Source organism: Antennarius striatus, chromosome 17 (genome assembly GCF_040054535.1).
Source record: "Antennarius striatus isolate MH-2024 chromosome 17, ASM4005453v1, whole genome shotgun sequence".
NCBI classification, from domain to species: domain Eukaryota; kingdom Metazoa; phylum Chordata; class Actinopteri; order Lophiiformes; family Antennariidae; genus Antennarius; species Antennarius striatus.
This window is the reverse complement of record NC_090792.1, coordinates 9,844,006-9,947,594: the sequence shown is the minus strand read 5'-3', so window position 1 is coordinate 9,947,594 and position 103,589 is coordinate 9,844,006. Positions and strand designations below refer to the sequence as shown.

General features: G+C 40.5%; 7 protein-coding genes across 10 annotated transcripts; 5 read left to right on the top strand and 2 right to left on the bottom strand.

The window, feature by feature from the left end:
• The first annotated feature begins 1,011 nt into the window (after positions 1-1,011).
• On the top strand, positions 1,012-6,171 carry vsx2 (visual system homeobox 2). 2 transcript variants are annotated; one of them, XM_068339246.1, is made up of 5 exons: positions 1,012-1,615; positions 1,964-2,048; positions 2,454-2,577; positions 4,695-4,875; positions 5,170-6,171. In XM_068339246.1, exons 1-5 carry the CDS (start codon positions 1,192-1,194, stop codon positions 5,547-5,549), a joined length of 1,194 nt encoding a protein of 397 aa, XP_068195347.1. In that variant the 5' UTR covers positions 1,012-1,191; the 3' UTR covers positions 5,550-6,171. The 2 variants fall into 2 exon arrangements, with proteins under 2 accessions (XP_068195347.1, XP_068195348.1); XM_068339247.1 differs by having other exon boundaries at positions 1,013-1,615; positions 5,233-6,171.
• Positions 6,172-14,989: 8,818 nt separating this feature from the next.
• On the bottom strand, positions 14,990-21,736 carry LOC137611273 (synapse differentiation-inducing gene protein 1-like). Of its 2 annotated transcripts, none has more exons than XM_068339377.1 (4): positions 21,495-21,736; positions 19,658-20,137; positions 16,248-16,385; positions 14,990-15,637 (listed from the first exon to the last, which is right to left on the bottom strand). In XM_068339377.1, exons 2-4 carry the CDS (start codon positions 20,081-20,083, stop codon positions 15,479-15,481), a joined length of 723 nt encoding a protein of 240 aa, XP_068195478.1. In that variant the 5' UTR covers positions 20,084-20,137; positions 21,495-21,736; the 3' UTR covers positions 14,990-15,478. The 2 variants fall into 2 exon arrangements, with proteins under 2 accessions (XP_068195478.1, XP_068195477.1); XM_068339376.1 differs by having other exon boundaries at positions 19,658-20,101.
• A 19,121-nt stretch (positions 21,737-40,857) lies between these two features.
• On the bottom strand, positions 40,858-56,574 carry LOC137610991 (RAS guanyl-releasing protein 1-like). 2 transcript variants are annotated; one of them, XM_068338926.1, is made up of 17 exons: positions 56,364-56,574; positions 55,634-55,809; positions 49,911-50,016; positions 48,222-48,284; positions 48,011-48,142; positions 47,229-47,382; positions 46,887-47,060; positions 45,886-46,002; positions 45,522-45,797; positions 45,157-45,237; positions 44,129-44,233; positions 43,862-43,971; positions 43,360-43,504; positions 43,202-43,238; positions 42,708-42,839; positions 41,835-42,154; positions 40,858-41,738 (listed from the first exon to the last, which is right to left on the bottom strand). In XM_068338926.1, exons 1-17 carry the CDS (start codon positions 56,495-56,497, stop codon positions 41,604-41,606), a joined length of 2,397 nt encoding a protein of 798 aa, XP_068195027.1. In that variant the 5' UTR covers positions 56,498-56,574; the 3' UTR covers positions 40,858-41,603. The 2 variants fall into 2 exon arrangements, with proteins under 2 accessions (XP_068195027.1, XP_068195028.1); XM_068338927.1 differs by lacking the exon at positions 55,634-55,809 and having other exon boundaries at positions 56,364-56,472.
• Positions 56,575-59,587: 3,013 nt separating this feature from the next.
• exd1 (exonuclease 3'-5' domain containing 1) lies at positions 59,588-63,013 on the top strand. Its single transcript, XM_068339335.1, has 11 exons — positions 59,588-59,711; positions 59,866-59,931; positions 60,037-60,070; positions 60,157-60,233; positions 60,372-60,433; positions 60,553-60,639; positions 60,753-60,857; positions 60,939-61,019; positions 61,115-61,258; positions 61,361-61,543; positions 62,331-63,013. Exons 1-11 carry the CDS (start codon positions 59,588-59,590, stop codon positions 62,895-62,897), a joined length of 1,530 nt encoding a protein of 509 aa, XP_068195436.1. The 3' UTR covers positions 62,898-63,013.
• A 17,392-nt stretch (positions 63,014-80,405) lies between these two features.
• Positions 80,406-88,471, top strand: LOC137611166 (delta-like protein 4). Its single transcript, XM_068339220.1, has 11 exons — positions 80,406-82,324; positions 82,422-82,673; positions 83,232-83,289; positions 83,781-84,044; positions 84,860-84,920; positions 85,139-85,269; positions 85,351-85,520; positions 85,782-86,001; positions 86,097-86,838; positions 86,978-87,086; positions 87,169-88,471. The coding sequence occupies exons 1-11, from the start codon at positions 82,268-82,270 to the stop codon at positions 87,172-87,174; spliced, it is 2,070 nt and encodes a 689-aa protein (XP_068195321.1). The 5' UTR covers positions 80,406-82,267; the 3' UTR covers positions 87,175-88,471.
• Positions 88,472-89,573: 1,102 nt separating this feature from the next.
• LOC137611041 (glutathione-specific gamma-glutamylcyclotransferase 1-like) lies at positions 89,574-91,564 on the top strand. Its single transcript, XM_068339013.1, has 3 exons — positions 89,574-89,909; positions 90,053-90,088; positions 90,700-91,564. Exons 1-3 carry the CDS (start codon positions 89,748-89,750, stop codon positions 91,141-91,143), a joined length of 642 nt encoding a protein of 213 aa, XP_068195114.1. The 5' UTR covers positions 89,574-89,747; the 3' UTR covers positions 91,144-91,564.
• Positions 91,565-102,287: 10,723 nt separating this feature from the next.
• LOC137611240 (rho-related GTP-binding protein RhoU-like) lies at positions 102,288-103,106 on the top strand. The gene is made up of 3 exons (XM_068339331.1): positions 102,288-102,438; positions 102,516-102,574; positions 102,657-103,106. Exons 1-3 carry the CDS (start codon positions 102,288-102,290, stop codon positions 103,104-103,106), a joined length of 660 nt encoding a protein of 219 aa, XP_068195432.1.
• The last annotated feature ends 483 nt before the right edge of the window (positions 103,107-103,589 follow it).

Sequence of the window (103,589 nt, the reverse complement as noted above, 5' to 3'; positions counted from 1 at the left end):
TTTTACGTTTCTCCTTTTTCATGTAGTTACATAAATTCAAATTATTATTTTTTAAATAGAGCGTGCAGGTAAAGACAGAAACAAGAGATGCAAAATAAAATAAACATGTTTTCTGATTTACCCAAATTATGAATTATAAATGTTCTGCAATTCTGACGTAATGACACAAAGTCAGTCTTTTAGGTTTAAAAGTTTCCATATTTTATCATTATTATAATTATCATTATCATGATAATCATAAGTATTATTACAGATTGTGAGCACTGAAAGGATTTTAATTGTGTATCCTCTGCCTACACCTATGTGTCTCCTCTCTTACGTCTCTTTTCCTCAGAGGAGATGCTGCTGAGCTTTAATCTCTATATGTGCGGTGCTGCTGCCGCTGCTGCTGCGGGATTAGCGCTGCAGGACGGTGCGGGGCGCACAGCGGCTCCGTGTCGTCCAGCTGTCGGGTGTGTGAGGCCCTTTGATTCGCGTGTGATGAGTTTCCCACAGCATCTGAAACAATTATCCATCCGTGGGAGCCATGACTTGAGGGAGACATCATAGCTTGCTTTGTGTGTTCGTTCGTTTGTTTGTTTGTTTACGTGTGTGTGTGTGTGTGTGTGTGTGTGTGTGTGTGTGTGTGTGTGTGTGTGTGTAACTCATTCACTGATTTACTCTCGAAAATCCAGGCCAAATCCATTTCAAACTACAGCATTTCAAAGAAAAGCAAAAGAGTATATTTAGTCAGGTTTGGCTTCTAAAAAATAGATATATCTATTCTCTGATGCCTTTGCCCTGGTTGTTGATTTATAATAATCTATAATGGAATATTGTAGTTATATTCAATGGTTCCATGTTATTTTCTGCAGAGTGTTTAATCTCTGTTCTCAGCCTCTCTCCCTGCAGGCTATAGGAAGTCATTTCTTTCCTCCATTTCTTTCTGTAGCCTAAATCCTCTCTGCGTTCACTCATATAGTCCTGAGGCAAATGCAGATATGTATCCGAGAGGGCGTTTAATGCAACCATGATCCACTGGAATCCCGAATCCTTGCAGCTGATTGGCTGCTGGCTCCTGCCTCTTGTTGGGATGGACCTGTTGGATAAAAGGACCATTTTCTAAAGGACTGGTGTGCCATGCAGAGGATCATGCACTGGGGACCATTCTTGTGAGATTGTTTTAAGAAAAAGGGCCTCATCAAACATATCATGACGGGGAAACAGGGCGCCGTGTTGTCAGAATGTTTAAATCTGTCGGAGAAATCCTCTCTGGGCACAAATGGAGGGAGTAACAGCCACCAGCAAAAAAGCATCGCGACCAATCCTCCGCCGAGGTGCACCGGCTTTGGAATCCAGGAGATACTGGGACTGAACAAGGAGCCATCCGCGGCTCCCAGGACGCCGCTGAACTCGCTGCCGCCAGGAGCACACCTGATCGCGGCCAGATCCTTGCTGGGCCCCGCTGGTGTGAGCGTGGGTGTCGGGATGGGATTAATCGGACCCGGTGGAATTCCTTCGTTTTACAGCCAACCAGCATTTTTGGAGACGGTCCTGTCGGACGCACAAGATGTTCATCTGCAGCCCCACAGCAGGTCCGTGGGGCCGCTGGACACCAGCCAGTCTGCCAGCTCAGGTGATCCGTTAAAACTGAATGTAATGAGAGGCGGGAAACAGGCCTGATTCACTGCGGCATGGCCCCACAGCCCGCCATGTTATTATTATTATTATTATTATTATTATTATTATTATTATTATTATTATTATTATTATTATTATTATTATTATTATTATTATTATTATTATTATTATTATTATTATTATTATTATTATCATCATCATCATCCTCAATTCTGTTCATGATTTTTAATAAAATTATACGAATGTTTCTCCAGGACATAAAAACAGAGTGTGTCAGCAGCTTTAATGAAAACAATTCAAAATGCTTTTTGAATGCTTAATATTTCCTCTTGTTTTAATCCAGATTCCGAGGATTGTTCGTCAAACGAGCGAAAACTGTCGAAGTCGTCAATAGGTCAGAACAAGAAACGCAAGAAAAGACGTCACCGGTCAGTGTTGATTCATGGCTAATAAGAGCTGATTGTGTTCCGTTTTTTTGGAATTAATTCATACACGTATAATCCAGTAACCTATTGTTTTCCTTATTTATTTAATTTATGTGTTCCATTCTGATCTGTTCAGTTACTCGTGTAAATTTCAGATGCTAAACGCTTGTTTATTGTTTGTTATGTAATGTCTTGGTTTGTTCTGTTATTCATATTTTACATCTAAGCACAGAAAACTTCATATTTAAAATGAGCATCTTTGAACATTTATCCAGTTTTTTTTTTTTTTACCTTTTGCATATTTTGTTTTATTTTCATAACTTTTATTTGAACCATCAGATTTCTGCAGAACGCGACAGATGATGTTCGTTATGTCTACATTTATAAATAATGACCGTGTTTTCGCAGGACTATATTCACGTCCTACCAGCTGGAGGAGCTGGAGAAGGCCTTCAATGAAGCGCACTACCCTGATGTTTACGCCCGGGAGATGCTGGCCATGAAAACAGAGCTACCTGAAGACAGGATACAGGTACCACTGTCAGCCCGCTTATACCTGCTGGAACGCGTTTGATTGAGCATCAGCCTCGATCTTTTTTTTAATTTTTTTTAATTTTTAAATCTAACCATTTCCATAGCTGTTTTTTTTTTTCCTTCTCGGTCACCTTTCTTAAAAACACTATTTTCCATTTATTTTCGATATTTTGACTCTATACGAATTACATACAGCTTTTACTGTGCATTTAAGCCCCTGGATAGGGCGTGATGCGTTAAGATATTGTCACGTGGATCCCTTCCCGTGTAAAAATGTCAAACAACCCTGGCCTTTCTTTTGTTTAAATTGATTTATTTTATTTACTGTAAAATAATTCAAGTTAAAAGCGTATTTTTAAGCATATTTTTCTGTTTTATTTTCAGAGTGCGTCATCTATCTATCTATCTATCTATCTATCTATCTATCTATCTATCTATCTATCTATCTATCTATCTATCTATCTATCTATCTATCTATCTATATATATATATATATATATATATATATATATATATATATATGATTTTTTAAAATTTATATACGACTTCGTTACTTTTAAATCACTTGAAAAAATCTAATTACATTGCAAAGAGAGTTACCAACTAGACGTCTCCTTTACCAAACAATAAACAACATAACCTGTGTCATAATAAAGCTGACATTCTAAGGACAGTGTCGCCCAGCTGTGGTCGCTCCACCGGTACCAGTGCGCCCCTGTCACACTTGGCCCTGGTCTGGTGGCCCTCATGCTGGAGGGGAGGTGGGCTCTCGGCGCGCCGGAGCCTGAACAAAGCCCGTCTCCTCCAGCATCCTCGCCAGGATGGATCATCTCTCATCCGGCAGCAGTTGGATGTGAAACAATTTGTTCTCGCGGAGCCGCTAACGACCTAATCAAGCTATCATGGCGGAAGAAGATTGCAGTCTGACCTGGACTATCCATCTGCCAGGGTGCCTTTTAATCTCATTCTCATTACGGGAGCGCAACAGCACAGCCGCGAATAAATAATGAAAAAAGAAATAAATAAATAAGGCAGGGTGTGCTCCTATCCTAAATAAAATTAACACCCAATTTGCTCATTGAGCGTAATTAGTTAAATCAGACGAGCTGTGGCTGCTGGAGAGGCGCAGGGAGTTCAAATGAAATAACTACATTGAATTTATTAGCACGGGTCAATAGCGCTGCTCCCCGGAGTCCCGGTAGTTTAATTTCCCGTGATATTTGCCCGCCTGCCCGCCATCGATTGGGCCTGAAATTAACTTATTTTTCAATCAGCCTCGGCGCGCCCCAGGGTCACCCCTCCTCGCAGCTCCCCCCTGGCTCTCTGAGGGGACAGAGAAGAGAAAAAAAAAGAATATATTGTATGAAATAAGGGTTATCATCAGAATTACCAAGCTTGAAAACAGTTTGATCGTTTTTAATTTAATATCTGTGCCCCCACTTGAATCCACTCCCCTCCCTTTCCTCCTGGAGCCAACCAGAGCTGAGTGGGGGTTTTTTTTTGTGTGTGGTTTTTTTTTATACGTCTGTACAATGAGTTTGGCTTCTGTCAGAGCTGACCGACAGCCTGATGCACTGATTCGTTAGTCGTGGCCATTGAAGAGGTCTGATGTGTCAGAGCGTCTGTAATACAGAACCACAGAGACCTGATGAGCTCTGACAGGAGGCAGGGATCCCTCAATGATACCTGACCTAAATCCGCTATAAATTAGTATCCTTATTTTTTTTATCTCAGGGATTTTCCTATTGATCCTATAGATTTAAACGGTAAACATATTACTTGGATCCAAATCAGTCATTGGTGTCTGATATATCTTATGGGGATGTCATTGTGAAATTTCTGTGCCAGAATGATCCACTGAGTCAGAATGAAATAGTTTAACTACTATAACTATCTGCTCCTATCCCACATAGAATCCTTTATTAAAAACAATCCAGATGATGATCTGGATCGCCACCAAAATGAAGTGTCTCCTACCTCTACGCAAAAAAAATTCAAAACCCTTTCAGAACTTCAGGAGTTATTCTGCTAAACCCAAAGCCTTTGCATGGTGGCGGTGAAAGAACCACAGCGTTCATGTGGTTCCATCTCTGTCTTCTCCATCTGTTGCTGCAGGTATGGTTTCAGAACCGCAGAGCAAAGTGGAGGAAGAGGGAGAAATGCTGGGGCCGTAGCACCGTGATGGCTGAGTATGGGCTGTATGGAGCCATGGTGAGGCATTCCATCCCCCTGCCGGAGTCCATCCTCAAGTCTGCAAAGGATGGCATCATGGAGTCCTGCGCCCCCTGGCTGCTGGGTGAGACCTGATGCCTCTATACCTTCAGGATCATTGTCTGTGATCATAAAATGATTCGGTCATTGATTATAGTAAAGAATATATTTCATTTGTCTGTTCATGACATTATTGTATTGCATTAGTGATGGACTGATGCCTGATGGCAAGTGTTCCAAATTTCTAATCATGACCCTTTGAAGAAATGTCCTAAATACAGAACATGTCTCCCCTTCATTCACGTCGCTGGTCTGCTTTGCCATCACTCCGATTATTTTTATTTTCTAAATCAAAACTATTTTTGCTTGCTATTTTCAGTCCAAGATGGCTTACCAATCAACAGACGATATTCTAAATCTGAATACCCGCAACTCTTTGCAGGGATGCACAAAAAGTCCTCGGAGGCAGCGGCTCCCCCGCCAACGGGAAAGTGTGAAGCGCTGCAGCAGCCGAGCTCTCAAAGGCCAGAGGAGGCTGAAGAGGAAGAGAGGAGGTCAGAGGTCAAGTCCACCATTTCAAAAGAGGAACTGAGGGAGAACAGCATCGCTGCACTCAGAGCCAAGGCTCAAGAGCACAGTGCCAAAGTGCTGGGGACAGTTTCTCATGACAGACTGCTGGACGGCCAACAGGAGAGACAGGTGGCTGAGGAGAAAGCCACTGATCCCCTAAGTTCAGCAGAGGAGGAGAAGAGTCCCTAGAGACTGCCAGCCTCCAAAGGACTGTTCTTGAGAGCAAATGCAGTGATGCTGCTTTCAGCATGTGGAGGGAGGACCCAGCATAACTTTACTGTCTGGCTGCATCTGGACGTCTCCAAGGAGGACGGGCATCCGTCCGTCACTGGCTCTGCACAGAAGAAGCCAATGCACTTTTTGTGATTTACTTCCAAATGTAAAATTGTTGTTGCTCATGCACATTAGACAGGATTTGACTGAGAGGGAGTAAAACTGTTAGTAATGGTGTATATAGATGTCACAATTATATATAAAACACCAGTTTAATTCAGTATTACAGTTATAATACAGTAATTACAATTACCAATGAGCAATCACCATGTCCAAGGATCTCATTTCATTGTTGGCATTCATTTTAATGTTGTTTCTACTAGATGGTGACATTTGAAATCAGAATCATCCCGCTGACAGAACTCTGGAAGAGAAAGAAAGTCATTCTTGTTCTTTGTCACTCTGTATATAAATTGATATGTATCTCTTACTACGGCACATTTTGCTTTCTTGTAGTTTTAAAAATGTTTGTGTTTGCATTTCAAAGTATGTAAAACTCAAAAAGCAACGGAGAAAATAGAAACCACCTTTTATTAAATGTGGCTTTTTGGTGTGTAATTATTCTGCTTTTCTTTCAAACAAGAAGTCTGACGCAGTAAAACTGACTCCATTGTTGAGGCATGACTCTAATCCTTCCACGGCGGGAAGTCGCTCTTGTTTGTGGCCACTTGTTGTTCTTGGTGTTCTGCTTCCTGGTCTCATTAGAACAGAGCCTACAGCTACATGCTTGGTTTAGTCCCTCTAATCCGTCACACTCCAGAGGCTTCAATTTCAGATCAAACTAGGGGGGCCGGTAATTTGGGACAGAAGGAAGAGTGAAAGTACTCCCCTCAAGTCGTCTGACCTTAGCCTGATTCCAAATCACTTTAATAGATGCCATTAGCAGTCGTCTCTCAAGCTGTTTCATCCTCTTATTGGAATACTTAGCCAAAGTCTAACAGCTTTATTTGTTGTCAGTCTTCATTTTCCACAAACTGCTCATAAAAACGTTGCATCAGGCCACTTGGACTCAGCCTCGCGTCCGTCTGTGTGTCTGCATCAGCTGTGATCTATATCACACTTTGCTTTTCATCCTCAGAGAATGGAGCTTCCTAATCAGTTGAACAATTGAGTTCTAGTCCAATTAAACAGAGAGCAATTTCAAAGGGCAAGGGACGACTATTATCAGTATGCTGTTGCATGTCTCAGCCCTGAATGCTCCTCAGATTGGGGCCATAATGACACCAGAAGGGGAAAGGCTTGCTAATTACTTTGTTGACAGGGATAAGTATACACACAATAATTAATGGTGGCTGGGAAATGGACTGTGGTGTCAGAGAAACAGGAAACACTGACAGAAGTAACACGGACTGACGTTTTTTGACAGATGTTATACTGTAGTAAGTGTCAGAAGTGAGGATTGGTGTGCTCTGGGCGTGAAGGGTCGGTGTGTGAGTAGAAACTCATGCTAATGAATGCTAATGTTAAGGAAGTGTTTCATTTTAAAATCTGAAAAAAGGTAGAGAAGTGTTTTATAAATACATCAATGAGATTGGATTTTGAAAGTCACCTCTGGAGCGGCAGCTAATAAACACTTCTAGTGTGCTCCTATGTTGATTTGGTTTATCTCCTTCCATTTTTTGTTTTCTATTTTCTGCAGCTACACTAAAATATTCACGAGTTACCAAATGATCAGGATAACTGAAGAGGATTCTCAAACTTTTGTCATAGCAACATATTTTTGATGTTGTAAGTGTTCATCGGTGGGTCCAGCTTTTTGATCCAGATCTCCACAATAATTTAAGAATTCTTGTCAAATTCTGTCCAGATATTCATGGTCCCCCAGGATGAATTCTAATCATTTTGGTGACCCTCAATCTTTCACATTTAGCTGAATCAGTTTGAGATACCCATTTATTGAATAATTTGTGGCAAAACACCTTCCTCAACTGACTTTTTGTTGTGTCATAATTAGCAGCAAGCTAACACAGAAAATTGAAAATGTCAAATATCAGCTAAACAATAGTTAAGTATTGCCACTGTTAGTTTATTAGTATTTCCTGAAAGCACCACCTGGTAGTATCTGGTTTTCTTCACACTGGCCTTCACAAAACAAAACCTTATTAAAACCTAAAAGCTTGTTCAAGATACTTCAGCAGTATTCCCCCAAAATGCCCTGAAACTAATTAAAGTTTATTGGATTCCACTTTTCAATTTCAAAGACCTAGACTCACACTAAGCAACAAACATCACAAGAAATATTTTTTTTTTGCATCCCCTCTTGGGTTTGATTCTCATGGAACTCATAGACATCTAAGGATGCCTGACTGAAAGGATGGGAAATAAATAGTCAGTCCTCACCTCCATAGAAACCTCAACCCAATTCAGTTATTGAGGCCAAGGCATATAGAGTTAGGATTACTCCTCTAAAATGCAAAGCTATTTAATCCTCTGAGAGTGGGAATAAGGATGTGATAGATCAGATTTACTGAAGAGCAAGCTGTTTACATTGGATATGAGGAGGTGATTCACACTATCCCTCATGATGGACAATCTGCCCGTTGAAGACCATCATTAAGATCATCTCAATCCATGCAGAGTGAGATCAGAAGCGGGTTTAAAGGAAGATTTCGACTAATGCAATATTAACATTCAATTTCTTTTTGATGGGGTTGAGAGCAAATTTGGTGGGCTTAAGTCCACGCAGACCGTTTTAGGGAGGCTCTGATTGCATGCTGAGATGAAGTCTAATAAGACAATATATTGTGAGCCTGGAAAAAAAAGTGGTGTTGTTCTGCCCTCTGGTGGAGAAATGTAGCAGTACAATTAAAGCGCTGCCGCGTCGCAGTAAGTATGGAGCTGGAACTACAAGGAGTCCTAATTATTGAACAATACTACAGTACACGTATTGTACAATTAACTACTGTCACTAGTTGCTAAGCGTGTAAAATATAATTAAACAATATATAAAAATAGATCATGAGTTTATATTATTATTATTATTATTATTATTATTATTATTATTATTATTATTATTATTATTATTATTATTATTATTATTATTATTTTAACCTCCAAATTGAAAAAAAACGTCCCCCCTTTTTGTGTAAATAAACGTTATTTTGAGAATGCAAGTACATAAAGTGACGGCACACATGCTTTCAAACAAATAAACTTACACATGCCCAACTATGTTGTATAACGTATACACACACGAACAAACTGTATGTATATAGCCTACATAGATTTAACAGTGTGTGTGCTTGATAACTACTTTGTATGAGTGTCAGAAAATAACACCGTGTAGACCAGGGCATGGATTATTATGCATGTGTATACTGTTCATTCGCATGCAGATAATAATACAGTATAATATATTTTTTATATATACGTATCTACATAACAGTCATGTAGTATAACATTTTTTCCACATGGTGACAGTCTTGAGCCTCATTCAAAATCAGAACCAGTTGTAAATTTGTGTTTCTCTGTGTTAAATTCGTTCACAGTCACGTTTTCTCTTTAATGGAGTAAATAAATGAAAATCCTGGCGCTGGATCATCACACACATATTGCTATTGATTCATATTTATCAAGCTGAGAAAAAAGGTTATTACAAGCATGAGAGCAGACTTGATCTGATCTCTTGATCAATAGTTGTCATCTCTTGTCACTGCTCTGCCACTCTCAGTGATGAGGATGTCTGCTGATGGTTAATGGAGACTGGATTGATACTGCTGCTGAATGATCTGTCCTGGCTGGGGGTTGATATCTCCAAGGTCCCCCCCCCCCTTAAATCCATCCTTGGTTGATCACACTGAGCCAAATAGGTCTCTTTCACCCTTCACTGGAAAGCAGTTGTCTTTTCAGTATGCCAGATTGGCTGAAATAATCAACCCTCCAAGTTTATGCAGGAGATTAGCACTTTATATGTGAAATAATGATGCTATTTAGCTCCACAAGTCTCTTGATTAAGCAGCTAATTGAAGCCTACCGTTGATGTTTATGGCATACTGACTACACCAGGCTTCCATTATGATAAATTTAAACCTGACTACAGCTGTAGAGGAAACTGGAATAAAATGAATGAATTAGTCTTTATATTGGATGCATGAAACCTTCAATCCCTGAAAAAACAACAACATGGAATTTATTAAATATTTTTCAAAACAGAGGCACTGACTTTGAAAGCTCTTTGAAGAATTTACACTAGGATTAAAGAATTCAATGCTCCTGTATCGCCTTAAGGTCTCAGCTCATCTCTAAAGTATAGGTCAAGGTTACTCTCTGTATGTCACAGCCTTGTTTTGTAATGGACAGCAGTTAGCTCTTGAAGTTGGACTTGACTGCTTGTCCCAGAAAGATTTATGATGTGTGGCTCCGGCAGCCATCCACAGGAGCCGCCTTCCAGCCTTCACTGCTTGATATTTTCAGCAGGCCATCTGTGGACACTTTCAGGTGCCAGATCCATTCATGTTGCACACATGCACTGTGTTAGACTGCCTTAACTTCAATATTGCCTTAGCATCCTTTAATCCATCCCGTTTCATTTTCCATGATGATGTCGCCCCTCCCTGGTGCTTGGCTTGCAATTAAAGACCTTCACATCTTTGTTTGATGCTTCCTGACACAAGATGACAGTTCAGAGGAAGGCTCGGAGCAAAAAGGAATGAAAGTGTCCAGTTTGTGCTTATCAAGGACGCAGAACGAACAGATAAACACAGAGCTGCCTTTTTGCTCAAGAGTGATAAGTGAAGTCAGAGAATGAGGCCTTTATCACTCCGGAGTGTGTCCTGGCATGTTGCTGTGCGACAAAGGTGTGAGGGCAGATAAGCGTGGATGTGTGAAACGCTTCGAAGATGAGATGAGCTTAACTGATATCAAAGTGAGATTTAGAAGGAAGGGAGACTGACAGGGAGTACACACAGTCTGTTGTGGTGGAGGGATGTCTCCATTCCTTAATGCACACTGTGGAGTAATATGGAAGAGCCTTTGCTGGGAGTTCAGGTTTATCCTGCTCAAGACTGAACTGTGAGAACACATATCGGTCAGCTTAATGTAGTGAAGTAGAAAAAAATAACTGATTAAAGTGCATCATTAGATTTGATCATAAATGCATTGCTGCATTTGTAACATTGCACCATTCAGCTGTGTAGAGCTAAACATACTGTGCAGGTCTGCAACCTGGGGGCTGGGGGTCCTGCCATGGGTTCAAAATGGATCTGAAGAGTTTTTTCATGTTTAATACTTTCAGTTTTTGTTGATACTTCTTAGTTCTTCTGACTTACAGATGTAAGCTTTACAATAAAAAGCACATTATATAGTGTGTGTAACTCATCACTTTTACTTTGCCTGTTTAAAAAAAATTAGAACCAGTTGAAGTGTTGTCCATAACCAATCTCCACAGAATAATTTCAAAATATTTTAAATTGTTAGTTCTTCAATTTTTAAAATAAATAAAATAATAATAATTATTATTAGGTATATATCATTTGTTTCAAAATCTAACAGATCAGATCAGGATCTCCAGAAAACACTCCAAATCTAAAACTGAGTCTAAAACAGCTGTTTGCTGTTAAGATCATCGTTGACATTGTGTCCAGCTCAGCCTTTGAATGAAGACCGCATTTATTAATTCTAATCCACAGCATCATCAGGAAAACTAATCATGAGGATAAACCTGTTGACTGCTTTGTGTAAGAATCTGATGTGGCATCCTGAGATCTTGCTCTTATTTTCTTCTGTCATCAGATAAACTTAATCATTGTTATATCCCTCTGGAGCTTTTTGCTTGTTATTTCACTTGTGCTTATATGAAAAATTATTTTCACTCTATGCAAGTACCTCCCTATGGTGCTGGTGGTGGTGGTGGTGGTGGTGGTGGTGGTGGTGGTGGTGGTGGTGGGGGGTTGGGGGTGATAGAGCCTACCCCATCATGTGAGAGGGTTAACTCTCAGTAGGTCTGCAGTTCATTAAATTATCATGCATATAAACTATTGTAAAATCAACTCTGACCGCTGTTCACGCTGCCTTTGTGTTGAAATGCTGAGTCGGTGCTATTATGTGCCTGTTATTATTAATATCCATGTGTTAAGTGATGAAATTTCAAATGGCATCAGACATGAGTTTAGTCCAATCCACTGAGACATTGTTGGTGCTGCTGTTGACCTAGAAAGTGTCCCTGGAATGATCAAATATACATTAAATGTATCTGCCTGAACGGAGAATGATCTCTGGATGAACTTCAAACAGCATTCATGTGTTGTAATCTACCAAATGAGCCGTGTTGCTTCAAGTTGAGTCAAACAATACAGAGACAACAATTTCCCCACGCTTACAGGGACGAGCACATTTCTCCTGCAGTTTGAAATTTCAGGACACAGTTACAACACTCCTCCTTCGATTCCTCTCATTGTGATTTCATTTAGTGTGTTGAAAATGTGGATTTTTAGTATCACATGTGATTTTTTTTTTCTACCCTTTAAACAAGAAACTTTCCCCTGATAGTTTTGTTCAGAATGCATTCACAGCTTTTCTAGCTGTTGTACTCGCAATCATTTCAGATGACTTGTTTTAAGCAGAGAACTGGAGATGAACTCTGCTTTGTCTTTCACGTGTGAGCAGAGCGGCGACACGTTTTTAATCAAAGCGGAATCTGAGAATATCTTTCAGTCGCACCAACAGTCAAGTGCATCATTCTCCTTATTAAAGCAGCGTTCGGCTCTAATGTATTTTTGTCTTTCTGCTCCCTGTCATGTTCCTATCAATTTCGATTCAGCCCATTCATCATTGTTTCCCTGCTACAAACGTGTCTCTCACTTAAGTCCTTTCACTTTATTCCTGTCTGCAGACCTACTCATTTAAATGTTCTCATTTTAGATGCAACAGATAAAAATAAAATGATTATATTTAGAAAAACTGTCTAATAAATTCACCCAAACACAGACAATTAAACATTAAATAAGTTTTCTTGAACTGCTGCTGCCTGGTGGAAACTTTCTTCAGGTGGGGTGGATGACTAACACCATTGGATGGCCTCTGGTGGTCTGAAGCAGCTATGGATGCTGTGGGAGAGTGAGTGAGCAGGCGTGGGTGAAGCTTTCTTTTGAGAGAGAGAAAACACATGCAGCTCTGTGCTGGCTTGCAGAATGAGCCCACTTCAGTGCCCCATACTGCTCCCATTGATGAGAACAGCACTTTTCACCTCCCCCATAGAGCTGCATGCATTTGAGACTCGCCCAGAGAGAAACTGCAAAAAAAGAAAATGGACATATATAGGACAGGTCAGGATGCGCAAGCTTCTCTTGCTTCCCTTGCCATCTGCTCCATTTACTATGGCGCTGTGAATGATGAGTAGAATAGCTTTAATGCATAACGCTCTTTCCAAGTCCTGAGGGGGAATAAAACTGCTGCTGTCGTTTGGTTCTGACATCCTGCCTTTCGACAACAGGCATTGTGTCCCACCCTTGCCAAATTGTGATGGCCAAAGTCACCTCAAGGCTACAGTAGACAGTGTCTGATGCTGAAAGACGGCCAAACGTCAGGTCCTTTCCAGCAGTGATCAATATAATGCCCTGTGATCAACAATGGGCTCTGACAGGACTCTTGAACCACACGATCGATGGTTTCTTCACTGATTCCCCACCTTTGTTTTCTGATGAACCTCACCAGACAACCGACACCCCCAAAGACTCCCAGCCACCACGTTCTTACATTCAAGCTGTATGAGCTACAGACAGGATATTATTCAATACTGTTGATGCTGTTACATTTGATACAACTATATAGTCCTGATCAAGGTTGCTAAGCTTGAACCTCTTAATTGTCAAATGCACTAAACGCAAACGCTAGAATTAAACGGAAATGTATGAATGCAATGTATGATTTCTGGGAGCGCATGGATACAGACATAAAGAAAGAAACAGAGTAATAACACTGCAAATCGCTGTGTGCAGCTTGACCATGAATTCTGACAAAACAAAACAAATATCTACAAAACTACAAAAGACATTTTTCTCTTGTTGGCTCTTGGCAATGACATTTCCCATCAAACCTCTACTCAGAAAGACAACTAACAAAAAGTCTTTCAGTGTGTTTGCAATGTATTTGTTGGCCTCACAAATCACCACCAGGTACATTGTTGTCTCTGCTTTTTGACACTTCCTGTCAGTGGAAACTTTATCAGAACCTCCTCCATGTCTGTATTTTTGTTGTAAAAACCTTTCACTCTTTTCTCATCTCTTGATAAAAAGCAAGGACAATATAAAAAATTCATAGAAAACATGCAGCCTCCCGAATCCAGTTTTAACATGGAGCATAAAAGACTAATTTAGCTTCTAGCTAATTGATCCATCCAGGAGGTGTCATATGAGGCTGGATCTGAACACTGAACAGTGTCCTAATTTGAAGGCTCCCTCGGGTACAGTTAGCTATGTGGCCCCCTTTTCTGAGGCTGTAATGGTTTGTTTAGTTTTTTGTTCCCATGTCAGTATGCTGATAAAATGGAAGCCACCAAAGCACCTGAGTGAAGGTGAAGCATTTCACCTCCTAAAAATAACACACAGAATTAAAAAAATAATAAAAGGCCATTGCAATTGTCTCATCTACAAGAAAATGAATGGAATTTAACTACAACTGGTCATCAAATAATCAAATATTGTTGCTAATGCTGCTCGGGGATGGTAGGGACAGGTAACAGTACTCAGGGCAGCCTTGATATTTTTATTATCCTTCACAAGGAAGCAGTCCATGAATGGGGACATAGTTTTAAGATTTGTTAGAAGTTTCAAATGTTTCAAAAGTTTCAAATCTAATTTTTGCATCTTGTTTTTTCCATTTACTTAAACTTAATTTGGTTTAGGGCGGCACGGTGGCGCAGTGGTTAGCGCTGCTGCCTCACAACACGGCGGACCCGGGTTCGAGTCCCGCTCTGTGCGGAGTTCGCATGCTCTCCCCGTGTCTGCGTGGGTTCTCTCCGGGTTCTCCGGCTTCCTCCCACCTCCAAAAGCATGCGCTTCAGGTTAATTGGCCGGTCCCAAATTGACCATAGGAGTGAGTGTGTGTGTGACTGTATGTTTGTTTGTATGTGGCTCCGCGGTACACTGGCGTCGTGCCCGGAGTGTCCCCCGCCTCACGCCCTGAGACCGCCAGGATAGGCACTGGCTACCCCGCGACCTGCGTTAGCGGATTAAGTGGGTTGGACAATGAATGAATGAATGAATAATTTGGTTTACTTGATAATTTTACCTTTCTACATACCCCCGATGAGGTGTGAGGTAGGACAGCTGTGGGCTGGGAAGACCGACACGGTACAGCGGCACGATGAACAAGAGGAAAACAAACATAGTAAATGATCATTCATGCCAAATTTAGCTCTTTATTGATTAATTTTACAATGCACAGTAAACACAAATAACTCCCTGAACCACTGCTCAGCACCTTTATGCACAATGTGACCATCATCCTGGTTTTCCTTGCATAAAGATCCCACTTTGACAAAGCTGTTCCTTGAATAAAAATCCACTTAAGAACCCAATGAAGGTGGACAACACACAATCTGTAACACTATTTACAAAATAATACATGGACTATACAGGTACAGAAAAACTGTTGTAAACATTTAAAGTGGTAAAAAGAAAGGTTGTACTCTAATTCTGTGGATGCGGCTATTTAACAGTTCGTCTCACTACTGCAGGGCTTTTGTGGAAGAGCTGTGCCTCGTGTGAGGTGGTGGAGTTGAGAAACAATTCTGATCAATACGCAGGTCAAGAAATCCTTCGTCTACACTTGTTTATTCTCGACTTATCTCTTTACTCTTTTCTGTTCAGCCCATGTAGCTTCTTCATTCTTTCAAACTGGTCCCAGTGCTATACGTGGCCTGGTTTAGACAGGAAGGCTATTAGAGCCACAACCACTCCCACGTACATCCCTGTTCCAATGGTGATGGAAAGGGCAGCCAGGAACAGAGCTCTTCTGGAGCTCATCCCTGCTCTGGAGAAGTCTCCTTTAGCGATGGCCTTGCCAGTCTGACGAAACAAAGCAGAGTGAAACGAGCTGGTGTGTTAGTCACCGGTATAGAGTGCGTGAGTAGGTGTTTGCAACGTTTAAAAGAGGGAAAACACAAAATACTCTTGGGGAGTCATTAGTTTCCATGGCAATTAGGTCATTATCCTTCTGACAGTGATAAATGTATTGTTTTGGTGTTTTGGTTTCCAATAAAAAAAATGGGCCTCGTCGTTATTTATTCTTCTGACACATCATTTTCTGCACCGGAATTGTCCCTGCAATTACCGTAGAAGTGTTACAGAACCAGAAAGCTGTGCCATGCTTTGTTTTGAGGTTGCGGGGCGTGAGTCTCATTGTTTTAGACCGCAAACATCAGATGAGTAAAAGGTGATACTATAATTACAAATGCTGTCTCGGTTATGGACACAGCAATTGAATGAAAAAATTGCAGAGTTCACCAGAATCCCACTGTGGAACCAAACCTCAATGTTAACAGTTTCTGACTGACAAATGGGCCGTACCTGCTAGATTTACGTAGTTGATCACCTGAGCATTTGTGCCCACTGACCTTAAATAGAATGCAGTGTAATCAGAGTTATTTATTGAGTCTTGAGTTCTCTGAGCCTTTACCTTGTGAGAGTAGTAAAAGGCAACGATGCCCAGGGGCCAGAAGCAGCAGAGCATAGAGAAAATGGTGAGGCCCAGGTAGTCCCGGGGGGGAAGCACGATGAAATTGTCCTCACTCTCGCTGTCGCTGGAGCTGTCACTCTGGAAGGCAGTGGATTGATAAATAGTTAGTTAAATGTCAGAAAAGAAAGGGACTGTGCACATTTCACATGACGGCTTCATGAGACAAATGAGGAAAAACAAGACAAAAGGTGAGTTCAGAGATCTTGACCTTGACTCTTAAATAATCATGGAGTAAATTGTCAGGGATGTATTCGACATTGTTGCAGTGGTGTGGCTTGAGGTCGATGTATTAACGCGTGTTCCACCACCAGCACCCAGGACAGGATATGCACCAGCCAACCGGAGAGAATTTGTTGCCTCTGTCAACACCCATGAGCGGCCAGACAGATAACACAGGATTAATGGATTGTGCTATCATTGCATGGTGACAGGCGGAACAGCAAGAAGCCACTGTTGGTTATGTGCTGAATTTTTTCTACGCCACGTGAGACTTCCCTTTCTCCTTTATATAGCTGGTGTCTTTCAAGGCAAGCTCACAATCCAGTGGCTTGACACTGGAAAATAAGAGCCACAAGGGCTGAGAGGGCTAATGAATGATAGATTCTCATGCCACCCAGACGACATTGGCACATCGTGCCTGCAGCCAGGATGGAAATGTGACTGCATGGATGACCTTTAGAAGAATATTGCTCTATTCTACTCTCAGCTGTCCCATAGACGTCTTGGATATTTATCTAAATAAGCAGCAGCCATGAGGAACAGGTTTCATTTGTTAGTCTTACTGCCTGCAGGGATCAATCAAATCAAGGAAAAGGAGCAAAACAGAAATCGATATGTAAGGTAGGGAATTGAAACAAGTAATGCCTAACAAGCTCATAATATGATCGGCTTTTACCAAATCAGACAATTTAATGTATTTATTCTCCTTTTGGAGCATTTGTAAAAACATCTGAATTTATAGTTTACAGACTGCAGAGCTACACCGTCCAGATTCCAAACTTTGGCCATGAAAAGATTATGAAACCGTGTTATCTGCTCTACGAAACACAATCCACCTGCACAGCCGGATGTGATCCATCAAAACAGCATCTGGTCATAACACATAACCTGACATCACATGAATAAACCAGTGGGAACAAACAGCAGTAATCTTCTTTATCTTTATAGCAGGTCCTGATAAGAGCTCTGGGTGACAGATGCATTCAGTTCTACTGACAGTATACCTGATGTAGAGACACTGGTCTGATGCCACCATAAATGATGGGGCTCCATAGACGCAGGGTGTCTTGAACATCCCTGTCACAGTTCAGTCTAAGGCCTCATTAGAGCCTGGAGAGGACATCCAAGACGAGAGCAGGGCACAAACAGACCTCTGCCACCTTTTACCCTTGAAAACACAGTGGCACTGCCAACATGTTCTTGTCCTGTTGTTACCTGCTATTTTGTTTTCTGTCAGAAATATGTTGTTCATCTGTAAAACACAAACAAGCTACATACTTGATGTTCGTTCTGGGTCAAAACAAGGGATATGACACGAAGGACCACCAGAAATTCAGCGACACTATGGGTCAGATGTAAAAAAGAAATATCATAAAGAAAATTGTGATGTTTAACTTATAGTGAGAAAATATCAAAAATTAGGATTTTAGATATGTTCCCTCCAAATGTTTATTTTGATTCTGTTGAGCTTTATTTAATAGAAATCAAATGGTGTCTCTATCAATGCCTCCATTCTTCCAGACAACCTCGTCCTTGACATCAGAACGTCCACAGGAGGGCAATGGAGAGTCAAAAGTTTCAACAACTAAAGTGGACAAAAAGAGCTTGTGATAATATGTCTGGTGAATAAAAAATGGTAAAACAGCTTCTGGTGGGCTTCCTCCCATCACCTAAAACATGCAGAATAGGCGAACTGCTCACACAAGATTGTCTGTAGGTGTGTTATGTGTATGGTTGTCTTTCCTGTGACCCTGCAATGAGCTGACGTCTAATCACGGGTATACCCAGTTCTCGCCCATACCCAGCTGGGATAAGACTCCAGCAGACCAGTGACCTGCAATGTGGTTCGACTGAAGGTGAGACGACTGTGAAGACGAATGTTGATTGAATTATAGCTGTTGTTGAAGCTCTCAACTCTTCACTGCCCTCTTGTGGTTGTATCAATGTTAAGATAAGATAACCTTTATTTGTCTCAATGGGGAAATCTGTGACCTAAACGATACTGACTGTGGAAGCTGTGTCATCTGACATATTTGAAACTGTCGTACTTTTTTTCATAATTAGATGGACAATAAATCAGCCTTTATTGAGTAATTTCTCTCAAACACCTGAATCTTAGAAAAAGTGGAGAAAAAAGACAGAACTGAAAATCCAAGTTTCATCTGATCACAGTTCATCAGATCCATTCATCCATTTTCTATACCCTCTTTGTCCGCCGGGTTACGGGGTGCTGGAGCCTATCCCAGCTGACTTGGTACGTGAGGAAGGGTATACTCTGGGTGCGACGCCAGTGCACTGCAGTGCAGTCCATCAGATTGATTTTGTTTTTGCAACTGATATAGAATAACTTTAGCTCCAAGTTCACCTGATGTGACAGACATGCATCAGCTGAGTCTCCCCAGTACTCCCACAGCGCAACATAACTCATGGCATTATGCAGTAAAATTCTATCCATCTATAAGACCTCTGAGTGACAAGCACTGCAGCTGTCATCAGGACAGTTATGTTGCAATACTTCTTCCTCTGCCAGCTTAGAGCTCTATTTTTTCACAAGTCACCCAGGATAAGATCAGATTCTTAGCACGTCTAAAAATACTTTTGCTGTTTAAAACTGTACCCAATGTCTTTGAAGAGTGAAATTATATTCCTAAATGTGCAAATTGCCTGGATAGCTAAACTCAAATGCGTCTTTTTCTTAGAAAATAATTATGAAACATGAGTGTGCGATCCCTGCATGTGATTTGAAAGACTCCATTAAATCGACCATTTGGAGAACAAAGTGAGACATGAACTTGAATCACACTGACAGTCTATTAGAATTAAATAAGAATATAATAAGCATCCTTGATTCACCTCCCGCCCAAACAGCTACGCATATGTGTTGGAACATCCTAGGTTTGTTACACCAATTCAATATTCTAATTACTGTCAAACCGTGCAAATGGTTCCTGCACGCATTAATTTGTGACTTAAAGTATATCATTAAAGTAATTATCCTCACATTTACTTATTTGTACATGCACACGTATAAATATATAAAACCACGTTTGTGCAGAGTTAGCATATTAGCCACCCACAGCTCCCATTGCCTCAAATGGAATGCATTCAGTAATGTTTTTCTGTCCTCTGACCTCATACTCCGGACCTTGCTCCTCTTCCACCTCGTACGACACAGTCTGGATTTTCACATCCTTCTCTCCTTTTATGCTCTCCACAGGGTTTTCTGGGGAAACTCCATCCAACAGAGCGTCTTTACTTTCTGTGAACGTGGTCTCAAAGCTCTCGCTCTTAGAGTCCTTGCTGTGAAGACTCACACTGTCTTTGTACAGGATAAAGTTGGGCCTGTAGAGCGCCTCCACGGCTAGGTGGAGGGATGTTGCATCCAAGAACTGCGACGTTTTATGCTTGCCATGAGCGTCAGTGCAATAGTAATCAATGAGGCTGTCATGGTGAGGCTGGTCCAGGTAGTCACGCTGGTAACCCTGGTAGTCATTATGCACCGTGTGTTGACTAGTTTTGTCTAGCAGGGGGTTCTGGAGCTCGCTGAGACTCTCCATGATGGCTGCTTCAAACGCCTGGATTGAGACAAATTGATTGAGTCGGTCAGGAAGCTGGAAATACATGACAGCCAATTAAATACCATTAATAAAACCTTAAAGAAACAGAAAGAAATAACAAGTACTTCGACTAAATCATAGGAAAAATATACCTAGGTGAAGAGAATATATGGAGTCAATCTCAACACTGAGTTTTTAGTGATAATCTAGGACATGAATTCAATGCTGAAAATATTCTGTCTTGTTTGGCAATCATCGTTTCTCTTGCAAGTGCTCATCTGTCTTAGCCATAAAGCACCATCTGCTGCCTGTTCATCTGTTACATCTCACACCTCCACTTTTACATCGGGGGAAGTGTAGTCCATACATCACCACAGCCTATACTGAAAACCTGGGAAAGCGCGGCATACGGGGCTGTGCTTTGCTTTTGCTTGCAGAGGGATCTGAGCGTCTGTGAGTTATGATGCCTAAAGTATAATCATGCCTCTCTATTTCCTCTTGTATGTTTTCAAATGTGAGATCAGTTCAAGAAATAGTGATAGATAGATAGATAGATAGATAGATAGATAGATAGATAGATAGATAGATAGATAGATAGATAGATAGATAGATAGATAGATAGATAGATAGATAGATAGATAGATAGATAGATAGATAGATAGATAGATAGATAGATCGATCCAATGCCATCTACTTGCTTCGACAAGAATAAATAGCTGATACTTGTGCAGTGGCACAGAGTTCATGCAGCTCTGCAGCAGACCTTTGCCCTCTGTGACTCCTCCAGAACAATAACTCATGCATTAAAGTAGGCTTCAATGTCGTTTGATGTGAGGAAGCATGAATAACATGGGCCAGTGGCTGGAGTTGAGTCCCCAAGACTCAATATCTTCAAATTCTTGTTGAGCCGTCTTCATTGTAAAACCTCTGAGGCTCAGTCACTCACCATATAACGGGGGAATTCAATTACTCACAACATTAGACATCAACAACCACATCCCACATCCACCAATAATTCATCTGACACGATAAGATGTGCATTTATCAGAGAGCCTATGTATTCCATAATGATCTGTTATCATGAATGCATTCTGTCTCCACCATGTCTGTTTATATATTTGTTTATTCATACATGACGGTCTCTCTCACCCTAACCCACACCTCATTACTTTCAGTATTTTGATGATCAGCGCCTTTTGTTATCCCACATAAAATTGCAAGTGCTTAATTTTTTTTTTTTTTTTTTTTAATTGAGCTGTTTTCCAGGGAAATCCTCTTGTTTTTATTGTTTACTGGTTTGCTCTTGCAATTTATAAACATCTCACATCCACCGGGCAAAATGACAGAATAAAAGAATGAGCTGATAATTTTTTTTATTTTTATTTTTGCATAGTACAAGCATAAATCTTACCTGAAGTGGAAAATCCTCCCGCAGCTTGGTTCAGCATCGTTCCTCGGCGCAGCGGAGTGAAGGGAGACGGACGGAGCTCCTGTTCCACTTCACATTATCTCTATATATTCATGTGGGCTAACTGTCATCCTTGCGCCTGTGGCATCTGTTTAAATGAAAGTTAATCCGTGGGCGCAGGAACGGACTTCACCCGCTGAGCCCTACCCGCCATGGCGCGAAGCTGCGTCTGACAGGTACATTTTACGCACACTATCTCTGCGCTCCGGCTTGGAAACATTGAGCTGATTCCAGGCAAATGATTGGCTGTACGAAGCGCGCTGTTAACTATGACCATGAATGTGACATTTCCCAAACTCCTATTGTTCTGCCTCTGCGTCACCTCCCCCTTTTTTATTTTTATTTTTTTAAGTTTGCTGTATATCTTTAAGATCTCCCCCTGCTTCCATGAAGACATTACACCTTCACGCATTTTCAGTTTTTATTCTCTTTCAGAAAAATGCACACATGTACTGTACCTTAATCCACCCCCCTCCCTCATTTTTGCAGTGTGCTCGGAATTGGTTCCAAATATAGCTCAGGAATAAGCCATTATTACATTCATTGCACATTTATATTTGATTAATATTTTAGACAAATCCCATGCATTTATCATGAGCCTGCCAATTTGGTTGTGCCTTTAACCCCGCTCTGCTAAGCTGCTCATGATTTCATGCTACAATTTATCATTGCAAACACTGTTCATGTAACATTTATATAGATATATTTCCCATGCATAGCACAGAACACAACAAAAGCTAATGACAGGAAAATGATATAAGAACATTTTTTACAGGGCCATCCTCTGAAGTTTGGACACATATAAAAATACACTCAAATCACCCCCTATCAGAAGCTGTCATTTTATGTCAAGATACACTGACATAGAACCATTCAGCCACATGGACACACACCTCATTCAAGAGGAGCACTCTGTTCCACGGGCTCATAAAAATGTCTGGAGTTAATAATGTGCAAGCAGGGTATGTCACTATCCCTGGAAGATACATTAAGGTACTGATGGACACTGTATGGAGGAGACATGGGGCTGCATTTATAAGATTGTGCTCAGATGAGCTGCATCCCCCTTCGAGTCACCTTGTATTCACATGCACGGGGTGACATGGAATAACAGGCCTGCCACCTGATGGATACCGCTGCCTCCAGAGAAGAGTGTGTTAGAAAAGAGGATGAGGAGGGGATGCAAACCTGCAATCATTTATCCACTATTCCTCTTTTTCTCTCTCTCTCTCTCTCTCTCTCTCTCTCTCTCTCTCTCTCTCTCTCTCTCTCTCTCTCTCTCTCTCTCTCTCTCTCTCTCACTTGGATTCAAAATGACATTTTCTAATGAAGACCTGAACAAAACGGCACAAGGAAGTCCACAGTCACAACGCATCCAAATCAGCGTGTGAAGTGTACCACTGTGAAAGCGTATAGCCCCACAGTACCACATTAAGCATGGTTTATGAGAGACCGAGATTCCTCCCTGGACAAAGCTTTAGCCATTTTTTTTTTTTCCGTAGCTGGTCTGTGAATATTTATGTTCCTCACTCTGCCTCCTTTGACTGCTCTATTTCCCACCCTATATTTAGGTGCCATGTCACTACAGAGCAGATGCTCTTTGTCAAGCATTTCCTCCTCCGAGTGTTGTAATTTCGAGGAACAAAAAGATCATTAGCGCCGAGCTCGCAGGTATTCATAGCTGTCGACATAAAAATTGCAACACTAGAGTTTTTTTAGAGTTACTATTTCTTCCGCCACAGTGTGATATTACAACCTAAAAACATGAGCTCTTTTAAGGCCCATTAATGAGCTTTGATCACTGAAACACTTCTGGAAATCAAGCACCTATCAGTGCCACTGAATTTAGAACCATTTGATCTGGCCTAGCTGGCTTTTGTAAAGAAATGGGGATTTAAGCAGCTTTGCTCAGATATTCTTCCTCTGCATTACAACCTCAGTCGGGGGTTCAAATTTGCAGAATAACTAGAGGTAATTTCTTATCAGGAAGGGTCAGGCGATACTTTTCTTTATTGTGTTTCATTGCAGATGTGCACTGATGTTTGACAAACCTAATCCATTTATGTAAACAAGTCAGTTCGCAGACAAAACTGGGACTTCATTTCCTGCAGCACGAGGTTGAGGCTCAAATGCAGGAGCAGGTTCAGCATAAGAGAAGATTTTGGCAGGAAGAGAAGCTTGAGCTTCTTCCAGACCTGGAGGCGAGCTGTAAGCCTCCACCTGAAAAATCCCAGCAAAGCAGAAAGCCTCGGTTAAATGCCGCTTCATATTCATCACCTGAATCGGAGATACAGCGAACTGACCATGAAAGGTATGACATTATCACAACCGTGTCCCATTGTTGCCAGAGACAGAACAACTAAATCAGAGGTAGTGATGAAAAGATAGTAAGCAGGCAGGGAAATAAATAACACATCCAGCTGAACACCTTCAGGCAGTGGATACATTTTCCAAAGTAGAGATAGCTTAAGAACTGACAAGGACAACAAAGCTCTTTTATATTGCTTGGTTTGTTTACCATAAAAAGTTGCTATCAGCCTGGAATTAATTTCAGACAGTCGTATTAGCAGAACTTTAGTTGTTTGTTAAGGCCTGGAAGTAAAGCAAGGTAGTCTGCAGGGCATTAAAGAAACTGGATTTATTGCCATCACACAACCAGAGAGAATGAAAATGAGTCTGGCTCAAACAGCAGGTTGTCATTATGAAAAATATAATAGTCGGTGGCCGCCAACAATATGAAAAGCAATTTCATTCAAGTATTACCTCACGTGACTTCCCAATGTCCTTCTATACAAATGTCCAATCCAAATATTAATAATATGTCTTGAAAGTGGCATCTGTGCACCGCTGCGAAGGAAACGGATACCCGGGGAGTCCTGAGGGATCAGCAGAAGGTTTTGGGAGTGCAATTTTCTCACTCACAAATGTATCAAATCAGCTGAAAGTGCTCCATTAATAGGGGAAAGGTCAGATTTTATCGTGCATAATTTTAGACAGAGGCAACGCTTTGTAGTTCTCCCCTTCACCTGAGCACACATCCTCTTAGCAGTGCATAAAAAATGCAATGTGTGCATCTGCAGTCGTTAACGTCAGTCATAATTGGACTTCCTCCCACAGAGGGAAATTGAGCAAGGACAGTGGGGAGCTTCTCATCTTCACAGATCGCTGGCAAAGGTACAGGAGCCCAGTGTTCCACTCTAGAGAGGCACAGTGTGCAGATTAATGGCGTCCTCCGTGGTGAGATTTCAAAACTTCCATTAAAGTATCGCAAATGATAATTTATTTGGACAGCTGAGCTGCTTCTCTATGAATTATGAAATGGTTTTGGGATCATTACTATGATAGATTCTCCCTTATGTGGTGATTCTGTCCAAGCTGCAAAGTAAAAAGAAAATATATAATAGCTGTTTGTATTATTGAATTTTCATCCTGAAAACAGATGTGATTTGATAATGGATAACGGATTAAGGATTTTTGAACAATTCCTGAGGGGATTAGCGTATGAATCCTCAGCAGAGCTAATGAACATCACGCTAATCCTTTGGAAAGTGTTTGCAGGTACAGTATATCAGCTGATGAGTCAGTAAGACATCACAGTCTGGTGTATGCCTTGCATGCACACATACACAGTCTGTGTCTTATTCAGGGTCTAACTCATCATTCCAGTGAGAAGAATTATATTTGTCCGACCCCACCAGAGCTAAAAGTCATGATGTGTCAGCTAGACTGCATATGTCAGCGTTCCCAGGTTTAGGATTTTCCATTAAACCCATTAAACAGCAGAGGATTTAGCATCGGGTCTTGTTTTTCAGAGCAAAACAGAGCTCAAACGAAGCCAGATTTTCCAGTCTGACAGTGGTTTGTGGGACTGCTGTGGAAGATCTATAAATAGGTTCATGTAAAGGAGTCACTGCAGGTTAAGCAGAAGAGCTCACTGAGGGCTGGAATGACTCAGAGCCTTGTCCCATCGAATCACATCAGTTACCTGGTGTCTGCACCTATCAGTGACTATTAAGGGTGTAGCACTGCTCTGTGACTTACACATATACTCCTTCCTTTAGTTTAGTGCCTGAAATTTTGTATTTATGTCATTACAAGGAAGTCACCATTGTGACAAACACACTTCAGTGCTTTAGCATTGTTCAAATTTAAGGTGTTTTTCTTTATTTTGTATTTTATTTTGTCTTATAATCTACATAATAATGTATAAAAGCTGAATCTATATGGTACGTGATGATATTGTAAAAAATTACAACTTTACAATAAAAAACACATCATCGGTATGCAGAAATAGATGAGCCTTAAAATGGCTCTCAGAATCATTTTTGCTAGCTTAGCTCCCGAGCCAGCAGTGCTTGTGAGCCTTAATGAAGATTGTGCTCCAGGAATTCTTTAACAGAGCATTAAAGTTGTTAAATTGTTGTGTAAAAGTGATTTGGTACATTGCAAGTAATAAAACTAAACTGCTGATGTAAAGATTGTTGTCTAATGCATAGTGTTCTGCAGTGTAACCCATACAGATATTAGACCTTTCATCTCACAAAGCCTTCATTAAATATGCATTGTAAAACTCCGCTTTTTTTCTGTTGTCTCTCCCAGTTCTCAGTGTGCCTTAATATTCTTCTCTGAGCGGTCGTTTCAGGTGGGTTTATTACCTGGTCCTTGGCAGGCTGCCGTTCGGGCCCACTTAAAAAGCTATTTTCAGTGCGCCCTGCCACTGAAGCTGGCATAGTGACTAATAAACAGTAGAAGAGAATGTGAGACTCCAGTGGGTGCCAAAAGGTTAGGAAGACTACTTGCCTGTATATGCAAAAAAAAAAAAAAAACTCATATTGAACCAAAAAAAACCAAACAAATCTTTCAGAAAGACTCTGGATTTTACTTGACATGATGCTCAGTTCTTGGTGGGTTGCTTAACTGGCTTTGTGTCGACATGGAAAGCCTTTAAAAGAGATCACTGCTCACATGTGTGACCCTAGGGAGAGGAGTGATCATCAGGATCTAAGATGAAAAACGATGAATTTCTGTTACAGCTCCAATCTGTCTGAGGGCTCCAGTCCACAGCTGTTAAAATGACCGCTCTGCTCTTCTGTATTAGTTTCATCGTTTATCTGTTGCAATAGAGTGATCCACAGGAAAGCGATGGAGCCAGAGAGGCGGTAGCTCATGTTTTGCACCCTAGTATGGTTGCAGTCTTCTCTTATTCTGTGACAGGTGCTCACAACTGAGGAGAAAAACGATTTACTTCCTGTAAAGCCATGAAGCAAGTGGTAAGATCAACATGATGTCAACACAGTCAAAAAATGACACCATGTGATGAACTGTGAGATGAGTAATGAAAACGGCAGTGGACTCATCTGACTATGCATGATGCTTGACAGTATGTCCACACTGTAATTGACATAGCATTTCTCCTGGTGGGCTGAATGCTAAATGCCTCACTATGCATAATTCATCTGAAGGCAGTTTTTGTGGATTTTCTTCGAGGCTAAAGTCACAGGCATAGTCACTGGATCAGCTGTTTACTTGTGACATCGAGAGATAAAGGAAAAGCTGTTTGCAGGATTTGTTAAAAGGACATCACAACCACAATTGGAGCAATTAGTCCACACTCCACCTCAGAGGAGTTGTGGTGTTTGTCTTGTTTTTTCTTTTGCCTGGATTATAACCTGAACATTTATGCGACTAAGTAAAGCTGCACAATAATGGTCTGTGTAGTCAAAGAATATTTTTATAGGGTACAAGATAGACTACTGTACAGAGAAATACAATTGCTTGAACATTGCAGAATGGTGGAAACACATTCTTGAGTGCCATATTCATTTTTCTCGCTCTCAGGGAGAGTTGGAGGATGTCTGTGATTGTTTTGGCATGACTATGTTCTTTCACAGGTCAAACCTCTTTTAGTGAATTTGGGGATATGGGAATTGTTCCTATTCATCAATGCGATTTTAAAAAACAAATATTTATGGATGGGCAGCTTAGTAGCACTGTTGACTCACAGCGAGAAGGTCCTGGGCTAAAATCTGCCTGGGACTTGGAAATATAGTTTGCATGTTCTCCTTTTCTCCAATTAGGTTCACTCCAGGTTCTCTTGTTTCCCTCCATCACAAAAATCAGGAGTACACAGTAGGGGACTTGGTTTGACTGGTTGTCTTTCATGCAACCCCATGACAAACTGTCCAGGGTGTATGCCTCATGCATAATACAGTAACATAACATAAGGTTATCTTGGCTACAATCTGGGATTGATGTGTCACTTCTCACCCAAAAGGTTTCATTCAGGTCTGACTGGCTTAGATTGGACTAGTGGATTATAAACTCATTGATAAGGGATTGTGATTTTTCTATCTACAGATCTTTTGACTGGAGTGATAAATGGAACCACGGGGCTTTAGAGGTTAAAGAGGAGCTTGCGGACAGTGGAACAACCAATAATATAAATGTAACAGAGAGGTAGGACCATTCGGTGTTGGTGGTCAACGCCACCTGGTGTTGAGGAAGTCACCCCCTGGAAATCTATAAAAAGGGACACAGGTTTCAACTAAACACCTATAATAAAACACAGATGTGATTTTAATACAAAAAACAAAGTTTTCTTTTAAAAACAGGATAGTCCTGTGTTATTTTGATAAAACACACACCCTGATTGGTTACCAAAACAGTATTAATGACTGCACTGCATGACTGTATACCAAAGGTATACACACCTGTAAATACAAACAATAATACGGTACAATCAACAGAAACATTACTGGAACAAAAACACACAATTTAATGGAGGAAAAATAATACATTTTAGCAAACTGATCTCTCGACAAAACCAAACCACTGCAAACATGATAGATAAATAAATACATTTAATTACAACAACATCCATTGATATATGAACTATATATACACTGCATGCATCAGTGGTGCATGCGCACCATGCAGCTGAGCCAAACCAATGATGTTACTGGGAAAAGATGCTGGGAAGCTGTTACCAGCAAGGTTCACTAAAAAATAAGCATCGAGTCCAGAGACCAAACCAGCAGAAGAATTAAAATTACGTGGAGCTTACTGTTGACCAGAGCCAGAGATGAGACGGAACCGAGATGAGACAAGACAATATAGCAGCAGTGCCAGGAAGCACTGAACCCCTCAGTGCACTGCTGGGCCACAGCATGCCTGCAAACTACACACACATGCCATAAATCACGTTTGATGACATAATCATGAATTAAACTATACCCCAAAAGATGTGTACATACTGTAAAGCAGAGGTACATCCTCCCAAACAGTGAGGGGAGGAAAGGAAGTGAGCCACGTGTTGATTGCTATTGAGAGACCAGAAAGAGTTGTGTTTTGCAGCCGAGAGATTTAAATCATGAGCAGGTCCACCAAGAATGAATCTGCAGACAGACAACTCGGTCCAAGTGCCTCGGCCAGTCGACCACTATGAAGCCCAGAAAATTTGGGGGAATGCTGTGTGCCGCCGCCGGCTTCTTGAGTTCTGAGCTAGTGGGGAGTTCTAGATATTCAGCCCAGTGGTAATGGTCAAGGTTGTGAAGTTATAATAAGAGCACGGCCATCATTCGGGTAATGGCTGTGTTGTTTGCTCCCCACAGTCAGGCAAATGAGATTTAAGTTTCTTGGGGAGAGGAACCCAAAACTGCTTCATAGATGGAAGAGAGCTGATGGCAAAGATCTCCTCCCCAACAGAGTCACGTGAGACAACCACAGACAACTGGAACAATAGAAAATGTCTTTATTGCCTTAAAATGATATCATATAATAATAATCCATCCTATTTGACATTAAAATACAATATATTCCTGATGACATGTACAGTGCTGTTAATGTAAATATTCACTTGCAATCACTACTAACAGCTGAAGAAAATGTATTGAGACGTCAGGTTTCCTGACCAAATTGGTTGACCAGCTGACAGCGCCTTTCATTGATTTAATATAAACTAAATAAATAAACTGACCTCCATGGTAAACTGACCTCCATGATAAACTGACCTCCATGGCTGTGGACCCCTACCTCGTGAGCTGGATTACGGACTACCTAACGGACAGACCCCAGTACGTCCGTATGGGGGACTGCTTGTCTTCTATGATGACCAGCAGCACGGGGGCGCCACAGGGGACCGTTCTATCCCCCATTCTCTTCACCCTCTACACATCAGACTTCAAGCACAACTCGGATACATGCCACATACAGAAGTACTCCGATGACACCGCGATAGTGGCATGTATCCGGGAGGGTGATGAGGGGGGGTACAGGGCATTGGTGGCTGACTTCGTGGAGTGGTGCCAACAGAACCAGCTCCAGCTCAACGTCTCCAAGACAAAGGAGATGGTTCTGGATTTCCGGCGGGCACCTCCCTCTCCACAGCCGGTGATCATCAATGGCAGTGAGGTGGAGGTGGTAGAAAACTATAAGTACCTGGGACTGCAGCTAGACAGCAGACTGGACTGGTCACGCAACTCGGGCTGTGTGTACAAGAAGGGGCAGAGCAGGATGTACTTCCTAAGGAGGCTGGCCTCCTTCAACATCTGTCCTAAGCTCCTTTTCATGTTCTATCAGTCCGTAGTCTCCAGTGTGCTGTCATACGCCATTGTGTGTTGGGGTGGGGGGGCCAGGAAAAGAGATATGGACCGTCTGAACAGACTCATCCGCAGAGCGGGCTCAGTGGTCGGGCTGAGCCTGGACTCTGTGGATATGCTTCTGGAGAGCAGGACCATGTCTAAAATTAAGGCCATCATGAACAACACCAGGCACCCCCTACACACCACCTTCTCCCAGCAGAGAAGCACCTTCAGCGGCAGACTGCTGTCACACAGCGCCTCCACAGAGAGGCTGAGGTCCTCCTTCGTGCCCCGTGCCATCAGGGGGTACAATGACTCTCTCAGGAGGAGCGGGGGGGAGGTGGCGAGGTCAGCACGGGGTTGAAAATGGATTTAATTTAATTTAAATTTAATTTTATACTGTTGTATATATATATATATATAAAATTTATTTATTTATTTTTTATACTGTTTTTATATTTTCATTCAATTTTATACTGTTTAGATTTTATTTTATACTGTTTATATTTTAATACTGTAATATTTTTAAATTTTTATACTGTTTATATTTTAGTTATAGTTTAGTATATAAGTCCTGTTAGTGCTGCATGTGCCTGTCTGTTAGTGTAATGTATGTCTGTGGTATGTCCTGTGATGTCAGTGTTTCCTTTTCTCCTGGTGTTTATCCAGTATTATTTGTTAAGTAATGCCTGAGCAGTGGATATATGCAATTTCCTCCGGGATTAATAAAGTATCTATCTATCTATCTATCTATCTATCTATCTATCTATCTATCTATCTATCTATCTATCTATCTATCTATCTATCTATCTATCTATCTATCTATCTATCTATCTATCTATCTATCTATCTATCTATCTATCTATCTATCTATCTATCTATCTATCTATCTATCTATCTATCTATCTATCTATCTATCTATCTATCTATCTATCTAATCCTTGAGGCTGAAAATGTAAATGTGGGACCATCAAGTTCATGTAACTTATAACTCCGCTCTGTCTATATGCAACTTGTCTTAATGACTAACTTTTACTGCCAACATTCTTTATTTACACTGCATGTGCTGTAAAGGAGATTAGCACTACTCAAACATCACATTACCAAAAAATCAACGTGACAAATAGAGTAGCTTCTTCCTGCTAGGTGTGTGTGGCAATATGTACAGGATGATTGCTGCTTAATATAGCTTGACAATGTCACACCTAAGGCAACCGTGGTTACCAAGTAGATAGAGGAAGGGAAGCCACATGGGTTATCTTTCAGACAGCTGTTCTATTATATTTTCAGACAGAGCATGTTGTTAGCTTTATTTGTGTGTATGTATATATCCGGATTGGAAGTAAAATATTGTGCAGATTGTTCTTGCTTTGCCATGAAATTAAAATATTAAATGTCCATATTTCCATGTGCAGCTTCCTTTGACTGGCTTCTCACCAAGTTATACTCGCGGGCAAATATGAAATCACAGAGACAGTTGTGAAGGAGGAGACACACATTCGTTTGAAGTGTGAAATCTTTTTGACAAATTGTCATTTGCTCTGGTAAAATAGAAAGAAATGCAAATATTTTTTTTGGAATATAGTATACCAAAGGAATATGCAAGTAGGAAAATGTATGCTCCCACCACAGGAGATATTACTGACATTTCATTATAATGGATGTCCACAAAGAGTGGTCCGTTTTTGCACCAATGACCAATCACCTATAATCACCCACCAACAATACGACATGACAAATATATTCATTATGCATTTTATTATTTGCATTAGTTATATTTTTGTGTACTGTAGCATGTAGAAAATCATGAAGAAAAATCACAAGTGCTTTCAGTATTTAATTAGTTAAAAATTGGTTGAAAAACATGTTAAAAAAAAAATCTACACGGAGCATCTAATGACATCTGATATGCAGTTTTGTAGTGACTAAGTGGAGATAGTCCCAGAATTTTTTTAAAGTTATAGTATGGTGGTTGTATTGTGACCTCGCTCATTTTTCTGTTGCATCTTTTCTCCGTGCCCACTTCCCTGTCCAGTTTTTCATGTAAGGAACTCTTGCAAGTTATTGCAACACTTGTAGTTCTGCTGAAGTCCAGTTTGACAGATCATAAATATGTTTGTGGAGCATGATGGAAACATTTTGCAATGACCACAAATACTGTAAAATTGATGTACGTGCCCAAATGTATTCCTTCACCTGAGTTGGTTGTTACACTGGTTGATTCCAAAGGGATGAGAGACTGTGAGGTTTTCAGATACAGCAGCAGGGAGGTTCCTGTGGGCGATGCGATGTATAAATGAGGAGTTGTGGCTGCGCTGCTCCGAGCTGTCTTCTCAAATTATCTGCACACATCCTCCTGTCATGAAGCTGGAGAGGCTTGGGGAGGGTCACGAATCCATCATATCTCTAAGCCTTCGAGGTTGATTGAAGGTTTGACCTTCTTAGCGGCTCCCTGACTCGTTTAGTTGTTCACAGTAATTTAACATAAATGACAGATGAGCACTGTGGGTACGTCTTGGTTTAGTCTGCTCATCAAAGCTACTTCAAAATATCGTAAAAAAAGAAGAAGTTCATCCTTCATTTCCCATTGTCCTGTGCTGAGGGAAGTGTCTATGACGCTAATGGTTACTCTGCAGGGACACCTGTAGAGTGCCGAAAGCTTCACATCACATTAAACAGTTGGCCATCCCTTTGGGCAAGTGGATAGAGACTCACACTGAGATGTGTGTGATGTGTGCAACTCCTCGAAAATTGCATCAGTTCCCACCCATCAAACCGCTGCCTCCAGGAATAAGGTGCTCTTTGATGAGTACCATAAAAAATAATGGTTGGAGGTAAATCAGCAATGCGCAGTGATATGTACAGCCAGTAGAACGTTTACCATTTAGTGTTTCCTGATGTTCCAAGATACACACATTCAAGTTTTACAAGTTCTCATATTTTGCTTTGGATTAATTCACAACAACAGGCAGAGAATCTTTTTTATATTTCTACCCAGACAGATGGAATTCCATGTGTGAGCCCAAAATAAGAATCATGACTGAGCTGTGATAACCAGATGGAGCAGTTTTCAACTATTAAGCAAGACAAGTTATCAAGTACAGTTTGTCATTTTGCAGGACTATAAAATCTAAAAAAACCAAACAAACAAGAAATCCAAAATGTGATTAGGCTTTACATGACAATTCATGTAATATATCATGTGACAAGTTTCAATACTGTGTGTGTTTTGAAGCTATTATAAAATATAAATGTTACAGGAAGCCCTAGCTAAAGTCAGCTGTCAACAACATTGGCAGTTAGCTGCATCTCATTGAGAAGGGGTTCAGTGATGGAATAATGTGTTTCAAAGTAGATCCAAAGTTAGATAGATAGATAGATAGATAGATAGATAGATAGATAGATAGATAGATAGATAGATAGATAGATAGATAGATAGATAGATAGATAGATAGATAGATAGATAGATAGATAGATAGATAGATAGATAGATAGATAGATAGATAGATAGATAGATAGATAGATAGATAGATTAATTAAATTATTTATATTATAAATTATTAATCCCGGAGGAAATTGCATATATCCACTGCTCAGGCATTACATAACAAATAATACTGGATAAACACCAGGAGAAAAGGAAACACTGACATCACAGGACATACCACAGACATACATTACACTAACAGACAGAGACATGCAGCACTAACAGGACTTATATACTAAACTATAACTAAAATATAAACAGTATAAAAATTTAAAAATATTACAGTATTAAAATATAAACAGTATAAAATAAAATCTAAACAGTATAAAATTGAATTAAAATATAAAACAGTATAAAAAAGAAATAAATAAATTATATATATATATATACAACAGTATAAAATTAAATTTAAATTAAATTAAATTAAATCCATTTTCAACCCCGTGCTGACCTCGCCACCTCCCCCCCGCTCCTCCTGAGAGAGTCATTGTACCCTCTGATGGCACGGGGCACGAAGGAGGACCTCAGCCTCTCTGTGGAGGCGCTGTGTGACAGCAGTCTGCCGCTGAAGGTGCTTCTCTGCTGGGAGAAGGTGGTGTGCAGGGGGTGCCTGGTGTTGTTCATGATAGCCTTAATTTTAGACATGGTCCTGCTCTCCAGAAGCATATCCACAGAGTCCAGGCTCAGCCCGACCACTGAGCCCGCTCTGCGGATGAGTCTGTTCAGACGGTCCATATCTCTTTTCCTGGCCCCCCCACCCCAACACACAATGGCGTATGACAGCACACTGGAGACTACGGACTGATAGAACATGAAAAGGAGCTTAGGACAGATGTTGAAGGAGGCCAGCCTCCTCAGGAAGTACATCCTGCTCTGCCCCTTCTTGTACACACAGTTGGAGTTGAGTGACCAGTCCAGTCTGCTGTCTAGCTGCAGTCCCAGGTACTTATAGTTTTCTACCACCTCCACCTCACTGCCTTTGATGATCACCGGCTGTGGAGAGGGAGGTGCCCGCCGGAAATCCAGAACCATCTCCTTTGTCTTGGAGACGTTGAGCTGGAGCTGGTTCTGTTGGCACCACTCCACAAAGTCAGCCACCAATGCCCTGTACCCCCCCTCATCACCCTCCCGGATACATGCCACTATCGCAGTGTCATCGGAGTACTTCTGTATGTGGCATGTATCCGAGTTGTGCTTGAAGTCTGATGTGTAGAGGGTGAAGAGAATGGGGGATAGAATGGTCCCCTGTGGCGCCCCCGTGCTGCTGGTCACCATAGAAGACAAACAGTCCCCCATACGGACGTACTGGGGTCTGTCCGTTAGGTAGTCCGTAATCCAGCTCACGAGGTAGGGGTCCACAGCCATGGAGGTCAGTTTATCCTGCAGGAGCCGGGGTTTGATGGTGTTGAAGGCACTCGAAAAGTCGAAGAAGAGCACTCTGACGGCACAGCCCCCGGCGTCCAGGTAGGAGAGTGTGCGGTGGAGGAGGTACAAGACAGCATCGTCAACCCCAACCTTGGCCTGATAGGCAAACTGGAGAGGGTCCATAGCACCCTGCACCTGTGGACGCATGAGCTCCAGGACCAGTCGCTCTAGGGTCTTCATTACGTTGAAATTTGCTGGAAATTGTCTATTTTCTGTAATAATTGTATTCATTTTTGTGAGATGTTAGGAATATGTTACGACCCGGCTCATAGGTCGCAATAAGAAATGGCGATGCACTCAGGTTTGTTAAAACGATGAACACTTATTTAGTGGAAACACAAAAATCTTTAACAAGAAAAATCTCCAAACAAGGTGGAACAGTTTGTTCTGGCAAGGTGAAGACCATGCAGGTAGCTGCTCCTCAGGGGTCGCTCAGGTGCTAATGAATTGGCGGAGCTGGTTAGGTGCCTCCTGTTGCTCTGTTTGCATCTGCAGTCAGGACCTAGGAAAAGAAGCATCCAAAAACAGGGAGAAAACAACTCTGGTTGTAATAAATACAAATAGCAAGAAGCTATATCCAAATGATGAATCAATCCTAAATTAAAAGCTTAGTTTGATATTTTGGGCCTTTGTTAGTTTGTAGATGTATCACAGCCAACAAATGCTCAGCTTAGCCTAACATGCAGACAGAGAAAAAGGATTCCATGTAGCCTTGGTCTTTTCAAATGTTAAAGCTAAACTAGCATACAGTGTTTCTTGATGTGAGCAGTAACTCGGCACAAAACTGTCTGTAACCTCAACTTCTTATTTGCACGACTGAGTGAGTCACAGAGGTGCTGGAGCTTGGGCTCACCGGTTTCTTTTTCTTTTCAGCTGAACGTCATTTATCCATTTTACTCCAGACATAAGTCTCCATTAATCTCTTGAATGGTAGTTTCACACAGTGACTTTGACAATAACACTGAACGTTGCTTGGCTCGATGGGAAAATCTAATACATTGTCAGTACAAATGAGAAGCACCCACTAAAAACCTTGCACATCATGGTTCTTTGAAATCTCTTGCTGAGTGTTCCAGTGTTGTGTGATCAAGAGAAAGCAGCTGGGTTTTGAAGAGTGACAGTGCCAGATTACAGTCAGGTTTATTTTTTAATCATACAGCCATTCAGCTTCTTCTTCCATTCTTTCTCTTGGAGAGCTGACCTTCAAAGAGAATATGGAATAGATGTGCTAAAGGAATGATTGAACCGTCTTTAGGTCTGACCTTTGGTTGATGCATCACTGCTGAGCAGTAAGGGATATATATGGGTTTGTGTTTTTATGATGTGCAAAGGGCATATGTCACTGTACTCAGGTGTTTGGCCTGTGCTAAACATATGTCCTCATGTCCAGGTCAACAGCAGTGCATGGTGGACCAACAGCCTCCAGCAGACTGAAGCAGCATGCTGTCCTTTGTTAAAGTCCTGTGGCTGTTTGAGACAGCCATAATGGGGAGGTGTGAGACCGATGGGTGCAAGCAAATGGACACTATCACATTCTCTGTTTTACTGCAGTGAACAACCTATCATTATATACGACAGCTCTACTAAGGGAAACCATTTAGCAGAATTTCACACTTCTGTAACAGCAGTTTTGTCACAAAAGCCCTAAAATCTGAGGATAATGTGTTTTGATTGAAACACAATGTACTGAGATGAGGATCACAAACTCAGTGAGCTTCTTTGGTCACGATGTTTAATCAGCAGTTTGGAAATATTTGCCCACTCCAAACTAAGACCAAATTATTGAGTTAATTCCACTGGGAGACTTAACTGAATATTATGTACGATGGCTCTGCCAGAATGCATTGTTTTTCTTGAAAGTATACAAATTTGAATTTTTCTTTTTACAGGAACATGCAGCAGTTATTGCGGATGGTACAAATTATGTGCCATCGCTCTGTGTAATATATTATTGGAGAACCAATCCTATGGTTATTTGATATTTCCTCCCAGTTTTTATTTTCTGTCTGCTTCCATGATGTGCACAATGAATCTGCTCCTGTTGGAATGCACATAGTGGTGAGAACCACGATTGCTTTGGAGATATGTTTCTGTGCAAATATACTGTCAAGCTGGTGCATGTAAATGAGATGCAGCAGCTGTAGAGGTCTCGCCTCAAGGAAAACAATATAGTTCCACCAAAACAATGATGAGAGGAATTTGATAGGAGAAAGTAATCTGAAGGTAATGTTCTCTGTTTATTGTGCTTTGTATGACTTGGCAAGAAGTAAAATAGAAATTCTACGAGACTGAATATAATTTTACAGAAATTGAAAGTCACTGTCATCAATGTAGACTCTATTTGGAAGGAAATGTCAAACCGCCAGTTTGGTTGGGATTGAAATATCTCAATATCTGTCAAAGGAGTTGATATTTAATACTCTACACAAATTCACACTCCCAACGACTCTAATGACTTGTCAGGTAGCGCCACCAGAGATGAGAAGTTAATTTGTCCTATTTGATTTAATTAAGAACAACTATGTGCAACAAGAGACATTTCTGGATGTCTGTTGTGTTTAGTGCTTTCTTAAACACACATACTTAATGTGCTAAATTTAGATGGTGAGTCACCTTAAATTATATCAGCTATACTTCAGACTGTTAATACCTTCAGTGTGAGTGATGTTTGATGTGGAACATTTAGTACAGGTAATCAGAAAGACTGTGTGGCTGAGAGCACATTCAGAATTTTTATTGATATATACACTGTATAGTACATACAGGTATATATATATATATATATATATATATATATATATATATATAGAGAGAGAGAGAGAGAGAGAGAGAGAGAGAGAGTACATACATTTATGCGTGTGTGTGTATGTGTGTGTATTACACGTTCCATTGCGTTGGTGTATCCTGCTGACTGTTTCCTAGCAGGTGAGTGGGTGACCGACTGAGTCCCACCACTCACTGAAAAGAGAGGATGTTCAGTTTAGAGGGTTCAGACAAAGACCGGCTCAGACGAGAGTTGGATCTTCTCTCTGATGCTCATCTTCAGGGATTCTCACAGGGGGATATCCACTCTCCTGCCACTTCCTCGTTACTTTTGCTGCAATGCTCTGCCTTGGGTTTCTTGATCTTGCTTGTGTGTGCGCATTGACTCAGACTGTTCTACCGATTGTCAAAGGGACACTAGATGTTCTAGCACTGCATCTGCTCCTCTCTCAGCACTATCCATTTCTGCTTATTTTTCTCCCCCACCTGCTTCCTTTTTATCCTCTTCTGCAGTTTGACTTTGTAGTTTTGCTATTATAACCACCTATTTTTCAGTTCTTGGCATGAATGCTTTACATCAACAGCTATGATGCAATTTGGCAGCTGTGCAGTTTTATGCTTACAAACATAAAACAGCACTTAAATAGACCAACAGTGTGCTCTTCAGTTCCACTCAACTGTAATTCAGTATGATGCATTTGTTTCAGTGCAAACACAGCATTTTGAACTAGTTTCCTGTCGTTACACTGTGGTTACATTCCATTGCAGTACACTGAGAGGACTACTGACAATACGAAAATCAATCATAAGTCACTCTGACAGCTGCACTGGTGAATTAATCTCAAATGCACCTCCAAGCTACATTCTGTTTCCTTTCTCATGATCTGTATTATTTTTTACTGTGCTGAGGAAGGCTGCAAAAACAAGCACTCTATCACAGCATGCATAAAACAACAACCCTCCTGCAAGTGTTGTTTGGCCTTTGTTTGCAGCCAGGCTATATGAATAAACCAAACCTGATAGGTCAGTAGTCACTTTATATATTTAAATGTGAAACTCTGGATTCCACATAGCATTATCTGGACACAGAAATTGAAATCACAGTCCGTAATATTGGTCACAAAATAATACCTTCTTGACTTTTCTCTTTTCCTCTTCAAACATCCTCAAGAAAATGTCCACCAAATCTGACTCTGTGTCTTTTTTTATTCCACCTCTACTACAGCATCTCTGTTCCTGCTCTTCCATGAAGCCCCTTTGGGACATTGCTGGATCTTAATGAACTCAGTGTAATAATCGAGGACTCAATGGAGTTTGGCTTGGCAGTGGAACTGCTGTATCCTAATTTTCATTATTTGCTGTATCCTAATTTTCATTATTTAAATTATTTTTTTCAATTCTATGATTTTTTTTTAGACCTGACACAGAAATACAGACCAGAGCAATCGCGTGCGCGTGCGCGTGCGCACACACACACACACACACACACACACACACACACACACACACACACACACACACACACACACACACACACACACACACACACACACGTAGCAGTGCCCTGGGGGCAGCTTGTGGGGTTCGATGCCTTGCTCAGGGGCACTTCTGAAGTGCTCGGGTAGTGAACTGGCACCAACTATTAGTTCATTCTCCTGAATTATGGTCTGTGCTAGACTTGATCTGGCCAACCTCTGCTCGCCATCCCAAGTCTTGCAGGGCTCTTTCTTGTGTTGGAGGTAAGCCCTGTTTAACGCATTGTCACTGCGTTCTCTGTGTCTCAAGAGAACATAATAGGATGTTCTGCAACTTTCCTTAATTAGTTTCAGAGTGTGTTCTTTTAGCAGTTTTGGATAACTTAATGGTAACACACAATGGTGCAGTTCCCTCAAGTTCACTGAATTCTGGGTGATAAATCATCACTGTCTGCCTGCTGTAATTACACACACTGTTGAAGTGCTGTATTATGTTCTCATTATATGGAGGGTTGAGGTACACAGTGAGCATAGAAATGTCTCGCAATCTCCTTCAAGCTTGAAATGCTCCACAATTAATTTTGTTTACATTGTCTGTTGAGTTTGTAAATCGACTTTAGGCAGTTAAATTTGTCTTTATGATGATGACTTTAACTGTTCAGGGTATGTGCATTTCTCATTTCAGCCTTTCAAGCATCCTCGATGGAAAGTAGAAGCCTTTTCTGGGGGCATCGTCCCTGGAGTTCAACACATACTGTTTCTGTTATTTTCTCTCAGCCAGCCATGATATTGAAAATTATTCAGCATTAGCAAGAACTGAGTCTGGTGGACTTGGGGTGTTTTAATCCCTTGCAACTGGATGTTACTTCCAAATAGAAGTAAATTGGCTGTCACCAAAATGGAGCTTGGGAGCTGCCGCTATGCCTCAGAGATTATCCTTCTTCAGAGGGCCTCTGCTCACTGCCAACTCATGGCAACAAGTCATTAACACTGCAAAGAACTGAGAAACACATAATATAGTAAGAGTCAAATGGTTTTCTTCACCCTAACGTTGCATTTCTACGACAGAACTGTACCATATCACTGAGATAATAGCAGCAGAAACTCACCTGCTGTTCCCCGAATTGCTTAAAAGAGCTGTAGGATTTAGCACATAGTTTGAATCTCTGTGTCTTCAACAGCAGGCAGTCACCCTCTCATTATCTACAGGCCAATCCACATTAACTGTGGAGCTAGACTCATTATCAGCCGCAAGGCCCAAGGGATGGGACAGATTGGCAGGTCTCCAGACAACAGGGTGGCGCAGCCTGACTTAAAAGGTTTGTGTCACTCAAAAGCCATCTTTTCCTAGCAGGTGATGATGCTTTAACTAAATGGGAATCAGTCTTAGCAAACAAAACCGTAATGCCCTGTTCTTTAAATTTACTACATACATTTATGCTGGCAATAACTGTCAGATTATGAGGACTTTTTTGCGCTTTAATTTGACAGGAACAGATAAGCAAACAGACATACAGTAGCTGATAACTGGCAGAAGCTGAAAAAATATAATGAGGCTTTAGTGACACCCAGAGGTAAAAAGAAGCAGCACCAGCAATGGATTTACAGTGTTTATTATTATAATAGAACAATACAGAAAGAACGAATGATATCAACTTAATTCAAATCACACTATTTGTACTTCATTATTACAGTACATTACGCACATTACAAATGCATGTGTCTTGATTCTCACTATGGTACAACACTTCTACAATGGACCAATATAATAATAAAGATGGCATGGCTGCACAATACGAATTAAAAGAATCGGTGTGACGCTGAAACAAATTAGCATAAATATCAACTGAAAGTACCAGCATACTGTACAAAATGTTCATTTGTCGCTCTATACTAACTGTGTAGTGTTTGAGACAATAAATATTAACAGAAGCACTGAAAACAGACAATGATAATGATGCAAAGAAACAGTTCTGGATATTTGAGTCTTTCAACTATCAATCTGCTCCAATAATAAGGGAATGATTGTTTGAAAGAATAATTATTATAATGCACCAAATGCAAAGTCATATGAATAAAAAGACATGATTTTTGTGCCATGCATTTTACTGCAGTCTCTGATTTCTGTTTTATGTTTAACATAAATATTGAGCCTTGTTACCCTGATCTATTTTCACTTTAGAATACTGAATCTGGGTATCATTACACAGTTAAATAGTTGCAATGTTTATGACCTTTGGATTAAACACTGAATCCACATGCACACACGCTGCCATATGGGGGCAGCACCATCTCCCTGGAGGCGATCTGGTGCCTGTTTGTTTTAAGAGGAGGAGTCCTCCTCCACAGGGTGGAGAGCATGTCTCTTCAGCAGCGTCTTTAGAATTTCCACCTCGCGCTCTGCCTCCTTCAGCTTCCTACGTAGTGCCTCATTAGCTTTCTGCAGCTTCTGGTTGTCCTGGGAAAGATGCAGAAAATTTTCATGATGTACAGTTACTGTGGTCGATTTATGTACTGTGCATTCATCAGGAAGAAAAGTAGTCCTGACACTCACTGATTCCAGAAATTCATAAGTATCGCTGATCTCTTCTTCTGATTCCTTGGGTCTAATAGATGCTCTGTTTTCCCACTTGGCGCAGTGTCTCTGTTTTCTCTGAGGCACGGGGCTCGGACACAAGTTTAGGGTTTGTGCTGCTGGGACCAGCAGAGAGAGCTGAGGGCAGCTGGCTTCAGGGGCTGCAGAGGAAATCTGGGGTCCCTCTGTCTGGGTGCCACTGTGGACCCTCTGGGGCCTGGAGGGACAGGTGACCGGGGAGTCTGGGCTCCAGTCTTTACTCTCATCTGATGGGTAGGGGAATGGACATTCTTCTGAACCTGGGGAGTGTAGAATTATCAAAAAACCCAGTGAGATAAATGGAAAATAATAATTCCCTTCCACTTTTCAAACAACCAAACACAGATTGACTCAATACATTACGAAATGTGATGATTTAGAATGGAATAATGACACATTTGACGAGGAGCTGAGTTAATATAGACCCCATGTTTTAACTTGTCAGTCAATCCATACAAGTAAAACAGAAAGTTATTTTCTTCTGAACATGACGTCTTTCTCGCAGCTGGTGGGTTGTTACTTCAGTATTACTGGAAATGAAATGGTTCAAAATGACAACTGAAGGGAAATCACCCCCTCTTCACAGCAACTCCATAGGCTGTAGAAAAATAAAGTAAAATCATGTGTACTTTGATTTTTGTTTGTGTGGTTAACAGTAATTACAGGAATTTACTAGTTTACTGCTGTAAGACGTCTCGCCACCACGCGGCACATGACATCAGAGCCTACTGATGTTCACGATGTTATGGTTTTAATAACTCAGATGAGGGTTCACGCTGACATTGAACACAATCACTCTTCATGTAAACCCACCCTCTGAGGTGCTAATGGTGACAGGGGTGGAGCTCGGTGTTGGACTGTCGATGGCGTTGACCACTTTGGCGTTCTTCTTGCACTCGAACGCCACCTGGTCCTTACACAGTTTGTGGCAGTTCATCCCACAGTCTAGAAGAATGCAGATCACGTCAGAACAGGAGCCAGTATCTAACACGATCTGCTCTGCCAATGCATATCTCAGAACTTCTGCATGCTAACTGTGATGAAACAAAATAGCTCAGATCTTCCTGGAGGGGGGAAAACTGTGGTTCTGGTTGCAGACTGATTCTTTGTTTTTTGTAGGGTGCATGGTTCAGCTAGATGTGTGCAACACAGAAAACCACAACCACTGTCTTCAGATGTCAAGATATCTCTGCTTTACGTGCTCTTTCACAGGCACTGTAAAAACCCCTCCTCATTTCAAGCACGATACACACATTTGGCCACTGATTTACATGCCTAAGTTGCACAAGTCAGACTGCAACAATTACCTTTGCATCTGTAGCCTTGCTTGATGACACCCCATAACTGTGAGGCAGAGCATACAATAAAAAACAATCAGCAAGTAAAAGCAGTGGTGAATATGTAGACCATCACGCAGCAGTAATGTGCTATATTTAATAATGACTGTGCTTGTTTAGTGACTTACAAAGCCTGAACAGTTGTCACAGAAGGTGGGTTTCATGTAAGTGGTCTCCTGGAAGTTGTGGACAAAGCCAAGACCCAGTTTAGAGCAGATTACGCTGGCCCGCATGAAATAGGCTGTTATTTCCTCTCTGCTGATGAGTCCCTCCCTGGATAGAACAAATACAGCCTCATTTAGCAGAGGTACAGGACCTGCAATTGGTATCTTTCAGAAATAAACATGTTGCCAAGCACTTTCATATGCTTATCCCCCACCTATCTACCTTTTTGTAGTTGTATAATTTCAAAAATGTAACATTAACAATGGTGGTTTTTTGTTTTAGGTCCAAATGGGACATCCCATCCTCTTGTGTGGGATTTGAGTATCATGTACCGCTGTAGGCGGGTTATGGTTATCACTGCAGCAATTTCATGCTTTCTGTTGCCACGCTCGTCACTACAACACCACATTTTCTTCCTCTCTTAAGTAATTTATGAGATCAGGCTATGACCTGCAAAATACTCACTTCTCTTTGTCCAAGACACAGAAGGAAAACGGGAAGCTAGCAGCAATTTTCTCAAATTCCCCTTGAGAAATGAAGCCGTTCTCATCGTGATCATAGTTTTTAAACACAGACTGTGAAAGACAGGAGACAAACAGTATTATTGTTCAGGTGAAAAATAGCTTCATGAGCAGGCTGTCAAAAGTGGCCAGAAGAATAGCTAAAATAAATTATTATGTTTATGTAGCATCATGACTGAAATACTGAGTAGCTGTAAAGGGAGAAACTTACATCCACCATTCTTTGCACATGTTTACTGATGGTTCGAGGGTCAGGTTTAGGGGCCACTCCTGATGCCCAGTCCACAACCACTGGAGGTCTGGAGGGAGTGGCTGGCTGATAGAAAATGAATTAGCCATTAAAAAACTTAGCTTATCTATAAAACACAATCTATTCATTACCAGCTCTAAAAAGCAATTTAGGAGTCAGATATACTCAAAGCTGTACTGTAATGTAATGCTTTGAGCATATGTTAATTTCTCATAGAGAATCAAATGAGTAAAATGGTTCCACACCATACCCTGTAATGTGGTCAGAGCATGCAGACCGTCAGCTTAGCTTGACATAGAAACTGAGAACCTGAGGCATACGTCAATCCTGCCTTGAAAGGAATATCTGTAAATCTTACATATTTACTGTTTTAAAGTTCCTACAGGAATCTAAATGGGGATAAACGTCAGGGGCATCTGGCATTGTAAACATGTTCTTGCATGAAATAAACAGATTAAATGTAATAGTATAACCATAGCAGGAATGCAGGAACTTGTAACCATTGGACAGAGCCAGGCTAGCTGTTCCATTTGTTTGAAAACGTCTGTAACTTCAAATTTAGCACACAGGCATAAGAGTGGGTGCAAAATCATCCCCTGATTATGCAAAATCATCCTCTATAATAATTTCCTAATATGTGGCATGATTCCATAATTATTTTGTCCACTTTATACTCTTTTCTCTATAGTATCCACCTTTCTCCTGTTTAAGCTCGGCTAACAGATAACATCTCGCAGTTTTACCATCTAGCGTACATGTAGAAGCCTGGTATCATGATGGGCTCCTGACATATAAGCAAATTTAGAAAATGTAAGCACTGACTTGGACAAACATATTAGAATCCATGGCTGGGCTTTTAAACAAAAAAGGGACAGCTGCATTCACTCATATCCAGTCTTTAAGATAAGTAAATTTGCTACTGTCAATGACTATAAATTGAAGCCGGGTGGTAAATATTCTAAATACATTTCTTTGCTTCTCTAACTCACAGGTGCTTTACAGTTCCTTGGTTCTCTGGTGTAGGAAAGCTCATAGATCTCATCCTCCGTGTAGTAGAGGTCCAGAGACAGCTTTAAGGATGAGAGAACACATGTCAGCTCAACAGACAGCCTGTTATTTAAGTACATTTAAAATGATGCACACAGATTACAACAATACAACAATCTGAACTCACTCTCATTCACAATTAGTTTGTCACCTACACATTCGCGGACACTAATCACACCCACACAAGCACAGACAATACAGATGCTGTGTCACACTCATTTGCATATTTGCTAGTGTTCAGTACAAACTGGTGAATCACACGAAGATGCATCACAATTTAAAGAGCCTGAAGACAAAGCTGTAGTACCGTCAGCAGGTGGACCAGGTCCTTGTTAGCATCCAGCCTGGGAGGGATCTGTTGGAGCTGGATAAGATCATTAATGTGGCTGTAGAGTGCCTGGAGCTTCTGCACATTCACTTTGTTGTCCTCCACATAGTCAGACATGGCCTCGTTGACTGAAATCAGGTCTTTAAGATGAACACCCAGGATGGGGATCTTAAAACCTGTGCACCTGTTGTAAGCTTGTCTGTAATTGTCATAGTTTCTGCAAGAAGACAGCAGGTCCGTCATCTCATTCAGTACCTGTGGAATGAGTAGAATGATTGTAACAACCCATCATATGTTTTATCTCTACAGTCAACTGTATCTTATGGGGGCTGGCATCATTTACCTTTGTGGCCTCACTGGGTACGTGTGAGGTGGTGTCCTTTAGTCTGGAGATTGAGCTGTGACATAGCCCTCCCACCACTGCCATTAGTGTGTTGTAATTGTGCATAAGATGTAGACGCTGGTGCATGTACACAAAAAGCACACATATCAGTCCATCCGTGCATACACATACAAAGGTGCAATAAAACTTGCTCCATGTAGCCCTGCTTATGTAATCCACAATACTGCAGTTATATAAACCACTTATATTTTGGAGTTTTTCTTAACCATGTACTGATATATCACTCTTTTTTGAAAGTGCTTTACCCTCTCCGTGCAGAGGTCTAATTTGCGCTCTCACTGGAGCATTATGGTGTGAAATTCATTTCCACACCCCTGGGTTTTGAGGTTGACAGCAGTGAGCAGCAGCATACTGGTGCATTAGTGTTATAGTGCAAGAGGTCCTTGCGAGTACAAGCCTGCTTAATGGCTCTCCTCACTTCTCTGTAGGCTGCATGCAGCTTAATATTGGAGTGGTTTGAACAAGCGAGGGCTGCTGAGCGAATACACTCACGAGTCATTCTCTCCTACTTCCAAAAAATCCTTATTGTTTAACTGTGTTCTACTCAATGGCTTCATTATCTTGCATTTAGTCATATATAATATTTTTAAATTGATAATTCTCTCTTGGATTCATTAAAAGAACGCAGCAGAACTCTTGAGAATCATTACCAGTGCTCTCTGAAAATGTATAATGCACTGCAAATTATGCAGCATCTACAGTGTTGCGAGGAGTGTGAGAATAGACTGTCCTGAATATGATGCAGTGTGTTAACAGCAGTACATAGATGCAATCAAAGAGGAAATGTTTCAAATAGACTTCCATTTTTCTCTGTGAGAATCTAGGAACAGAAACCGTGTGTGTGTGTGTGTGTGTGTGTGTGTGTGTGTGTGTGTGTGTGTGTGTGTGTGTGTGTGTGTGTGTGTGTGTGTGTGTTACTGCACGGTCTATCAAACTTGTACCTGGGCCACGTGGATAAACTTGGTGTAAACCTCAGCTCTCAGCTGTGCGGTTGGCCTGCTTAGCACCATCAGCTGAACCCACTGGGAGATACCATTACACAGAGCAATGGAACGTTCCATCACAGGGATGTCCTTCATGCAGCAATTTCTTATGTAGTTCTGATAGTCTAGAAACTGGAAAGCAGAGCAGAGAGACACTTTTGATTTGCTGCATGGAAACTATGAGGCATTTCCCGTGGGGAGGAAACACTGAGTGGTTTTTAGTTCACAGAAAGTCAAACAGGCAAATCTGCAACAGATGAAGTACATGCAAAAAAATGTTCTTTTAGGACGAATGCTTACTGAAATCCTGCAGAACGACTTGAATTCCAGGAAGGTGAGATGTTCAGCTAGCTCAATGGGCTCCAGGTGATCAAAAAGAAGCGACACCTTCCTCTTCTTACTGCTGTTAGCTTTGATCTTTTGGCTGGCCTTCCACGACCAGTCACGCTCATTTCTAGAACGTACCATGGAATATAACGTAAGCACATTAACAATGAGCAAAACTTCAGTCACAGCAAGACTCCAAAGATAAGAAAAGTTGCAGCTTCAGGTGTGAATAGGGCTTCTAAATAAACACAGGTGCAAAATGACACAAAAACTTTATATTGAAAGTTATTTATGAGGCCAATTTCAGTGATGATGAAATGATTAGTTCATTGACTTTACATTGATTGGCATTTTTATTGTTTTGTCTTAATTCAGGTAAATTATATTGATAATATGCTTCACACGTGATTCAAAAGTTTCAATATTTGTAGTTTTTTATAGAATCTGTGACAGTAAATTGATCAACTTCAATCTCGGGCTGTTGGTCAAGACAATATAAGACATTTGAATGTGTCACCTTGGGCTGCTGGAAACTGTGATGGACATTTCCTCACATTCCATTTGCAACACAACACATTCACCAGGAAATGTGTTATCATACAGTGAGAAATTTAACTTCATTGTCCAACTTTGACATTACATCCACAGCCCCAAATTTATGCTCACAGTTCAGAGCCTGTATTCATGATTGCAACCAACAACTAACTTGTTCAGGCCTAATATCAGCTGCCAGCTGGTCACAGATTAACACTTACATCCATTTGGTCTCTAGGAGAGAGCAAAGATGCTCTTGTCCTTGATCTCTGATCAGCTCTCGAAACTGCTCCAGACTGTCGGACAAGCTGTGATGCAACCGGAACATCAACCAGAACTCCTGGATCCAATACCTGGATTTCGGAGAAGACTCGGTGAAGCGGACAGAGGATATGCAGGTAGACTCTTAAAAAGTGTTGGTGTGTTACTCACCTAATGAAGTAGCATATCCTCTGGCACTCTGATTGCTGCTCATTGTCCAGAGCTATTTTAAATGTAAATACTTCAGTTAAGGAAGCGACGTTGACTGGTTGAATTCCGAAGCTGTGGGAGCAGTCAGGTTGTCTCCATCTTAGCAGCACTTTGTTTAGATAAAAACAACTTCGAGCAAAAATCTGCTGATCTTTGACTTTGTTAAGCACAGGTATGTTTTGTGTAAATATTGAACATATGGAGGATTCGACTGCAGAGTTTCCTTCCTAAAAACAGCTCATTAATAAAAACTGCAGCAACTAAACAAAAAGGCGAACAGAAGTGGCATTTGGTAGTGTGGGAGGCGGTGACTGCACCAAGCAAAACTCTGATGAGCACCGCTGAATCATTCTGGCATAAAGAAGTTAGTGAATATGAAAATGTACAAAAACACAGTGAATGCATCATATACTGTGGAACAACTGTTTGTCAATGTGCATTGTTTACTGGCAGACTTGAAAGCAATTATTCATAAAATTTTAACAGCTCTACAATTCATATGTTGACCCTAAAATTAGGGCCCCATTAAGGATCACGGTCCATAAACAGACTGACACTATAGCTCTCGATTGGCAGAAATCGGCTTGAAATGATGCACATATAAAAGGCTAATTGCGTCATGGGAGCAGACGAACTGCCCACGCAATCCCAAGGCCAGACTGTGATGAGGGCTGTCAATGGCCCCTGCGGCTCTTCCCTGATCCTAACCCACACACTGAGTTTATATGATGGATCCTTTTGGGTCTTCAGCTCAGAATGAGAGGGTTAAAAATAGCAGAGGGGCATTCGTGTTGCATGCTCTGACGTAGGTTCGTGTGAGCAGGGGCCTCTTTAAGCAATGGAGGGTCAGTGAGTGTGTGTGTGTGTGTGTGTGTGTGTGTGTGTGTGTGTGTGTGTGTGTGTGTGTGTGTGTGTGTGTGTGTGTGTGTGTGTGTGTGTAGGTGTGCATGTGTGTAAATATATATATGTAAATATATACTGTACATATACTGTATATACTGTATGTCTATATGTATATATATATATAGTATGTTTTAAAGTATATATACACACACACACACACACACATATATATATATATATATATATATATATATATATATATATATATATATATATATATATATAAATATATATATATATATACACACACACACAGAGGCAATTAACAACTGACACCTCTGCTTGTCAGGCTGTGTGTGAGGCTTTGTGACGTCACTGCTGTTTCCTGCATAGAGGCCCAGATTAGAAGCGATCCATCCAAGGAGCTACAATAAAACATGTTTTTTTAGGTGTGAAAGGGTGGAAATAACAGGATGTTAATGCATTCTGGTAGTAGACTCCCTTTTCTTGGATTCAAGGGGTATAATTCCCAAAGCACAGGAAATTTACAATCACACAGATATAATACATGGTCTACAGCCACTAACATTAGCAGTAAATAACAAACTACTCGCCTTTCATATTTTACACCGACAGCTACAGGCTGCATTGTAAGCAAAGCACAAGCCTGATTGCCTGTTGCTGTTGACAACCAAAGGAAAGCAGCACACAGCAGAGCTGCTGATCTCCCATCTTACATTTGGTGCTCAAAATGTGGCAAATGCACTGTTTGAATAACTTCAGTGTTTTGTGAGAGCTGAAGGATATAGAGTGATGATTTTGTCCAGCAGATCAGTGGAGGAGATCAAGAGACGGTGCATGGTGAGGCTGATGTTCAACAGGTGGCTGCTCCCACAGACGCAGCCATTGGAGTCTAGAAGACAACATTCACACATTCAGGTTTATCCCATTGCTACTGACTAGAGTAAGTTTATTTGATTTGAAAAATCAGCTTTAAAACATACTAAAATTAACTTTGTGTCATTATGAAAGTCAATCTGTTATTTAGTCTCAATCTATCTTTGTAGCCTACAAAAGAAAATGAGGTCATCAGCTTGAAAACTGGCAATTTCTGTGTGGTTTGTCTTCATGCCTTCATGTGGGTTCAATTCCCAGAGATATAAAATAAAGTGATTTACAAGAATCTGACCAAAAGTCTCTGTTTACACTTTCCCAGGGAAACTTTCACTGTAAGCAGTTTGTTATCCAGTTCAAAAGAAGTGGAGATTTACATTTTAAGAAGTGAATTCATTATACGGTATAATGTTTTATGGTTATAACTGTTGATAAGCACAGACAAAAATACACACGGGAGAAAATACAAACTTGGTTGGTGATCATTCAACAGCTGGCAAGAACTGAAAAGATTCCTCCATTTAGGCAGGTGTGTAGACAGACAGACAGACAGGTTTTTTTGGAAAAATTACTGTTTCCAAATGACAAAACCTATTAGAAGCTTACATAAGACCTATGTGGGTGAATGGTGTTGAAATTATTTTACCTGCATTAAACTTCAGACTATCCTCGTATAACCACAAATAAAAACATGACTTTATCCGTACTCACCTTGCAACAGCTGTTTAACAAAACATATCAAGAATAAGTTTATATGTGTCTTAGCCTCATCATGATCCTTACAACAAGACATGTAGGAAACACTTCAGCAAACACAAACCCCCAGGATCAACACAAAAAAATGTAGTTTTTTAAAAGGATGAGTCTGGTGATTTTCTTCACATCGCAAACTCATTCATGTACACTCAAAGTTCTGTTCTGACATGTAGTGCAGTAGAAAAAATACTGTAAATGACTTTCATTAAAAAAATAATGGACTTGCATGAACTCACTCTCAATCCCAAGACCCTTGTTCACGATAAAGAATTTAAAAAAGCAGCTTCTGTTTAAAAAAAAAACATTGTGAAATCTCATATCTTCACCGACGCCACTGTCGCGTGAACCTTAACAATCAGAAAACAGGTTCCCGGCTGTCTGAACAAAATCTTCTGACAATTGTTTATAGGGGTTGTATCAACAGTTTATTTCCCATTTAGACCTCCAGAATACGAAAGGGACACTCACGAAGGTGAAGAGAAATGTGCATGGAATTCACAGTGCACACTATGTTCATATCGCCATGATCACCCTCATGTTAAATAATAGTAATAGTAATACTATACCACCTAATGACTGGACCCTGAAAAGCTACTTTTGGCACTTGGAATTATTTGTGTATTCTCAGCAGTTCATAAATTATTGACAGATTTATATGATTTTTAAAAACGGCAGATCAGATCTATTTCTTTTTGTCTAGATATAACATCTTACCATCCACAGATATATGAGATCAATTTGTATGGCATCGAATAAGCATAAGTTCAGCTACTGGTGGGAGCATTATGTCTCTACCCCTCTCTGTTACAGCAATAAAATCAAATACACATGGATGATCAAAAGATCAAAAGATCATCCATGTAAAATATGCCCTGTCTTGCTATTTTTAAGGAGAAAAGGTAAATCAGAACCCCCATCCACATCTGGATATACCTCAGAAAGTGCAGTATTTTCCGTACTATAACGCACACCCAAAAGCATTTAATTTTCTCAAAAAAACCAACAGTGCATCTTATAATCCAGTGCGCCTTATACACTATATGAAAATGGTTTAGAATATGGCATTCGTTGAAGGTGTGCCTTATGGTCCAGTGTGTTTTACAATCCAGTGCACCTTATATATGAAAATGTTTTTAAATATGCCATTCATTGAAGGTGCGCCTTATAATCCAGTACGCCTTATAGTGCAGAAAATGCTGTACTCAAAATGTATCCACCTATACACAAACATTAAAATCTGCTGACAACTTTTTAAGATATGTTACATACAATCCAACAAGCCAAGTCTCATTAGAAGACTTCTTATAAACAGCTGGTGAAAGTTTTTTACAGGAGACATTTGCACTTTAATTTGGGACTATTTTCAGCAGTTGATCACTAAATGTCAAATGACGGCACAAATATTCATCATTATGAAAGGTGTCAGTCAGAGTGTTGTGGCGCTTTGGCACAGATGAATTAAAGCTTTTATTTACTGGGAATATTTGCTGGTTGATTCATAGAGTTTGAAAATGCTCACTGATGTAGTGCAATCCGGATTTTTCCAGATTATTTCTCATTTGCAGTGAACTTAAATATAGGTACACATTTTCTCTTGTTTTACACTACTGTAAGACAGAGATACAGTATTTCCATCAATGGACAACAGAGGTCTGGAGTTCACAAACCCACATTTCTTAAGACATTCCTCTTCCTTTGATTGTGAGAACCACTGCAGCTTGTTTGTCTCACTAGCTGTTTGCTTCCTTTTCCCCTGCATGTATGTCACTTCCTCTATTTGTGACAAGATCACCTATTCTTTTTTTGGCTGTCTGACAATATGCTACAACCAACATCTTGAGACTCACAGATGGAGAATTTTTTTTATTTTTTTTTGCTGTCGAACACCTTGAGAATTACATGTGTGACATGTAAGTCTCAAGGTGTTAAAGTCACATGTGATCTTTACAGAAAACAAATTTTCCTCCTCACTTCGGTTCACGTAACGCAACTACTTTCTGTGAAATGGTAGAGTGAATTATCAGTTGACATATCTGGAAAAATATTTAATTTCTTTAAAAATATTGTTTCTACTTTAGGCTGCCTACATCATCCTCTCTCTATGTGTAGACATGAACAAACAGACTGCACTTGAAATTTGAAGGAAAACATTTGTGAATTCTCGAGCTGTGCACTCTTTCCCTTTAAGCTGCAGTATCTTGACACCATCAAGGACATCAGTCGACTGCGGACACACTTTCAAACCATATCACCTTGGACATGCCTTGGACGCCATGGCAACATGTTTTCGAATCTTTGTTATCTGTAAGCAACTCACCACTTCAGTTGCAGCTGTCTAATCCAGCCTTCATATCCTGCATGGGGTGTGTTTCTGCTTGTAACGCTCACTCAGTCAGTGAATGCTGATGACCTCACCAGTAAAGTCAACAAGAGACTAAAAAAGACAAGTGAAACAATGTCTAGTGTTTAAGATGACGTGTTATGTGTTAATGCAGTTAAGACATATTTATTCATGTATTTCTTTTTGACCTGATCTGTGATAAAACTCGGATATGAACCACCAGTTAACACTCGTGTTTTAGTCACAATCACCAATGTTAGTACAATGGCAAATCCACAACAGGAAGTTGTGACTCTCCATCTGGTAAACAATTGCTCCATCCTTTTTTTTCTTCACAACTTTCCAACCACTAAACCTCCCTGTGCAGGGTTAATTGTAGGAGGAAATCCTCTCTGGCTGTATGTTCCTGACTGGAAATTTTGGAAAAGTTGCCGCCCATTACGCTGGAGCTGCACAATACTGTGTGCTGATAACCTCTGCTGAGGGCCGGCACACCTGACCCACTTTGAGGTTATCTGTCATTCCTTACTCATTCCAAGCAGTGCGTGTCGCTTTTCCTTGTTTTGACACAGTGTTTCAGAACATATGGCCTGTTTGTTTTAAAGGAATCCAAAGTCAGATGCCGACGTCACGTGTGGCTATCTTTACATCTTAGAGGCCATTTTCCCAACCACTTACACCCCAGAGAGCATTTTTCCAGTTACCAAACCTCATGATAGTAGAATGTTTAATTTTAGTTTAATTTTTTTAATTTTAATTCTATATATAGTATACTGAGTACGAAACTTGTTGAAAGACCAAGCTTAAATTAATGGATATACAGCTGAAATAGTCATCTAATTATTGGCTCATGGTTAAATTAAAGCAATGCATGACAGTTACATTACTAAACTTAATGATAGGGAATTGAAACAAAAATGAAAATTTTACATTTCTTGATGTAGTGATTCAGTGATCAACGTAGTTAGAAATCAATAAATTAAATTCATCCACAAATTAAAATCTAAACTAAACATCAAGAATGTGTCAAGCGGAAGGATTACAAATTAACACAATGACAGCTCTATTGTATCAATACTGTGAAAAATCCATCCCTGTATATACTTCAACATAATCAATAATAATAGAGAAATAACAATACAGTAGTTAGCTGCTGCATAGGAGCTTTCAACTCTGTTCATATTGTGACATGTCTCACAAACTTTAGAATAATAAAAAAAATGAGGATCTCTACAGGAAAAACAATACATTTTAATAAGTGAAATCATTATGAGTTATGTCAACACTTGGCCGGTTTAGATGCATTCTACCCAGAACAGTGTGGTCTAAAGACCGTGATGATGTCAACGGTAATTGATCTGCAGCATTTCAAAGGCTGGTCAGCATCTGAGGACACGGCTAGAGGAGCTGACCTTTACGCTCAGCCAGGTTTGAAGCTGCCATCAGGTAATCCTTCAAATAGCTCTTACGCGCTCTCTCACATTTGAAAAGGTGGAAGGATCCACGGACCGTGGGGGTTCGTTTGTGATGTGGGCCAAGAGGAACAGCGTCGTGTTCCATTTTATCGAGAGAAGCTGTTCAAGGAACTCCCCAGTCACAACACATTATGCTCAGTGAGACAATGTGTTTGGATCTCAGATTTTGTATGATGACACGGAGATGAGTTTTCCAACGTCCAGAGTTCAGAATTTTACTATGAAGTTCTCTTGCTTTTTGAGGGACTGATTCTATTTCCTTCATTTATCTGAAATGAGCATCATGCTGTCGTCACTGTCCAGTTCTACCTCTCCACAAACACATGTAGTGATGGGATGTCATTTTATGTGCATCCCATTGTAACACCTCTCCATTGCTCTTGCTCCATTTTTGTAACCAGGCAACGGCAATTTGAACGCTTGTCTCTTCAGAGAGGCAATCACCATAACTCTGAGAGCACTCCACACAACTCAATGAGGCCGATGATCTTTGCTTGATTGATCCAACTACAGTCTACTCAATAACTGCTTTTAGCTTTTGATTTCTAAAAGATTCATTTGAAAATCATAAATTGTTAAAAATCTATCAGGTATTCAACAAATACAGGGAAGCCTGTGACTGCCGACACACACAAAAATTATAATACCAAATGGCAATATATTATTTTCAATATTTTCAATGCATATTTTCAACAAAGTCAGACTGGCAAATGCCACTCCAACAACAATAATAATAGTAATAAATGCAGCTCCATCACAAAAATACATTTCAGTATTTAAACTCAACCACTCCGCTACCTTTCACATACATGCCTGCCCATACTTGCTGGAGCAGAAGAGATGAAAAAACACGAGGACTCATGGGAAACTACAACAGGGAGTGATAAGAATGAGTTTTTCCACCATCTGGGGCTTCTCGTTTCACCGTTTCTCAAAAAATAAAGCAGAAAACCATGAGGTGGACTTAAAAAAAAATCCCCACAATGTTTCCATAAACACTGATTGCAAAGTTCTCTGATATTTAGACCTTAACAAACCCAGCACCCGTGTCAACAAAGACTTACCAAAACACTGCAGGCAGGCCTGGATGAGTTCCTCCCAGCTTGCTCCCTTGGTGAGGTGTCCCAAAGACATATTGGCTTTACTCGGGTTGGTTTGGGCCGGGCTGGGTTTGTGAAACCTGTGAGGACGCCCCGGAGGAGAAACTCTGGGTCTAGAGTTGCATCCTGGAGACACTCTCCTTGAGAAGACCCAACACAAGAAGAGTGAGGGAAGGGCTTACTGACACCAAAATGTGTTTCTTTATTTTCAAATAAATCAGGATATTCACTGTGTGAATGTGTACCCCATCTTAGGAGCCCGTGGCTGATTGTTAACGCACAGACAAGCCTGTGAAATTGTCACCAAAAAAAATGTAGAGCCATTGTTTGACTTTAACAAACCCGCTTTAAGGATTACCACTCATTGTTCTCAGTTCCTTCCTTTAACTTGGGAAAATACCGGTTGATTGCGGACATCCACTTTAAACTGTTGAGCCACCAATACACAAGAAAGGAATTCATACAAAACATGCAACTGGTGCAGCAGCGCAGTTTTCCAATGAAGTGGGGGTGGGTGGGCAAAGTATCAATAAAAACATGTTAAATGTGTTATTCTAAGGTGGTGCGGATCGTGCTCAGCCGGCATCAGCTGTCAGAAACACACCTTAGATCACTGATACAACCAACTGTTGATTTTTTCAAATGCGCAAAATTTTTTTTTTGGTCAAAGCAACGAAAAGGTGACATGACTTACGCATTTTCTTTGCCTTTTTCCTCCGGTGTTACACTTTCACTTCGGTTTTCTTTTGATTGACATCCCATAGCGAGGTATTGCGCGACGAGCGGCTGAACGAGGCTGTCCATCTGTGTCCTCCTCACTGGGAGCATTTCATCGCTCCTCTCCGGCTAAAGTGCGCCTCCGCGGTCTCAGCAGCATTGTGCTGACTCGTCAATGTGCGTTACACAATTAAAGAGTCACCCGGCTCGGCTGTGAGGGGGCGGCCGTGGTGCCGGGCTTGTCACTCACACGGAGTGGGCTGTGTGATTCTTGTCCAGTCCGAGTTGTTGAAGGTTTGCGCTTTAATCAAAAAAGATCAGTTAGTTTGATCCCTGACCAATTTCTCGAGTGGTAAAAGCAATAAAACGAGAACTGGAGAAAAAACAACAACAACAACTGTTATTGTCATCATTGTGTTCACCAGTGTGGGTTGGTCTAAATATTTGTCACCAAGGCGCACAAAAGAAACTACAGGTTAGATTTTTTTTTTTTTAATCAAACTTTGTGGGGTCGTTTGGGGTACAGCTGGAATGAACTCATTTCAGTGTGGATCACGATGGACGGGCGGAATCATGGTTGATTATTATTATGGTTTGTTTTATTTACTTATTTCTACACTGCAATACACGGATTATTCTACCAGACTACACATGCCCTACCAGACAGATTGCCATGAAACTGCATGGGTGGAATGGTGGGATAGGTGTCAAGGATGAAACCACCATTTTTTTTTTTAAAGATTCGAGTAAAGGGAGGGGGAAATCAACAGAATCCTGAGTGTAGTTATTTTTGCACTTTTGCCCCCTGAAACTTGGATTAGAGTTGGATTTAGTGAAGGTGCTCAGTTGGGTCTTGGTAAATGTCCTCTAGTCAGTGCCCCTCTTTTAAAGATTTCTAATTTCGTCATAGATTTTAGTCTCCACACCCATGTCTCCACTGCTTAAATAAGTGTATTCAGAAATTAATCTCATATTACCCCAAAACAAGGTCCTGTGTCTTGGGGAGTTCCTGACATGAATATATTTAGGAAAAACTGTAGTTGAGATGTGAGTTTACTGAATCTCTCTTTTTTGTTCAGTCTGCAGCACAGGAAAAGGCTGGGCCTTCCTCTACAGATAACAGCGGTTGTAAGTTCCATTATGGCCTACATTGGGATACAGTTATTGTAGCACACTGTAGGAGGTCCACATGGGATGTTTTCTGATGATTTCACCTACTTTTATAAGTTATTTGAGTCTTTATCATGGGTTCCGGGTGGAGACCAAAGCTCTGTGATAAGGCTTTCATGCAGGCTAGACATTACGTCAGTTTATAACCATACAGTCACCATTTCATTATGACCCACAAAGACCATAAAACGTTTGGATTAGGGAATTTTAATGTTATGATTTAAAAATTCAGTCTGATGTGTTAAGACATTTTCCAAATGAAGGAATGATATTCATATGCTGTAATTATTTGAAATTTATCAAATGTAAGAAATCACATCTTTTAGACATCATGAAACACTCATGTTCAATATGTTTTCGAGTTTCGAATTTCATATTTCACTTGACTTTAAACAGAGTGTGATTACACATTGATCAAATGATGCAAGCCTCAGCTTTGATTTAATCTGTCACTGTCAGAGAATCTTTTTGATTTGATGCCTCCTGGCTGTTCACATGTAAGAGAGTTTGTTTTCATGTCTTTCCACAGGCAGAGTGATCTCAGTGACTTCTGCTGATAAAATACCGCCGTAACAACACTGCCTGAATAAAACTATAGGATGCCTTAAGTCTGCCCCCATGTGGATAAAGACACACAGTTCAGATCTGATTTCAGTCATGACGTCCAGCCCAGTACTGCACACTGAAATCAAACATCTAAATTTTAAAAATGAACCTGTCAGTGGATGAAGGAAGCTGCACATATTGCATAAAGGGTTTAGATTTGTGTTGCTAAAGAGTGATGATTCAACTGAGTACAATCAAGTATACTGAATAGCTTCACGTTGAGTTATCCATTTGAGTTAATGTCTTAGTTAATGGATGGTGACAAACAAATGCGAGACAGACAAGAATGATGTACAGTATACCTCCTTAAGGATTTATTATAGGCCTGCAAGTTGCACTGATACATTATATCTAGACAGATGAAAAACAATCGCACCCATGTGCATGCTGATGAAAATATGGCTGTAATGAGGAATTATATTTTTAAGAAACACATACGATCCAGAATTTGTCCATGACCACCCCCTGGTGTATATTTTAGGTTACTACTAGCTACCGACACAAGGGCAGCATGTTGGCCTTTTGTAGTCTGTCTATAAAACGAAATAAAAAAATCGTGTGCGTGAAACTGTTTAATTAGTGTCTATAAATGACTTGGTCATCTAGACAGCATGACTTGTAAATCTATCTATCTATCTATCTATCTATCTATCTATCTATCTATCTATCTATCTATCTATCTATCTATCTATCTATCTATCTATCTATCTATCTATCTATCTATCTATCTATCTATCTATCTAACATTGATACTTCGTTGTTTTCTTGTACTACTATGATGTCACAGTAATTTTAAAAACAGATGGACATTCATTAGTATGGAAATCAGCAAGGAGGTCAGACACACTTGTTAATAAGCATGGCTGAAAAAAACCCCGAACTATGTTTAAATAAGGAAATTGAAAAAAGCTAACAAATTCTACGTTTTTATCTAGATCCATTATTTTCTTGGAATATGCTCCACCCTTGTACTAAATGTCCAAACCCTTCCAGTCAAAACGAATTACAGTATTGTACATTCATTCATTCATTCATTCATTCATTCATTCATTCATTCATTCATTCATTCATTCATTCATTTTCTGTATTTTAGTTCAGGCGTAATGCTAAAAAAATGTATAATCTTGTAGAATAAAATAAAAAATCATCAAGGGCTTTAATGTAACTTTTCAGCAAATGTAGCGAAAGAATGTAATTTATTAACAACGTGATATTTGGCTAACTATCATTTCAACGGAATGGAAGCTGATAATAACGAGGTGACTTGAACGCACCTTTAACTTGATTGGACACCGACGCGCGCTAACAAGTTTGCGTTGCTGACAAGCTGGAGGGTTAGCTTAGCAGAGGCACACTTTACCTGCAAACTAACAGCGTCTTAGTTATTAGTTACTTGGTGAAAGTCAGACATAACTTCAGTTAGTTATGGAAGAGTTTGAGTTTATGAATGTCTTTAAGGGGAAGCGCATCAAGTTAATTCTGAAGAATTCTACTTACGTGGGCGTACTTCAAAGAATCAATCCCAACAAAACGCTGGTTCTGTCGGATGGTAAGGTAGATTTTTATCGTCTATTTTACATTGCTTTGTTGTTGTTTTTTAAAACCTGATTGTTTTATGTCAAAGGACTCTTTGCTTTGTGGAGACCATTTGTTTAAAGTTTTTGAATCATCATGAACTCCATGCTCCAGTTGTTTCGTTGCAGACAGTCGCAGCGATGGCTGCGGGTGTTCCGGCTCCAAATTGTTTTTTGGACGTGAGATTCTGAACGGTGAGTTTTGCACTAGAGTTGCTTGAAAGACGAAAGTTTTGTCATTAAAATTCATTTATATATCTGTTTTGCATAATGTAATAATGACCATAATTCCATAAACAGTGGAATTTGTCAAAGCAGCTGACACTGACAAGGAGTAAGTAACACGAACCAACAATCGGTGTCATTGCTTGTTGTAGTGACTATAAACTATAAACAACATATAAACAATGTGTTGCACAGAAATACATCCGTGTACAAACCGGAAGAAGACCTGAATGTGGAAAAGTTCCCGCCGTACAACAATTCGGTTGAGTCTTGTAAGTATGAAAAAACAGAATAAGTATTTGGTTTTATTTCTACAATTATTTTCACACTGTAATTTCAAATTTTTTAAAAATTAATAAAGCATGAATCACTACTGAAAGGTTCCTTTTTTTTTTTTTTTTTTTTTACAGATGAAGAGGAAAATGTCAACTTTGTAGTCATTGATAATTTTCAAGACAACTTTGGACCTGCTGTAAGTTGGTTATAAGCATTAACAGTATTTAAATCTATGGATAATAGTAATAATGGAGACATGCATTTAATTAAACGTGTCGTACAAATACTGTAATGTATTGAGTTCCTTTCCCTCAGTTGATGGACATCCAGAAGCAGCAGGTGATTGGTGTGGGAGCTGATGGTGTTGGGGTATTTAATCATGGGAGGCTGTGCTGGCTGCAGGTGAGATGCTCTAAATTCCTTCAAATTTTAATTCTTTGATCCATCAGTTTCTCCTTTCTTTTTTATACACATCATCAAAAAATCTGAGAATAAACTGTTCTTTATTCACGTAGATGTCCACTAAAAGAAAGGTCTACCTGTTCGATATCGTATTACTTGGAGTCAGAGCTTTTAAGAATGGTCTCACCATGATCCTCGAGAATAAGCATATACTGAAGGTGGGCTGTGGAAATGGCTACAAATCCTATGGAGTAACAGTGAAAACTATTCCATCTATGCTGATTGTTCATTTGTTACAGATCATTCATGACTGCAGAGCCATTGCTGGATGTCTAAATTCTCAGTTTGGTATAAGACTAGCCAATGTCTTTGACACACAGGTACACGTTCTGAATGATGTGTACTTGTGGCGTTCTTATTTTTCATCTGAATGTTTGGTAAATCTTTTTTATTCCTTCTCCCTGCATGGTTTAAGGTGGCTGATGTCATGTGCTTCTACTCAGAGACAGGAGGCTTCCTTCCAAACAGAGTGAGTACTCTGGAGGAAGTGCTGAGTCTCCGTCTGAAGATGCCTTCCTCCCAGCTCATATCCCTTCAAATAAAGTCAAAGCTTGCAGAGGTAGAGGACAAACTCTTATCCAAGATGCCTTTATTTTGCAGTGTAGATGTATCTGTAAGTGCTCTAAACACTACAATGGTTTTTGTTTTTGTTTTGTTATAGAAAGAGTGGGAGATCTGGCAGAAGAGGCCCTGTCCTGTGCCCTTGCTAAGGGTGATGGCTCTGTCAGTGATCCACCTTCTGCCCCTCAGACTGGTACTGGTGGATACTCTCATGATGGACTATGTGACCCTGGTGGCTTCATACCTCGACAGCAGCTACTTCGAACCAGACGAGTTGCAGCATGTAAGCGTTTTGAGTAATTGACTGAGCTGTTTATTTTTACTATTTTTACTCTTGAGAAATATCTGTTGTACTATTTAAAAAATGCCCACATGTCCAAATCTGGCATTAGTATTCTTTGATAAATAAATAACTTTGGTCAAATTTGTACTATTTATATACTTATTATTTATCAGCGTGATCTATGCTTTAAATCAAGTCTACTTTAGCTACTACATGTAATAGTCATAGTCAACTTTAATGTCAAATGTACCATATATTCACGACATACAGCACAGATAAAGTTACAGTCCTCTCAGACCCACAGGCAGTAAAAAACACAAAATAATACAGTTGAAGTGCAATTATTAATGTTTTATTACGTTCATTGTCAAAATAATCCATTTATCAACTCGGTATAACCAGCTGTCACAAAAACAGTTGAAATAACAGAATTCAAGGTTGTTGTTTTTTCTGCATTCACACAAAATATTATTTTCAATGATTACTGCAGTCTCAAAAGAATTCAACCCCCTGACTAGTATCTCTCTTCAGGGCAGAAACTTGTAAATCACATGTTGCTCAAACCCTGTTGTGAAAGATTTTAAAATTATGAGCCCATCAAGCTTAAGTACTAATCACTAATCGCCCTGCATCAATTGAATACTATTTTATTATTATTATTATTATTAACTAATTTTTGGGTGAAAATGTTGCTTAAATAAGGAAATATACCATTTGTTTTATACAGTTTACAAAGAGCCACACAGATGAGCAGTTGAAGTAACTGTCTACCTGTTTGTGTTTTCAGGAGAGCATGTTGGAGTTGCCCACACAGCTCAGGAAACTGGAACAAATGCGTAGTGATCGTCAGAAGTGGGCTAGTGATCACTACCCAGTTACAGAGCAAGGTCTGCTGGCTCGCTTCAACCCAAGAATTCAGTCTCCAGCCCGGACCTCACCTGTAGAACAGCAGCACAGCCAGTTGAAAGCAGATCCATTTGGATCTGGAACCACAGAATCACATTCATCAACCGACACTGAAATCCACAACCCACCCCCAAGCCCCGTGACAGTCAGCAGTGGCCCATCTGTTGACGTCCACATCTCCTCTAACACCTCCCCCACGCTGCTGAACTCCACGATAGATATGGCAGGTGTCCTAGGGCCTGCAGGTGTGGGCAGAGGGTGCACACATGGGTTGGTGAACATGAGAAGAGGAAAGCCCTGTGACGAAGAGCTGTCACCAACCCCTGCCTTACCTGCCGTAGGCAGAGGCTTCCTCCTGCAGGTGTCTAAAGCTCCGATGCCCGCAGAGAACAGAGAGGAAAATTCATCTCTGGATGGAGACAACATTTTCCAAAGAAGCCCCAGATAAACTTTGCTGGTGTGCCAAAAGAACAGTTGAGAGGAGACAGTTTTATACCAACATCTCAGTCTATATAATCTCGTGAAATCAAACAGTTCATTCACGTATTCAAGTGGAGCAAAGAACGGTTGGAAGCCTTACAGTAGTAAGTTATGTTTAAGAAAGGTTTCTGGTCCACTGGTTGTGATTTTGTTGTGTGACCAGTAGATGGCAGTAAGTGTAAGTTTTTTTTTAAAGTAGATTTAGTTTAGTGGGTTTGCTAAAATTCTAATTCAGTGATTCTTTATTTTTATTGGGTAATTTTTTTTGTGGTTCAGTAATTCAAGAGTCAGTTGTTATTTCAGTACATATATTTAGTGCTGTCATCATGCATAATGTGTTCTTAATATGCAGTACAAACAATGACCTAAAACAGCCCCACATGCTTGTGATATCACAATGCTAAAGATAGCATGATTGATTCTGTACAGCTTAGTTTCTGTTTGGCAGGTAAATGATTGTGAAAATCAGAGACCACCATTGATGGACCTGTCAATTGAATAAAAACATTTCAGCTGACGTCTTCAGACTGGTGTGGACCGAACAGTGATCTTGACTCTCAGTGTTAAGAGCTCATCCTGTCTCATCAGAGCTCGATGCATTGCATCAGAACACGACATGCACACAACAGCCAGGTATTGCTGCAGCCAACAGTGCAAATGAACACTGTATTAATCACGTCCTATTGCTATGGTTATCTATGTGCAGAGGCTTGGGCCTTATCCAAAGCTTTCTAATTGAAAGCATGAAACAGATAAAGGAGGATTTTAATTAACTGGGAGGCAACACGGCAACAAATCTTAGTATCTCTCTTAGCAACCTCCTGAGCTTCTGCTAAACACACAGGATGGATACCGGCTATACTGCTGTTCAATCTGGGTCTGTTCAGCATGAAACTGACTCATTTGATATGTTCAATGACATGCTGAACCCAAGTGTAAATTTTGTATGTATTTTTAGGATTCTTTACATGTAGGAGCTCAGTAGAGCTACAGAACAAGAGCTTGTATTATATCTGCGTCATTCATCAGTGAAGTTGTGGAGGGGGGGGGGTGTCTCTGTGGAGGGCAGGCCCTGTCATTGACAGCCAGATTGGGGCTCTTATTTTAGAGGACCTTGCATTTCCTCTCCGTCACAATAATGCCTTATGTGCAACACTTCCTGTTTCTCAGGCCTGGGAGGAAGGAACAGGGCGCTTGTCACACGGTAGTCACAGCTTCCTCCCTCCCTACCCCCATTCCCCCTGCTTCCAATCTTCAGACAGTGTTGTGTCCTTCAGAGGGGAAAGATGACTGCAACTCCAGCATCACAGCAGGATGCGGCCACGTTATTTTTAGACTCAAGTCGGAAAGGTAGCACACAGACATAAACACAAACTTCAGATTGTCCAGCTGTGTTGATTTAGCATCTGAAAATGGAGTTTCAACTTTGCAAGGCCAAATGCTGTTTTGACTGAGCTGTGGGACGTAAGATCCCTGCTGTTTACGCATGGTGTCATTTAAACAGGTCACCCATGAACTATTATCACTAAAAGACTATTATCTGCACTTTTCATTTAAAGATGTCATTTCTGCACCACTATACATGTCTAGCATGCTACGAAGATGGGCCAGAATTTATCCCTCAGGCTTGTGATGCCCGTTTGAAAGCACAAAACCAAGGTATTGCCCCCACCCCCCACCCCCACTGTCTTATTTACCTCCCACTCATTCTGTCATAGTGAAGGGGCTCCAGTTACCAACAACACAACAGCAACAAAGTATTGAGAAAAGGCTAATGCCTTCAGGCAACCATCTCACCACTCGATTTGTTCATAATTAATAGACTTTGTTAATTATTAAGACTGTGTGATAATATCCCAAAACCCCCCCTTTGAACGGGACAGTGGCAGATATGTAATTTTGTCAGTTATCTTGCGCTCCAACAGACATCATTAAAATTAATTGTGAGATAGTGCTCAGTCAGATCAGTGTTCACGTGTTAATTGAAGAAAGCTGAACACACAGATCGGATCACAGAAGTGCTTGTGAGCTTTTTTTCCATTTGTACTCATGACTGAGTCCTGCCGCGTGGACTTTTCTCAAGTGATTACACGCCTCATTTCATGTGAGAGTTGCTTTAGCCTGAGGTGACAGACTTGGCCGGCAGCGATCTGGTTCACTGACTTGTTGAGAACATCTGATCTGCTGGCCTTACCTGGTACAAAGAGACAGCAAGATGGGCAGCATTCATCTGTTCATTACTGTGACACAAGAAATTATACTCATGTCAACAAAATCTCAATTTCATTATTCATGTAACCACATGTAATCCCTTTTATTCATGGGCTGAGGGAATATAATCAGATATCAGGTTCCACTATTGACAGTGAACTATATCCCTGCAGCCAATCTTCCATCTGTTAGGAAAAACCCATTTAATCCCACTCAGTGATTCCCCACCACCACTACCTCTCTCCTGTCTTACTCTCACATCACAAAAAGACCCCCCTTTACTCTCCTCTGGTCATATTCAACTAGAGAATGTCTATTTAACCTGAGAAAGGCCAACAGATCCAGATGGCCTTTCAAGTAGAGCAAAAATGAATAAAACAGCATCAATATTTCAATCAGCTTGACTGACGGTATGTAAGGTGTAATGTGTATGTAATATGCAGACTTCGATATCAACATGTGTGCACAGATGTAGGCACACAATAAGCATCTTTATGAACTGCACCATGTTTACGTAAGCTGTATGGAGCATCAGGGCCTTGAGAGCCTCTCCAAAGGAGCGAGCCATGTTCTGACCTTCAGCTGGGATAAAGGAGATCGGAGATAGGATGAGCGACAGATGAGAATGCGTTTGAAGCATAGAGAGCAGGCATTAGGCATGCAAGTCATCAGCCCCTCTGAATGCATACAGAGCACACCAGTGATTGACTTCAATGTAAAAGTTTACGATAGCTAACTATGTTGAAACCTTCCAGCATATGATTATCAGGAATGTTTGTGCAGACTTCAGTGGAGGGGATGAATCACGATCCTCGGGGATACCTGACTTTTATTCCTATTTTATTCTACTATTATTTGTCAGAATTAGACACAGTACAAAACCACATGACTGATGTTTCCGTCAGCCTCATTGGCTCTTGTGTTTACTGACAGGCTAACATGGCTGTGGACTATTGTGTCGGTTAGTGTGTCTGAGACAGGGTGGAGAAAACCAGAAATATTTAGAAATTCAATACAAATGTTCTCCATAAACCTTAAAGGTGAAAAAAATTGCTGAATGTCAAGCCATTCATGTTTCAGGTAGTTCTATAGCACACGGTAAACTAAGCCACCTTCTTTCTGTAGAAATAAGTTTGTCTTGTTAACCAAAAGCTTAGCTCAGAGGGAATGACCTGAGACACAGCAAGACCTAACACCACCGTCTTCATCACGTCAGAGGAACAGCTGACACACTGATCGTTTTGGTTGTCACTTAACCAACCACTGAGTACCTGGCCCGGCCAAAGCCCCCGGGGCTCAGTGAACTCACATTCACAGGAGGTAATGACAAAATGAGTGGTGTGTTAGCAGTTTAAGCAGCCAACATGGATGTGGGTGTGTTGCAGTCAAGTTTATCTTGTTCAGAAAATATTTTTTCTTCATATAACATCAAGTTATTGTCCTATATGTTATAAATCTGGATACGTCTTAAATATGTCCCATGTTGTGATTAATCTTCAACATTAAACAAAACATTCTTAAGTCTTTGTCTTTGAGAGATTTTGAGGCTTTTGAATGGAAATTGTCCAAAGGAAAATATGTTTATTCTCCAGAAATTCTGATAATTAGTTATTAGAATATTGGCAACCTCCTCAGCTACAAATGTCTTTGATTAGAAAGAAGGGAGATTAGCTTTTGGCAAGTTCATTATAATTAAAGCCTGTATATATTTGCATATGCACAGATGAGGAGGGAGTTGTTGCCGGGGGGAGGGCCAAGAAGAAGAAGAAGAAGGGGTGGAGGGGCTCCCTGTGGATGGGTGAATTAGTGCCTGCTGGTTTGCCCTGGCAGCTGCTCTCTGGGCCTGGTGTGGTGACTGCTGGCACTACAGGGCTGTGTTGTCAGGCCAACCAGCACGCAGCCTTTACCACAGCAGACTGTCAGGCAGTTTGTGATACTAGTGACAATATCAGTACATTAGTATGAGATTAAGTCACATAGTTAAAATGGGTAAATTTCATTCATTTGATCAGGGAACAGGTAGATGTCATTTAGCCGTGATGAACAATGTGGCCAGTCGTCTTATTTTTTTTGTTTCAAAAGTCAGTTGTTCCATTTATGTTGCTGTGCCTCCCATGATTTGCTGAAGTAGAAACCCTGTCCATTAACATTAACTTAACAACCTAAATTGAATTTGACTTGAGTGTTTAAAAACCCAGAATTGATGCAAAAAGTGATGAAATGTTCTAAAAATGATACTTTTATAGAACAATGCAGGGCATTTTGTTTTCATTTATTGCTATTGGAAATTCTCGCATTAATTTTAAACATTTTAAAATGAATGGTTGTATTTTTAGTCTGTTTTAATCTAATGTGATGTTTGAATCTAAGCCAGCATGCTTATGAAAGCATAATTTAATCATCAGCCATTTCACATTGCCATATTTACTGTCATATATCCAAATATTTCATCACCATTCTAGCGACATACTGAACGTGTCATTGTCGATCTGCTGCGGGCTGCTAAAGGTGTTCATTGAGTCTTTGACCACCCATGTGTGGAGGGTGTCACCAGTGGGAATTGGATGGTTGCTGGGTGTGCCAAGGCCGGCTGTGTCCGTCTTGGCCCAGATGCAGAGGCTTCTGTCCAGGCATGGCACTGGGATATCTGTGGGGCCCAAGCACACCAGCTGCTATCTTCATGTCACAGACAGCTGTATCTGAATATTCATACAGAAGCAGATTAATGTGTGCTTGTTTGGCCCCACACGGCATGCTAGAAAACAGGTCATAGGTATAGAACCACAGCGTGGGCCGGAGCTGGACTGAAGAATTCGGGCAATCTCTGAGTAAACCTGCAGAAAGACGGGGATGGAAGGATGGGAATAGTGTGTAGTTAGTCCTTATATGAACCTAACAATGAGCTTTACAATTGCAAATTAGATTTTGTCTGTTATGGCATGCTGGCACATTAACTGTGTTTATATATTGGCCCTTTCATTTCTGTCTGTGAAGAGCAAAGAGCAGCTGCCTATCTCCTTTTACCCGTGGCTAGTCCTATGGCCGTAATACCTCACCTTGTCCTTGATCCAACTGATGCCATTCATCTCACGCCAGTAGCAGATCAGGAGCAAAGACTGGCATTCAGAGCCATGGCCACCCTCCACAGCTATGGCTTGATCAAGCTTGGCATTATTTGAGATGTGTTTTGGTGGCTGGTTTGGTCAAATAATCTGTGAATGCATGTTACGGCGTGTTTTGAGAGTGTTCTATAAAACGCGCAGATGGTCTTTGCTTCCCGATCTGAAAAAGTGATGAGAAGCAGTGGGCACACAGTGGGTGATTTGTGGGTACAATGTTTTACCTCCCCTTCCTTTGTGTCGTAATGGGAAAGGCAAAATGGTCGCTAACTGCTGACGGACAATGGCTCAGCACTAATTAGAGCGATGTGTTTTGGTGCTGCTGGTATAATGAGGATGAAGTGTAGCAGCTAATTATTGCAACCATCTGAAAGTATCAGAGCCTGACTGTTTTATCGTCATGATAAAACAATTATCATCTAGTAGATTTAATTTACCAGTTGTGCATTCAGATGTTAATAACATGAGTGTGTGTGCTGCTGTATGTCATTACAGGACAGTAAAACCAGGAGACGACTGAATTTTCTCAGCCCTTGACGACTGTCTGACCCACACACCGACCTCTAACTACCTGTTAGGCTGACAAACAGGCTGTAAACCTCACAGGCTGTGATTCTTACTGGTGTGGATCATCTTAGCTGCCACAACCTGTGTTTGTCTGGGGAGCATCTTGGTAATTTATGGAATAAGTGCTGTGTGTGTCCTTACTTGCACAGCTACAGCTCTGCCTGTCATGCACATCAAAAAGATGGCAGACATTAATTAGGACACCAGCAACTGTGCTTTAGAATAATTCACTGTATGATGGTACCACAGATCAGGCCTCTGCAGTAATCAGTCATTAGGTTTGTTTTCAGTCAGGGTGCATTGCACCTTTCCCTTGTAATCACTCATTGATCTTTGACAATGAGCTGGATTTTGCATCCAGGACATGATTGATTATTGGTTGATTACAAAGTGGGCTCTATCCTTGGATTAACTGCATGCACTCTCTGCATCATCAGCAAGCTTTCAGTGATTGCTGAACCAATGCCCAGACGCAACATAACTGGATGGTGGTGATTGCCCTTTCAAGGTGAGAGCAACACCTAATGCAACATATATATGAATATATTTATGAGCATTTTTTGCAATTAAAAAAATGCAATTGCTTATTGTTTATCTATACTTGGTGAACCTCAAGGGCATTTCTCCATATAAGCTATTAAAATAGGCTATAAATGTAAATTTTTCAGAACATGTTAGATCCCCCCCCATGAGACGTTCCCTTCAGACTCTAAAAGTCACTTTCTCCCTCACATAAAAAAACTTTATATTGTGTAAATAATGATAAGACCCACATGCTATTTCATCTTTTGAAATTTATAGTGCAGCTTGGGTGTAACAGCTCACAGAGCCCTAAAAGGAGACGTTTTTGGAGAGGCTTTGCAGTTTCCCATCAAACGCTGTGCCTTTGCTCTGTGTGGCAGCAGGACCAGAGCACTTTCCCGTCATTATGAAGGCTCCAGAGGAAAGGAGAAACAAAATGGTTTCCAGCTTTCGCTTTAATCTAGAAAGGGAGGGGTGAGACGATGCGGGGGTTTGGCTGCAGGTAGATCCATCCTCTGTGAGACTGCGCTGTGGGAAACCAGCACAACTAGTGAACCAGTCGCTGTGACATTACATGATAAACACATTAATAAAATACAGTTCCTCCCAGGCTGCTGTCCTGCATGGAGACACGCTGACCCGCATTTTCTGCGTTTTGGATTATCCTTCTACTTCTTTCATGCTTTATTCCCAGGTTGTCACCCATGGAAACAATGGGCATTGTAATGTCTCACAATGACAAACCATTACAATTCATGATTTACTGTGCTGGATGACACACATAGCAAAGAAAATTATTTATCGTAGAAAGGGAAATGAGAGAATCTCCAAATTTAACTGCATAGCGAACAGCAGGAGACCTGACTACCAGTAAGTCTCTTTTGTGGAAAGGAAAAATGACATCACCGCTTTAGTTTGTCTTCTTTTCTATGTCTTTTAATGTTTTTTTTTATTTGATGTTAAACAATAATGGTCAGTATATGAGATGTGTCATCATGACATTAGGTAATAATCTCATCAAATTAATCAAACGTGACCAGGCTAACTTCATATCAGCATACTCATCAGGATCCCCACCATGTCCCCCGATCTGAGGAGGAGTCGCTCTGTCTGCAGAGACCATTCCCCTTTATGCACTTACAGGTTGACCAGCAGGAATAAGCAGCGTGGAATAAGGAGTCACTCGTCCCACAGGGCAAACAGGAACCAGCTTGTAAATATGGTCCAAATTCTTATCTGCTGAGTGTGCTTTGGAAATGAAATGTCACTAATGCTATTTTGACAGTCCTTTAAATCATTCTGTTTCATTCAGACCATGTATAGCAAGAAGAGCAGGAGAACGGTGTACGTTACCATCATAAGATATATGTGTTCTCACAGGGTGGTAGATGGTAATATTTATATTATTATATCCGTACGGTTAAGAGACAGCTACAGCCAGAGGTGGAACAAGGGGCAGCTGCTAGGATGGATCTTCCAAACCCACCTGATGGCACAATTCAAGCCTTGGCTGCTGATGAAAACTTATAGTCACTCATTACCTCCACCAGTGCTGGTTGGTGGATCAGCAACATTACCGGGCAGAAACAAGATGGGAATATAGGTCTAAAAGATACTGTTAAATTGTAGAAACAAGCTAGAAACAAGTGAGGAATCCAGCTTCATGACTCTGAAATTATTTCTTTCTTTTTCTCAGTTAAACAAAAGTCCTATTAGGTCCACATTAGCTAGAGTTGGATAGTAGCTGGATTTTATTACCTGCACATTAGCCAACCTCACTATATCCTGTCTTTGTGTTGGGTTAATAAAACCACCTGCTCACTGTTGCTTTAAGGATAACCATTTCATAGTTTAAACAAACAAAATATAAAATATAACAGAACATAAGAACTGATTACTCATCAGTAATCTGAAACCAACCAACATACTCCCTACCACATACTGAATACGACTAAGTATGGACAGATAAATAAATCCAAGCCATTAAAAAGAATGTAATAATACATACATTAAACAGATGAATAAATACCCCCCCCCAATGTACACACGCAAGATTATTATAGATAAAACATTTGCTTGCAGCTGTAGGGGGATTATCAGTGAGATCCATAATGAAATAAGCAACATCTGGATCTCTGTGTTGAATTAAGTCAAGTTGACGCTTGACATCTCATCCAAGAGGCTTTTTCCAAACTGAAGAAGCTTTTGCTGTGACCTTGGTGTCTGAATCTCCACAGACAAATAACATCTGTTTACATACCAATTAAAAACCACATTTAATGTTTATTTTGCCATTTCCCCCCTGCAGAACACTTGATGCCAGGGTAACAGTTTAAAGGAGATTGATGATGGGGACAAAATCAGTTGGGACTGGCAGATGACCACATTCTGCCATCAAAACTAACAACCATCTTAAATGGCAAGAAATGCCTTTGTCTCCATCAAAAAGTAGTAAATTAAGGACATTCAGACCATGAACACAGATTTAGGTTATTTATTTTTAGCATTTTGTTTTTTGTTACCTGACAGAATAAAGTAACAGGGCGAGTAAGATGACATCGACACCGTTGTACCTGACTGTCCGAAAAATAAAAGCGGAAACTGAAAGAGATTAGAAATACATATTATTTTGGTAGTATGCTTCAATTTGTGCTTTCTATGTCCCTAATTGTTCCTTTTTACTGATTAGGAAATCAAGAAATACAGAGCTAAACAAATATATATTCCTAATGAGACATGCAGTATTTATTCCTGGGCTAAAGTGGAAGCACTACTGTGAAACATTATGACATAATTTAAAGCAAACATGCTTAGTCTTGCATAAACAATCAAAGCCAGAGAACAATCCACTCTCCTATAAGGGAGGAACTTCCTTCTGATTTCCCAACACTTGCAGGAATAGTGTTATTTTACAGTGGGGGAAGTTGTTTTTGTACTGAATCACAGTCATTTTTCATGCCTCTGATGACTGCCAGCTTCATTTTCCCTCGCCTTGCAACATTTCCTTATCAAAGCAATTTCGTAAAAGAGTTACTTATTTGGCTTTATATCAAAAGCTGCGTTAGGTTTTGTGCAAATCTCAAGGCTTCACTTAGTCGGTTCCCAGCATAGCTCAGCTTGGCATGAGGTAACAGGGAGAAAACCCAGCTGCGAACGGGACCTCATGTGTGGCTCGTCCCCACCGGCTGCGAGGGATGACTGCAGGCATAGTTTGAAGTGGGGGGTGCGGGGGTGGGTTCTCATGTCACGGCTAAGGTCGTGCCGATGTTGTTGGCATACTTGACAGCATGTTCTTATTTTTACTCGTCTGACAATCCTCTTGACTCAGAGACCTTTAATCCTTGGTCCCTCTCTGCTTCTGTCAATCTCCACAGCCCTGGGGGTCATTCCCATCCATGGGAACGCTGGTTGTGACAGGAGGATTCCCGGAGGGTATGGTACAGCAGGGTAGATCGCAAAAAAAAAAAAAAAAATCACGACGAGGCCATTAAAGGCATAACCTTGTTGTTCAGGAATTCTGTGCTAAAGCCAAACACAGGCACTTTAAGGTTTCAGGGGACAGGGCCATTCCTTAAGGAGTCAACACTCCACTAGCCTGTGTCTCCTTGGATGGACAGGCTGTGCGTTCTTTCCGGGAATAAAAAGGATGTGTCACCTCCCTGCAGAATAGGTCAGTGCTGTGGGACCCTGATGATATAGGTGAGAGCATGAGCTGATTAAGAGCCAGGATGTGTGTGAGACATCCTCTGATGTTCAGGAATTCCCTCATTAAAGAGGGTCATGTTGATGGTCAATAGAAATCAGCCTGCGGAATAAACAGGGGTGGTGCCTCCCAGCCATTTCAAATAAACACACTTTTCATATCGTCAACATGTAAGTTGTTGTTTCAAATGTGTCAATTTAGTAAAGATACCATTGCCCTTGTAGTATTACCTTTATATAATGTAGCCCATCCAAAAATACCTCTCCCTATTGATTCACTTGTCACTTTAAGTGATAGATATGAAAATGAAATAGTAATAAGCATTCTAGAAAATTTGTTCCATTTAGCAAACACTTAGGCATTCTGGGTAATATATTTTTAATGGCCTGAATTGCAGCAATTAGAGCCACTTTCGGCATATCTGTTCAGTGTAAGGTTCAGTGCCGAGGGCTGCATGACGGCTCTGATTTTGTTGTTGTTTTTCTCCCTTTTCTGACTCTATACCCCCTTCTCATGTCTGACAAATCGTTTCCAGCTAATTTATGATGGTCAAACTGTGGGAGAACAATACCCCGCAGACGTAACGCGGCACAAGCTCTACCACATGTCCCAAAGAGTGAGGTGCTTACAGGAAACACTTACTGAGATAACAAGATAGTAAGGAAAGCAGGGCCACTCAAAGGACATGCAGAGGAAAATGTCCAGCATGAGGGGGTTCATTGTAGGCTGAGCATCACATGAAAGTTTAATCCAAAACACGTCTGCGATTTAGGTTCTTATACAGTGAATTCCTTGTTGGTAGAAAAAAGTTTTTTTATGGAATCATAACTCAATCGATTGAGCTTTGTAATTATAGATGTTGTCTTGGCCTTGAAGATTCACTTGGCTGACCATCAGAGTCTGTGACGTCAGACAAACTAAAGCCATGCCAAGAGAAACAAATCCCCACCAACATGATGGTGCAGCTATAGGGCATGAACCCCACGGCATCGGGGTGCATTTGTACAGATGGTACAAACAATGCTCAGCTCTGCCTCCTGGTGATAGTGCATAGAACAGCTTAGATGCACATCTGCAGAGGTTGATTATATGTATTTAGCCCAGCTAATGATTTCTGGATCTCATGCACACTATAATTACTGACAGCACCTGTTCCCAGCCCACCTGCAGACATGACCACCAATGCCAAGCAGCAATTTAACCATAATTATATCAACAAGAAGAAAGGAAACATTCAGCGGCAAAACATCTCCAAAAATTTACATGAGAAATGCTGCTGTGTTTTCATCGTGAGAGGAAAATCTCTCTGTCAGTAAGATTCCTGGAAGAATGAGCAAACTCTGACCTCCCAAGTCAGATCATAGTTTCAATCTTGCCAGCAGGGTGAGAGTTGAGCAATACAGGTGACACGAAGGACAGTCGGATCAAGGTTATCAGTCAAGCTAATTGATGAGACCACTTGTTCTCACTGGAACCAAGTATAGTCACGAGGCGGAAAAGGAAAGCAGCCATTTTGGCTGCTGTGTTTGTTTTGTGAGGACAGAGGTGACGGGTTGATCAGAGCTTTGGGTGTTGAGCTGTTGGACAATCTCTGAGCTCCATGGTGCCGAGAGGTATTTTTCTTCTCTATTCAGTTGTTTTGATAATGAAAAAAGAAAAAAAAAACAAGTTGATCAATGAGTGTGGGCAAAAGAGGAGTGGCTGAGGGCAGCCAATGGTGGTCGGGCCACAGGGAGCTACAGAGATAACATAAACAAGGAAGCCACCTGATGTGAGCAGGGTCAGATGAATGCCTAGCCCTCCACTCGGGCAGGTGCTTCCTGAGTCCCGTTCTCTCAATCAGTTGAGCCTTAAAGCCTTTCTCACTTGCTTTCCTCATTCTCATTCTAGTTTTTGAATGTGTCATGCAAGGTTTTCCTAAAAGTATCAATCAGGTTTTTCAATGACAACCAAAGACCACACTCCTGCCTTCACCTGACAACAGTGGAGGCAATAGTAGTAGCAACAGTAAAAAGCAAGGGTACACTGAGAGTCAGCTGAGCGATGACAATCGTGTAGGCAGTAAAGATAAGATTATCACGCTGTTTCTTAGCAGACAGTGAATAATGGTTTGCATGTAATACAGGGTTCTGTGTGTGCAGATAAAGGACCTGTAACTAAAGGAGAAGCCGTGTGTGTTTCCAGCGACAGACACACAACCTGCACGGACTGAAAATATTTCATGAAATACAAGCGCGCCTCTCCTACTGCTCTTCTTCCTTCTCTCTCTCTCTCTTTTTCGCTTTGCTGGTTGGTCTGGGATTGCTTTGTGCTGTCCAATGAGGAAGGAAGTCGGTGTGAGAAAGTGCCTGTTTTTTTGAAACTAACAGGAACTGGCCTCATCACAAGCGGTTCCTTTTTTGCTGCTGAAACAATGCACTGGCGTCACACCCTTCGACTGGACCTCGGCATTTCACATGGAAAAATGTTCCCAGAATTCCGCTCCCAGGCTCAGGGTAAGGCCGAGGATGGGGTGAGGGTGAGAGGGCGGGAGGTGGAGGCCGGAGGGTAGCGGCTGTTGGGGGAGTGGGTGACAAAAAGTGACCAGCTGACACTTGTCACGACCGTAACCAGGCAAAGTAAAGCTCCATGTCACCTAACGCAGCATAAATCTTACTCTTTTCAATGCAAACCTTTAAGGTATGTCAAGACTATGAGTTAGTAAGCCCTGATTTTAGCTTCTCAGGGTAATCTTATAACATAAAATCATCATAACTTCTGTAATGTCACGTCAGTGACATCACACTTCAGCAGACCTGACCGTGTTGTGGCAAGGATCAGCTAATTTTAAGTAAGGTTGTTGTATACAGATTACTCCAAAAAGGAAAGTTCTTGTACTATTACAGGTTTTATATGCACTGGGTCTGCATTGACACATAACCTTGGAAAATAAAAATAAGCTCACAAAGTCAAAGCAATATCCGTTTTTACCCCTATTACTAACCTGCCAGCCACATAAGTGTTTAACTCTGGACGTCCTATAGGCGAAAGCACTCATAAGATCAATCAATACTATAAACATTGATGTTATATTAAAGATTTTGTTTTGTTTCCAACCGTTTAATTCAACCGTAAAATCTTTTACAAGGATGTTTTCACAGCATTGCATCACACTGACATTATGCTCCGGTCCTCTGGCATCAGGCTGCAATATAAACAATTTGCCCCTAAAATGTGCAAGGTCAGCAGTTATGATATCAGCATCATTTATCACTGTAGCTAATAAATCATCACAGTGTGAGTATGTACACAAACATTGAACAGAAAGATTAATTTGTATGGTGAAGAACACTATTCATCTACTGCCGCTAGAAGTGGTCCAGAATTGAAAGAAAACAAAAAAATCCAAACATTTGCAAAATAGAAACAGCGAAATGGCTTTCGTTACTTCACTGCACACCGATATGCCTGTGAGAAATCTCTTCGTCTTTCATATTTCCAGATAAGGAGGAGTTGGTGTACCGCACTGCCCAGTGTGGTACATTTTTAAATCGAGGAAATATTAAAAACATGACATCTAACCTATTGATGCATTCTATGAGCGGACTCTTGAGAGATACGATAATTGCTTGTGAGAATAAAGTTAAAAGGGTAATAACTGGTTCAAATTGGGAATGACAAACATCAAGTTGGAATAACACTCCATAGTTTTTGGAAGAAATGGGTTAACCCAAGATACCACTGAGGGAATCAAACAAACAGCATGCAGTCAGCTCCTGTCTCAGTACAGAACTAGGTGAGCATGGAGCAAAGCCTGAATGTTTTTAACATGATATCTGAAGGACTAAATGGCCGTGAGGGGATACACACCATCTGTGTGGTTTGGATGGTAACATCACATCCAGGCTTGAAGGCCTCAGATAACAAGAACTAATGAAAAGGATTCGTATGGCATTTGTCCTGCCGAGTAGAGGTGGGTTTGTGTGTATGTACACAGTGAGCATTATGAGGTCAGACGCAGTTCAGCAGGCTAAATGGAATCCAGACAAAAGGTCACATTTCAGTTTCACGGCTTCAGAAGAGCTCCTGGTGACTGGCAGGACAAAGAAAGGGCTCACACAGCCACAGAAAATATAGTTTCTTTAGAGCCCACACACACACACACACACACACACGCAAACACACAAACACACACACAGCGAGACGCTCATCCTCAATCATTTTACTCCTACACGCAACAACAGCAGAATTCCCAGCAATCTTTTTTCGTAAAATCGGAAGCGAAGGTAGGAAACTCCTCATAAAAGGAAAAAACAACAAACTTTCTAAAAATACTCCTGGATCCATCGCCATAAATAACCAATGATATAGTAGAGAGGTCATCTGCCCCTGGTCAGGAAACAGTGCATGAACAGCAGATTAGGGATCATTAAGTCTTTGGGCAATCAAACTAGAATCCCAGCAGCTAACAGCATGATGGGCTCTAATCACAGCTGCTGATGTTCAGTGATTGTGTTGAACTTCTCCTTTGGTGATGCAGATGCAAAGAGACTATTATTGGCTATTAGTTTGATGGTTATTTTCATTCTCCTGATTTTTTGAAGCCAGCCTTAATAAAACACAATTAATAGGAGCTATTTAAAAACATGACCTGCATTGCATCTCTGCTGCCAGACAACACTGAGGACACAGAGATCCTGTGTGCAGCTCCTGAAGGGAACGCACCTGTTCATGCTCACATTAACAGGTAGATCAGTCTGTGAACCACACGTCCTTCACGGCCTGAAGCCTCTCAGTCTCAGGCTGGGCTTCCTGATAGGCTAGTGGGTGCAATTTTAACAGCCCTCTTCACACCAGCACGCTCTTCCTTCTCCTCCATTTATCTCTTTCCTTTTCCTGCTGTGAGGTTTTGTCTTGCATGAAGCAGGGATTCTTTGACTCCGGCTGAGGAGGATTTCCTCAAGCTACAGTAGCTTTTTCCACTCACACACAATTAGCTCTGTTCTGGTGGTCACTCAAGTTAGGGGTAGGGTATGAAAAGATTCGTGAATTTTATGGAAGAGTCTTTCACAAACGTATTTTCTGCTCAGGTGCAACATAAACAGCAGCGACGGGGAGAGGAAGAGGCTCAGAAAGGAAAGACGTCTCCTCTAATGTAGCAGAAAGCGACATTGTTCTGCTACAGTGACAGATGTGGTAATGTCTGTCCCTGCTGCCGCTCCATGTGTCAAAGGTGGAGCTGGTCTGTTCAGATCAATATCAACTATTGAATGGATGGTCTCTGCCTGTATCGGGGTGCTCATGTGCTGCTGTCTCTTGGAATAGTGGCACACAGACATCTGCTCCACACATGGCCTCAGATCATCTTGACCTGGTTTTCAACCTGAACAGAAGCCGTTCTACAGACATGTGTGGTTCAGCTGAGGGCTTAAATGATGTCATCCACCAGACGGCTTTATAGTAACTGTGCTCATGTGTAGTGACGCACCCCTACACGCACCCCAGTGTGGTATCAATGACGAATGTGTGTTGTTGGTTGGGTTGTAAGGGTAGAAGAGTGCTAAACCTTGTGTTTTGTCAACAGCAGAGCAAGAGGGTGGCTGGAAAGTTCCAGAACAGCTAATCATAATGTCAGGGTCTCTAAATTATGCCCTGTGTCATCTGAAGGTTTGGAAGCAGACAATGATTTGTGACATTATAAAGCAAAGTGGAATTTAATGATACCGATTTAATATTATGTGTGTTCTAAGTGGAAAAATTCAGAGCAGAGAGAAATGAATTGCTTTTAATCAACTGGATGAAATTCAACATTTTATCCTCCTTGCACATTTTTTCTGGAAATGCTCTTTACATTTTAAACTGGCACATATACTGTATGTCAACAGTAGTTGTTCAAACAAATATATTGCAAAATCACTGCACGCACTGAGACAGTATTTGTGTATCTGAAGGCAGTAAGACAAGGCAGCATGGCGCCCTGAGAGAAGGAAAGCACCCCTTGCTTTTCTAATTGCAGCAGCAGGTGATTTGTGCTCTAAGGGCTCTGTGCTTAGATGCCTCAGATCCATTGGCAGCACACATCAAAAGCCCCATTGATCGGTCTGACAGATTGGGGCACAGAGATCAAATGTGCTGTAAAGAAGTGTTAAACTGCTGCGCATTAAAAAGGGCAGATTTTGGAACTAAAGGGAGCCATCTGTTAGCACTGTAGCTAAATTCCTGTTACACTTGCTCAGGTTGTTCATGCTACCGATACAGCAGCCAGAGCAGATCCGGTCAACAGTGATGGATACAGAGGACGACAGACGAGGAATATGACAAAAGAAGAAAAGCCAACACCTAATGACACAATGTGATATTTTCATGTGATGGTGAAGTAGCTTCACTTTCAGGTTGACTGTATAAACTGTCCAATGCAAACAAATTGTAAACACACACTGGTGTTTTGAGAGAAATGTGAGATTTCATCACCATTGTATTGATTGAGGACAAACTGATCCCTACTTGTTTAGGACATAAATAAATATTACCAGTATGTTGGTTACCAAAGTTATGAGTAAATGTGTTTTGGATTGCTTTCATCTAAAACACCAAACAACCAGGATCTTAGAGGGTTGGATTAACACATCCTTGATTTGATAAACTTATCCATGTAAGGAGATTTCAAATATTCCAACATCAAGAACTTGAACAATGTTCAGAAGACAGGCCTTCTCAGGAAGAAACATCCATCTGCCAGTGAACCAAACAACTGAATCAGACTCTTCCTCATTAACAGCAACCTACCTAATAAGTCTGAGTCTAGACGCACCTCTTCATGTCTCAATCAACATGTTATTTTTAAGCTTTGGATGCCAGCTGAAAAGCCATGGAACAATCAAACAGAAGTCAGCTTTACAAAACACTGTCACAAAGAAAAATGATGTCCCGTAAGTGGCTGAGGCGGTGCTGCTGTGGGCCAATGTCTGTTTCCAAGGCTTTGTTTATTCTAAAGCACTGCAGCAGAAAAGAGCCGGTTAGATTATTGTTTGCACTTGCCAAGAGTAAATACCCCCATAAAGCTACCTGTGATTTCAAACATCCCAACATTTTAGGCCAGGTTTTATGACTCTAAAATGGTGTAAATATAGTCATATTCATTTTGGGATCATCCAGAGAATTTATTTTACACTATGATGCCACGCAAGCAGGATTACTATTCCATGCTTTGGTATGCTTTGGAAACAGGTCACCAGCTTTGTCACTTGCTTCAGAGAATGATTCTGTGGTGTTTTGCTATGAATCTTCAAAAAATACTAAAGCAAATCAATGACATTTCATCGGCACGGGGGCAGATAATGCCTGAAATTGGCTGAAATAATACTTAAAAGAAAAATTTAACAAAAAAGCCTGGTGATGCTGGTCCTATTTTTTATGCTTCATACTGCAGAAAGGCTTTCCAGTCGAAGCATCGCAGCCTGTTTAGGAGTGTCCAAAGCTTTATACAGAGTTGTAACTTGAGCCACAGAAGGGGAACCTTAGCCCCGTGCCATCAAATATTAAAGTGTATGGATATTTTTATGTGTATGAAAGAAGGGTAGAAGCACCATTAAACTGTATGCTTCGCTCTACAGAGGAGATTGATTGGCCTCTAGAGTCCATGGCAGCCCTAGTAACTCGGAAGATGCCTGACTGATAAATGAGTTCAGTTTTGCAAACAGGAATGTAGTTTAACATCGCTATACTGGGCCACATTGATTCTGCACAGGATCTGTGTGATCCAGTCAATGGTGGGAAAACCAAGTTCTTCTACCCATCAGAGCTCTGAGATGTCCGGACCTCTTATTCACACCAATTCAGACTCAATAGTCCATTGTCAAACTCAAACCTATAGGTCAAAGGTGGGGGTGTAGAGATGATGTCAGAGCTGTTCAGCCAGACACCTTCATGGTCAGGGAACAGCTCCAGAGTTGTGTTCCCTCACTGTAAAGCCTCCCAGACAGGGTGGTCAGCCACAGGGGTGACAAAGGTAACAATGTCTGCACCCAGCATGAGATTACCTGTGATGAAAATGCATATGACATTTGAATTGAATTTTGTTTAGCAGCATTTATTTTCCTTTTGGAACAATTAAATTAAACTTGAAAGTAGAACAAAGTTTATTCATTGGGTATAGTTTGTGTTAGTTCAACAAACACTGTTGAGCTTCATGTGGTACACAATGTTGACCCCCCCCCCCCCCATGCAAGTCATTTGCTTATAATAGAGGCTTTTAATGACAATTTTTTAATGTTTTTTTAAATCACAAACAGCTGAGGATCTGTGTTACAATGTTGTCTATTACAGTGAAAAAGATTGGTCTGTTTATTTGCATTCAAATAATTATTGTACATTTCTTAGGTCTTCAGACCTAAAATAAGATTTGAACTGATCTTTCCAGTCATTAACAAAAGTGGATTGTGTTTGTTTGTTTGGTGTGTGTGGAGATGTTTCTCAATTAATACATCTATATCATTTATTTTAAACTTGTGCACTTGATTAGATTTTTATTTACAGTCTGAGTGAGACTAGGTATTGGAAGTGAGGATCCTTCACTTTTCCGTTATCGCTCTTTGATAAACGCAGGAAGCAAACGAGAAAGCTGTGAAGTCTCATGCGTAAAGACGCACTCGGGAGTCCGTTATTTGGGTGAACATTTTGCGCGCAAACCGCAGAGACAATCTACTCCAAAATTTCAGGGATGATGTTAGGAGCAAAAAGAAGGTGGAGAGGAGAGTGGGCGGTGTCTGGTGACTGACAGTGTGTGTAGTGGCACCACACACGGTCGTATAAAAAACGGGAGGGACGTCAAACATCCTTCACTGGGAGTCATTACGCGCTGATGCTCCGCCACATGCCCGCATCACTGTTGGCAACACAAGCCTTGCATCAGCACAGAACACGCAAACAGCATCTGACCGGCACGATGGATGGGCAGCATAAAGACCGCAGACAGACTCACTTGTGGATATTGACGTTACTGACTTTTGCCTAACCTCTACCACTGGATAACTCGGTCTTTCCCTACTACTTCTTCTGGATACGGATTGTGGAACTGGAACTTCTGTTACAGGATTTGGAAGAAGGATTATATTTATTTTTGATCAATTTATTCGCCATCTCAGCGAGTGATTTCTGCCGTCATCACTTGGAATAGGGGAGTTTGGTTGGAGGACAAACTGATTTTTTTTTTTTAAGGATACGCATATAAATCTCCAAATGATGGCCGTTTGGTTCACCTCGATCTTCGTAATAGTTATGACAATATTTTCTCAGGTAGCATTTTTTAGTCTCAATGAAATACATTTGTTTTTAGGAAGAAAAAAAAATGTTGTATTAGTTTTGCTTGTGCTCACTTTTTGTATCGTTTTAGGTTCTTGGAACAGGTGTATTCGAGCTAGATCTCCATCACTTTCAGAATACTAAGGGTTTGCTGGCAAACGGACTTAGTTGCAGCATGACTGGCTGCAGGACTTATTTCAGGGTTTGTTTGAAGAATTTCCAGACCGTGGTTTCTCATGGAGACTGTATATTTGGCACAGCCACCACACCTGTTCTGGGCACCGACTCGTTCAGCATCCAGCAAGACGCCCGGCTGCATTTGCCGCTCAACTTCACCTGGCCGGTAAGAGCACCTGTCCCACCGCACAGACACGCCTTTCTGCAGAAACCATGCAAATGTTTTCAGGAAACATCTGACAGGGTTTCATGAAGCTTTCAAACAATTTTCTTTTTGACTTTAAGACAAAGAAAGAAAAAAAAAGCAACAAAAAAAACCTTCTTGTCAGAGCAAAATTTTTTTTTTTAAAAAAGAAAAGAAAAACATAACTGTTAAACCCCAAAATTAACATTATGCTTCCTACATCAAATCATCAGAAAACAAAATATTGCATCACGATCTACATTTCCAATGTCAGATAAGTGTGTTTTAATGTTACAACCACGCCAGAAATTGTATGTCAGATAAGTGATTTACTGAATTCAAATGTCAAATGAAATAATGAGCGCAGTCATTCTCGTATTTTCAGCTTGTGATTTTTTTCCAATCAAAAAACCCCCCCCATGTTTTTTCGAATGTCGGAACCTCGTTCCAGACCTGTGTATCACTAAAACAAAAAACAAACAAACATTAATCTGCATCTAATTTATATGTTTCTTGACGTTTCCTTCCTTGTCCCCACAGGGTGCTTTCTCACTGGTCATTGAAGCCCGGTATTCTCCTTCCGCGGACCCACCTGGAGGTGAGGAGACGCAAAATGCTTCTTGGCCGCTAGAGGGAGACACTCCAACTTTAATGCAGACGATTGAGTGCCTGTCATAAATTTTTATCAATAACTGCCTCGACGTGCTGGCAGATGTATGTGGGATTTTAATCCATGTTTGTTAGGATGCCTTATGAGTCACACGACAATTCCTTACAATCAAATCTATCCAACACAATTGCACTTCCCTTGTTTTATTTTTGGCAGGCATGGGAAAGTGCACAATCTTAAGTGAGAACACAAAGCCGTGCCAAAATTCCCCTGACAGCCCTTCCTGGATTTTACACCTTTTTTGTTCGGTCTTTCATAACGGACAAATAATGGTCACATGTGAAAGGAATAGGAACTTTATACACATCAATAAAATCACTAATGGATTATTATTTTACATTTATCAACTACATCATAAATCTGTTAAATATTAATGTTTGGAAGTAATTCATTTATGTTCGATATTCTGTTCTCCACAGACACCACCAACCCTGATTTCTTGATTAGTTCTTTTGCCATCCAAAGACAGTTGGGAATAGGGCATGAGTGGTCCCAGGATGTCCAGAGCGGGATGCAGACGGAGCTAAGGTACTCGTACCGGTTCATCTGCAATGACAATTACTACGGGGACACTTGTTCCAAAATATGCACTCCGAGAGATGACCTTTTTGGCCACTTCACCTGCAAGCCTGACGGGCAAATAGCCTGTCTACCGGGATGGAAGGGAGAATACTGCCAAGAACGTAAGCAAGAGTACAGACACCATATGGACATTTTCCTCTGTTTGTGGTTAAAGGTCACTGAGGCGCGTTATTGGCGAGTTGAAAAGGCCTTGACCTAATTTACAAAACATACAAGTTTAAAAAAAAAATAAAGATTGTGCATCTTAAAGACATGGGAAATAATAAATAAATATGTGTTTTATGGGGGTTTTTTTTTCTTGTGGAAAAAAAAAAAACTTGAAAAAATTATCTTAATAAACAAGTTATTATTTTGCGTTTGAATATTCCTGTTACATGATCAAGGTGTTTTGATGGAGCCAAACACAGAAAGAGGAGCTGCTGCGGTGAAATTTGAAGACGGGGGGGGGGCGGGGGGGGCGGGGGGCGGGGTCCAATTAGAGCACTTTCTCTCCGAGCGCGTGCGGCTTTAATCCAATCCGGTGGTCGCCCAGCAGCGCGCGCGCCGGGGTTAATCGCAGCATTATCGCCCGCCACGCGCCACTAAATTGCGGACCCCATTGTTGAGGCGGTGAAGGGCAGCAGCTGCAAGTGGGGCTCGAACTGCCCACTAGAAACAATGGGGCAGCTGTCCTGCTTTTTTTTTTTGAGAACAAGCATCTGCTGCTCAGCGACCAGCCGCTCAGCGCTAGAAAAAAAAAAAAAAAACCCACACGAATTGAACGTCACACACAGAAAAGCGCGCAAAATTCATAGAAATAATCTATTAACAGATTTAAATGTGATGCAAGTGTTATCATCAGCGTGCTGTAAATGTGGGATTAAAAACATTAAAAAGTCTGAGTTGTTTTTTTTTGTCCTTTTATTTCTTTTTACAGCAATCTGCCTTGAGGGATGCAACGAAAGGAATGGAAACTGCACCCTACCTGGAGAGTGCATGTGAGTATCCATTCACTTTTATGGCTGATTTCATTTTTTCTATTTGTTGTTTGGCTGCATGAGATGTGCAAACTACCAAAACACAAGGGTTTACATAAAACAACCACAGAAATGTGTTGTCTTTTGTTTGATTTGATTTTTTTTTAAGCACAACATGCTGGATTAAAGTGTTTCAGTGTGACCTAACAGTCATGTTTTCCTGTTGAATGTGTGAACAGATGCAGAAAGGGTTGGCAAGGACTCTTTTGTGATGTATGTAAACTCCATCCATCATGTAAACATGGTACTTGTGAAGAACCGTGGCAGTGTGCCTGCAAGGAAGGCTGGGGAGGCATATTTTGTGACCAAGGTGTGTACCTGCCTCTGTCTCTAACCTGAATGCAATGTGGGAATTACGGATGACATAATGTTACCACATGTTTGTTTGCAGACCTGAATTACTGCACCCACCACAAACCCTGCAAAAATGGGGCTACATGCATGAACACAGGCCAGGGCAGCTATACTTGCACCTGTCTGCCAGGTTTCACCGGGGTTAATTGTGACTTGGAGGTCAAACAGTGTGACAACCAGCCCTGTCGCAATGGAGGCCACTGCTTGGTGAGTCCGGAAGTCTCTCTCTCTCCTTTCCCGCAACAAAGGCTTTCCTGTTTTTGTTTTTGCCTCGGTCTATCTGCTTGTCCAGGAGGATGCTATCGATTGTCAAGTCAGTAGATGACCCAGTTCACAGAGTGTGGACCGTAAATAGATTCAAACTGTGGATAATGGGGGTTCATTGAGGCAGCCGTGGACAGGATACGATAGCACAAATCATCTGACAGCGATCTTTTTTTGATAAGCTTTATATGTTTTCTCCTGCAGGACTCTGAGAATGGCTATCGGTGTGTGTGCCCACCGGGGTTTGAAGGGACACACTGTGAACACAGGATGCTGACCTGTGCAGATACACCCTGCTTTCATGGTGGCAAGTGCAGAGAGAGGGACAATGGCCATGCTTACATATGCGAGTGTCCAGTAGGCTACACTGGACTTAACTGTGAGAAGAAGGTGGATAAATGTACCTCGCTGCAATGCACCAATGGTAACACATCATGAACTCTGACTCTTTCTTTTCATACAACAAAATGAGAAACTTAAGGAAGGCTTCTACATATAATCCTCTGTTCCTTTGCACAGGTGGGCATTGTTTGATTCATGGTAACCTTCGACAGTGCAGCTGTCGCTCAGGCTTCACAGGTCTGCGCTGTGAGATCAACATCAATGAGTGCGCAAGGAACCCATGTGCAAACGGGTCCACCTGCATAGATCGTATCAACGACTACACCTGCAGCTGCCCTCCTGGACACACGGGCCGCCACTGCGACAAGCCGACAGACCGCTGTGCCTCTCAACCCTGCCTGAATGGTGGGACCTGCACCATTGGAGCAAAAGGCCGTCCTTCCTGCGTCTGCTCTGACCAATACAGCGGTCACCAGTGCCAGTTCAACAATGTGCCTTCACCCAACACTCCCAGCCCTAACAATGGCTGGGAGTCCAAGGACAAGTTAAACTTGGCAGCTATCAGCTTGGGCGTTGGCCTAGTGGTTTCTCTGGTGCTTCTCTGCATGGTAGCAGTAGTGCTGCGTCATGTTAGGAGACAACGGAACAAGGAGCAAGATTCAGACACCATGAACAACCTCTCTAAGAGTGACTTTCAGAAAGAGAACCTCATCTCTACTCTAGAACTTAAAAACAACAATAAAAAGATTGATTTGGAGGTGGATTGTCCCAGGGAAAAGTCAAATCACAAACACATCAACCACTACCACTTGGACTATAAAACCTCCACGGGGTACAAGGACGAACCGTCCCTTTTGGACAAAGATGAAAACTGTGAAAAGACAATAGAAGAAAAAAAGAATCTACCTAGAATGTACAGGTAGGAGCATTTGAAAGCGTTGAATCATCCATGTTGGTATTATGTTTATGGGAAACAACATGGGATCGCTAGATCAAAATGTCAGATCATTGACAATTTTTGTGCTCAACAACTGACATTTTGTATTTTCACTCCACAGTAACAGACCAGAGTGTAGAATATCAACAGTGTGTTCCTCCAGAGACTTGGCGTACCAGTCTGTCTATGTAATCACAGAGGAAAAACAAGAATGCATCATTGCAACTGAGGTAAGTTATCTTTTATTTCTTATACTTTCTGTAATTCATATATTACATTTAATAATGTTAGTCATAGATATTTTTTTTTCAGGTATAATAAACAGAAGATATGATTCACTGTCAACTATGGATGTCTTGTGGACTGTTTACAAGTATGGAGAGACTGGGATTTATTTAAATGCAAGTTGCTGCTCTTGAAAACTTGATAACTGGATTCAATAGAAGTGAAGCTATTAATTAATTTTTGTGAGAATGTAAAGACTGAAAAGAAATAATGAGTAAAATTCACATGTGGATGCGCCTTCAATATTTTGGACTCCAAGCCTTCTATGTTTCATCCAAGTTCATCCAGTGGCTTCAGGCCCTGATGTGAAGGACTATCTGGACGCACTCCTACCCACCTTATTGCAGTAATGAGCAATCAACAAAATCATCTTACTGCCAACAAGCCTGTGGAAGGAGACAGCCTTTTCAATTATTCTTGGCCTGCAATGTGCTATGCAAAAAAAAAAAAATCAGCATTGTCCTAAATTATAAAATAAATACTAAGAACGGTTCGTTTCTGATGAATATTTAGGATCATCAGTTTTCTAAATCCTTTTTTTAATATAAAGAATGTATACAGCCAAGATCACAAAGCCTTACTGTATGTTTAAAAAATATTGTACCCTGCCTTATTTTGAACCCTTTGCACAGCAAAATGGAGATAATATAAAAGATCAAAAGATGAAATGTGGCATAGCTCCATGCAGGGAAACTCGTGACAAGGCCTTGTTTAACCTTATGCAAGATCACCCTTAGATAAAGACAAAGAAATATATGAAGTGACTATTGTACCAAGGACGCCTTCAAAGGAAATTACTGAACTAATAATGTTACTTTGTAAGATTACTATTTCATTAGCAATTTAAGAATATGAAGCACTGATCTTTATCTATGTTTTATAAGATTAATGTGTATATACTGTATATTTATATGTCAAGATTAGATACCCAGAAAAAGTGAATTTATTTTATATATGTGTTGTCGGTGTCTTACTTTTTTTGTTATAAAAAGAAACAATGAATACAAATCTGGTACACTGTTTGTTGCTCTTCAATGGTCGAGTGTACATATGGTTGAATAGCGTTCCTAATCTGCATGTTGGAATCATCTAGAAACTTAATTCATGTCAAGGTGATGTGAAGTGGCTTCATTGTCTGTAGATACTGTCATATATTTGACCTGGTAGTATTTCTAATGATTCCATGTTTATGTCTATGACCTCTGTGTCGGTGTGGTGTGTGCTAGCAATCATTCAGTGAACAGCATTGTAACTGGCAGCAACTTAAGAAATAACTCAAACAGGAGATGTAACAGCATCTGTATGTGAAATAAAGAGTTCTTGTGGTCTTTAAACTCTACTCTTGGTGTGGTAAGTGATCTCTCATGGCTCTACAGTTAACTGAAAGGATTAGGAGATGATTGCAATAACTCGACAAAATTTGGCATGGGGTTGCTTGTGTGTCAGTGACCAAGTCTGTATGCCTTATCACTGTGGAGCAAGTGTGCAGCAAACAGGGGCCCCACATCCAAATAGATAAAAAGCACAACAGCAAGTCATCAACAAATGTCATTCTGTTTGAATCTGAAAAACATAATGAAACAATTTAAATGTTATCCAGGGAGTGGAAATGTTCACCACAGTTTGCTCTTTTGCAGGCATCCAACAGTTCGAAGTCCCACTCACAGCAGTGTGTTTTACAACCACCTGGGGGCAGTGAGCCTTATGTACAATTGGAGGAAAAGTTTCTTATATGCTGTTTTTGTCAGTTCGTCTACCATAATGCACAGAAAGAGACAATTACATAGCAAAGTACTTAAAGTAGTCATTAGTGATATCCATGATTAACAGATCTCAGCAGAATACAGAAACTTAATGAGTTTAGATCACAGAGCTGACACTCCTGGGGTTTTATAGGCGATCACTGTACCTACTTGACTGTTCCTGGAAATACAAGGATGAAAGTAGTTTAAAAATAAGAATGAACGAGCATTAAGGAATCAGGTCTATGAGTGATTAAACACGATGAGTCAAATCAAAAAGCGTTTTTAAAATTATTTTTGAAAAAGTATCGTTTGTAAGAAACAAAGAAAGAAAGAAAAACCGACCAAGCAAGAAAGCAACCAAAAGAACAAACAAACAAACAAACAAACAAACACACATCAGATAAAGAATCAAAGAATAAAAGGAACAAACAGGTTTTGTTTTTTTGTCACGGTGAAACCATGCTCATTAAATAGTTTTGGTGAGTAACTGCTGAGACTGGAACAAAATGTTCTGTTAATTTCTGTAAACATTTTGTTTGGAGTGTGATTTATGGAAGTTCTTTGTCGAATTAATATGATTGGTTTATCCGTCAAGTAGTCCCGCCTCTTCTTTGATGTGATTGGTGGAGACTGCGTGGCGATGACGTAGGCTGAACAACAAATACACGTGTTTGCACGGAAGAGGGGCAGGGATTTGTTTTTGCCTTGGTTGTTTTTAACAAACTCGTTATCTACTATTAGAAGAACGTGTTAATAATTAAGAAATAGTTTCAGTTTTTAGCGTTTTGCGACAGAATACATAACCTATGAGAAAAAGAGGAAAGATCGAGGGATAGACATTTGACATAAACAACACAAGTCATGGACGTTTCAAAGGAAAATAACAATCTGTGGATTTTTGGATATGGCTCCTTAGTGTGGAGACCAGATTTTGTTTATAAGAGTAGTAAAGTCGGCTTCATTATGGGCTATAAAAGGCGCTTCTGGCACGGAGATGATTTTCATCGAGGAAACAAAACAAGGGTAATATTTGACTCTTTTACATATTATCTTGCTCCTCAATTGATCAAAATAAGCCGATTTTCTGATTTTTACTGAAATTGTTGAATGAGTTTATTGTTGTGCTGAGTAGGCATGTCCTCACTGCGTGTCCTTCCTCTCCACAGCCAGGCAGAGTCGTTACACTCGTGGACGATCCGGAGGTGAGTGTTTTTGTTTAAAGCATGAAGTGACATCCAGCACACACTTAACTCTTTTATTTTCCAACTTAAGTTCCAGTGACCTTGAACTATAGTACTAACTTTTCAAAGTGGCCTGATAGAAAGAGATTCAATCTCTAGTAACTGTGTTTTAAACAAAGACGAAATAAACTAAATTAAAAATACGTGAAATTATTTACTTCCCTGGTTGTTGACAGAATACTGCCAGAGTTTTTCCCCCCATTACATTACTTGAAACTGAAATTCAGCACTTTGACCATGTAAGATTTTTCACTTGTAATTCTGTAGCAACATTATGCATCATATCTACCATTAAAAATTAAGCTATTGTACTATAATAAACAGGCAGACACAAGTTTAGCATATTTTATTGTATCTACTTGGTAGTAACTCTGTTTTTATGGTGTGTGTTTTTTAAGCGAAGGTTCATCAGTATCACATCAAACTACTAGACTATGATCACTGAGGTCCAAAAAGCATGTGTACATTTTACTAATGAACTCTTCTGCGATTTAGATAGTCAATAAGTATCTCGGCTATACTATGCTGTTTATGCCAACTGCTGCACCTTCTCTCCTACTGTTCTCCCTTAGACTTGCACATGGGGTGTAGCCTATGAGGTGAGCAAGTCCCAGGTCGAATCGTCCCTCCAGTCTCTGCACAAACGAGAGGTCGAGCTTGGAGGTTACAGAATGAAGACAGTAAACTTCTTTCCAAAGGATGGAAAGTCTCCCCTGTTGGCCCTCGTCTACATCGCTACTTCTGACAACCCCAGCTACCTCGGCCCAGCCTCAGACAGAGATATTGCTGCCCAGATTGCCATCTGCAGGGGAAACAATGGAGCTAATATTGAATACCTTTTGCGGCTGGCAGAGTTCATGAGGCTCTGCTGTCCTGAGGTAGAGGACGAGCACCTCTTCTCCATTGAAGCAGCTGCTCTGAACTTTTTCCGTGGGCCTGATGAGATGAAATACACATCAGAAACCCCTGATGCTGGGAGCTACATGCTAAACTACATACTACACTCCACTTCCTGAAAATGCTGCTCATTGAATGTTGTGTGAATGGGGAAATGTTGCAATACATGTTTGAGTATATTCAGTATTTGAAAGAGGAATGTTTTTCAATTCTATGAAAATGTCAGAGGGGACATCTGAAGACTTGACTATTTAAAGGGTGCAACATAACCTCTTAAGTCATCTCAGAACTCTACTTCTATCCTCCTTGCTTCACGTTTCTAGACTCTAAAGCTGGGAACCTTAAAATAAGTAGGTCCCACAGGTTTTACTGTTTACTGTGTGCAAACACCAGAAGCACTTACTGTCTTGAAAAGTCTCATGGAAAACTGTCCTGTCTTTTTGAATGTCTTACATCATTGTTGTAAAGAGTCTCAGAGGTGATACTTTTATACTTTCTATATGTTTTATAAATGCATTTTAATAAAAATAAACAAATAGGTTTTAATGATTTGGTGATTTCTGCATCACTTTCACCCTGTGAGTTTGAACAAGCCTCCTATGTATACAGTATGTATAGAAACCATATGCTGTGTTCAAATGCATGACTGGCTGCGGAGGGGCCTCCCACACCTCCCACATCACGTGGCTGAGGAATGTAGTCCTTGTCTCTACAGCTGACAGGAGAGCTGACTTTCCTTCAGGGCTAGTCCCAGACTAAGTTTTACAGGACAGCTCTGCAGAGATGATGAACACACAGGAAAGAATGTCCCCAATTGCAGGCTATACTAAATTTATCATTCATGATGTAACACCTAGTGTCTGTCTAGACGAACACAAACATTTATTTGAAATTATATTTATGACCACTAACCGCCTGAAGTGCACAATAAAAAATTGAAATACGTATAAAGTGATGCATAATGATCTTGAATATAACATATGATGTCAAAATGAAACATCAAGTATGTAGCACACATCCTGCACACACAGCTGCAGAAGAAATCTCCCACTACAGTTGACTGCCTGCTCTTACTGTATGCTGCATATAGGGGCCTGGCTGGGGAGGTAAGGGCACAGATAGGGTTACCCTTCGTCCCTGTCTGAGCTTGGATCACGTTACCAATACATGTGCACAGGTCACATGTAAGACTTTTTTTTAAAAGTCATTCCACCCATGAATAAACAAGCTTACATTTCAAGCTGCACACTCCTGTGAAACAGCAGTCTGATTCCTAGAAGTCACCCCAAAATTAGGGAAAAGGTCTGTAGAGCGAGAGGGCCCAGTATAGCATGTACAAGCTCAGATGTCTAGAATATTTAAAGTCTCCAGATGTAGGCGGAGCATGACAAAGTTGTTTTAGCTATATAGCATCAAATTACACACAGATAGATGGGCAAATAGAAAAGCCAACAGATAGATTAGCAGTAGGAAAAACAGGCTGCAGATGTACGATTTAACCTCGAAACCAGGCAGATATCTGCCGTTATTGTAATTTAACTAGAAAAATCAGGATATATTTACCAGACCATAAACAAGCTTGCAGAAAAACCTCACTAGAGATATATTATCAATGACTTTAGAAAAGACAATCATAAGAGAATTATTCACATAAAAAAGGGATTCAAAAAGGGTCGTTGTTTTTTTCAATTACACTTAAAGCTTATTATTTGTTGAGGAATGCTAGAAACAATTACAAGAAGTGACATTTCATCAAAAATAACTGAACAATAATTTTTAAATACTTGAGATGGAAACAAACAGATGACTAATATATGCGGTCGGTTTCTCCTTACAAGCTGGAGCTGTGGCTGTCTTCTGATGCATGAGAAATGTGTTTACGTGTCATTTTAATCTGAAAAAAAGTCAAACAGAATCACACAGAACATGAGTCATGATTTTAAACAATAGCTTGTTGGGACACAGTCAGATGAGTCAAACACGATCAAGACTTCATACCAACATTATTATTACTTAGTATCTCCACCCATCATGATCCCTCAGGGGAAATCGATCTATCTGCTTATCTATCTATCTAGATTCTAAATAGATAGATAGATAGATAGATAGATAGATAGATAGATAGATAGATAGATAGATAGATAGATAGATAGATAGATAGATAGATAGATAGATAGATAGATAGATAGATAAGATGATAGATAGATAGATAGATAGATAGATAGATAGATAGATAGATAGATAGATAGATAGATAGATAGATAGATAGATAGATAGATAGATAGATAGATAGATAGAAAAAAAATATTACTGTACAACCATTTTTGAGATCATTTCTTCAACCACAAAATATGTCAGTCATTATCCTCTAATAGAGCACATGCTGATTATGAAAACATGTACAGATAAAGGCTGAGGTCGTGTCCTCAAAATGTGGACCCACAAGCTTAAAAATCAGCAAATTTTGGGGTCTCCACCTGTATGCTGATGTGCACCTAGATTGAACCCAAACCCTCGACCTTTGTTGGGTCAGTGCAAGACTGAAGGTCATCCTGAACATGTGGTGAAGAGAAAGTGATTGGGGCATTAATGATGTCAATGGGCTCTAGAGCCCTAACCCTCTCATATAAAAAGGTCAGGTCTGACCAGTGAGGGCCACCTCATCCCTCACTAAGCTCCTTCCAGAGTGCTGTACGGTCAAGAAGGCCACTTCACCACAAGAGGAGGACCATCCATTAAACAGGCTCAAACAATGGCTAATGATTTGGCAGTAAACCACATGCCCAGCTTTTCCAAACTCTTAGATCAAAAGACTGAATCTGTTTTTCTGCTGAGGTGTGTTTCATCACTTAGGAGAGGCAAAACACAGTTCCAGCTCATCCATCACTGTCCCACGATACACATTATGTTCTTTTCCATTCATCATCAGCAGTAGCTGGTGGTAAATTGTTTCTTCTCCTCCAAACAGGACACCCACATGGTCTTTTAATCCAATATGTTTGAGGCTGTACTGTGGACTGAACCAGACATGACAAAATTAAAGGTCCAGTTGGAGTTCTGCCGTCTGGTTCATTAGTCTGCTCCATCCCCCAGGAATGGCATTCATGTTCTCTATTAAACCAAAACTCAAATACATTCCAGCTGTTGGCTCCTGGCTGAGGGGCGTATGTCAAGGAGGAGACACCGTACTTTGTGATCTTTTAATGTTTTGTCAGACTTTTTGACTCTTCAGCTATTTTCAAATTGTATATTTTGTATGCTGTAATGCAAAATTGTCACGATTCCTTGTCATGATAAAAAAAAACATTAATATCAAAGCAAAGAGCACTAATAGAAGGATTTCAGTTACTTGTATTTTGTATGCTGTTTTTGTTTGTGTATTGGACAGTGTAAGTATCTCCCTGATCTTCTTCAGTTCCGTTACGGCAGCATATCGCTGCATGTATAGTGTTCCTACAAACCTGTACAGGAAATAGTCACGGAAATCATGTCGTTTTGGTGTGTGTTTTTTTTTTCCTCAGATGCTGCTGAGTCTATCAATATCTCCAATACTCGTATCTATAAAAGCCAATAAATTATGACGCACTGTGAAAAGCTACAACTCTGGTAAAGTAGTACGTCAGTGTGGATTTTAGAGTTTGCTTTGTGTTACGTAGCTGCATTCAACAAAAAACAAGTTGTCACACAACTTGACAGCATTACCTTCCTGCTGGGATGGCTCCAGGAATTACTGACTACATACCTAAACGTCACACGAAAGATTGCGGTGTGTCTCTGTTGATGAGTCACTCTGGTAAAAGTTGTTCTTTGTTGGGGCTAAAAGTACCTAACTATCTGAACTTTTTTTTTAAATTGTTGTATCTTTTTGGGTTTAACTATTGGTTGGTAAAATGAGAGAGCCACATGGTCTCCTTGTCAGCAGATTTTGGCATTGTAAATCCCTTGCTGGGTTTCTGCATTGGAACTTGTTGCATACAGCCACTTTAAAACTTTGTGAGGCATTTGACACTTTGACCTCAGTTGCATCATAGTGTAGCATTTGAAAATGTGATGGTTAAAGTTCACGACTGAAACTCGTGAAGCTAACACATGAAGGTGCCTCATCTTAACATGTAATACAAAAAAGTGACAAATCTTCATGTTCTCTATTAAACCAAAACTGAAAGACTATGTGACTGCTAATAGCTGATGTTGGTGTTGGCACTTGAACAATAACTGGATCGTGGTGACGATCACACTTGCCGGTGACTGACATGTGAAATGGAAAGACTCACATCTTGGTTTTCAGAGCTGGCTATTTTCCACTAAATAAACCAACCCATGAAGATGAATGAAAGAATGAATAGACCATCCCATATGTACATTTTAATCTAAAGCCAAAATGTCTACCTGCTAGTGATGATAGAAGCAATGTTGTCAGGATAAATCATCTGCAAAACACTGCATTCGATTTTTGTGGACCAATGACCACACGATAATTCATGTTTTTGGTGAGCTCTGACGATAGTAACACTAGTGGTCACCTTTGTCAGGAGCCAGGCTAGCTATATTTCATTCCCAGTATATGATTTGATAACCAGTTAGCTGTCATTTCATATCATATAGACATAAATTGTGTTGTCCAATTTGACTCTTTGTATCTAAATATATAAATACTTTTTGGAAATATTTAACAGTTTTTTTAACTGGAGATTATGCTGTGGAATTACTTGGGGCAGTCAATTTATTAAACCCCTGCTTCTGTTGAAGTCGTTGTGATGATACTTCCATGGAGCTGAGCATCTTCACAGGTTTATTATTATTTTTGTCAGATTTACTGTATTTAAAGGACGAGCCCCAGCTAAATGTTAGAGTAAATGCACAGATGAGCAAACAATGTCTTGTATGTTATGAGTAAGGATGAGCAAATATTTCGTCAGCTTCTTTCTTGGAATGCCAGGAACGTCAAATGACTGTTGTCTCCTGAACAAGTGCATTTGACAATGTCAAAACACTATGGTAAGAAACACAGTATGTGTAATAACGTAATGTTCAGACATGTTCATCCCGTCTCGTTTACAACTTGCTCATCGGGAGCAACACAAATTAGTTGCCTGCACCTCTTACTATCTGACATGCTGACAGGCCCCTTGTGTGTGCATGTTCTAGGGCCTATACACACATACTGTACATTTATGAAAATAGGCTGTGCGTGGGAAAAAATTTCCCAAGGTGATAAATGAAGTATATTTCTCCTTAAATGCCTTGTTATGCAACAGGTTTACATAACATAGTTGTGAAAATACGTTTACACCAGAACATTCTATTTACATATCATATATATATACTGTATATATACACAGTACGTAGATATAGATACATATACATATATATACATGCACACACACACAAAACACACACACACACACACACACACACACACACACACACACACACACACGTGTGTGTGTGTATATATATATACAGTATATATATATAATGATATGTATACACACGCACTCAGGAAGTGGCTGATATCAAGAAGACCTACCAATGGCTGAATAAAGCTGGACTGACAGACAGCACAGAGGCACTGATCATGGCAGCACAAGAACAGGCCCTAAGTACAAGAGCAATAGAGGCCAATATCTACCACAGTAGATCTGACCCAAGGTGCAGGCTATGTAAAGAAGCCCCAGAGACAGTCCAGCATGTGGTAGCAGGGTGTAAGATGCTCGCCAGCTCAGCATACATGGAAAGGCACAACCAAGTAGCTGTGATAGTGTACAGGAACATACAGTATGTACCCAGTATGGACTAGAAGTACCCAAATCCAAATGGGACATACCACTAAAGTTGTTGAGAATGACATGGCTAAATCCTGAGGGACTTCAGCTTCCAGACTGACAAACAGCTGCTGGCTAACCAACTGGACATAGTGGTGATGGTGGTGAACAACGACCAGAAGAAAGCAGTGGTGAAGTATGTATATACTGTATATATCACTGACATCTTTTGTAATAATGATAACCTGCTACATTATTTTCACTACTCACAATATCCAAAACAATTTAATCTTTCAATCAGCAAAGTTTTTGGAATTAGGCCTCATTACTGGGTTTCCGTAGCTACTGCTTGTCATTAATATTTGTCCTGAGGACTCTCAGAAATCCAAACCCATGTTCTTAGCCTTTATTATAGAACCCTGTAATTTGTCTCTGGAGCATTGTCACCGAAAGAACATGAAAGGCACCTTTGTTTCCCCACACACGCACACATTTGTTATCAATGGTGTTTTAAAGGTTGAAAATTACAGCACACAATCAAGTATCTGCAAGATTATTATGAGCACTCTGAGGCATTGTATCTTCTTTAGATAATATTATGATTATAGCTACTATCAGATAAATATCTGCTTTCTACTCCTTCACTAGACTAATATCTTAAGCTAAAAGCTTTTTATAACCTATTCAGTAACACATTTCATGAACATCACCACAAAATGTTCGTTCTTAAAACTGCTGATCAGCACAACAACATCCTCAGTCTTAGTCATGTGTTTCATGTTTTGTGTTTGTTTGGTAGGTTTCTATGCCTTTGAAAAAATTGAGTGCCCATGATAATCAGCCAACTTCTATGCTGCTGCATGGATTGATCTGGAGCCAGTTGAAACTAGAACAAAAACTAAAATACTTCAAAGGCAAAAGGAGAAACCGTTGATGAAATAGTTATCAGTTCCTATAATTCACTTAAACACTGAGCAACCAATGCTGATGATGATGACGGTTTTTTATTGTTCTTCCTTATTTAAATTGGTGAAACATTTAGATATGTTTTGCCTTTCAGAGAGCTCCATAGACATCCACACTCACAAAGACACTGTACTGTATATTATATGGACAACACACCTTTCAGGTGCAGTTAATATCCCGTTTCATTCTATAATTTTTATTTAATTCTGTTTTTTTAATTATGCTTATTTTATTTTATTTTAGTGTGCATTTCTACTTCTGCAGCTCGTCTCCTCATGAAAGGCTGTTAACATGAAGCGTAACTATATCGATGCCGGTCTCACAGCTGTATGTCGAAAATGAAGTTACCACAAGTACGCTATTAGTCAATCATTTCATTTGTAGTCCTATTTGAATATACTGTATGAACAACCTGTTAATGTGTCTAACGAAAGGAGAACTGTGAGACTGTTAATCCAGTGGATTAACAGCACTATTAATCTAGTTCATCAATGTTGTTTTTTCATGAATTGATCAGATTTGATTGTAAACAAATCCAGAATTCCTTCTGTCACAGTTCACCATCGTGCTTCATGTTGGTTTGTTGTATGTTTGCTGTACAGAAAAATGTGGCATTTTCTTCTTTCAAAAAAGGTATACTGTCTTCGAACCAGCAAGAAGAGCGCAAAGTGTGGAGGACTTACTTTTTAAAAAAAAAGTGACATAAAAAAAACAGGTAAAATTAAGTACTATGTGTAATTATTCAATTCATTTTTTAAAAACACAATCCCGTGATCACTGCTTTAAAGCAGATTTGCTGAAGTCCACTTGTCTGACTGGTCTCCTGTCTATCCCACAAGGCACAGAGGATGGACACCCTGCGAGGGTAAAGTGGGATTAGTGCACTGTTCCTGGACCCCTGCCAGGGTTTAATGGAGCAGGAGTAACTAAACTGACAGGGATGCTTGCTGGCCAACAAAAGCCCCAAAACACTAGGCTTTACTTAAAAATTGGGACATTCTGACTTAACCTAAGCTGGTTGAGATGAAGATGATTCTATGATGGTTATTGTATTAATTCAGATTAACTGCAAATTCTCTGATTTATTCTTTTGCACTGTCTCCTCTTGATCGATAGAGAAATTCATTTGATTTGATGTCCCGTCTTCAGCTGTTAGTGCTGTTTAGCTAGTCTTATGCTATGAACAGTGAGCGTGTCAAATGTTATACCTACTAAACGTTAGAATATTAGTTTTGTCACCATGACCATTTTAGAATTTTGATGTTAACATAGTGCTTAGCGTGTTTTTGCTCCTAAAGCATGTTGTCCTGGTTTTTATGCCCAATCAATGCGGAATAACATTTGTTGTATTACAAAACGTGGTGTGTCAGTAAAACGCTTAACACTATGCCTGAAAAGCGATAACTGCAAGTCATCAATCAGCACAAAACAACTTAATCCTTGTATGGTGTCAAATTCAGGCAAGCAGGTCATGACCTTCAACACCAAGCTGCAAGCACTACCACAGTGATTATGGAGGGTACATGAACTGCAAGTGTCAGAGTGTCCCTGTTGTGACCCTAAATTCACACCTAGGAGCAAAAGGAAGAGAATGATGGGGTATCTATTATCTAAGGTCTCAGGGTGATGGAACCACCCATCCTGTACTAATCCACACCATTAAAGAGCCATGGCTATATCTACTTAAAGACACATTATGCAGGAAATGTTATGCAAATGATTGTTTATCACTTCATCTCCTGTCAGCCACTTGTTTTGAGGCCTGGCTGTAGCGTGCCATGCTTAACTCTGGCTTAGGGTGGAGCATAATCTTTTAACACCTATCTGGTAGATATCGCTTTAACATTAAGAGTGACGTTTCTGGGAGAAACAAATGCTATTTGTTTTCATGTGGTATTCCTTTGCATGACATTGCAGAGGACAACGAGAAGGAGCAGTAATTATTTTGAAGCGTTTTATGTTCATGTAGGGAGATTGTTCTTAATCTGTACATATTGAGACCCTTTCTAAGAAGATTACTGTAAATCTATGTCAGGATACATTTCAGCATGTCTAGTCATGCAAAAGGAGAGAGCATGAGAATGCAGACACAAAGCATGCTTATAGTATCAGATACATATCCCATTTGATCTCCAGATATTCGAAGGCTGCTCAAATTGTCAGTGTGCTGCTTACATCTGCTGCACAGGTTCAACTTCATGCAAACTTTGCAGAAACATGCTTATGCTGTTACATATTGATTGCATTTCTTTGCATTTGGTGCATTATCAGACAGCTTAGTTGTTGATCTGTGATTATTAAAATGGCTGCAACAGGAAAAAGAATGTTTGGAAGTTGAGATATTTAAAGAAGATTTCCTGTGTTTGACGTTTACCTTGGATTAAGGAACAGCATTGTGCCTCACAGCTGCAGAGGTATAACATGTGAGTGGAGCTGGCAACATGATGAGTGTCTGGGGGGTAACAGATGTTGTCACCCGACCACTGGGAATAAACTGTATGTCAGTCACACTGCAGGTGGTGGGAAAAAGGGGGGAGAGAAAGAGGGAATGAGAAACAACGGCAAACAGGAAGCAGGTACCGCAATACACAATGCTCGCAGAGTTTCCTGCAGGCTGGACAGATAAGGAACAACACTTTGTTTAAAGTTGTATTTTCACCCTCACCCCCCAACATTTCCGAATCTCTAAAACCATATCTAATACTGCTGCAGCTCATTTGACCCACCACTTTGATAATGAAGGACAGAAAATACACGTTTTCAGTTCTTGAACCTGAAAGAAAGCAAAACTTTTTAACATTTCAAAACAAAATTACCGCAATAGTAAGCCAACGTTTATTTTTATGAAAGCTATTTTTAACATTGCATTGTTGTTCTACTCCATGGGGTCAAGGACCCAACATAAGAACAGCTGTGAGATGATGGTCTGAAGGCTTGATCACATAAGCATTGTCACTTACACATTTCCTATTTTCTTATGATCACAAAAGTCAGTTATGCGTTCTTGAAAAAAAGAGGCGGCACAAGGTTGGCTCGATGGCATTTTGTTTGTTTGTTCTTGTTGATTTTTTGGAGGTATCCTTTGATGTTAATCTTTTACATGTGATTTCATCCACAAACACAAATCAGACTCAGAGTGGAATGTGAAAAAGTTACATAATATAATGCTCCAGAAATGCAAAAAACCTCACTTCATTGTAATTTTAACTGACAGTCTTGAACAAGTGGAGGAGAAACAGCAGAAATACAAGTTCAGCAAGTTAGCGAGACTACAATTAAAGCAATAAGTTGCAGTCTGAAAGATTGTTGCATCATATGCAACAGGGAAAGAACAACTGCAGTATGCTGTGTCCTTCTGTGTAAAGTGTAGTTCAGTAAACAGATCACATTTAATCCACTCCTATCTTTATTAATGCAGATCATTAATGACTGTAAAGTTTTCTCGATGTGATCTGCAATAGAGTTTTTATACAGTGACATATTTTTCAGTATAAAAGCATATATTTTATTTATTTTTGTTTTCTTGTAGGCCCATAAATGAACCCAAACACCCTGAAAGCGACAGGATGAAACATGGAAGATGACGTTTCTGCTATAAACTGCAGCTGGTGATAGTCTAACAATGCTCCACTCAGCTGTGCCTTGTCATTTACATGGGAGACTCAAGTTGCTTTTGGACATTTTCAGAAAAAATAATGGATAGAAAGTAATACTTCATGATTTCAACGATACCAATCACAACGTGATGTTAAGAGAGATATTAAAGCGAATCCCTACCTCTACTTGGGAACACAAATAAATAGGCAACTATATATTGCAGAGTATTAGCTGTCTGTCTGATAAATGTCAATACTTGACATGTTGCACATGGTTTAACAACGGAAAAAGAACGAGAAATAATAAAGCAACATCTGGATGGTGCGCGAAGGTGGACGTCAGCCTTTAAAGGACGATTCTGGGGCAACATCTCCCCCTACAGACGGATCGTGGTATTACACCCAATGCTGAGCGCATTTATTTATCAAGGATAAATAAGGCTGTACGGCACAATAGACTGTTACAATATATTTTCAACCTGACACACTAGCTCCTAAAATATATTTAGTAAAAGCCTATAATGGCAAAATCATTATAAAAACGTTATATAATGCTTTTACATTTTTGATTACACTATTTGTGGTGTTGGTGTTGGCATCTATGTATATGTACGGTATGTGATTTATAGCGCCTTGACGCCAACCTCGGAATTTAACAACTGAAAATAGGAAAATATTTGTGCGTTTCTCATCGTCTTAATCGATAAATGAGGACAGGCTTCGGTGGGAGTGGCCCTGTTGATCTGCTTCAAACGGAAATAGACAAAGTGTTGGAGCGTCCCTCTGATTGGGCGCCTTTGTTTATTCAAATCGAGGTGTCCACTCGACTTTATTGGAACCAACCGGCCCCTTAAGGGAGCAGACGTCTTCTACAGTCATGCTGCACACTTATGTGATCCTCCAGGTTGCTGAAATGGAGAAATAACCAAAGGAAAGATGGAACAAGTTTCCCAAGGGAGGAGGAAGGAAGAGCTGAGCTGCATGCTGGTAGGTGATGGAGCTGTAGGAAAGACAAGCATGATCATCAGCTACATCTTCAATGGATACAACAGGGAGTACAAACAGACTGCGTTTGATGTCTTCACTGGTGAGTGATAGCTCTGCTTTAAAGACTTATTGCTGAATGACTCAGAAATGATTTTTTTGTTTTCACTTTTTGTCAAGGTTTTGTTCATGTGAATGGAATTCCAACTCGTATCAAACTGATAGACACTGCAGGACAGGTAAATGTTCCCCACTATACTGTAATATATACGTAATCAATACTTTCCCCACTCATTTCATATAATTTTTTTCCACTGACAGCAGGTGTTTGGCCATCTCCGATCTCTCTGCTATGCCCATGTGGACGTCTTCATCCTCTGCTTCAGTCTGGTCAACCCTGTCTCCTTTGACAGCATCACCACCAAATGGATCCCACAGATGCGTGCTGGTAACCCCAACTCTCCCATCATTCTGGTTGGTACTCAGTCAGATCTTCGCCACAGTATGGACATACTCATTCACCTGAACCAGAGGTGCACCAAACCAGTGGCCTTCAGCCAGGCCAAAATGCTGGCACGCAGGATCAGCGCCCATGATTATGTGGAGTGTTCAGCTCTCACACAACACAACCTCAAAGATGTGTTTGACCAAGCTATATTTGCTGCCATCAAGCATAAAAACACTGGCCCAACCCCCAAAAAACTTGGCCTTGCTAAACGCATGAAGATTTTTTTTAACTTTGGATGGCGGAAAATTTTCAGGATGATCTGATACGGATTTAATGAATGGATTGGAAGTACTCAAATTGCAGTTTGTTTGTTTTGTGGACTGCCAATTTCACTTTTGAAACATTTTAAATTATTAAAAAGTTGCATTAACTTCTGTGTTATAAGAATGTGAATCTAAAACCAAAAATGTGCTGCTTTTTGAACACTACATTCTGATATTTTTATCTTCACCTTCTTTTCTTCTTCTAATTTGTTGTTCGTGATTTCATGTGTCTCTATGAACTGCCTTCAATATAAGATGTATTTCATTATTCGATGTTGTATTTTCTCTGAGTCAGAACTTTAATTTATAAATGTAAAAAAAAAGAGAGAAACATACAGTCTCTTTACAGTGAAGCATATTGTCAGTGAAGAAATGGAGGGAAAACACAAAGTGTCATTTGAAACAAATGGTCCCCCCACTGACTCCTTGAAGTTTTACTAGTTTACAAGACAAAAGCTGTTTAAATCCACATTCTCTCTGAAA

What these genes read in the sequence shown, in the direction of transcription:
- vsx2 (XM_068339246.1), top strand. Translation starts at nt 1,192, where the DNA reads ATGACGGGGAAACAGGGCGCCGTGTTGTCAGAATGTTTAAATCTGTCG. An exon ending in CGCAAGAAAAGACGTCACCG is followed by an intron (nt 2,049 to 2,453) that starts GTCAGTGTTGAT and finishes GTGTTTTCGCAG; the next exon opens with GACTATATTCACGTCCTACC. An exon ending in CTGCGCCCCCTGGCTGCTGG is followed by an intron (nt 4,876 to 5,169) that starts GTGAGACCTGAT and finishes TGCTATTTTCAG; the next exon opens with TCCAAGATGGCTTACCAATC.
- LOC137611273 (XM_068339377.1), bottom strand. Translation starts at nt 20,083, where the DNA reads ATGGAGAGTCTCAGCGAGCTCCAGAACCCCCTGCTAGACAAAACTAGT. An exon ending in AGCAAGGTCCGGAGTATGAG is followed by an intron (nt 16,386 to 19,657) that starts GTCAGAGGACAG and finishes ACTGCCTTCCAG; the next exon opens with AGTGACAGCTCCAGCGACAG. An exon ending in CCTTTTACTACTCTCACAAG is followed by an intron (nt 15,638 to 16,247) that starts GTAAAGGCTCAG and finishes TTGTTTCGTCAG; the next exon opens with ACTGGCAAGGCCATCGCTAA.
- LOC137610991 (XM_068338926.1), bottom strand. Translation starts at nt 56,497, where the DNA reads ATGCTCCCAGTGAGGAGGACACAGATGGACAGCCTCGTTCAGCCGCTC. An exon ending in AGTCGTTCTGCAGGATTTCA is followed by an intron (nt 47,061 to 47,228) that starts GTAAGCATTCGT and finishes TCTGCTTTCCAG; the next exon opens with TTTCTAGACTATCAGAACTA. An exon ending in GCAAGGCTACAGATGCAAAG is followed by an intron (nt 42,840 to 43,201) that starts GTAATTGTTGCA and finishes GCATTCTTCTAG; the next exon opens with ACTGTGGGATGAACTGCCAC.
- exd1 (XM_068339335.1), top strand. Translation starts at nt 59,588, where the DNA reads ATGGAAGAGTTTGAGTTTATGAATGTCTTTAAGGGGAAGCGCATCAAG. An exon ending in GCAGCTGACACTGACAAGGA is followed by an intron (nt 60,071 to 60,156) that starts GTAAGTAACACG and finishes TGTGTTGCACAG; the next exon opens with AAATACATCCGTGTACAAAC. An exon ending in CCAATGTCTTTGACACACAG is followed by an intron (nt 61,020 to 61,114) that starts GTACACGTTCTG and finishes GCATGGTTTAAG; the next exon opens with GTGGCTGATGTCATGTGCTT.
- LOC137611166 (XM_068339220.1), top strand. Translation starts at nt 82,268, where the DNA reads ATGATGGCCGTTTGGTTCACCTCGATCTTCGTAATAGTTATGACAATA. An exon ending in AGGCATATTTTGTGACCAAG is followed by an intron (nt 85,270 to 85,350) that starts GTGTGTACCTGC and finishes GTTTGTTTGCAG; the next exon opens with ACCTGAATTACTGCACCCAC. An exon ending in GCAATGGAGGCCACTGCTTG is followed by an intron (nt 85,521 to 85,781) that starts GTGAGTCCGGAA and finishes TTTCTCCTGCAG; the next exon opens with GACTCTGAGAATGGCTATCG.
- LOC137611041 (XM_068339013.1), top strand. Translation starts at nt 89,748, where the DNA reads ATGGACGTTTCAAAGGAAAATAACAATCTGTGGATTTTTGGATATGGC. An exon ending in ATCGAGGAAACAAAACAAGG is followed by an intron (nt 89,910 to 90,052) that starts GTAATATTTGAC and finishes TCCTCTCCACAG; the next exon opens with CCAGGCAGAGTCGTTACACT. An exon ending in CACTCGTGGACGATCCGGAG is followed by an intron (nt 90,089 to 90,699) that starts GTGAGTGTTTTT and finishes GTTCTCCCTTAG; the next exon opens with ACTTGCACATGGGGTGTAGC.
- LOC137611240 (XM_068339331.1), top strand. Translation starts at nt 102,288, where the DNA reads ATGGAACAAGTTTCCCAAGGGAGGAGGAAGGAAGAGCTGAGCTGCATG. An exon ending in TGCGTTTGATGTCTTCACTG is followed by an intron (nt 102,439 to 102,515) that starts GTGAGTGATAGC and finishes CTTTTTGTCAAG; the next exon opens with GTTTTGTTCATGTGAATGGA. An exon ending in TGATAGACACTGCAGGACAG is followed by an intron (nt 102,575 to 102,656) that starts GTAAATGTTCCC and finishes TTCCACTGACAG; the next exon opens with CAGGTGTTTGGCCATCTCCG.